The sequence below is a fragment of the Cupressus sempervirens genome, chromosome 4, assembly GCF_028749045.1.
Source record: "Cupressus sempervirens isolate cs-2001-9-10 chromosome 4, ASM2874904v1, whole genome shotgun sequence".
NCBI classification, from domain to species: Eukaryota; Viridiplantae; Streptophyta; class Pinopsida; order Cupressales; family Cupressaceae; genus Cupressus; species Cupressus sempervirens.
This window is the reverse complement of record NC_143121.1, coordinates 739410870-739555048: the sequence shown is the minus strand read 5'-3', so window position 1 is coordinate 739555048 and position 144179 is coordinate 739410870. Positions and strand designations below refer to the sequence as shown.

Genomic DNA, 144179 nt, shown 5'->3' with positions numbered 1-144179 from the left:
TTTGAGAAAACTGGGGAGATCTTTTCTTGCCCCATGACTTTATGTTCTTATTACCTTGAGGTTATATTTTGAACCAAGGTAAATATTATGACTTTTTATAAATTGTGACTTTCCAAAATATTAAGTATGGAAAGGTGATTATTTTCTTTAACCAATCTATTTTCGTATAGTTATTTGAGTATATATGGGGGCCCACATATATGCCCAGATAAATATATAATTTATGACTATAATGATTCAAAAATTAATATATACCTTTGCAAAATGAATTAAATACTCATGTTTACACTCAATGGAGTTTTATACCTGATATCTATATTTAGTTGATCTTCTTTAAATCATTTTACTTAATTGGATTATGAGTAATCTTACACATTTGCCTTCATTTTGATATTTTGATGTGCCCATAGCTGCACTTTTATGCTTTTATAGCATTATTCTATGCCCATGTTGGCACTTTATGGTTTTATACCATTGATATACATGATTTATATGATATTTGTTTTGAGTTGCATAGGGAGCAAATTTTTTCAAGGATAACTATGTAGGTCCCCTCAATATAACTGATACATAGTTTCCTTATCTGGCCCATGGAGTAACCCTCCATCCTATATTGGTATGCACTCATTTTATATGGATTTTCCCTCCATTTGATCCTATCTGTTCCATTTTGATAGGATAATATTTTTATGGAGTTTCCCTCCATGTTTTGTTCCTCCATGAAGAGGATGTTATTATTGGAGTTTTCCCTCCAAATTCAGGTGATTTGATCCAATTTGAAGGCAATATGTTGTTCTATCCTCATAATCTATTCTTTTGATTATCCTAACAAAATCATGATAATTCTACTTTGATCAGCATGTCTCTCCTTTATGTTATTTTCATATATTAATGTGATAATGATCTGCATACTTTATTGCTTAGATCATGAGTCATGCATGTTATGGATTGATCACCCATTAACTTGCAGTAGGATGATTCATTAAGTGGACTGTCTATATCCACATGATTGATGCAATGTTGATGCACATATCATTAGTTGGCCTTGTTTGTGGTCATTTGTGCATTAGTATAATATTCTTTTCATGAGAGCATTGATCAAGCTTTTTACTCAATTTGTCCTTATTGACAATTTTTTGAGCATATACTTTATCTTGATATCAGGTTATCTCCATTGTTTTGTGGTAACATGTTTTACTCATTATTTCTCTATGACAATTTTATTATCCTTATTCAAAAGGATTTCAAATTTGCATATATGATGGCATTCTACTTGTGGATATTTCTCTTGTTGTTCTCTTTTTTTTCAGGTGATCCATCAAGGAACCTTCTCAATTTTTCACATATGAAGATGTGTCTATGCTTCCACATTCAAAGGACTCATGTACTTCTCTTGGATCTACAAATGTTCCATATGGCTTGAAGACAATCAAATTACTTCATATTGAAGATTAAGTTGCAGATTTTTGTAAATTATGGGTTTAATACCCTTTAATGTAATTACCCCAAGTAAAGATTAAAGGGGGGTGTTAGAAGTTGTAATCTTTCCTTGGTGTATTTATAAACCAAGGTTAGAACTCCTTTCTTTATTGTTGTAATATATTAGGATATAAGCCAAGGTATCTTAATATATTTCTTTTTTGTCCTTTTTCCACTACATCTTATTTTGTCATCTAGTAGAATATGTAAGGACAAATATATATTGTAATTTCTAATTTTAGATTATTCCTCCTTAAGAGGAATCTCACACTTGGCATCACACACTTATGAATGGTGGCATTCATAGACATGGGAGTTACATTCTAACTCCTCTCTCTCATCTCTATTTAAGAGATGACCCTCTTCTCTCATTTAACAACAATGAGGTTTCTTCCTCTTCTTAATTATTGTATGAGCATTGCTCTCTCTCTCTATCTCTCTCTCTCTCCTCCTTAGGCTTTTCATGCCTCATTCATAATGTCACAAGGGGTTTTCTTTGCTTTCCCCTTTCCAAATATCTTGTCTCATGGTGTTGGAGCTTGAAGCTTTCTCTCTCCTATTTTATGGTAATATCTTTTCATGCATTTACTCACTTAGATTCTTTCCTGGTATTGTTTATTTATAGATTTCTTTTTCCATTTCTAACAATGAGCATGGTTATACTCAATGTCATTCTAGCCATTGTGTTTATTTTAAGAGGTTAGATGATGACAGCTACACTATTTTATGTTTATATGTTAATGATATGCTTGTAGCTAGGTCTAACATGGATCAAATTAAGGGGTTAAAAGAATAGTTAGAGAATTCATTTGCTATGAAGGATTTGGGGGCAGCAAAGAAAATCCTTGGTATGAAAATTTGTCAAGATAGGAAGAACAAAAAATTGACATTATCTCAAACTGATCATATTGAGAAGGTGTTCCAATATTTCTCTGTGGAGAATGCTGAAGCTACCAGCAAACCTTTAGCTGGTCATTTAAAATCAAGTAAGGAGATGTGTCCAAAGACACCAAAAGAGGAGGCTAAGATGTCCAAGGTACCCTATGCTTCAGTCATGTGAAGTTTAATGTATGCCATGGTATGTACTTCACCAAATATTGCACAAGCAGTGGGAGTTGTTAGCAGGTATATGAGTCATCTAGGAATTGAGAATTGGAATGCAGTCAAATGGATTCTCAGATATTTGAGAGGATCATCCAGTAATTGTTTACATTTTGGGGGCTCTGCTACTAATTTACAAGGCTATGTTGACTCAAATTTGACAAGAGATAATGATACCAAGCAGAGTACTACATGTTATGAATTTACTGTTGGTGGGACAATAGTGAGTTGGATTTATCGATTGCAAAAGGTAAATGCTTTATCCACTACAGAAGAAAAGTATGTTGTTGCTAAAAAGACAGTCAAGGAGATGATATAGATTCAATTCCTAGATGGACAATTATTTGTTCACAGATAGCTTGAGTGTCAATCATCTTGCAAATAATTTTTCTCTACATTTAAAGCCAAAGCACATACAATTGTGGCCTCATTTCATTCGATCAATTTTGGATGATGGATAGTTGACATTGGAGAAGATACATATAGATGATAATCCAACATATATGTTTACCAAGGTTGTAATAAGGGAGAACTTGAACTCCTCTTAAGATTTGGTTGGTCTTTTAGATTGAACAAAATAAAAGAACAACAGAGTCTAGGGTGGTTTGATATTCTAATGAGAGCTACATGTTTAGCAGTGCTATGACTAGTCTCCAAGTAGGAGGTTACTGGTGTGGAGTCTGACTAGTCTCCAAATGGGAGATTGTTGTGATGTAGAGCCTAATCAAACTCAAAGATTAATTTCTCTCACTTTATTCAGAATAGTTTCCCCCCAGATTATTATTATGGGGTTTTGGGGGTTGTGCCCCCAAGACAGGGTTAAGGGGCAGCACCCTCAAAGGCTCAAACGACTGAATGATTGTAGAAGGCATCAACTACTATTTTTTCTATTGGATGATTTATTCTAGCCTAATTTTGTAAGCAACAAAAATCTTGTATAAAATGGCTTAGGGTTAGGGATTTCATAATGAATGATGATATTGTAGCTTCTTGTAGTGGTATTGAATTGTAAGGGATTGCAAATTGCAATTAATGGATAATAATAATATTGGACTTGTTGTTGGTGGACATAGCCCAGGGATTGGGTGAGCCACGTTAAATCCTTGTGTCTTGTGTTCTGTTCTATGTAATTTATTATTTTTTGATATTGGTTATATTTACTTGTAACTATTGTTTATGTCTATGGTTAATCCTAACATTTAGGGCCTTAAAATCCACCATTTAAATAAAATATAGTATTGAAACTAGATTCGGAGGACTACGACATTTGTTTTTGTCATATCTTGAAATTTTGAGTGACTATCTTCAAATTCTTATCAAAGTTTAGAACTATTAATTTCAAGAAGAAAAAAATTAGCATATTATACAACCTTTTGGTACCACAACTTTGTCCAATTACCCACTACACATACATAAGGTCATTCAAGTGTTGGTGACTTAATCTATAACATTTTTTATGTGAATGTGGTGCATAAGAACCTTTATGGTCAACATAACAAGAGTTGGGTTTTTTCTTTATATTGTATTGTTACATATTAATAAGGTCATTTTGGGACATTGTTGTCCATTTAGACCCATTTAGGAAAGTTGGTACCAATTGGTTAAAAAATTTAATAGTTGTCAATGTTGGCATGCCAACTTTTTTCGTCAACTTTTTAGGAGTGTTAAAAGTTGTTAGTGTGTAGTTGTGGGATGTTATAAGATCAATCTCCAAGTGGGAGATTGTTTAGAATGGAGCCTAAGAAGCCTCAAAGTGGGAGACTATTTATTTGTGGTGTCTAATTAGGAATGTATTTTACAAGTTTGTGAAGTGTTTTAAGTTAATTTATAAGTTGACATTGGTAAACCACCTGAAAGGCCTATAAATAAGTGGTGGTATAATGTGAAATTATTGGATTGTAACTTTTGCTTCACTAGATAATAAAAGTAGTGGATAACTATTTCTTTAGTGGATGTAGCTCATGTTAGGTGAACCACATTGAATCTTTGTGTTATTTATTTTTCTATGTCCTTCAGTTATGTATTATCTTAATATTGTTTTTTGCTTATATTTTCCTAAACCTTAACACCCACAATAGAAATCAAATTTGTTCAAGCTCTAATACCACTTATAAGAAAGTGAAGGTTGCACATTAAATTCATACACTAATCCAAAGAGGAGGGTAATATTTATTTTTCTAGATCTTTATAATGAGCCGATAGGCTATTTATATTAGAAAAACTTGCCAATTATTTTCAATTCCTCACATCGAGAAAAGGAAAAAGCAGTGCTTGTAAAATCAAAGTTTCTAAAAGTAGAATCAAAAGCATTTCACATTTATTGTTAGCCTTGGGGGTTATGCAAATGACCAAGATAAATTATTACTAGAACTTGTGTCGTAGGAGGTGCAAGGGAACAACTGATAGGAAACTTTTGATGTGACGATTTTGATAATTGTCAACTTATCAAAATAATCCATTTTGGTAATTGTATTGTTATTTTTCATTTTGGAATAGTGATCAAAAGTGAATGGTGGTTGTATCTGAAGCTCTTTTATGTTTCTTACCCGAGATATTGTTGTAAATGTGAGGCCTTTGTGTTTGACTTTACCGATATCAATCATTGCCTACTTGAGAGTCAAGCCTTTTGATTTGTGTATAGTGATAGCCCATGTCACTGGTAGATGAATTTGCCTACATTTCCCTCATATTATTGGTTGTATTGGTATTGTTTTTGGATTTTTCCCATCCAATGGTGGACCATTATAGTTGTCAAATTTTATAGTCACGTATGATGGTAATTCTAGTGGTTTTGATCCTATGGGGTAGACAATATATTTGACTTCTCTATGACCAATTTACAAGGCTAGCCTGGATCCATATGTTTTTCGTTAGCATTACACATTTAAATTTTCTTAGTAATACTTCTTGGGGTAGTTGCTTGTCATTATCAATATTACTTGATTTATGTTGTGTGTTTGCCACAAGACTCAATAGGTACATTTAGTTGTTGCAACCTTTTTCTATAGTATATTGTTACAAGTTCATTTGTTGGGAATAAGTGTATGGATAGGTCAAAATCTTCTTGTCCACATTTTGTTAGGTTCTTGTTGGTGTGTGTTATTAACAATTTCCAATGTGGTTCTTTTAGTTCTACATTGCACATATTTTGTAAGGTTTCTCAAAATTGTACTTGCATTCAATTGTCACCCTCTTGACTATAATTTTTTGCAATGTTACAAATATATTAAATTTGTGTCATGGATTTTTTGCAGTTGTATGAGATATGTATATAGGTTTTCCCATCGCAAGCAGTAGTTATGCAAAGTCCCCTACAAGTATGATACTAATGCCCCCAAAGTAAAGATGTTGATTTTGGGGTATAGCTTGATGGAGCTTGCTATCATTTTTTTAGAAGCATCTTTGGCCCAACAAATCTTATTCCATTAGTGAGAACATATCTTATATTTTTATCTCTTTTTGGAGAGATGTTAATGGTTCTGCTTGGAGAGGTTGCATGTCTCTAATTGGAATATTTCTTTAGCGTTGCATGTATTGTTGAGGCTTGTATATTAAATGTAGCTACTCCTGTTAGAGAAAAAACAAGGAGTGGGTTTACATATTTTTGTACTTGTCTTTGTAGTTTGTTTCTTATGCAATTGATGAGATATAATTTCCCAGTTTTCGTTGTTCTTTGTATGACCATATATAATGGTTGGTTAGAAGAGATAGCAAATGGATGATTTCTAATGATAGTAAGTGCATGTTCTTGTTCTAAAAATAAAGTGTTGTTCTAAATGTGAACATTTATGGTTATTTGCATGTCTTGTTTATAGGTCTTGTTTGTGCATACAAAGTTAGGTGCAATTTCATGCAAAGGTAGTGGAAAATTGTATTTTTTCCTATTGTTGTTTTTTTCAAAATCATCTAAACCTAGCATTACAAGATTATTTATGTAGTGCCTGCCCCTAGTTCGCATTTTGTTATCATTGCTGAACTCTTTTCGAGCTAGTTTTATGTTGTTGGTTAGTAGTATTGTTTTGAGATTATCAGATATTGTGCTATGGATTCAGTTGATATGTGATGAGATTACTTAGACTCTACATTTTATGTATGTATGATAATTATTTTTAGTATTCGCAATCATTGATGATGATTATTACATTGCTTTCAGTTATTAATGATGATTAATAAGATGATTTATTATCATATGTGTTTTTTATGGATACTTACCCCATACGTGCATGTGTATAGTGTGCGTGTTTGCTTTGTGTGTTTACTTTTGTATGGCGTGTCTGATGTGGTTAAGGAAGGGAGTCGTAGTCACTTGCTAGTCGGGATCTACACGATGCACCACTTCCTGCCATTGCCTGTTTAGTTTAGTATATATTGTGCTTGTACATGCATGGTTTTTATGCAGGTTGCAGGTACCGAGTATCGACTTTCTTGAATTGTCAGAATGAGTGTACCCTATCACATTATCTCAATGATAAGAGAGGGGAGATAAATTCTCAAGTCCAAATCTCAACCCTTTAAGCTATTTGTTCTAATTGAAAAATTAGGACAAGTATCTAAGTTGAGTACCCTCCGAATGCATCAGATGATGTAATTCATGATATAAACCCCTTGGTTTGATTTGTATGTATTTTGGCTATGATGGATTTTTCGTATTTTTACCTTTGTGAGTCTTTGGAGTATTTTCTATTAATTAAGCCTAATTAAAAGATTTAATTAATGGTTTAATTAAATGCAAAATTAATATGATATTTTATTATTTATTTTATTTTATTAATTGAAAAATTAATTAAATAAAATAATTAAATTGGAAGATAAAAGTTATAATATTAAATTTGGAATGTAACAATATTTATTTTAATAATAATATATTTGGAGCTCATTTTTAAATAAATGACTAAATAATATTACTATTAAAGCTAATAAATATTTTAGTAATAAAGTTTTAGAAAATGAAATTTAAAAGTGAAAAATATATTTTAAATTATTAAAAGATTCTAAATCTCATATGATTAAAATATAAATATATTAAGATTGAAAAGAGGAGATATTAAAGTTAGTGCATGAGACTTAATAAATAAATTAATTTGGAAAGAGTAAAGTAAATTGGAGTTATAAGCTTGCGTGGAAATTAACATGTGTCAACAACACGAGGGTTAGTGCATCAATTAAGCACAAGGTGTCTACAATTCTATGACTCATCAAAAAGAATTGAAAAAGACCCATGCTTAGTTGGTGACACCTTTCAGCGGTTTCAAGAAGCATTCCAAAAATTTCTTGAGAGCTCTTGATATTCAAGCATTCATAAAAGCTTAAAAGAAAAGCTTAATAAAACCTACAAGGGGAAGGGAAGCTACAAGATTAATGGAAGCCACGAGCTACACGCTAAGATAGAAGTTTCAAAGCTTACATGCATGGGAGAAGATTCATATGCTCATATATTTTCTACTTGCTTCTACGCTCTTTCTAGCACCTCTAATCACTTGGAGGATTCGATCGGCTTGGATTCTTGAAAGAATTGCGAATGATGGAGAAGGAAGGAATTTTCTATGGACTTCTAAGGCATGAAAAATTAGCATCAGTGTCCAGGTGCACTCGTGATATTCTCATATTTCCTTTGCACTCTTTCTCTTCATGTCTTCATCATATCTGTTTAATGTGTCTGAATACTCTCTATGATTGAATCTACTATTTGAAATTGAAATCTAGATATTTTATTTGGATGAGAAGAAAATAATAGAAAAACTCTAATTCTAAATGAGAAAGAAATTAGATCTTAATCGGGTTTGGGTTCGAATTTATATTAAATTAGAAAGATAAGATTTGAAATTAAAATAGAAATTTTATGGTGAAAATTCAAATGATTAGATGTAATCTTTCTATCAATTATATTTTTAGATGCATATGAACAAACCCTTTTATGGTTAAATTTAGAGAACAATTATTTTAATAGGAAATTCTTAATTCATCACAAATTGTCTTGTCACTACCTCTTGGATAGACTCGAATTCAGTCATTCATAACTTTTTATCGGGATCGAATTTATTCGATCGCTTCGGTCAGAATTGGCGCAACTTGGCCCTCTCCAACATATTTAAATTTCAGTCCGATCCAACGGTTCATTAGGGAGATATGGCCGTCGTACTGGGACTATTTTATTCAAGAACGGATGTCTCTTCATCTTCCATAACCAATAGTTATTTATGCTTAAACTTCACAAAAATAATATATCAAAGTAATATAATCAGAATTTAATAATTATTTAATTAGTCTAAAGACTAATAAGAATGTTCTAAATTAATTAATGGAGATTTTTAATAGAAAGTTGTGGATGGAGCTGATGGATAGAGATATTGAATTAATAGAGAATAGATGACTTTCAATATTAAATACTATTTAATATATATAGTTAAGAGGTGGTAATTTATAAAAGTGTTTAATAATGATTATGAAGAGACTCAAATTTTAATGATATTGGATTTAGATTTAAATAAGAATTATTATATTGACAAAGAGTCATAGTTACATTATAACATTGTTATAACATAGCTACGATTTGAATTATTGATATGCCTTAAAGGTTAGTTAAATAATAACTAATGAGACTTATGGAAATATAGTTTGATGAATTTATTATTTATTAATGTTTGTTGGGTCTAACAAACTATTAATAAATAATGGTTTAAATAGTTATCAACAAATCTGATTATAGATAATCTAATGGAGATTATTTAATGAATTAAAGATATTATTGCAATCTTCCCTTATTAGAATCTTATTAATATGCATTAGTTTTATATGGTCTATTATCTAATCTAATTAAATTAAATTTAATTAAGATTAGTTAATAAGAAGTGTAATTAATTATTAGTCAATCTAAGTAAATGGATTAAAAGAAAAGAGATTTTAATATAGTTTATATAGTGAACTTTTTATAATGTATATTGAATACTATTAAACAATTTTAGAGTTGTTAATGAATATGATAATGTTAAGAATTTGAAAATTATTCATGTTAAAATCTACAATGAGTCTTATTGATTTGATAGGGATCTTTTTCAAAACAACTTTTATATAGACAAAATATTATTAGAACAATCAGAAAATGGAGTCTAATGGTTGATTTTAATATTGATTAAATAATTGTAAGATGATAATTTATATTATGTTGATTTAAATTTAAAAACTCTAAATGATATTGGATTAAGATTGAATTATTATGTTATTGGTTAATACGTTTGAATACCTTAATGGTATTAAGAGTTAGCTAATGAAGTTCTATGTAAAAGTTCTCTAGATTGATTATTTATAGTTGTGATAAGTTTCTTATTTATTAATGTTTGTTGGGTCTAACAAACTATTAATAAATAATAGTATAAATAGTTTAAATAATTATCAACTAATACAAACAGAGTTACTCTAAAAGAGATTAGTTAATGATTGAAGTACTGTAAAAGATATTAATCAAATTGAATTAGTTAATAATTTGGAAGATTATCAATTAACTGAATCAACGTACATAGGAAAAACTTATTTGAAATAGTAATACTTGGTATTGAAGATTTATTATAACTTGTTATTATTAAAATATAAATGAGAACATTGCTGCAGAATGATAAATGTGATCTATTAATAAGATTTCCAATATAGCTTGTCATTAAATATTGGCAAGCTATTATTATTATTGAACTATAAACTTGAATATTTGTGTGTGGCTGACCTTTAGTTATTAGTCAACTAATATTCATTAGGTTGATGGTTTGGTTGTGAAATTATTAATTAAATCAATTAACTAGAGTTAATAGAATTTAGTTAATAATTAAGTTATGTAATAGAGATTTAATTGATATAATTCTTTTAATGAGATTGTAGAAATATTAATATCAAGTTGATAGGTCTTATTCCGATGACTTGAATAACGACTTTAGATATTTTAATGGTGAAGACTTAGTAATATATAATTGAGAATTATTAGAACGATTAAAGATCAAGGATTGTGAACTGATATTAATTGATCATTCTAATAAAGTTATAATCTCTTATTCGAAAAATGATAATTGGTCCTCTTATAATATAACGAATAATGATCTTAGAAAAGTTGAAAGGTTAATTAATTAGAATGTGGATCATAGTTAAATAAAGAGAACAATTTAATTAAAAGCCAATAAGTAAATACTTATCCTTAAGTTATTCTTAGAATGTAATTCTTAATAATGGAAGGATAATTCTATCAGGGAACAAATGGGTTGACTTGTAGATCAAATGATGAAACTTAAGACACTTGAAAATATACTTGCAAACAGAAAACTGGAAACCTCTACACTAATTCAACTATGTAAGATAGCAAAACCAAAACATGTGTTTGCATCGTGTATTCTATATGCTTCTTGTTTTGGGTTTTGGGTTGACTAGCATTGACCAGTCCTAGGTTGTGACCAGAGGCTCGGGGGTTATGAAATGTAATGGCATGTTGATCTTATTTGGTCTCAATCTTTATAAACACAACCATGGTTATGTGATTGTATGCTCTATGAAATGTTTGTTATTGTTCATCAGTCTTCATGTGTGAAGCTGAGATGTATGTGTATGAGACACTTGAGCTAATCATTTTTGAGTCATCGATCAGTTATCCTTGAATTTCTTTGTAGTCGCCATGATGAGACTAAAGTGTTGATTTATTTCTTGATGATGTCATATTGTGACATGTTTGACTCAACTATTTTGGAGTCTTCGATCAGTATGATTTTAAGATATTATTGGTTGTTTATTGAGAACCAATGGATTGTGATGATATATTTTGATTATTGAAAACCAATGGATACTTATGATTATCAGTGATGCCTTCAGTTGCCAATAGAGAACTGTTGTGATCATGATTTTCTATGGATGCTTTTCGGATGCTCATGGAGATTTGATGATTCTTATCTTGGAGATTTGATGATTCTTATTATGGATATTTGATGCTTTTATCATGGATATTTGATGATTTTTTTAATGGATTTTATTTACAGTTGCTTGTACAGGACTGTGGTGATTTATGATTCCATGAGCATTAGGGTAAGTAATCTACTTGTAGTGTCGGAAAGTGGCTTGCAATGGGGGCCGGGGCCTAAGTGGCTGCTAGGGTAACTCATTGTAAGTTTGGTTAATAAGTGATAACATTTACACACTAAATGGGGATTAAATGAACTTAAAAAGATAATTGTTTTGATGTTCTTGCCCATGCCTTGAGCACTTGTATAGGCTAGGATGGGAGTAGTGAGAACGCATGGTTGCAACCTTGCATTCCATAGTATGCCTCGTCAGTATGAGAGGATACTAGTGGGCGCATGAGATCTGTATAGACCTGTGGAGTTTAGCTAACTGCCAGGGTAACTTGTACGAGATAAATGCGATGACACTTTCCCGCTTGCAGAGTAGGTTTCCTACATGTCATTGTTGTGCCTCTGGGAAGTAGATGTTTGTTTTGTGATTGAAACTTTTGAGTTAGTATACTTTTAGGATTCTTGGACTTTAGAGATTTGTGCTATGTGATTTTGTTAGCCTGTTTGGGACTTGAGACTATCTCCTTAGCACGGTGGGAGTGGACCACTTAGGTTCCACGCGGTCGGGTGGTAGTAATTTTTCCACTCTTATCATTTGAGATCCGTCGGAGACACCGTGACTAGAGCATTCTTGGTTGGTATTTATCTTCATTATGTTCTTGGAGCATTATGATAGATGATATACCTTATGATGGATGTATTTACTAGTATGTTCTTATATTGATGTTTTGCATATGTTAGACGATGGTATCCTATGCTTTACTTTGCATGTTAGTAAGATGTTTTAAGAGTGACATTCTTACTATGTTATAGCCGATGATCTCTTCGGTGCTTTGGGATGTTACGCGCGGAGGGATGGCTAGGATCCACGATGGTCTAATGATGCTATTAACAGTTGGGAGGAACCGTGCACTTAGTTTATTTTGTTTGATCTTTATGATAGATGTATATATTTTTTATGATGATGTATCATGTAATTATCTCTACTTTGATGTATCATGGATTGGAATAGGATGATATACCTTATTTCACATATGTATATTCTTTTAAGCCTTCATACCCTTTGACATGTATAGTGGATGATTGAGCATTTGGAAATGTAATGTAGGAACATTGGACTTATCATTATTATTCATGTGGATGTTGTACTAGATGGATTCATGTATGTTAGTTAATTTAGATGTGATACAACGTTAAGGGATCTTTAAAGAATGTAGCCTGTTATGTATATATGTTATGTTTATTTTCATTTGAATTGTTGCTATTGCTTCCGCAAATGTTATGAATGGTTTTATCTTTCATGTTTAAAAAAAAAATTGTTTGGCAAACTTAGCAAAATTCTTTGGATCCCTTGGCGGGGCATTACAATTTAAGTTGACACTGTTGGAAAGTGTCATTTGAGATAGTAGATCTCGTTCATTCATTTGTACATCATGTTGATTGTTCATTTCTTCATCAGGTGAGGTATTATCATCTATATCAAATTCAACTTCATTTGTTCTATGAACATGCCATGTGCATTTTGCACTTCCATTTGCTTCCATTTGTTGACCATTTCTTCTTTTTTTTATTTAATTTCTTCATCATAAATTTTTATACAATAGGAACTCACTCCAACAAAATATTTCGAGTCTTCTTTTGGAGTGGTATAAAATTGAGGAAGTGCTTGTACTTCAACATATTATTTTCTTTTCTTCCATTTGCATTCTTTGTGAGAAGGAAATGTGTAAGATCTTGTTGATTCAAATAGTGTTACCCTTTCTAGTTAATCAGGTCATTGCATGTGTGATTGTGTAATGCCTACCCCTACTTGACTTTTCTGATTTGTTTTGACTGGATTCTTTTAGACCTATTCTATTATTATGTTTTATGATTAGTGGTGTTGGATCACCAGAATTGATTAGTTGTATTTCATATTTAGTTGATATATATACATACATATATGTATATACATATATACATGCATATACATATACATATATATATATATATATATATATATATATATATATATATATATATATATATATATGTATATGTATATGCATGTATATATATATATATATATATATATATATATATATATATATGTATATGTATATGCATGTATATATGTATATACATATATAAATATACATATATATACATACATATATATGTATATACATATATACATAAATGTATATACATATACATATATGTATATGTATATATACATACATACATATGTATACATACATATATACATATATGTATATGTATATACATATACATATATATGTATATATATACATAGATATATATGTATATGTATATATGTATATACATATAGAGATATATATGTATATGTATATATATGTATGTATATGTATGTATGTATATAGATATATATATATATATATATGTATATGTATATATATGTATGTATATGTATGTATGTATATAGATATATATATATATATATGTATATGTATATATATATATATATATGTATATGTATATATATAGATATATATGTATATATATGTATATGTGTATATATATATGTATATATGTATATGTATGTGTATATATATATATCTATATGTATATGTATATATATAGATATATATATGTATATATATAGATATATATGTATATATATGTATATGTGTGTATATATATGTATATATGTATATGTATGTGTATATATATATCTATATATGTATATGTATATGTGTATGTATATCTATATATATACATATATATATACACACATATACATATATATACACATATACATATACATATACATATATACACATACACATATATATGTTGAGGTACTTAATGCTAGTTATTTCAATTAATGTCAGTTATTTCAGTTATTGAATGGTGGTAGTTAAACAAATGATTTTTATGTGATTTCTACAGACACTTATCTCATACTTACATGTGCGTGGTGTGCATGTATGTTTTCTTTATGTTTGATGTTTTTGATGTGGTTGAGGAAGGGAGTCATAGTCACCTGCTAGTCAAGATCTACATGATGAACCACTTCCTATCATTGCTTGTTTAATTTAGAATATTGTGTTTGTACAAGTGTGGATTTTATGCAGATTGTAGGTATTGGGTATTGACTTCCCTAAATTACTAGGATGAGTGTACCTTATCGCAATATTTTAATGGTATAAGTGGGGAGATAACTCTTGAGTCCAAATCCTAACCTAAGCCAATTGTCTTAGAAAATAGGACAAGTATCTGAGTTAGTTTCACCTTTCTGAATTCATCAAATGACATGAATTTGTGACTTTGACCCTGGAGTTTGATTATGTTCTTTACCTTCAGTTGAGTTGTCATTTTTGGTTTTGTGGGTATGTGGTGGTTTTCTATTATAATTAAATCAAATTAAAAGATAATTTAATGAAAATTTTATAAAGAAATTTGGTAGTTAACTATATTTAATTAATGAGAAATTAATTAAATAAAAGACTTAAATTTAAAGATTTTATTAAAGTTCTATATTTGACGTATTTATGTTTATTTAATTTAATGATTATTATTAGGAGTTTTATTTTAATAATAAACTCTAAATAATGTTATTAATTAAGTTAATAAATATATTATTAAAAATGTCTCGTGAATTACTTAAATAAGTGAATAAAATTTAAAGATAAAGTTATAGCTCTAATTTTGGCATATTTATAATTATTTAATTTAATAATAATTTATTTAAGAGTTTTATTTTAATTAATAAACTCTAAATAATATTATTAGTTAAATTAATAAATACGATATTAAAAACGTCTCCTAATTAATTAAAGTGAGAAAGAAAATTAATTTAATAAAGATATTTTAATTTAAATTGCATAAAGTTATTGCATGAAAATTGTATATAGAAAATTCAATATTTAATTAATTAAATAAAAGAATTAAATTAAAGCTTTAAGTTTAGCATATTTATATTTATTTAATTTAATAATTATTATTTAAGAGCTTTATTTTAATGATAAACTCTAAATAATATTATTAGTTGAGTAATAAATATTATTTGATTAAAAATAAAATACTAAAATATGTGAATATTTGATTAATTAAAAACTAATTAAATTTATGTTTAAATAAAAAGTATAAATCAGAGGTCTAAATTTAAAAATTTGGTTAAAGAAAGATTAGAATATGATGTTATTTAATTAATTAGAGATTAATTAAATATGTGCTTCAGTTTAAAATATTTATTTTAAAAGTCTAATTTAAGAAGTTGGATAAAAATAGAATTAAAAGATTAAAGGATTAAAGATTTAATATTATTTTATTATGATTATTTAAGTAATAATTATTAAATTAGAGTTGCATTTAAATAATGAGCTTTAATTATTCTTATTAATTTAAATAATAAACATTAAATTAAATATTGTAAACAATAAAAAAAGTGAAAATGACGAGCAGAACGAAGAGCAAAAATGCGAAAAGCAGAAATACGAAAAATGCTATCTCAAAAACAAATATTCCTCACAATTGTTCTTTGGCATTTACCAAAAAGCTAGGGTTTTCTAAGCTTCGGCCAGAGTATTCCCCAGTCAACAGGTCAAACATCTTCACGTCTGGAAATAAACAGGCGTTGGACCATTGGGGCAAAAATCTTTAGGCATGGTCATCCTTTACAGTAAATACCTCAAATTCCTTCATCTCATTAGCAAGTTTGTAGGATACAGAGGCTAGTGAGGGTTAGGACCCCATCCCGAATTGGGAAGTTTGTTTCAACCCCCCTCAACCACACCAGTCTCTGAGTGATGACCCTCCCAAGATCCACTCTATTGTCAGTTTAGATAAATAGATTTACTTTTTTAATTTAACCATTAATGCAAGTTCTAATCTAAATCCCATTTATTCCCAGCAGTCAAACTTTGCCTTCAAACCATCATTAAATCACTATTCTGTTGCATAGGAAACCTAGTCCCTCAATTTTTGAAAGTTTATGTTCCTCCTCATCGTAGGCCGTCATCTTCACACCCTTCTTTGCATCCTTCTTCCTCGCCCCTTCAACCCCGCAATCTCATGACATCATATCAAGAAGAGGAGGTCAGACTGTAGGAATGTGAAGATTGCTGGTAGGAATGTCAGGAGGTCAGACTGTTTGCTTTCTAGAATGGCCCTAAATCAGAGTTGCATAATGTAATTTATTGGCTGGAGGATTTTTGCATCTATTAGGTAGGTATTTCTCACTACTCTGATAGATTAGTTTTTATACATTGTAGTGAGGAGGATGTGAAAGAAGATCTCCTCCATAGTTCTGATTGTTTTTTCAAAGGTTATGCAGTTAAATTTTTTTATTGGTTCCCAAATTGTAGTGAAGACATTCTAAATTTATCAATTCCAACCTGGTTTTCCATAAACCCTATACCCCCAGAGTTGAAACAGATAGATATTATTAAAAGGATAGGATGATCAAGGGCAGACTTGATTGGATTAGATGCTTCATTTGAATGCTGTAATAATATTATACTCCTAATCAAATGTAAAGCAAACATTAAGACTCTCAAACCAATTAAAATTATCACCAATAGATCAATATATAATCTAAATTTTCAAAAGTATGAAGGCAAAGTTACAAAAATAATTAGGCTTGATGATGAAAGGAAGACCTCCTTCAGAACAATGCAAACCACTTCATACCTTTATGATTCCTTTCCCATTATTAGAATTAGGCACTAGAAAATGATGCAAGAAGAGATCTCAACTAAGGAAGATGAGCGAAAGGTCATAAGAAATAACTCAGATAATGAAAAAGTAGGAAAACCAATCAAGGTTGGAGATAAAAGTAGCAATAGCCCAACATTCCAAAATAATGGGAATGAGAAGAATAGAACCATTACATCACAAGAGAACAACAAAAGGAATTCCCAATAAGAAATATTCAAAAGCACAGATAAGAGCAAAGATAGACTGAATTCAACTAAGATGATGGTACATAGAGATCTCTATCTTAGTTCTAAGAAACTCTCCAATTTAGACAAATGACGCAAATTACAAAGCTAAATTGTTTATAAACAATCAAAAAGGAAAGATAAAAAAGCCAAGGAAGGAAAAAGTCCTACAAAATCAGTCAATGAACAAAAGAATCTGGTTTTAGAAACCAATACGGCAAGTAATAAGAGCACTGACAATTTTCTTGGAAATATAGATGAAAGAGAGCACTTATCTTTATACGAAGGAGATTTAGTTAATGGAAAGTGTGAACATACTAAAGGCAAATCAAAGGTACAAAGGCATACGAAGAACCCAAGATTTAAAAGAGCAGATAAGCCAATAGGAAAGCAGAGGTCTACTAAAGATAAACAAATAGTCTCAAATAGCAACAATGAACAGAATAAGATTGTAGAAGAAGGTAAAGGTTTTGAGATTAGTGGGGGCACAAATTTTCATCATCTGATGAATAACCAATATCCAAAGAGTTGGGAAATGGAAAGTCTAGCTCCATTGATGCTAAGTACCAAGGAACAACTATAATCTCCAGTAAAGATGACATGGAAAAAAATTTAAGTTGATCATGTGAAGAAACCATTCACAATGATATCTTAGCAGTACAACAAACATAGGTACTACTTGGCATTGAGAAAGGTAGTCTAGAGGAGGTAGAGAACTCCCTTTTATTCTAATCAAATGTAGGAGGTGAAGGGGAAGCAAAAACCAAAGTGGAGGAATTTAAATGTGAACAATTCCAATCGGATGCAATAGAGGACAAGATAGAAACACCCTTCAAAGAGGTATCTAACAGGTCATTTAAATTTTGGCAGACTCCATTAGCTTCAATTAGTTCACCTTTTACCCCAGATAGCAATCAAAGGGATCAAAACATTGATTTAAAGAGAGCAGGAAAACCTCTTTCAAAAGAATTTGAGGATTTCTTGAATAAGGACACTATATGGGAGGGAGAATTGGAGAACATGTGCATATCAAAATTAGAAGAAGAGAACCTTGATCTACTAACTGGGGAATTAGTCCAAGTGTTTACCTTTGAGAATATTGATAAAAGTACAAAAGCTCATAAATAAGACTTGATCGAGAAAGTGCTTAAATTAAGAGGAGATAATTACACGTGAAGATTTAAGAAAAGATCTGTTGAACATTGAGAATGAGGACAAAAATAAAACTCAATCTCAGATGAATGAAAATGGAATAGATATAGAATAAAGGGAGAAGGCTATGGGTAAGGATAGCAAAAGAAATTCAGACCCAGAGATGGTAAATCATTCAAGCCTAATAAATCAAATTTTAAGAAAATTGGAAAATGAGGATATGAAAGGGGAAGATAGCAACATTCTGAATGCCGCTCAAAATGCTCATAACAACATGGAGTAGCTTGGGATTTACATGAATCAAGAAGGTTTTAACTCACCTAAGTGTGGCAAAGTGAAAGTTAAAAGAGGAAGAAAATCTCTGAAGGAACTCAGGGAAGCAGATGGTCATAACAGAGAACAACAAAAGATAGATCAGTTATTTAACAATGGGAAGGGGAAGTGCCTTCCTAAGGATCCATGAAGATCACAACATGGAATGCTAAGGGTTTAAACACCCCCAGCACAAAAAAAAACTATTAAAATAAAACTTGAAATTATTCAAATCTAAAATTATTCTTCTACAGGAAACAAAACTAAATTTGCAAGAAGGAACTAAATTAGGCAAAAAGTTAGGCTTCTAGAATATCTCCCTCTAAGAGTCTTTAGGTGCATCAAGGGGTATAGGATTTACTTGGAATCCTAGGAGAGTAACAATGGATATTTTAAAAACAAATAATAACTAGATTAGTGGCTTTGTCCAAAGTTTGAAATCCAATCTTAAGTTTATTCTAATAAATGTTTTTAGTCCAATATGTAATCTAGAGGAAAAAGTAGTTTGGGAAGAAATCAACATATTTATGAACAATTTTAAAGATAGTCTGATCTTAGTAGGTGGAGATTTTAATACTATTCTAAATTTAAATGAAAAAGTAGGTGGAATCCAACAAATCTCTCAATCATCTAAAGATTTTAAAGAGTGGTGTAACTTTCATAACCTGATTGATATTCCACTCATAAATGGGAATTATACTTGGAATAATAGATAGAAGGATTCTGCTTATATCGCTGAAAAATTAGATAGGTTCTTCATTGAAGGAGATTTGGATGTTAACGATTTGAATATCCAATTGTCTATTCTGCCAAGTGTTGGGTCTGATCATTTTCCAATTAGATTAGAATTCTCTAAGCCCCATAAACCTGCTAGGAACTCATTTAAATGCAAAAAAAATGTGGTTTTTAGATCCTAACTTTATAGGAAATATCAAAGAATGGTGGACACAGGGCAACTTTGAAGGATCTAATATGTTTATTTTTGTTTCTAAAATGAAGATGCTTAAGAAAAAGATTCTTAGATGGAATAAAGAACACTTCAATAACATTTTTAAAGAAAAAATTGACGTTGAAGAGAGACTAAAGGAATTAAATTTAGAAGTAATCAAGAAAGGTATGAATAATGCGAGCTATTTGTTAGAAAAAGAGTTACTCGCTAAACAAGAGGATATACTATCCAAAGAGGAAATTTTCTAGAGACAAAAATCGAGAGAGAGATGGTTAGATGAGGGGGATCGGAACACAAAGTTCTTCCACAACTCTACCCTCTATAACATAGCTAAGAGTAAAATATCCAATATCAACAATCACCTGGGTATCACAACTAATAAACCAAGCGAAATTGTGGAAATTTTTGTGGATCATTTCTAGAAAATATTAAATAATTTCGAGGGGTCAAAAAGAGATGCTCAAGCTAATTTCTCAAAGTTATTCCCAAAATTGTCACAACCAAAGATAATAAAGTTTTAAATAGACCTATCACTTTGGAAGAGGTTAGATCAGTGGTCTTCAATATTAATCCTAATAAATCTCTAGGTCCAGATGGTTTCCAAGCCTTCTTTTTTTGAAAATGTTGGATATTATTGGTTTAGATCTCTGGAAAGCCATTGAAGCTTCAAGGAATGGTGGAGCTCTGCTATCAAAAATCAACTATTCCTTCCTCGCTCTAATCCCTAAAAAGGAAAAGCCCAAAACTCTAGGAGATTTCAGACCTATTGAGTTATATAATACTATTTATAAAAAAATTTCTAAGATTTTAGCAAATAGATTAAATGGTATCCTCGCAAAAATCATATCCAAGGAACAGACAAGCTTTGTCTCGAGTAGATCCATTCTTGATGGTATTCTCACCATCCAAGAAACAATTTGTTCAACCTATAAGAACAAAGAGGCATGTATGTTCACGAAACTAGACATTCAAAAAGCCTATGATATGGTTGATTGGTGTTTCCTTTGTAAGACCCTTGAAGCCTTTGGCTTTTCTCATCAATGGATTAACCTTATTTTTAAATTCATATAATCTTTCAAAATTTCTTTCCTTATTAATGGGACTCCTGAAGGGTTTTTTGAAACCTCTAGAGGTATTAGACAAGGAGATCCTCTATCTCCTTCCCTTTATATAATTATGGTAGAAGCCTTTGGGAGAGCTATTACTATTATAATTCTTTAGAATAACTGAGAGAGGGGGGGCGAATCAGTTATTCAAGGTCCAAATGCCATAATAAAACTTTTTCTGTTTTCTCTACAAAATCCTTAATGGTGCATAACTGAACTTATCATGCATGCAATTTAAATATTGAAACAACTAAGAAAAGTAGACATGCATCACACCATAACACTAAGAATTTGATAACCCAGAAACCCTCCAAGAATAAGAAGGTAAAATTGGGGTGGGGATGATACCCACAAAATAACTACGCAATTGATTTTAACCACTTCTGATGGTCTGCCCTGTGAAAAGCCTGCCCTGTTAAAGGCTACAACACATTGTTAAATGTGACCTTGTTAGAGGATTTTACCAAATTGTTAGGAATGAGCCTGGTTAAAGGACTTTGGAACATTCCCTTGGAATGTCACCCTGTTAAAGGATTTACAACATGGCTATTAAACCAACCTAAGTCCATAGGTTTTATCTTAACTGTTACAATTGCTAGAAAGTAACAACAATAGCTTTGATCTTATTCAACTTACAACATAACTTGTAGATTACAGATCACACTTCAGTTCAATCCTTTGCTTGGTTTTTAATCACTTTAGTTCTGTTAGCTTGTCTTCCTCTCAAGCTTTGTTTCCTTGAGTCTTCTTTACTCATCAAACCAATGCAATCATATCTGTGGTCATCTAGCGAAACAGAGTATTCTTCGTTCTCTTACTCCTTAGCACTTTTCTTCAGCAGATCATGATTTCATACTTTCTCACCACCACTCTACTACTTTGTGACCTTATGACTTCTTAAATAGAAATTTGAAATATCTTTCCCACTCAATTCTCCCTCTCCAATTTTAGGGTTTCAATGGATTAGGTAGGATACAATGTATCTACCCCATTTTTCTTCTTCATCTAGAAACCTTATCTAGCATCCAGTTGTATTCGCTAAAAACCTTTTTACATGGTGTTCTGTGCCACCAGCTCATCACTCTTATCTTCTATCTAGTTTACAAACTTCTAGGTAACAACCTTGTCAGCTCAGATCTAGTGAATCTTTGATTTCAAAATAATGCAGCAACTCGGCATTATTGGTTTACTGATACTCGGCTTGTTCTGTGTTACTCGGCACTTATATCTTGCTCGTCATCTATATCTTTACTCAGCACCTGTTTCATGCTCGGCACTTGATGTTTACTCGGCACTTGTTTTTTGCTCGACACTTGTTTTCTGTTCGGCACTTGATATTTACTCGGCACACTCTAAAAGTGAACTTGCTTAGCTTTAACTAAGAATCTATTCGGCACTAACTTGCTTGCTCGGCTCTCTCTCTCTAATGAACTTAGTTAGACTTTACAAATGACTTAGCTAAAACCTTACATCTTTGATATGTTTCAGTGTGCCCACTCTCTGTTTCTTAGAGTATGTCATCAATACACTTTTTCATCAATGGCTTAGCTGATCCTTGCATTTCATTACAACATCATAACTTCAACCTTTCTCTAGGTACTCTAGTTACATCTTATTGATTGCCTCCTCCTTGCCAATCAACCAATTGATAGTATTTGGATCACTAAAGCAACTGTCATTCCTTCAAGTAGCAAGTTTGACATTAATGAAAAAACAATGATTGAGAACATTCTTTACTAGTTCCATTACTTTTTATGTATAATCTCTTCAGCCATTTCCAACAATCTCCCTCATGATCTTTTTCAATCATTTCCAACAATTACTGAGGCTTATCACAATCAAAAGATTAAAGGTATTACTGTCACTAAGAATATCCCTAACATTACTCATCAACAATATGCAGATGATACAATTTTGCCAGGCAAAAGCTCTGTAAAAGAGGTGCGTGGTCTAAAATCCATGATAGATTTATATATGAAAGCTTCCGAACAGAAAGTAAATGATCTAAAATCTGAGATTTATTTTATGAATATGGAACTTGAGGTAGAAAATCAGATTTGTCATATCTTGGGATACAAAAAAGGTTTGTTTCCATGTAAGTATTTGGGCATTGATTTAGAGAAAGGTGTGAATTCCAGTAAGGTTTGGACCAACACTCTAGAGAAACTGGAGCTAGGATAGGTAGCTAGAAAGATAAATGGCTCTCAAAGTTGGTAAGAGTACCAAGATAAGATCTATTTTATTAGCCATTCCTACCTATCCTCTTTCCTGCCTTCCTATTTCCAAGAACCTTCTTCACAAATTTGAGGTGAAACTTAGAAACTTCCTTTGGAATGATTGTGAGGAAGATAAAAAATTGGCTCTGATAAAATGGGAAATATTTGCAAACCTAAGGAAAGGGAGGGTTAGGAATTAAAAATTTATAATGGTAGAATGAAGCACTAGGGGCTAAATTGATTTGGCATCTCTTTGAGGAAAGAGATCATAAGTGGGTTAATATTATGTATAATAAGTATCTTAATGTTGATGATCCTCTATCGATTCTTATAATAAAAACCATTCCTAAAGGGTCTGAAAGTTGGAACTTTATGATTAAGTGTCATCCTCTCGTCAGCAAGTACCTCACTTAGGATGTTGGTAAGGGTGACGACACTCTATTCTGGGAGGATTCTTGGGATGGGCACCCACTAATAGACAATAGCTATTTCCTTGTGGATCTCAAAGAAAAATTAGTCAACCTTTGGGGAAGTAAAGTTAGTAACTACAAGACAAAGATCATTTCAAGAGGAACTTCCAAATGGATTTGGAAACCTCTCGAGGGTGTAGAAGTGGATACAACTATTATTAAATCATACAAAGAAATAATACAAGATAGGAAAGTTAAGCAACTTGAGAGAAATGACAAACTTATTTGGGCGGCCTCGAATAACGGTAAGTATAGCATGAAAAATGGATACAAAGCATTGATACATTCACAAAGATGGGTTGAAGTGGAAATTCCACTTGAACTCTGTTGGTACTCTATGTGCCTAATAAAGGCAAGATTTTTCTTATGGCTAGCATTTCAAAATAGGATTCTAACGACAGACAAATTTTGAAAATTAGGCTTTGAAGGTCCTTCTAGATGTGTCTTATGTAAGTAGAATAGCGAGGATTTGGATCATCTACTATACAACTGTCCTTTTTCCTAGGCATGTTGGGAGTGGCTCAGGCATATGTTAGGCTGGTCTTTGCCTTTGTCGAAATCATTTATTGATCTCCTCAAAGAATGGCCTACCATCATGGTTAAAGGCATTTACAATAAACTTTGGAATATCTGCCCTTCTATCCTGGTGTGGGAACTTTGGAAAGAAAGGAATAGACAAATTTTCTGTGACTTAGAGTTGAAGCTAGAAGAGTTAATATATAAAATTGAAGCTAGTATAGTTGAAATTGCCAATTCCCATCTCAAGAATTCCATAAAAGAAGAAGGCTTCTCCTCTATTTGGGATGGTCATATGAAAAAGAACTGGCAGAACTTGATCAATCCTCCTCTGGTATATTTTAATAAAAGTAAGGAGGCAAGGGAAAGGTGCAAATGGTCTCCACCTCTAAAAGGATGGGCTAAACTTAATTTTGATGGAGCTATAAGAGGCAACCTAGGAATGACAGGTATTGGTTGTATCATTAATGATGATATAGGTAAATGGATTCCCAAAAAAGCCATGTCTATTAACCCTACTTCCAACAACCTGATAGAGCTAGAAGCACTAGAAAAAGGTCTACAACTCTGTCAAAAGTTAGGATTAACTAATATCATCATTGAAGGTGATTCACAAATTGTTTTAAACACAATTAGGAAATGAGCTACCCCCAATTGGATTCTTAACTCTAAGCTAGAAGAAGTTCTTAGGCTTCTAGATCGGTTTGCAGAAATTTAGATATGTCATATTTTCTAAGAAGGTAATCAAAAGGCAGATTATCTAGCTAATAAGGGAGATGATGGTGTTAATACTTTGGTCATCAAAGATGAGCTATAAATATGTCCCACTGTAGTTTTTATTTTAACTCTTAGTTTCACTCTAATTAGGTGTGGCTCTTTTAATCATGTTGTAGTTATTTTCAAGGATAGTGTGGGGTAGATCTCTATCCAAGGATAAAGGGTTTAGTAATATATTAGGATCAAGGATATAGAAATATATTAGCTTGAATACATTAAGTCTCCAATTATTTTTTTGTAAGCTTGGTTAGCAGGTATAGCTATGAGTCATTCTACTACGTAGATATATCTCCTAACATATCATAAGGATTTAAATTAGACATTGGATTTGAAGTGTTTTATGCTAGGAATTTTATTCCAATCCACTTCATCATTAGTAGTTGTAATATGGTTGCCTCATTAATCCCTCTGTACATATATTTCGAGGATTGTCTATAACATGATTATTTATTAAGTGATGTCTAGCCTCTCAATAAGTGGAGGAAGTATCGAAGAGCTTCCAGAGTGTTCGAGGAGTATTTATTTTGCCCCTTTTGTAGAAGTTTTATCACAATTTGCCACCATACTTGAAGCTATCAAAATGGATACCTTTATCTGTGTCTCCCACACCTCTGAGAATCACACTATTACATTTTGAGGCAATATCAAACCAGAAAGGTGGAATAGGGTGCTGAGGTTGGTTGATGGAATGACACACATTGCTATCAGTATGGCAATAGGTGAAGGATTTTTTTAATTATGACTACACCTAGAGGATGAATAGCGACATAATAGGTATCTTCATTGGGTGCATGATGAGAACCCAGATTAACAAATGGGACATGATAAGACTGTGTTTGAATATATTTGATTCCACCTAGTGTAATGGTGTGATTAAAGCAATCATGAGCTTGGATGAGGATTTATGAGTGCCCCTTCCAAAAATGTACATGGACCATCCACCAACGAGTCTTGCCATAGAAAACATACTAAAGCGATCTGCATTAGTGATTAGGGACCTAGTAGCTTTCAATAAGGAATGGCTAAAGATGGAATCATGTTTCCAATTTCTTCTTAGATGGCATAGAATTAAGGCGGATAATGGTATTGGTTGGCTTAGAAATTACCTGGGTATGTTTAATGCATATATACATCTGGGGGTTGGTTTAGGTAACTTGGAGGCACTAGACTTTTGCACACCTAATATTGAGAAGTCTAGCAGGTAGAGGTTCTCCTTTGAATTCCCCCCTCCCCACTTCCAATCGAAAAACCCTAACGAAATTGCAGAAGTAATCATGGTGTTTTGGAAGAAATAATGGTTCCTACCAAAGTCAAACAACTCCGATTTTGCCGAAAACCTATGCATGCTCTAGTCTACGTTGTTGGCTAAGATTGATCTTGTTGACTCCTCTGGTAGGAATTTTGAGGGTTTCTTACCAGGTTATTAGCATTAGTGGTCTCATATCTTTAGTACCATGCAAATAATAGCCATATAGTATCGTTTAGATATTTTCCTACCTTTTGAGGGTCTTGTTGTAATAGTTTGGTTTATAATTCGCTCTTTGTATGGTATCTAGAGTAGGGTTAGAGCTGTGGTCTTTTGCTACAAAGTACTTAATGTTTAATGTAATCATCTCAATCATGAATATATAAGTGATATTTATAGTATTGGTGGAAATCCTGAGTTTATTGATATGATGCATGGTTTCCTTATCTGTTTTTAGTTCATTCTGCTCTGTTTACATTATTGATAGATAACTAACCATGTCTAGTGGTATTGTAATGAAAATTCAAGAGTATTCTCGGCATCATAGAAAATTAGTTTAGTTTGGGGTTCAACTTTCTTTTCAATCATGGCTGGTCTCAGTTATGTATGGTGTTCCCGATTAGCCTGAGGTATGGTTGTCTTCGGAGTTTATAATAATGAATAGCTTGATGTTTGTTACTCTTTTGGTGGCTTCAAGTCTCTATGGTATCAAGTTTCTTTATCTGTTATGAGTTTGATATTTATACTTTACACTGTAGTCTTTGTAGAACCATTATGTAAATACTAGTATGGCATTCAGTTTCCTAATTATAGATTCTACTCAAAACTATCTAGCATTATGGTGAAATGAGTATGTACACTCAGTAGAGCTTTCGGCTTTAAAACCCTTAATTTGTAGGGATTTGCTAGTTTGGATTTCTGTATCATCTCATTTCAATTTTTGAATGCTTGAGAAAGGTATAATGGGCAAAGGATTTGGGTTTTTGAGGGCTTGAAGGGAATTAATAGCATTCGAGCCAGCCCTGTTTTGTATTTGGTTTCCTTTTGGTATTATTACGAGGCATTTGTCATTTTTGTTAAAACTCTGCATGTGGCTTATGAGAGGCAGCTTAGGTAGTATAATGGTTTTTGATCTCTATATGACTGGCAATGAGATCTTAGAATTTAGATTTAGTTTAGTATAATAAGGTAGATTTTAGATAACATCATAATTTAAAATTGTAAATGTTTCTAAGACTCTTATTGATAACACTATGGATTTAGTTTATAAAGTAGGAGAATTATTCATTTAGATAAGTCAGTAAATTTTATTTTAGTATTGAAGAAGGGAGCAATATTACAATAGGCAAAGGTAATAATTAAGTCATTTCTTTTAAGTTAAACTAATACAGTATTAAAACTAATCATCTTGATGATCAAGCTTGTTAGATAGAATTGAATGTATCTTTCAGGTTAGGATTCAAAATCTAGGTCAGCTCAAATGTCAGAATTTTAAGAATGGCATTTGGATCTAAGGTGTTGAGTTCAGTAGTGTCGATTGATATTAAGTAGTAATGTATTCATTTAATTATATTTAAGTTATGATGATTCTTTTCGAGATTAGCTAAAGGTGTTGTCTATCTCTTCATAGCAGATTGGGACTAACTCATTTGACTTTTTAGAGGAATGTAGGTTTTCGTTTTGGTACTTGAATATTAAAGGAATTTTAATGAGCATATTGAACTAAAATAACATAGTACAGTAGTGAAAAGTTAAAAATCATCTTTTAAAATACAAGGTTAAAGGTACTGCTTGGCAGGCATTCACTATTAATAATTTTAATGTTTTGAGGATTCTGTTAGTAAAGGAATAAAAATAATTATTATGACATATGCCTTTTTTAGTATTGTAGGAAATAGCTCAAATTATTAAAAGAAAAAGTAATAACTATTTTTTTTCCAAGGATCCATTACCTAAAAAGATGTACAAAATTCTATAACTAACCATTTGATTGTTAAGTCAAGAAGGCAGGGTTGAGCGCTTAGCTTAGTAATGGAAGGGTTTAAAGTACAATAGCAGGAATGGCTCAACTTAATTGGTCTCAGCGGAATTTTAGTATCCCTGATGATTGTATTAATTTGTATTACAATCTCCTCTTTTGTAATCATAAAATATGAAGCAATTTGACTAGGGTATGCCCCTTTTATGATGTAATAATAAAGGACTTTGGTCCCGGGCTAGACTGGAGGTTTTCTTCTCTGTTCTTTCCTACCAGTGCCCATTTGAACGGAGAAAAGTTGTTGTAAATTATCAATTTTATTAATAAATACAATTAAGGCCTTAGTCGTTTACCGATAAAAAAGAGAGGTTAATTTAAATAATAAACCATGCTTTAAATCATGCTTACACTAATTAATAAGTGGAGGAAAAGAGCATATAAAAGAATATTTTAATTAAAAAGTTCTTTAAATGTGCATGAAAGAATTAAATTTAAAAGATTTGATTAAAGTTCTAATTTAGGCGTATTTATATTTATTTAATTTAATAATAATTTATTTAGGAGTTTTATTTTTAATAAACTCTAAATAATATTATTAGTTAAATTAATAAATATTATATTAAAAACATCCCATGATTTAATAAGGGAGATAAAGCTTTAATTTAATAAAGTTTATTTTAATTAAATTTCATAAAGTGTGTGCATGAAAATTAAAATATAGTAATTAAAGACAAAGGGTTTTTGCATAATTTGCATGATCAAAGCCTTGATTTGGGGGGAAAACTCTTTATTAAGGAAATTAGAGCTCATTTCTAGATATTCAAGTTTGTAGGAGCCAAATTTCGAAAAGAGGCTTTTCGAAAGAAAAGGAAGATTCTTGTGTGTTTGTGTGTTCATTGTTTTAGCATCAGATCCAAGTAGGATCTTGTGGGTTTGTGCAGTAGTTGCCCATTTTTCAAATTCCTATCTTCTTTGTGTCTATTGTGTTTCTGTTTTAAAAAGTTTTCTAGGTTGAAACTCTTGTTTGAGAAAATTGATTTCCATTATAGAATTGTGTATGATTTAATTTGAAAACTTTTAGTAAATATTGAACTCTAGGGTTTTCAAGATCTAATGAATTATGAAATTCACTTTTGTATGCACTTTATGTGACGTGTGATTTACTGGTGTTGGGGTGTTCGAGTTTGACTTAGATTTGGCCAACAAGATGTTTACCAGAGGCTTGAGAGTTTTGTTTTGTGGTGCCATGATGATGTTTTGATCTCGATCTTTTATACTTAACCACAATAATGTATCCAGTATGCTCTATGAGATGTTTTGATGCATTGATTGTTATTACTTTCCAGTGTTCTTGTGTGAAACTGAGGTGAATGGTGTGACCCATCTAATATAACCTCTAAGTCTTCGATCAGATGTATTTGGATTGCTTTCTAGTCTCTTCTATAGGACTAAGGTGTTTGTATGATTTGTTCTTGGTGATATCATGTTATGACATGGATTGGTTTATGTATACTTGATTTTGGGATCACTCCTGTTGGGATGATCGTATTGGTGGAATCTGTGATTATGATCAGTGATTTTTTAGTACTGTCAGTTGCTTATTTAAGAAGTGATGTATGGTATGTGGTCTTTTGTGGTTTTTTATTTTATTGAGCTTAGGGTAGGTTATCTATATGTTAAGTTGGGAAGCGGCTTGCAATGGAGGTCGGGGCCCAAAGTGGCTGCCAGGGTAACCCATTGTAGGTTATTTAATAAGTGATAACATTTCATTAAATGGGTTTAAAATGAATTAAAAAGATATCGGCACCACTGAAAGTCACTAAGGGACCGAAGGAATGAAAGACTAGCTGGGTAACCTTAGAGTTGACTCATTAGTATGCCTTGTCAGTACGAAAGGATACTAGTGCTGCATAGAGTCACTAGGGGGCAAAGGATTAAAAGACTAGCCGATTAACCCTAGAGTTGGTTCATGCGATGACACTTGCCCACTTGCATAGTAGATTTCCTATGTGTCATTGTTGCCTCTGGGATTAGTTGATACTTGTGTCTTGGTACCTTTGAGTTAGATTGCTTTTAGGTGATTCCTTGAACCTAGATGTTGGATTTGATTGTTGAGTTCGTTATCCTATTTGGGACTTGATACTATCTCCTCAGTGCGGTGGGAGTGGACCTTTTTGGGTTCCATGAGGTCGGGTGGTAGTGTTTTTTCTTATACCATTGATATCCAATCGTCAGATGCCGCTGTTGGATGTGTTTGTGTAGATGTTCCTTTCTATTTGTTCTTGTATTTCTATGATGGATGGTTGTATTATTGTATTGTATTTGATTTTATAAGATCTTAAGAGATGATGTAATTTATTTCATGATGTATATTATTTTAGCCTTTCATACTCTATGACCTGTATAGTGGATGATTCTGCAATCTATTTATTGCCAAGTGGCATCATATATAATTATATATTATTTAAATGGATTCATAATTGTATATTATTATTTGATGTGGATTTATTATATATTGGATTTAATATTAATTAAATTTAAATGTAATTCAACATCATGGGATCCTTAAGAGTTGTAACTTGTTTATGTGTTGTTGATGCACGAGTGCATGTTAATTGCTTCTGCTTTATTATATATGTTGTTGTTAAGTTATTATCGTTAATTTTTTTTTTGGAAAACTTAGTGAAACTTTAGGTTAACTTCTTTTGGGTCACATGGCGAGGTGTTATAGATTGGATATAGTTTGAATGTAGATCACTTTCCTCATTTGTTTTCTTTAGACAATAGAAAACTTTTTACCTACATCCAATGATATAAATTGTCGATTGCATATCACAAGTAGTAATATTTAAAGTATGTGACTGTTAAAAAAGAAGATTGTTGAAGTATAGAAATGAAGGATATTGTAGAAACCTATCATGGAACAATCATTATTTTGTCACTGATGTCAAATCTACTACTTGCTGGTAAGATAATTGCTAACTTTGGTCTGAATGTTATCATTTGATTGACTAATGAAGAACATTTGAAAAGACAGGAAAACAAGAGTGCCTAGAGAAAGGTTGAGTTATATGGTATCTAAAAGGAGCATTAAGATCAAGTAAGACTTTGATGATATAGTGTATTGTTTATCTACTTAAGGCTACAATGAAAGGATACTTGAACAAATACAAGAAGAAGACTAAGCAAAAGGAAATGTGTTTGCCAAGCCTAAACAAGCAAATAGTGGAAGTCGAACAATTTAGTTTTGGCTAAACAGAAAGTTAGTTGTAGCTGAGTAAAGCAAAATTCAATATGTGTTGAGTGAAGGAAGTTTAGTATGTGTTGAGCACCAGTAAAACTTAGTATGTGTCAAGCGTTAGAGACTGGCAGTACTGACCAAGTGAAGAATTAATTCGTGCTAAGCAACCTAATTTTGATTGAGCATCAGAAGATAGTTATTGCTAAGCAAATAACATGTTATTGCTAAGTGACAATATAAAGAGTTTGACAAAGATTTGACGAATTTGAGTTGACATAGTTATTTTCTTGAATTGTGTGAAGCGTGTTGAAGATAAGTATGATGAGCTAGTGGCACAAAATTGAAGATAAATCGTTTGAAGATGAATTTGAAGAGGATCATAAGAGAAGTTTCTAGAGGGAACATAACAGAAAGAAGGGAGGATTCGATGAATTTAACCTAACCGTAAGATGGATGATTGTGATGAAGTGGAAAAATATCAAAATTCTCTATATAAGGAGATACAAGGCCAAAAGCAAAGTCTGAAGTGTGTGACCAAAAAAGAAAAGGAGTCTTGAGGTGTTGCTTCATATGGTGGCCAAAGAAATGAACCTACAGTTGGCATACTAAGCATGAAGGCTTAAGGAGGTGAAGGCTTGAAGGGTGAACAAGCAATCGAAGATGAAGCAAAATGAATGCCAAGCATAATGGAGAGTTGAACGAGAGATTTGTAATCTACAAGTGAGTTGTTCTATTATCAGATCAAGTCCTACTATCACTTTCTAGCAATCATATTAGTATGTATAAATCCTTTGGATTAAGTTTGACCTAACAATCATAAGTAAATCCTTTAACCAGGTGACAATCTAATGGAATGTTCTAAAGTCCTTTAACAAGGCTCACTTTTAATAGGGTGATTGAAATCCTTTAATCAAGGTCACATTTAATAGTGTGTATTGTACCCTTTAACAGGGTTGACTCCTCATAGGGCTCACTTCAGAAGAGTGCAAATTGGTAGCATGTTAATGGTGGTTTCTATGTTGCAGGTTTGGAGACTAATTTTAGAGGAGAGCTTGAGCACTCGAGCTTGGATATTGCAACTTCTCTTTTCTTGTCTTCTTCTCTCATGCATCTATGTCAATCCATTTAGATTACTCTTGCACATTTATATTTCCTCTCATAGAATAATGTTGCATTTGCATTTCCTTTCATGGATTAGTTTTCTTTCATGCGTTGTTATCATATAGAATAGCTTCCATTTTCATTTGCATGCATATTTGATGATCATGGAGACTAGCACTCTTGTTTTTCCTATTTGAATCTCTCATTTTATGGTGTACTTGCATGGGCACAAACTAGGTCTAAATTGAGGGCCTCCATTATAAACCCTTGCACTCCATGAATAGAGAGCTATGAGCCGTCATTTGAGACCTCGTTCTTGAGAAATCTTGAATACAATGATTCATACAAGTGTGTCAACATTTTAGCACACAATGGTTTTTCCCAAATTGGGTTTCCACATTAAATCCTTGTGTCAAATTGTGTGATTGAATTTGTGGTATTTCATGTTTACATTTATGCAAAGTTCATTTGACCTAGGACAATAATATACTAAGGTTTGAGATATTGGATGATCTAATCAATGCATCGACATGTATTTTCTGAGTACTAAAAAAAAATATTTTTACATTTGGATCTTGGATAACTGAGTCACTCCCCCCCCCTCTTAGTTATTCTAAATTATTCCAACAATTAGTATCAGAGTGCTCGGTGCTTGAGAAGGAAAAAGTTTGAAGGTACTTGAAGCTAAAGATCTAGATGTACAAAAAGGAGGTGCCCAAGTTAAACAAGGAAACAATTTCTACATGACAAAGTTTGATGAAGTTGCATCTAGGTGGACTTGGAAATTATACATAGTCAACTATCACCACCGAATATGTTGAAGTAGTTAGAGCCCTAAATGCTGAACAACTGAAACAAAAGAAAGAACACAATCAGACAATGTTGGAGATTGCATCTTCCCCAAGCTATTATGAGTTTGAAGACGTCAAAGCATGTACTACTTCTAAGGCCTCGTTTAGTTACTTGCATAGAAATTGAAAATTAGAATAGAAAATTGGAATGGGAATGAGAATGAAGAATAGGAATAGAAAATGACAATTCTAGTCCTGTTTGGTTCACCTAGAATTCAATTGAGAATATGTTGATCCTTTGTTTAGTTGTACAAAATTGGAAGTGGAATTATAGTAAGATATAAAATAATGAACAACTATAAACCTAAATGCAAATAGGATATAGAACAATGAACAACTACACACCTAAATGCTAATGCACAATGATATATTTAAGAAGAATTTACATATCATGATATGATTCTAATGCATTGATTATAACAAAGATGGGATGAAATTACTAATAGTGCTTCAATCAAATCAATTTAATACTTAATTACTATTTTATGCAGCTAATAGTAATGCAAATGAGTTACATAAAATGTTTTGATATCTCATTAGCATTTATAACAAACAATTATATCAATTATCAGTTGTGTCTTTAATTCAATATATTGGTGAACTATTGAACATGTGCCTTGAACAGAAACTTGAAAATGGAAACATCGATTAGAAACTATGCCACTTTTTTGGATTTTCAAGTCAGGTTTTCTTTATTTTTTTATTAGAAACATAGTGCAAGAATTCTATAATGATAATCATTGTTGATCTTAGTAAAATAAATGGCTAGAGAAAATATCAAGAGACAAAATCCATCCTATATATAAACATCTACCTATTTTTACATGGGAGGAAGTTGTTTCTTGAATTGCTAAGGTAAAATACACATTTTAGGAAAAATCTCTCGAACACAATGAGTAGAATCTTTTTGCTATGCTCCTACATCAATCCTATTTTTTGTTTAAATATTGTTTATATATGCTTTGGAAGACATCATGGTTTTGTACCATAAAACTCCATGTAGCTCAATTTTTGACAGCTTCCAGTTCGTGTGTGCTTGCAATTCTTCTTTTGAAAATAAGTTGTTTAGAATTGTTTGTTGCAACTTAATCTTAAGAGAAGTTTGTTTGATTGAATTTGGGTGCAAACATTTTTGTTTTTCAAGTAGGAAATGGTGGCGTAGGGTTTTAATGAGGAAGGTCAAAATGCACTACAAATTCACAGATCACAAATTCAATGCAAAATTGATAAACCTTCTTGCAAACAATTGAACATAAAAGTATTGTTCCAAATTTTTTAAACCCTACACACTCACAGACCTAGCAAATTATACAATTTGAAAAAATAAGATAAGAAATAGGAATGACCTATTCTAACAAGAGCTCGAGTCCCACCTTAATGTGTAAAATTAGATTAGTTCTAGTTTAATACTTTTATTTATGAGTGTACAATTTCTTCATGATGATTATATGTTAGCCTCTATTAATGTCTCAAAGCTTTGTATTGAGAATTCAATCTAGATAAGGTGCACCACGGGGAGACCATAGTTAGTAATCTAGACTAGTTTAAGAATTTGAGGTGAGCCCTTTGTATCATCAACACAAAATAAAATAATGTCTAACTTATTGATGCTACAAACTCATTTTATATTTTTCACATATGTAAGCTTGTTTAGGGTTTATGATTCCCAAAGTTTACTCTACTATAAAATCCGCTAGTTCAAATGCTTTCAGGCTTATTTCATGTTTGTTGTAATTCCATCTATGTGGTTGAATAGGACACTGTGACATTACCATTTTAATTCAAGCCTAGGATCCTAACTCTCATGACCACACTCTACCTCACTTTCAAACTTTGGAAGCATTTTTACTAAAGATAATGAATCTAGAAAAAAAAAAATTAACAAAAAAATATAAAAAAGTGTTTTTGAAGCAATGTTGGTGAGAAGAGATCCTAAAATACTAAAACCAGAGCCCTATAGGGTTGTATAAAAGTTCTTAAAGGGTTTCTTGTCAATTTAATCTATAGACATTAAGGATCGAGGATTTCTCAAATTCAATATGACTCTCCCAATTTTGTGTGTTCTTGGGGAGTATTTTCTCAGGATTGCTATTATTTTAGTTTGGTTATTTGGATACACACCCTATGTATTATGTTGTTGTGGAGATCCTAGCCTTTTCTGCACTACTCTTTATTATCTATCCATTTTATTTAACCTTGAATTTTTATATTCTTCATTTATCATGGTCACAATTCCGATGTTTGTTCTGTTCTATTGACAATAGTAGACGCACAAGCTTACCTTGTAAATACATGTGCTAAAATCAGGATAAGACCTTGAGTATGCAACCATATTTTTTGACCCTTGTGAATCTATGAAATAGTTGCAAAATATCATTACACACAACTACTGGGTGTATTTAAAGCTCCAAATTTAACAATTTTACTATGGAGAAACTAAATAACAATTCAAAAAAATTATATTAAAACTGGTTTTAAATATTCAAACATATTCAACAATCTCTATCTTGCACATGAAAGACCAAATATAGAGATGAAATATGCAAAAGTGCAGAACAAAAATCTAAAACTATAAACCTAAAATAGAAAGAATATGTTTCCTAAACATTTCTTATGTTATTTTAATGATATAGGAAGCATGGTAGATAGGGAAAAATAGGACACAAATAGAAAATTAAATTTCGGTGAGGACAAACCCTAAAAGACTCACAATACAAAGTATTTTTTGTGATGAGAATAAGAATGCAAGGAGTGGAATTATAAAGGAGTGAAAGCCAGGTTAACCACCCCTGAGTTAATTAACCATAGATCTCAACTCTCTGCCAATAAGATTGTATGGCATCATCAAAACCAAGTTTTGCATTACTTTTATGATAAGAGGTACATTCATATTTTGAATGATACGACAACTGACACATTTCAGAGCTTTTCTTGGAAAAAAAATGTTGTTTTACATTTTGGTGCTTGTAAGTCCGAGGCTTTTGGTTCAACTGTAAAAGCAAGCACATATTGTTGCCTTCATTTAGAGCCCAGAGAGCTATATACTCCCCATTAGACTCCTTGAATGATTTTGAGAAAATATTTTTGTTTTCAATTCCATTTTCATATCCTTTCCCTTTAAAATGATCAATATTATCAGGACTCCTATTTGATGAGGATCCTCCTTTAAAGTTGAATCTTTACACACTAAATGTAAATTTTCCTTCTAAGGAGCCTTTACTAAAATCTCCGCCACCATTCTCAAGATGACTATCAAATTCACTGGAATGTTACACATGAATTGCCACACCAGTGATGCCTGCTCTATGAAGAACTAATCGTAATTAATGGGAATATCTACAAACAATCAAGTTATTTTTGTAAGTGTAGGTGAGAGTTCAATTCTATAGTATAAACACAAGGTTCCATTGATATGATTGCCATGCAAAATGTGGAAAAACATTATAGCCACGTGAAGTGTTATAACTTGGTTGTCACATGTCTATGATGTTCAGCTACATGGATTGAATTAAAAATTTGGATAATATAATATAACTGAATTAATATAAAGCTACCACCTATCAAATGGTTCCTACAATGTGTACTGTTAATAAATGTCCTAATGTTCTTAAATAAAATTTCCCATTTTTCACAATAGAAAAATAAAAAAACCACTGAAAAATTTAGAACTAACCAATCAAAAAATAAAAATTAAATGACAAAATCTCACTTTAATAAAGTATTTTGGAAGAACATAGGATAAAATGACTCCACACATTTTCGTAGAAATGCATTAATAGGTAAGAGCAATATGAAAACTTTAGTCTCCGCCTATTTATAGGCAGGACTAATAACTGATTTTTTTGGTATAGGCATATGCTCAATTTGTAGAAAAAAATAGAATATATCTTCTAATTCTCAATTCCATTTTCACATACCAAATAGAAAATATAAAACACATTCTATTTTTATCTTCCTATTCCCCTTCTATTCCATCAACCAAACCGGCCCTAAGGGCCCGTTTGGTTAGTGGAATAGGATGTGAATAGGATTAGAAAATTAGAATATGTTTCTAATTATTTGTTTGCCACATGGAATGGGATTGGAGAATAGGATTTTGAATTCTTATTTTAGCCCAAAATGGGCCTTTATCCATTCTTAAAAAAAACTTGTAAGTAGAATGGGTCAATCTCATTCCCAATCTCACTATGACAAAATCTATAATCCGTCGGATCCGCCAATTTACCTTTCCCAACATATTGTGAATTGCATGTTTCGCTGGGTCCATAGAAAACCTCCTGCTCCTGCATTTCACAATGCCATTTTAGGAGATCGATTTCAAAGGTCTTGCATTTTGCTATTGAAAGGTATGTTCTTGCATTTCGCTACCCCATTACATGTTTCTAAAATATCTTTTTACCGCTACAATTAAAAATCTAGCAGAGGAAAAAGATGGGTAAAAGAAAAATGAGTTTTTGTGGGTCTACTTCCATCGCCACAACAGCCCGAGATGCATTCTTCTCAAACCCCCGCAAAATAACATGCTAGATTTTGGGTTCCAAGGTCTTCATGATTTCTTACTACTCTGTATCCTGTACTCTCTCTTACCCCTTCATGTGTTGTTATTTGCTCTTGCAAGACTTTATCTTACACAAGCAACTCATTTGCAGAGTGTTGTGGGTACCTAGTATATTATGGAGTTCTGCAACCATTGCATGAGCACTTTCAGATAGGGTTAGAGTGTTGATGGTGTGAAAGGTATTGTTATTGGTAATGGTAGAAAAAGATCGAATGAAAAAGACTACTAGCCTATATTCCCCCTTTTTTGTTGGGTGATTTGAATTTTTTGCACTAATTTCTGAAAATCACTACTTTGGGGGGTTTTGAAGTTTTAGCAGAATGCGATTGATTCATGCTTCTAGCCATTTGGTAATATGTCATAATGCAAGCTTTATGCACTTTATATTACCGCTATCTTTTACAATGGTTATGATGCAATTGTGTCTAGTTTTTTTTCATAAATTAGCCAAAGAAAATGAGCCAAAAATATGGTATTTGGATTAATAAGTAGCCTATTATAATGCTATCCTTAAGTTTTACCAACACTGTTATAATGGAATTTTGGTATAAATGGCTCTGATTGTTGTAGCCAAGTTTTGAAAATTGATTTGGGTATTCTTTATATTTTAATAGCTAGGTCTAGAAAACTGATTTGGGGTATTCTTACGATGTGAATGAGTCAAGCATATGTTTTTCTAATTTCTAAATAGGTATCTGAGTTATCAAGGGCAGCCACAACAATTAATAAAATTCTGTTGGGATGTGTCAAATATTAACACCTTGTTCCGAAGCTCATTTTTTGGCGTTCATCTTAAGGTTTCAAAGTGATCCAACAGTCATTATATTATATGACATGAAATGCTATCAAACAGTCACATCCTTTACATTTTCATAATATCAACCTACTTAATAACTAACCAACTTTCAATCAGTGCATGCGAATGCTGGAAAATTCCTACTTTATCAAATTTCTACCACTTGCCTAAGAATAATTTTATTGAATCTATTAGGACTGGATATGTATGAAAATCTCTACCTAGTCTACTTTAATCTCACTATGATCGACAATCATAATATGTTGCTTGTGTTCTCTCCTCTTCAGTTTAAACTTCAAGAATTCAATTTGTTCTACTTTTAAAGCATCCAAACAAGCATTTGATTAGACAAAACTATAAATTCCAGAGATATTTTATGTTATGAAATGACCTCTCCAACCACAATTATCTTGGTTGTATAAAATGGTTGCATAAACAACTTCACAAACCATTCATCAAGATTTAGATATTATTTAGCATTCAACCTTAATATGCATGAGACTTCTTCTCTGTTGACCGAAACCAAATCACATTGATAGTGTTCAAAAAGATAGTGCTAGCAACCTTCTTCAAGGAAGTTAGCTTCACACTTGCCAAACAATTTGTATATGTTGTTTCTATTTCCATGCTATGCATAATGTTTGTCGTAGCATTTACATCTACAACATTTGACAAACCCCTTTCCACTATGCCTCAATACCTTGATTCAAAAGCCTTCCAAATTGGTGCAAGCAAGGGACACACTTCATAAATTTACTTTGTGCAAGCTTCCACTTTCAAAAGGCGTGACTACAATGTTTTTTTTGCATTTGCATGCTTGATTCAAAAGGGTTTTTATAGGAGTAAACTCTCACGTAAGTGCTAAAAAATGAAGAGGTTAGGAAGTTTGCATTGGGTTTGGTTCCCACAACTTCATACCTCTTTCTTGTATTTATTTTGTCTGTAAGTAAGAGGGCACAACTAGAAAATGTTGTAAAATTTTCAAAAACTACAAGAAAAACTCATTTATTATAATAGCTACACAAAACTTCCTAATAGGGGGATGTGGCGATGAGATTTGGGGACAAGGGGGACTAGGAAAATAGGTTAAGGGATGACGGGGGTGAAGGGATATCTTTGCACAGGTGTCATTGGGTGTCAGGCTGGTAGTGCAAATACATACAGTAGAAAATTTAGTTACATAAAGATGTGTAGGGAATATGTATAAGAATTTCAAATGAAATTTTGGTGTGCTAAGCTTAAACTTTTCCTTGATTAACTTTTAGATTAAATTGCATATGATTTTTTTTGGTCATCACTGTTCAAATCACACTCAGTGATTTATCATCAAGATTAAAAGTTTAAGGTGACCCTGATTAATCCAGAAGTTAATCCTCATCATCAATCTAGGTTGTTAAATGCTATGATTTGTCTGCATAGGAATTTAATTTTTTGCATTCGTCCTTATTTTTCATGTATGTAATGTTGCCTTTTACCATTAAATAACATTAGAAATGTTTATGAAACATACCCTTTCTGTTTTAGGTTAATGATTTTAGATTTATGTTATGTGCTTCTACATATTTGATCTGCTTGTTTTGATGTATGTTAATATTTGGTTCATTTGTGTGTGTTTTGAAGAACTATTTATATTTTGTGCAGTGGCTGAAAGCAATCAAGCTTCTTGTGGAGTTTGAGCATGTTTTTATTGTAAAGGGAGGACTTGCATATTCTTTTTTGTGGCTCAATCGATTAAGTTAGGATATCATCAGTAGTGTGTGGGTCCAACTACAACATTGGATTCACATTATCCTTTTCATAACTCTTCTGACGAGGTATCCTTAATCCACTCCTTATTTCAATTACAAAACTATCTCTGCTTAATTGGTGTGTTTCTAAATTGTTCCTATATGTTCTCACTCTTGTGATTATTGTGTTTTTTATGATATTTTTATTGTGTTAGCCATCCTTGAATCCCAATAAACAGTGCATTTTTGCATATTTGAAAAAGCCTTCATTTTTCAAGGTTTGATATGCTAAGTTTTTGGGCCACTTCTTTTGTATTAAGTATTCTTCACATTTAAATTTATTTCCACCACATTTGAGTTTCTTGCCACTTTCCTGCTTACTTGAAGTATAGAAGTCCAAGGAGCCATAGTTAGGAAAGATTGCGTGTGCAAGAGAAGATAAAAAATGAAAATTAGGAAAGATAAACAAGGTGGATTGGCCATTATTAGCCTTCAATCAAATACATCTCAAACTTCTTCTACTGAAATAATTGATTTGTTAAAGCCTCACGTGCAAAGTTTAAATTTTCTATGATCAATATTCAAAAACTGTGGGAGAGATGTTATAGATAAAGATCTTAACCATTTCTTAGACTCATCATGTCATTCTTTGCAACTATTTTCTATGGATTAATCTAGTCAGTATGATCATAATTACTCAAAATTTGTTTATAATATTTGTCTGTATGAATGCATGAAATTTGTCTATAATATTTGTCTTCTATAATATAAAGCTACCATCACTCCCTGATATGGACAACTGTCTTCTCTCATCTCAATTTTTTTGCATACTTAACATTGGTAACAACTATCACAACTATAGTTGTACTATCCTTTTTTGCTCAATTGTTACTTTTTCTGCTCACATATAGCCGTAGTATCCTTTTTTTCTTGCAGAACATGGTGTAGCTCTTTGTTTGACCATTTTCATCATATGTGTATATTCTTCATTATCTGGTTCCAAAGTAGATGAAGATTGTGTTTTTCTATAGGAATGTTCTCTTCAAAGGTCGCTATCTTTATGACTAGTGTTCTATTTCAACTCTTTTGCAGATTTGACATATAGAACTATTGGGTCTTGTTGAAACACATGTTGTGCCCTCAAAACCTTCTATAAACGAGATTAGTAATTGTTGCCCCCCTTTTGATCTTCTCCATATACTCTCTTTAATACAATGTAAGCTAGAAGTTGCCTCTTCCATATTGTCTAGAGATCTTACGTGGTAAGAAAAGTTTCTATGTATTGATGTACTATTAGTAGTTTTAAGTAATTATTATTTATATTTTGTTTATATAACTCTTAACAATAGTAAGATTCATGTGACCTTGTTTTCATTGTAGGTCATTCGACGGATCTTACTCGAAATATAAAAGTCCAAGAAGCCATAGTTAGGAAGATCAAGGTCATGTGCATACTTGTTGTTTTATTGGCCAGCCTTGCAGTATTGGTAGTAGCGTCTTCCCAAGAGGCTAGAAGACATAGGAATAAGCTAAGAAGAGCTACATGTCCTTTTTACAAGCGTATTATCCATTCTACTAACATAGATTGCCATGACCAAATACGCATGACTAGAGTAGTCTTCTTTCGCTTGGCCAAAATTCTAAGACAAAAAGGATGCATCCAAGATAAGGATAACATAACATTGGAAGAACAACTAGTGATGTTTCTTCACACCCTTTGCCATAATCTAAGGAACCGAAAGATTGGCCATAACTTTGGTCACTCAGGAGAGACTATGAGTCGACACTTCCACGAGGTCTTGAAGGCCATATCAACACTTCATAATGATTATCGGTTATCCCCTCTTGCAACAACTCCTCCAAAAATTTCTAGGAAGGACTATTTTGATCCATATTTCAAGGTAAATACTCTAGTGACATTTCTTTCTTTGCTAGAAATAATAACAATAATAATTTATATTTGATAATAATATTTCTTTTTATAGGATTGTATTGGTGCAATGGATGGAACCCATATGCCTGTTACTGTCGATGTGGACATCCAAGAAAAATATCGTGATAGAAAAGGCAATTTGTCACAAAATGTTTTGGGTGTCTGTTCATTTGACTACAAGTTTCAATATATTCTTGCTGGTTGGGAAGGGTTTGCTGCAGATAGTCAGGTGCTTGCTTCAGTTTTGTCTAGAGCAGATCCACTAGTGGTTCCTCCTGGTATATTAATTCATATTTGATATGATAATAGTGTCATTATATTAAATCAAAACTTGTATGCTCTATTTTGATTATAACTTTATTTCCATTTGTGTAGGAAAATTCTATTTAGTTGATGCTGGGTATCCAAATGTACCAGGTTTTCTTGCCCTTTATCGGTGTACACGTTACAACCTAAAAGAGTTTTGTAGAGCAAACCCGATTAGCACTCCCAAAGAGTTATTTAATCACCGACACTCCTCTCTTAGGAATGTGATTGAGTGAACATTTGGTATATTAAAGCAACATTTTCCTATCGTAAAGCATGCAACATCCTACAGTATAATTACCCAAACAAGGATTGTTTTGGCATGTGGCATACTACACAACTTCATTGCCATGGAGGATGGTCTTCCATCAGAATTGGATATTGAAGAGGATGATGATCGTGCTGGGATAAATGTGCCCATTCTAGAGACTTATGGAATGAATCAAAGAGATAGAGACGACTAGGGGAATTTTCGAGATGAAATAGCCCAAAGGATGTGGGAAGAATACAACTCTCGAACTTAGTTGTATTGCAAAACATGAACATATATTTGCACTTTGTAGTAATGACATATTTATGTACAACTCATTATATAACAGTTATGATTTATATATATACATACTTGGTATTTCTATGAATATGGTTTTTTGGCTTTGGTACGTGTCTGGTACAATATGACTTTCTATGAACATTTGTTACGATTGATCTTATTTATTTTGAGATTGTTGATTACAATGAAAACTTGACTGTATGCACCTTTATAGTTTTGTAGTCTTGTACATTACATAGTAAAGCCAAGAGGGACACATTGAGGTGTTACACAATATGCATTGAATAAAGGTCAATTTATCTAAATCAACTTAAAGAGACTTTGTATTTGAAAAAAAGCATTTGACTGAAACTAATTCAAAGATATAACTATATGTGTGTGTTAATGGCAAATAAATTTGTTTTGTCATTTTTTTATTCTGGCCTCTTTTTTTTGGGTATTATTGGGGAAGTCCTTTGTTGGGTGACTTGAGAGAGTAGGTTGGGTCAGAAGAGACTCATCAACATCGCCAATTGTAATATAGGTTGCCCATACTCTATTTGGGGGCTTCTATTTTAACATCCAACAATGCAAGAGTTGTAATTTGAACACCTTTGTAATTGCTCATATTTTAGAGAAAGTTGAGTTGAAGCACAAATACTTGCAAAATTTAACTGAAGAGTGATAACTCTTTTTCTATCTTCAACTATACCTTTTGAAAAAAGCTTCATTTCACAAGATGTTCAATAAAAGTAATAAAAAGATATTTATAACAATATTAAAACAAAACAAGACCAGGTGCCCTATTCAAACAATGTTGAGAAATCAATGTTTTGACCAAATCTTTTTTCCTTATGTCTTCATCTTTTCAAGTAATTTGATGAACAATAAACCTGTGTAACAATCTATTGTGGGCTATAATTGATCAATCCTATGTATTTCTTTGATGCTACTCATGACATAGTTTCTTTAAGGAATTTGTATTTGAGAAAACCCATTTACGTTATGACTGAGGTGTACAATTTCACTATATTTGTTAGTCTTTAGATTTTTTTGTAATTTTTTCTTTATATCACATGTAATTGTTGCATGGTTTCTGAACTAACTGATCAGTTTTCTTCTCTTTTGCTGCTATGAGTAGACTGATAGAAAATGTCTGAAAAAATTTTATGGTGTGAAATTGCATGCCCAGTTTGTGTTTATAAATGTGGTTAACGATTAGCTTGTGCTCAACATGGTTAAAGGGAACACCTCACCAAGGTAGAAAACCCAGAACTCATACTAAGCACAAAATTTCAAGGGGGTTTGAATGACAAAATGGGATTTTTTATTCTTTTTTTGTACTTGCTATTCCTTCCAAGTTACAAACCTCAACCAAGAATCATGACAGAATAAGAACATAAGACACTAATAAACCAAGTGTATAACAAAAGACACTAATAAACTATGTAAACTAACGTAGAAATCTAGGATTAAAAAAAAATCGTAGCTGCTGCTACTATAGCATTGTTGCTGATATTGAAGGTTTTAACTATGGTTCCAGTAATAGGTATGCAATAAAAATTTCAATATTTTGTTGCCATTTAATATTTGAAGATTCGAGTATTGATTTTGATCTTTTTGGTGAATTTTTTAGCATCTTATAGAGTTGGATCTGAGTTATTTTAGTCAACCCTGACTGAGCACCATGTTTGGAGAGAGAAATTCAGTCATTCTAAGTATTAGATCAATTACACCAGTTGCTATTTACATTACTTAGTAGTTAACATAAGTAACTAGCCTAATAGCAGTGAAGCTCCATCATTTCAAGAACTTGGATATCAATCAGATTTGGGCATTTAGTATGTGTTTCTTAGCCTATTCTTTGCTAAAGTCCACACCTCCAGCCATGTAATTAAAGTCAACATTATTTAGATGGTTGATGTAGCAACATTGGTTGATATTGCAAACTTGTCATCGACAAATTTGTATGTTTTTATCCTATCCTTTGGAGGAAAAATGTTGAAAGTAAATTGATGTTCTAGCCTAATGCCACCATTGACAGAATGCCTTAGATAATGTATTGGTGTTTCAACACTATTTTAAGTAGAACTTCATCTTTTCCAACTGATTACAACTTTTTCCTAGTACTGTATGGCCAACCATACACCTCTAAGCATGCAGTTGCACCATTGATACCTCAGTTATTGTATAAACTCGAGCTTATCAACTAGAGGTTTTCTATATGAAAAATATTTGTATTGTTTAAATTTTTGTCACTTGTTTTAGATCCTAGGTTTCTTTACTACCTTGCCATTGCTCTATTGCAACTAGAAACATCTGTGGACCCATTTACATTAGTTGAGTTGATATTCATCACAAAGAACATCATCACAATACAATGGCTTGCTGACAAGACTTATAATGCCTATCAGCCTAATCCCTTTCTTATAATACTGTATGAATGTCTTCTAAAATCTCCTTCACAGTGAATGGGCATGGAAAACATGAATAATCCATAAAAAGCTTAGTTTCTACGGAGTCCAGTTGTGTTGCCATCTTTGGTTGCTTCTTATTATCCAGCTTCTTTGATATTGGAAAAGGGGCTTACAATTTTGTATAAACATTCCAGAAAATAGAATTACTGACATGGGAAATGTAGTTGTAGGTATGGATGTTATGATGTTGAAAAAACACACGTGTTTGGATGTTATTCACATTGTATGACATTAAAAAAACACACATGCTTTTATGCTGAGTGATAGTTGCTAGGAGTTATGTTAGATGTTGATTATTTTTTGGAAGTTTTGCAACTACATATGTCATTCACCAATCTCTTAACGAGAATGGATGGGGAGGTACATGTGACCACAGTTGCTAGTTCAGCTGCTACTTTAGGTAAAAATGTCAAAGTGGTGTGGACAAGAGACATGGAACAAAAATTGCTAGATTTACTTTTTGAGAAGATTCAATTAGGAAGAAAAGGAGACAGAGGCTTTAAAAAGGAAACTTGGACAACAATACAAATGAAGTTTAATGAAGATATGCATATGAATCTTGGAAAGGATAACTTTAAAAACAAATTGAAAACATGGAAGCAAGGTTTTAGAATAATGAAAGAGCTGCAAAACATGAGTGGTTTCGCATGGAACGAGACAACTCAATGTGTGGACGCTAAGGATAGTGTATGGGAAGAGTTGCTGAAGGTAATATTTTTATGTCAGTAAAATATCTCTCAATCAATTGTTACAAAAGATATATAATTCCTTCATTTTTTCATCATGCAGAGAATTTGCTTCAAAAATGCTCAAGTGTACAAGAGGCAATTGTTCTTCCACTTCAATGAGTTAGCAAGCATTTTTGGGAATGACATAGCTGAAGGAAATGCAACAACAACAGTTGTAGAGGCTGAAGATGCGCATATTTTTAAAGAGGTTGTTGATCTTGATGATGAGGGGAGCTTCAATGCGCTTATGGATGAAGGCTTCAATACTCCTGATTTTGATGAAGAGTTCCTCCAATCAAACAATTCTGCTACATCCATAAGACAAAATCTTTCTACGCCAACAACAAGGAGCAAAAGAGAAAGAAGCCAAGCATGGATTCTTGTTTGGATGTCATATGTGAGAGCATCCAAAACATAGATTAGGGTATGAGTAAGGGTCATAGTACAAATGTTGATTAAAGAGAAATCAAGAAAGATATATCAATTGCATTTGCTGCCCTAAAGGCCATGCCTAGAGTTAGTAAGGAAACATTGATTGTGGCCTATGACTATTTTACTTTTGAACCAACAAAAGCTTGGTGGTTCATAGAGATGTCTGCGGAGGAGAGGGAAGAGTACATTAGGTTTAAGTTCAGAGGATCTTTGTGATAAATTACAATATTTATGAACTGATAATCTTTTTTAAGACTATGTACGAACTTACAATCTTTTTGAAGCAATCGATGAACAATACATGTTTTCCTTCATTTTGTCCAACATGATTATATTTTATGCCTTACTAGCAATAGCTGTTTGTACGTGTTTATAGTTGCACTATTGTATGTACACACTATGCACTGCTGTATGTACATAATATACATTGCTGTAGGCACATAATATGCATTTCTATACGCACATAATATGCACTACTATATGCACTCTGTTTTATGTACATAATAAGTCTTTTAAATGGCTTTTGATGTGTAAATGGTTGTTGCTTATGTCAAATTCAGGCAATTGATGAGGGCATATTTTTATGGCATTGTCAAATGATAGCAAGTAATCAAATCTCGTCTTCCATACAACTTTATATATGTCAGTTGATTCCATTCATTTTTATAATATAATGTAGAAACTTGTATGCATTGTTGTATGCACATAATATGGGTTGTTGTACGCATATAATATGCACTACTATATGCACTTTGTTGTATGTACATCTCTAAGCAGAAAGATTGGAATATAAATATTTGATAAACATGGAGGGGTTACATTGCAGTAATCATGTTTTGATCAGGAATATGCTTTCGCTCATCCTAATACAAAGATGATTTAAGAAAGAAGCCAAAACAAGAAGCCACAACTATTGAACTACTTATACTTTATATGCAATTTCAAGCCAGAATGCATTGATTCTTGTATTCTAGAATTACACATTAACATCTGATTTGTTTAATTTTAGTCTATATTTGTGATTTGATTTTTGTAAATCTTCATGAGAAATTAGACTTGTCATACAAAGAAAAAAATGTAGTTAGTAGACTCCGATTCTTGTATTTTGATGCTAGAATTTGATGTATGACTTTGTAAAGTGTGTAATGGTACTAATATATTTAATAAAGCTACTTCTTGTACACAAAGCCATATAATTCATAAAAATCTATTGGACAACATTTGCAGTTTTTTTCTTCTTCTGGATGATGTTGTTTTTTGTAACTATTTACTCTTGACTGACCTAATTACATATATGTAAAAAAAATGAGAGTGGTGTGGTATCCAATATTTCACCTTGCCTTCACGAACATTGCAAATATTGGTAGTTGTCTTTTGTCGTGACTAATTTGTATGGTCCCAAGTAAATTTGCATACTTTAGGTAAATTCCAACAACAAAAAAACCCCATTCATGCCTTCTACATGTACACTCATTTTTGTTATACTTACTGCCAATCGTAGCATGGTAAGGCTTTATTAACTTTATCAAGGCATCTTGTTTTAGGGGGGTGTTCTTAGTAATAATTTCTCACTATATTTGTTCATTATTTATATAGGGTCGATGGATTTGACAACTTTTCCAATGTGTCAATGTGGTGTTGGACCTATTATATATATATATATATATATATATAATTTTATTATCATGGCAAGCCCTGATGTAATTTTGGAATGCAGGGGGACAATGGCTCCAATTTCTTCGAGTGGGTCAAAGATGACTCATCTATATCAACCACATCAAAATCTACAGAAGAAGAAAGGAAGGATTGCAAGTTGTGTATTGTGCGAGAGATAGTTGCTGGTGAGAATGGTTCCATGGCAAAAGTCAAAATCGCGTTTCAACGTAGACTTAATTATGTTCTAGTTTTTATAAACACATTATTGGTGATGGTGATTCTAATTTTAGTAATGAAATGGCCATTTTGTTGTAAAGAGAGACTAAATCTTTTAATTTTGTATATAAATGATGAGCAAAATTTACTAATTGGTGATGGTGATTCTAATTTTAGTAATAAAATGACCATTTTGTTATTGGTGATGGTGATTCTAATTTTAGTAATGAAATGACCATTTTGCTGTAAAGAGAGTCTAAATCTTTTAATTTTGTATATAAACGATGAACAAATTTTACTAATTTCACGAGTATATTATTGTGTATAACATTTTTATGCTTATATCCATTCATTTAAAAAATGTTGAAATAAATTAATTTCATTAAGCAAAATAGAATTAAAAAATATTTTATTTACAATAAATTGAAATAATTAACCAAATATAATAATATATTAAAATAAATAAAATATATTAAAATATATACTTAACTGTAATGAAATGACCATTTTGTTTAAAGAGCTTTAATTATGATCATGGAGAATAAATCTTTTATGATTTTGTATATAAACGATGAGCAATTTTTAAGAGTAATTTCAAGAGTATATTATTTTGTATAACATTTTTATGTTTTTATCCATTCATTTAAAAAAAGTTAGAATAAATCAATTTCTTATTAATTTCATTAAATAAAATAGAATTAAAATAAATAATTTTTTTTACGATAAATTGAAATAATAACTAAATATAATATATATAAAAATAAATAAAATATATTAAAATATAAACTTAACTCTATTCCAATTCCAATTTTGTACAAACAAACAAGGGAGTAACACATTCCCAATCAAATATCAGGCGAACCAAACAAGAATGAGATTGCTGTTTTCCATTCCCATTCCCCATTCCCTTTCCCATTCTAATTTTCCATTCTAATTCTCCATTCCTATGCCTGCAACCAAATGGGCCCATTTGGTTGTTGGAATACGATGTGAATAGGATTACAAAATTAGAATATGTTTTTAATTCTTTGTTTGGTGCACAGAATGGGAATGAAGAATAGGATTTCAAATTCCTATTTTAGCCCAAAATGGGCTTTTATCCATTCCCAAAAAAACTTGTAACTAAAATGGGCCAATCCCATTCCCAATCTTGCTTTCCCAATATTTGGCAAAATGTATAATTCGTCAGGTTCGCAAAAAAACTCCCGCTCATTCTTCTGCCCTTTCACGAGATTGATTTCATTATGAAGGTTATTTTCTTTCATTTCACTTGTGAGTAGCAACAGTTTTCCTTGGTAAGGCCATCAATCTGCCCAGTTTGGTTATTGCAACTTCTGGAATCTATCTTGGAGTCATGTTATTTTGGGTGGGCTTTGCTTATGTGAGTTTGAAATACATGAAGTTTTTCTCCTTCATCAATGGCATTGGTGAATATGAGATAATATCATGCCCTAGGATTTGATCTTGGAACCACAAAGCCAAGCCTTATCGATTTGGGGAACAACTTTTAAAGAGTTGTTTGTATAACAGTCTTTACAGGATATATTATTATTAGAATACACAAAGGTTGGCATAGGGTTTTACAGATCTGTTAAAAAATGATACTGTTCAATCATTCGGGTTGTTAATCAAACCGGTTTAGGGCTTTTACTCGAAGTTATATCTTTGAGTATTTCTTTTCCATGATGAGTATCGAATATGGGAAAGCTATAGACCAGAGGAGATCAATTTGAGCTCAATTAAAACCATCTTGAATTATTATTGGAATACACAAATCCTTTCCATACACTATTTATGAATAAATAGTGTCAACTTTCTACATATTTCCACTATCGAAAAAGAAAAGAATCATGTTCGTTACATAATATTTGTATTGTTAACTGATATTACAAATTGATTTTGTGTACTTCACATATGGATTTATGAAAAAAAAAATTTCAGATTTAAAAATACATATTTTCAACAAAAATTGCAGGCATATAGTGTAAATAAAAGAGCAAAGAAGATGAAATACAATAATGCAATATTTATGGTAGTTAGGCAAATTTGTTAAAACAGAAAATTATTGTGTTATTAAATATCTGATACAACCATTATAAAGAGTTCTTCGAATATAAAAATTTGAGGGAGAACGAACAATCATATGATTGTTGAACTTCATACTCTAACAATCTCCTATATAAAGATTGAGAGACACAACCATGCACAATGATATCCTTACTTCCTATTCGAAGAACAAGGCCTTGAAAATAAATCTGTAAATTGAAATAATTAACCAAATATAATAATATATTAAAACAAATACAATATATTAAATTAGAAACTTAACTGTATCCCAATTCCAATTTTGTACAACCAAACAAAAGAGTAGCATATTTCCAATCAAATACCAGACAAACCAAACAAGAATGAAATTGGTCTTTTCTATTCCCATTCCCCATTTCCATTCCTATTCCCATTCCTATTCCAATTTTCTATTTCTATTCCAATTTTCCATTCTAATTTTTTTGTTCCTGTACTTGCAACCAAACGGACCATAACGTTTGGACATTACACTTCTGTCCCTAAGAAGCGCCGAATGAAGTACAACTACCCCTCTTAACTTCATTGAATTTGCTCAACTACCCATAGAAAAGATATACAAGGTGTCTTTATTCGCTTCACCAATTCAGCGGCCTATGTTACCTGATAATTATCATAAACCAACAACAATAATAATTTATATCGCCCAACAACATTGGGAACATCGAAAGGCTGAAAATTTATAATTAAATTTCTAGTTCTTCTCTCGATTTCTTCGCTGGACATTTCCGGTATCTCTTCCCTGCTTGCATATAGAATTAGTATTAATCGTTTTCTTTTCGTTGGAACAACGTTTTGAGGACGCTGCAGAGAATTAAGGGTTTGTTTCGATTTCTCTTTTTGTGCGGCAGGACAACTTCATAATCAATGGCCATGGCCTCTCCCTCTTCATTAACCAATTTCAATGTCAATGGTAAGAAATCGTCTTTCAATTTTTAAAAAAATCTGGAGGGTTTTATTTCGATCTGTACATTCCGTTGAATTAATTAATTAATAAACTGAACTACCTTTTATATTGAATCTTGCATGTTCAATTCTCTATTTCATTATATTCAAATTTACTTTCGTTCATGGTTGTATAGTAAATGCTTTTTTGAGGTTACAGGTGACTACATTTGAACTTGTAACCTTCCAAGATGAAAAAATCGATAGGATAAATACTTACACGAGAGCTTTGATTCTATGAAAATATGATTGTATGAGTTGCGCGATTTCTAGATTTTTGAAAGGGATAATTGATAGGTTCAGAGCATGTTCGGCCAGAGTACAATGATACAATGGGGTCGACTTTAGGGTTTTTAATTTATAGTTATTATTAATTATACCATACTTGGTTAGCTTTGTAGAATTGGAACTGCTAATTTAGTTAATCTTGATAATTTAGATGCAAAAGAACGAATGGTTATTAACGAATTATGTTTGAGGTATTCTTAATAGGTTGTGTGAGTTCCCATCAGAAAATTGACTGTCCTTGCATACCTGGACACTAACAAACTCCGGCAACACACATCCTTGGGCCTATTGCCTTTTGGTAACAAAGGGACTTTGTCGCTTTACATTGTAAATAATGATCAGAGCTTTAAGCCTATGTTTCTAACCTTTGATCCCACTCCCACCAATCTTGGAAGCAAGCCGGGGCTTTACTGATTTACTTGCAGCAGGGAATGAAGCTGCCCTTCTTGGTATGATACATATGTTTGTGTATGTGATATGCTCTTTTAATCAGTGGGGAAACAACCTTCCTACGGTTCAAATCAAGGTTGTCATCAATATAGTCACACCCACCCTTGTTACTAGACCATATCCCGTTGGATTATGACTCTTACCGAACAAAAAAAAAAAAACTGTTGTTTTTGAGGGACAAAAACTGTCAATAGAAATGGTGTCCAGGAGTCCTGTTAATTAAAAATGCACGCCAGACACTTCTCAGAAAGTAAGTTTACAGCGAAAAGGAGGGAAAACAAAAAAATCTTTTTCCTTGCAAAACTTATATGAGGAGGAATTGAGAAATGGAGAGGGTTACTAAGAGGATGATAACCTTTTTGACAAAGAATGGATCCGAGGATGAATTTTTTTGAATAATTAGTTCTATTTAAAAACTATCATTGTATTGAGTTTTAAAATTTTCAAGTTTCAGCTATTTCAGTTGTATTTAAGTTTCAAAACATGTTTCAGACTGGCATGATTATTCAAAATATGTGTGTGTACAACTTCTGGATTTTGCATTTGAGAAGTTATTAGCATTTGATTATGATGATTATAGATTATTTATTTTGTTAAGGTTTTACTGTGAAATCATAAATATTATTTTTGACAGTTTCTAGACTGGCTGTACCTTTGCTTTACCCAACAGTACCTCTTATTCATAGACATTTAAAATTTTGAAGTGCTAATTATTATTGAATAAGCTGGATTGTTGCTTTTGGGGCAAAGCTTTGAAGCTGCTAGGATCACAAACACAGACACTTTCCAAGCAGAGAGAGATATAAATCAGCAGGAAAGATGATTGTATTGAAATATAAAATAATATATATGACCTTGCTTATAAAGACACGAAATAATATGGTAGATAGGAGTAACCTTACAACTACCAATAACTAAAATAATCACCTAATTATGCCTAAGAAAACTTGAGCATGAGAGTAAATAATAATTTACTCCAACACCCTCGTTCCCATAAGTGCAACTTAGGGAGAAGATTATACTGCAAAATGAACAAGATGCAAGATGGGACCCGCTAACTAGGCCGTGTTAGGTACCGTTGTACAAAGAAAATGCAATGCAAATAGAAATCTCTTACAAAGTGGAGAAAAGGAGAAAACCTCGTGGGAGAAATTTCTTCTCCGAAAGGGAAAAACTAACGAAATGCAAAAACAAGATGCAGATATGGAGATCTTAAACATCTCCTAGGTCTACATGCATTAGGTATGTATAATTGAATATTCCCCCATCAGCCCCCCAAAATGAATAATGTCCTCCAAAAATGGTGAGTGCGTGAAGGCAAAACATAGTTTAGTGCCTGTAAACAACATTTATCTCTTTGGAAAGAAGACAAATCAAGTGTATATGCAGGAATGCTTCCCATTTTGGATACGAATTAATAGGAAGCAAAATCCAAACGTGGGGAGATAATGTCTGTGATATCTGCTCATGTGCTACCAAGCCCTTGGAAGATGATGCTGCAAACCAATTGTGTATGTATTGTGACAAGTAGCGAACCACTGAGAACTAATCTTGAACAAGCTCCAAAGGTAGATGAAGTGACTATTGTTGTATCACTCTTATTATCAAATAAGAGAGAGAAACACTCAAATGTGTCCTTCAAATCTAAAATAAGAGACTCTACAAACAATGAACTAGTGCCTTGAAAATAGAAATCTCAATTAGGAAGATCATGCTATAGCTGCTGATCAGGATTGATGAAAGATTCAAGCATACTTATCCAACTTGTTGGGGAAAACAAGACAGGGGGACAAAGTACCTCAATTTGGGAATGGTGAAGTGGCAATGCCGCATATACTATATTCTACACATAGAACTTGAAATACTAGTGCTATGAAAAGATGTATAAATTTGATTATTTTATTGAAGAGGATGGCTTTGAGGCTTATGATTTTTTGAGTTTCCTAGTGCAAATTGGTGGGAGCTGGATTATGTGAAAAGAGGGAGAAAAAGAGGAAAGATTAAGGATGGAATAGACATCAAATTGCAGGAAAACTAGCTAAGCATATTTAGGAAGACGAGAGAAAGAAGTGGATACAGAGAAAGCACATAAGTTATACACGTTTATGAGTTTCACTCATGACAAATTTCTTTCTACTCTGGGTGTTTGATGCAGGAGCATGAGGCTTATGATTGGTGCAAAAGCACCTAGTCTTAAAGATATTGGAGATGATCCCTACAAATATTTTAATTATTCAATGTAATTCCATATGTTTTTTATGTGATATTCCATGTAATGGAATCAATGGTAATGCCTAAAGGAAATAAATGTAAAGTTGTCAAGAAAGTGCAAAACTATAAGTTGTAATATTGCAAAAAATTCAAAACTATTGCAAAAAGGGTTAAGAGAATGTAAAAAGTTGGTTGGTAAGTTGTAAACCAGCAATGAGCCTATAAAAACTTATGTATGGTCAAACCGAATCATAAGGGAAGGAAATATTTACATTTGAAACAAATTTGGAGTGATTCTAAGTTGTTTTGATTGGTTTTCAGTTTTGTGTTGGTTCCAGAGCTTGTATGACCATGTATAGATTGGAAACCACGTAGATTCTGTATATTTGGATAGTAGGATTAATAACCCTCCTTTTGGTTTTGGTTCGGAGTGATTATGTGGAAAAAATGAATAAGTTATGAGCATTTTGGTAAAAGTGCTTGTTTGTAGATTTGGGATTCCCTGATAACAGTCATGTTGAATCACTTGGTATGGACACATATAGAATTGTTGCGAACTCTAAATGGATGCATTGGAAAGATATGTGAATCTAGTTTTATTTACATTTGGTTTGAGCCGTTTTCATTGAGATTTGTGGAAGTTATATGTTTCTTAGTAAAAATTGGTTTTTTAATATCTTCAATGGAGTTGTAGGCATAGATTTGCATGCATGTAATGATTTATGGATTGGAAGATTCAATGACTTATCTATTTGGAAACTAGACTCAATAATACTTATTATTAAATTGATTTGGGATCTTTTGGTTCTGTATTGTGAAAGATATTGGATGCCCGAGGCAGGGTTACAAGTTTTGTTTTGCCTCATGAGATGTCTCTTAGAATGAAATTTAATTCAATGGGTTTCGATGGGATCCCATTTATTGGTTTCTTTGTAGTTTCCTTTGCATCAAGTGGTATCAGAGCTAGAAGCTTTTGAGAGTGTGAGGATTCACACTAGGATCTAACCCTACGTTTGGTTTATTTGAGATTCTTTTTATGAAGTTTTGGTTGCAGATTGGTGCCAATTCACTCAGTTGCAGTGGGTGGATGAGAATGTCTTCCAAGAGGGTCATGAGAAATGATCCAGGGCCTGAGATTGGTCTATTATGTGTTACCAGCAATCTTGGGGAGAGAGGCATGATGGAACTCCAAGGTGAGGGACGGATGCGGCATGGACAAGTGGACTGTGCAATGGCTGAAGCACCATGGAAGTCGACCAACATAAACTCCATGAATAGGAGTCACGGTTGAATGAGATATAGAAAGCAGAGGAGGCATCAATCCAGTGATGAAGACAAAGAGGCAACAAATTTGTTTACAAATTCTCACCAGGGCATTTCCATGGGACATGGAAAATTTTCAAGCTTAGGAGTATGGAGTAGGAGCACCTAGTCTTAAAGGTATTGGAGATGATCCCTAGAAATATTTTAATTATTTAATGTAATTCCATATGTTTTTATGTGATATTCCATGTAATGGAATCAATGGTAATGTCTAAAGGAAATAAATGTAAAGTTGTCAAGAAAGTGCAAAACTATAAGTCATAATATTGTAAAAAATGCAAAACTATTGCAAAAAGTGCAAAAAGGGTTAAGACAATGTAAAAAGTTGGCTGGGAAGTTGTAAACCAACAATGAGCCTATAAAGACTTATGTATGGTCGAACCAAATCATAAGGGAAGGAAATATGTACATTTGAAACAAATTTGGAGTGATTCTAAGTTGTTTTGATTGGATTTTCAGTTTTGTGTTGGTTCCATGTCTTGTACGACCATGCATAGATTGGAAACCACATAGACTCCATATATTTGGATAGTAAGATTAATAACCTTCCTTTTGGTTTTGGTTTGGAGTGATTATGTTGAGAAATGAATAAGTTATGAGCATTTTGGTAAAAGTGTTTTTTGCAGATTTGGGATTCCCTGACAACAGTCATGTTGAATCACTTGGTACAGACACATATAGAATAGTTATGAACTTTAAATGGATGCATTGGAAAGATATGTGAATCTAGTTTTATATATATTTGGTTTGAGTCGTTTTCATTGAGATTTGTGGAAGTTTTACGTTTCTTAGTGAAAACTGGTTTTTTAATATCTTCAGTGGAGTTGGAGGCATAGATTTGCATGCATGTAATGATTTATGGATTGGAAGATTCAATGGCTTATCTATTTGGAAACTAGACTCAATAATTCTAATTATTAAATTGGTTTGGGATCATTTGGTTCTGTATTGTGAAAGATATTGGATGCCCTAGGCAGGGTTACAAGTTTTATTATTGGTTTATGATAGTAAAAATGGGTCTCGATACAGAGACCATAACATGTAATCTGTTTATTGGATTGATCTCAGATTTAGATATGTTTTAGAAGGGCTAATTTTGAACAACTTCTCCAAATGGTTTGGCACGAAACTATCAAAAATAAAAGTTATGAGTAATATACTCCTTAATAGAAGTCAGACCATGTGAATGGTGAAGTATTGTAAACTAGTGTTGGAAAGAGTTTTGTTTTGCCTCATGAGATGTCTTTTAGAATGAAATTTATTTCAATGGATTTTGATGGGATCAGCAGGTATCCCATTTATTGGTTTCTTTGTAGGTTCCTCTGCATCAATGATTTTTGAGTTTCCTAGTGCAAATCGGTGGGAGTTGGATTATGTGAAAAGAGGGAGAAAGAGAAGAAAGATTAAGGATGGAATTGACATCAAATTGCAGGGAAAACTGGTTAAGCATATTTAGGAAGATGAGAGAAAGAAGTGGATGTAGAGAAAGCACATAAGTTATACACGTTTATGAGTTTCACTCATGACAAATTTCTTTGTACTTTGGGTGTTTGATGCAGGAGCATCGATGGTCTATAGACTATCCAACATCAAACAAAAATATTTTTCATTTTTTAGATTTTAGTTGAAGGTTGGTCAGTATTTAACAAGCGTGCAAAAGTTAAAATTGACAATTTAAAACTGCAAAATTTTCACTTAATGCGTTGATATTTGTAGGATCAGCTACCATTTCAAGAAGGATCCAAAATGGGTAAGAAAGCATCTTGACATATTCACTATTGCAATTTGAGCACAAAGAGAGAAAAATCTTGCAATTTCTATTTTGGGAAGTAACTGAAAAAGCTAGAGACAAAATCAAGCTACCCAAACAAAAGTCTTGGAAGGGGGTTCATAAAATAATCAAGTTGAGATATTTTAGGAGGGAAAAATGGGAAATAGAAACTCCTTGGTCGTGATTTCTTGGAGGGAGGGTAAAATTGAATTTCATTTGCATTTCATTCAGTGAAAATACCATTTTTAATCTAGATTTTCATTTCATTTTAGCAGTTTTGGTGAAGATGGTTGTGGGAAAGCATGGAGAAATATTTTTGGGCTATTGTAGCTGTATATTCATGGTTTTGCAGGTCTATATCAGATTAGAATCAGATTTGAACATTGGTGTTGAAAGCCAATAGGATTATTGCGTGTGCTTATTTTATGTTCTCAAATTTCAATATAGATCTCTCAATATTTCTTGCATATTGTTGTGAGCTTTTAGCATTGTATGTGTTGTTGCAAAATTAGATTTGTGTCAATTCTTGAAGGGAGAGAATCACTCTACGCTAGTGGTATTAGAGCTGGTTACCTCAGCGTGTAAATAGATCGTTGAACATGAGGTAGTTTGTTCTAGAATTTTTTTGTTGTGGATATTGCAGAAATTTCTCGAAGAAAAGGCAAATGAAGTGGTGGAAATGCTCGTGGTGAGGAATGGGAGAGTTGAGAATACAACTAGAAGCCATGCAAGAAGAAATTAAAAGAGGTGGTGCTCAGAGAAGAGATCTAGATTGAAGTGAAGATGAATTTGCTAAATCTACTAGATTATCTAGTAAGGAAGAAGATGAAGTAGTGAGCGATCCTTTGATTAGAGCATTGACAAGGACTGGAAAGAAATCCAAAATGGAGGTTTCAACATTTAATGGATGTCTAAATCCTGGAGAGTCGATAAATTGGATCAATAACATGGAAGATTTCTTTGAATTTGAAGATATTGAAGACCCAAATAGAGTGAAGTTTGCAAAAACGAGTTGAAAGGGTAGGCAAGTATTTGGTAAAGAGAAATCTAGATAGAAAGAGGAAGGGGAGGAAAAACTAAAATTTCAATGTGATATAGAATGGTGAAGATGCTGAAAATACAATTCATCTCAGAAGATTATGAGATTGATTTGCTCAAAAGCATGCAAAGTTTGAAACAAGGAAGGAAAACAATGAAGCAGTATATAGAAGAATTTCACAAGATCTTGATTAGAGTGGGGCATGTTGAAGCAAATAAGGAGAAAGTGGCTCGTTGGATCAATGGACTAAAGCATAGCATCCAAGAAGATTAGCATTAGCTAGAATGTGTATCATGGACAAGTTATATCAATTTGCATTGAAGGTGGAAGAAACATTAAACAAAAGGTTTGAAAACAAGCGAAAAGGAAAGTGTAGATTGTATGAAGAGAAGAATGAAGGTAATAATCAGAAAACTTTAGTGAAGAAGACCATAGTAGTAGAACAAATCAGAAGTTAAATGGTTTTTACAACTTTAGAGAACAAAATTTCAAAGGAAGAGGAAGATCAGGTAGAGGATTCAAAAGACACGAATTTTGTGCAACCCATTTTAAGTGCAGAGAAGAGAGTCATAGAGCTTATGAATGCCTTCAGGAGGAAGAAAGAATAAGAAGCTGATCTGAAAATCAGCCTAGAGCAACAATTGTGATTGAGGAAGATGTTCATCACGATATGAAGATGGAAAAAATGGGAAACACCTGGTGCAAGAAGAGTCTTGATGAATGCATGTCATGAATCAATTAAAAGGAGAAGGAAATGTAAGACAAGATGTAAGTGTAAGGATAAGATTTGCAATGTCATTATTGATGGTGGAAGTACATACAATCTTGGTCTAAAAGAATTGTCAAGAAAGTTGTAGTTAGAAAGAAGGCGGTAGTTGCATCCATATTAGATTGCTTGGTTGTAGGATGATCAAAAAGTTTTGGTGAGGGAACAATGCTTAGTCAAATTTAAAATAGGAGATTACCATGATGAAGTCTTATGTGATATTATGTTAATGACTATCATATTTTATGGGGAAGACCATGGCAGTTCGACACAAAGGCAATTGCCAATGCACATGTTTATGCGAATACATTAATATTGGTAAAGGATGGTGTTCGACAAAAAATGAAACCCTTGCTGGTAAATGTTTGGTTAGTGGTGTTAAAGAATTAGTAAAAAAGAATAAATATAAAGATTATAGTTTGCTTATACAAGTTGCAACAATGTTGATAGCATTCTATAGGTGTAGAAAGACAATTTCAGTGGATAAGGAAAATAAGGTAAAACCTAAATTTTGTGAGAACATTGTTGAATCCGATTTGTTTAAGGATGACAATATTGGTATAAGAGAGAATGTTTGCAGCAAATAATTTCTTGAAAGATGAAGTTATAGATGATAAAGAAGATGGATAGGTTATAGATGATAAAGAAGATGGATAGGTTAACGGTGATCTCTTGCTCAATAAAGAGAATGTTGAAGTTATTTTACTAACACTGATGTTAATCTAGGGAAGGAAAAGTTTTCAATTGAACCTTGTCTTTTAGACGACATAGAGAGAAAGGATATGACAATGATGCAAAAGAGAGATTATAGGCAAATAGTTGTTGCAGTTTCAAGGAAGGAGGTAATGCATAAATTTGATTATTTTTACTGAAGAGGATGATTTTGAGGGTTATGATATTTTTGAGTTTCATAGGGCATATTGGTGGGAGTTGGATTATGTGAAAAGAGGGTGAAAGAGAGGAAAGATGAAGGATGAAAGAGACATCAAATTGCAGTGAAATCTGGTTAAGCATATTTTAGAAGACAAGAGAAAGAAGTGGATGCAAAAAAAGCACATTAATTATAAATGTTTGAGTTTTACTTGTGAAACATTTCTTTCTACCTTGGGTATTTGATGCAAGAGCATCCATGGTCTACAGGCTATCGAGCATCAACCAATTTTTTCTCATTTTCTAATTTGGTAGATTTTAGGGTAAGGTTGTTGTTAGTATTGAATAATTGTTAAATATTTGTTAAAAAAATAGGCACCTTTGAAAGAAACTCCAAATGTAACTTTCTTATTATTTAGTGGCATTTGACAATTAAATTTTTAAAAATTCCTGCATAAGTATGGAATTTGTGGAACTACCTACCACTTCAAGAAGGATTCAAAATTGGTAAGAATGTATCTTGACACATTCATTATTGCGACTTGAGCACAAAGAAAGAAAAATCTTGCAATTTCTACTTGGAAGTAACCAAAAAAGCGAGAAGACAAAATCAAGCCACCTAACCAAAATCTTGGAAGGGGATTTTTAAAAGAATCAAGTTGAGATATTTTAGGAGGAAAAAGTGGAAAAAACTTATTTTGCTCGTAATTGTTGGAGGGAGAGCAAAATGCAATTTCATTTGTATTTCACTCAATGAAAATACTATTTTAAGCTAGGTTTTCATTTCATTTGAGCAGTTTTGGAGAAGATGACTATGGGAAAGCTTGGAGAAATATTTTTGGATCTATTGTACTGTTTATTCATGCTTTTGCAGGTCTATATCAGATTGGAATTCCAAATCATATTTGAACATTAGTGTTGAAAGCAAATAGGCTTATTGCATGTATTCTATTTATTTTCTCAAATTTCAATTGAAATATCTCAATATTTGTTGTATATTGTTGTGGGCTTTTGACCTTGTATATCTTGTTGCAAAATCAATTTTGTCTCAATTTTTGAAGGGAGACAATTTGTCTACATCCATTTTTTTATTAAAAAAGGGGTGAGAAAGTTATTCAGAACATTCAACAAATTAAGGAATACAAAGCAAGGGCCCAAGGCCAAAACAAGAAATCTCAACTCCCAAGAAGAACCAAACCCATGTAGGGTACACCTACACACCTTTATCCTCCATAATTAACCTATCCAACATCTCCTTAAACTCTGGCCTTAATGAGCCTCCAATCATCAATATCACTCCCACCTTGGTTGTCTGAAGCCCATTTTGTCAAGCAATCAACTACCCTATTCGATTCCTGCAATGTGATAGAAATATAATCAAGCAGAGAACATAGATGAAGGATCTGTTTGACCATACTAAAATGCGACTTAACATCATCGTCTAGTTGTTAACAATGTTTAGACAATATTAATTGCAAGTTAACATCTTCTAGTTGTTGAGCATGTAAAACATCAATCACAATCTGAGAGTTGGACTCACAAGCAATCCTCTTCTATCCAAGAGAGCACCTTTTTCTATGGTATAAAGAATAGCTATAGCCTTTATAAGGTTATAGAGTTACAACCCTTATAGGAAGAGAAGCACACAGCATTTCCATTGCTATCTCTACCAACACCACCAATTCCTGCATCTAGGATTCCCACTAGAAGACCCAGCCATGTTGATTTTTAAAACTCTCTCAAGAGGGGAGAGACATCTTCCTTCGCTATGAATATGCCTTAATCTCCTTCTAGCCAAGGGCCCAGCTCCATTGCCAACAAGATTTATGTTCCTTATCACAACTAGATCACTAGGATCCATAGGTCCAGTAACATCACATTTGGCAAGAATAGTTTCCTAAAGTCTGGGCAACCAGCCAAAGAAAAATTGCAGTTAGCCCAGAAAAAGCTATTGCAAACCCATTTTGACCAAAGCACACCTTCCCTGCCATGTAGCTGCCTATCCATATCTTGGTATCTAGAGGCAACAATAAATTTGCTCTTCGGATTAGGATCCCAATGCAAAACCATCTATATCATTTTGCTGCGTGGATGTTTATTAAAAATTAGTTTTACAACATGAAAACAAAAACTGCTATATATAGCTAGATTTGTGAGAAGAGGTTATTATTGTTTTTTAATTTGTTTAACAATTATAATATTTTCTTTAAATAATCATGAATTGCTGAATGTAGAAATGTCATTAAAAATATGTACAATTAGTTTTAAATATAATCTTTTATTGAGTGAGTTGTTCATGAAAGTTCAAGATGCAAGTGGAACTTGTTTATCTTGAAAGTGGCTAAACCATCCATGGGTTCCTTGATGCCCCACAGATATGGTAGCAACTGAGAATAATCAATTCATATGATTGTAGAATGAGAACTTGACATGCTTTCCCATCTAGATAGAGCCAAGTCATGCATGCCTTATAGTTTTGAATTTTGGTGAAGTCATCTTGCATCTCGAAGAGAAGAATCATTCAGGAGATGTTTGATAGTCGTTCTTTTTGTTTCCGGACTTGGTTGAATGCTCATCATTTTCTGGATATGTTGGAGGAATTGATTTTTTCGTTTTTCATAATGGACTTTATGGTTCAGAGTTCTGATTCGTTTTTCATTGATTTTTGTTACTGCCGAAAAGATCTAATTTTTTGAAAATAATTCAATAAGATGGGGAGAGGCACTTTCATTTAATATTTTGGAGTAATTCTTTCTCTTTTTGGTCCTTGATTTATTTTATATTATATGTAATTAAAGTGGTTTAAAATGAAATGCCATTGAAACTATCAATAATTTAGTTTGAGGCAGTTCAATTTCTCATCATGCCATGGACACACATACAGAGCTGTGGGATAAACAAATTGTCTTCTATCCTTCAGGATTTTCTTAAAATTCATTTACTGACAACTGAACATATAAAAGAATTTTCAATATGACGTTGCCTCTCTTTAAATTATCCCTGGTTGAAAATTGCTCTTTCCTTCCAACATTTTACAAATACTACCATTTAGATTTACCAACATTGTATGCCTCATTGGCTTTGAGTTATTTTCCCCATGTACACATTAAAAGGCATTTTTGAATTGTGTTCAAGTGAGAATGCTTAATAGTTTTTATGCCACAAACTGCTTGCAACATGTCAGCAAAGGTACCATCTACACTCAGTTGTGAATGTAGAAATAAGAGTGTTTTGAAGGCAAAGCTCATAAATCTAGAGCTGAATGCTATATTACCGACCACAATGCTAAATACATAGTTGCAATTGCTGAAAAGCTACAAGATGGCATAAACGGTGTCCAGGGCAGAAAAATTCTCATATTGCCCAAGATCATTCCTGTTTCTTGTCTGCCTTGCTGAATTTCCTTGTGTCTCTATCGCTGCAACTCTTTCAGTACCACATATATAAAATGCCATAGGAGGTGGTGCATGTTGAAGTGCCTGTTGAAGGGGGTGGCCAAAGCCTTAGCAAAAATCCCAGTGTAATGATGGAAAAATCCTATCATCATTTAATCTGCTTTGTTTTGCAGTGGCTTTTTAAATGCTTTTATCACCCAATTTAAGGGTAAGAAGTGTCACGACAGCTGGGATTATATAGCTGCTATTCAATTGTTTTGCAGCCTTGTTCTATTCAGAATAATAATAAAAAAATAACTTGGAAACTTATTTCTCTAAAATCAACAAATTTAAAATATTCTATGGCAGCTCAAATAGATCCTATATGATGCAGAGGTCAACAATGTTTCAAACTGCTAAGAATCAACTCAAATCCGATTCAAACAGAGGAGATTTCACAGCCTTTAAAGAAAATATTAATAATAATTACATTAAATGTGTGATTTTTTTTTAATGCGAGGCAAGCAATGGCTCTACCTCCCTGGTGCATTAAACATGCCGAAATTTGCATTGCAATGTGAGGTGAGGAATGGATTTTTTTATCTGTTTGCAATTTTTTTGATTGAATACTTTTGACTGCTTGCAAATCATTTGTCAGAATTTTTTTGACAACATGAGGATTCTCAATCCCGGAAGAGCCTGTTGGGTATTCAAAATTAGCTGTTAATATACTAATTACTCAAATAGAAAAAGTTTATAATTTTTTTTGGTGTCCATTGTTTCAATATTATTTAAATAAAAGTTTCAGCTGCTTTTTAAATCTTCTAATTTTTCAGTTACAATTTAATTCTTTTATGACTGGAAAAATCTGAATAGATCCTTAAGCCACAACTCTGTGGTTAATTTAAAAAAAGGAAGAAGAGAGATCAGTGTTGTATCGCCATAACTGGTAAACAACTCTGTGGTTAATTTTAAAAAAGGAAGAAGAGAGATCAGTGTTGTATCGCCATAACTGGTAAACAACTCTGTGGTTAATTTTAAAAAAGGAAGAAGAGAGATCAGTGTTGTATCGCCATAACTGGTAAACAACTCTGTGGTTAATTTTAAAAAAGGAAGAAGAGAGATCAGTGTTGTATCGCCATAACTGGTAACCTTTGCCAGTGGCTGACAGGGGTTTTAGATGGGAATTGAGGCCAGGATGTGGGAGGAGCTTATATTTCACTGAACTGAGACAATTTATAGAGATTCAGTTGCAGGTAAATTAAATAGAATGCAGTTCAGCTAGACGATTCAAATAGTCTGTGGGATGCAGCGGAACAGCTTGTGCAGCACCAATAGCCATGTCTTTGCCCCTTCCCCTGCTCACACACTTATTACTTTTGCCTCCGGTTCATTTTTGTTGGCATGTCTCTGCCAGTTTTTATTTTTCTGGCATGAGACATGATACTTTTTTGGTGGCATTCTTATTAATACTAGCTGATTGGCTAAATATTAAAAGCAATCCTAGATTCCATTCAGATCATTAGATGCCCAGGGTAATCTGGTGTAATTATAAAGTGATGATGGATTATAAAAAAGAGCAACTCATTTTAAATATCCACACTAAGATTATAACTTAATAATGTGTGCATGTAACACCATCCATAGCAAGGGCTTGCTTCACCTCTGAACTGATCTAGGCAGAGTTACGTTTCCAGTTGTCCTTAACAATTTTTTTTGGTTTATTCAATACTTGCCTTTTAATGTTCAATATGGAAAAACATTTTACAATTAATACAATATGATGAATGGTTTGTTAGCTTATTATGACCGTAGAACAGCATAATCCATTTTTAACAATATTATTATTATATTTTTACTTTGTCCTTGGAAATGAGAAAACTATAAGAAGAGAATTTATAGTATTGCACTACTGCGGAAACTGAGTCTGCCTCTGGAAAGTTACTTGAAACTTAGTAACAATAAATCTTCATTCTATAAAAATTCTAATGACCATCTGTCATGCTCAATTTCATGATTAATCGTGGTTATAATTCGTAAGATCAACTATGGCCTGTAGTAATCAAGAACAACAAAAGAGGACAAATTGAAAATCTCTAACTTGATTTTTAATTTCTGGATTTGATTGATATGATATGATAGATTTTAATGACATTCACGAGGCTACTGTAGCCCACCCCCCTAAGTTAGGAGAGGAACAGACTTTTGGTTAACTTGTCTCTCCATCGCTGAAGTTTGATAATCAGACCTGCTGTTCTCTTCACTTGATCCTCCTCGAATAACTAGTTCAAGTCCCTGTTCTGTAAGATTGTGTAGAGTTTTTTTTCCTCATGCAGTATGATCCGAAAAATTGATGGAAAAAAACTCTACACAATCAAATCCAGAAATTAAAAATCATTGACATGGATTGTGGAAATCTAATAGATCTGAATCTCTAACTTCCACCTGGGGCTGCTTCATTTCCTTTTGCTTCTCCAATTGGTTCATCAGGTGTTGCATTTCCTCTAGCATTGTGTTCTGAAACTTGAATTTCTGCTTTTAAAATGGGGACCTATGGGAGTAGGTAAGGTGATGATATTGTTTCTATCTGCAGTGGGGCCAGGAACTGCATGTACTTTCCATATTTTTCATATTCAGCAATGTCCTTTTCACATTCCATTTTCTCTAGTATCTATCTTAGATATAAGCTTAGTATAGGGCCTTACATCTTATCTATATTTGCACTTATCATCATCTGGTGGTGGCTCCACTGAGAGTGTTTAGAATGTGCCTTGGCTATCCTAGTTTGTTCCACGGCATTTGATATTTCTGCACTGCCTTTAGCTGCACAATGAGAAGATTTATAACTTTTTCCATATTTGAGGAAGTTGAAAGTCACCGAGATTTTAGTCTTTTTTTTGCAATATTTTGATTGCCTTTTTCTCCTTATTGTTTTATTAACATCACGAATTGGTGTTGTATAGAGTTCTTGAAACAGTACATTATTTGAATTTTGAAATAGTTTTTTACCAGATTCATCTCTGGCCCTGGCAAAGTCTGGTTCGATTTGCTGCAAATCCTGGTCCTTGTCAAATTTGATGGAAATTCAGCTGCAATGGACCAAATTTATCCCGGATTCTCATAGAGGGACCTGGGCTGAATTTACTAGAATCTGCACAGACTTTGACTAAATGCAGTAGAACCCAGGCAGACTTTGGTCAAAAAAACAATGTTTGTTGACTTCTTATTTTTTTCCTCTAATTTAGTCTATATGAATATAAATATGAAAAAATTTGATTATTTTGGTATGTGAGTTAAGTGCCAACTGCCAAGGTCTTATTCCAGTCTACTATCCATCTCTCTCTTTCCAGTTTGATTGTGCATACATTGTTCTATTTGCCAATGACGAATATAATACCGGGAGTAAATTATCTGGTTGAAATTAATGTTTTCACCGTCTCATTTGCATTGGCAGACATTTTATTTTGCCTGCTGCATTCTGTATTCCTGAAGTATCAGTCTGCATTTAGTTGAGAATGCAGCCATCTGTGTGCGCGTTGTCTTGGATCTGTTACAGAAGATTAATTGAACTGGAAAAGCATCTAGTGCTTCAGTTGATCCTTAAAGAATTTAGAGTACCTTGATATGTTTCCATTTACAATATGGCACATTTCACTTCATGAAAAGATCTATATTCTATGTTTGATTTTTTCAAGTGACGAATCCTATAGATCTAAAATGAGATTTGTGGTGATATATTTCTGATTGTTAATATATATGGTGTTGCAGCAAATGTTGCACTATTATTAGCATTGTAGTGTATGGACTTATTTTCTGCTTCATATGTGTGTGTTGTTTGTACAGATGGAGCCAAAACAAATATAACCACCCCCCCCCCCCCCACCCAAAAAAAGAAAAAAAGAAAAAAGAAAAAGTCTAATACGAATTTCAAACTCAAATTTCGAACTCGAATCCAAACCAGCAACTTAGTTTTATTCTGTAGGGCCAACAAAATTTCCACAGGTTTACCTTTTTGGCATTTGTTGATTCTAAAGGCACTAATAGTCATGTATCCATTTCATGCTAACATCATCTGTATTGTTTTCATGCTAAAGTTAAAAGATGAAGAGATAATGGATTATTTGCAATAATCATGAGAGATTAAATTGAACTTTCATTTTGTTTACTTGGAATAATGGACTTCAAGAATACTTTTGTTTCACAGATTTAACTTTTCTGGAATCATTATGTGGAGGTTTTATGCTAAAAACACCTCCGTACAGTTTTTAACTCTTCACACTAAAAAGTAAAAACATTCAATGAAGGAAGCTAAATAAAAATTAGAAGTTTTCTTTTGCATAATTTTTTTCTTTGTTATTGCTCATTGAAAATACGATTTTCACTTTTAAGTTTTTAAAACATCTCCTTCAAGTATGCCATCTTTTCTGTCTGGTTTTCAGGTGTTTATGGCTCTAAGCCTCCTGGATATGGCATGGTAAAATTGATTCCGTCAAGATCTTCACCATCTAACAATGTATGGAAGCAGAAAGCTAAACTGCATGGACGCATGAGCTGTAAACAACAAGCTTCTGCACGTGCATCATATGAGTAATAATCATTTTTCTTTTTGCATGAGTATCATCCCATTTTTAAGCTTACTGTTTTATTGCTTATCTGCTACCAGATGGAATTGTTGTGGTAAATATTCTCGTAGATTAAGAATGGCATGTTATTCTTCAAGAAGATACTAAATATTGTAATGTGACTATTTTTTTTTGAAGTGGGAAGTCTGCAGAGCAGGCCGATTAGTATGTTTTCAGTTTTCCTGGTGAAATTTGATATTATTGAATATCATAAATAATTTGCAAATGTCAAATGTTTATTGCTGAATTGTTCCTGTTGATAATAGATTTATGCTTATGCCTCTCTGCTTATACATTTGCTACTACTTTTCCTTGTAACTTTTCTGCAATCAGTTGGTATCATTTTCTTGTGGATGATAATTTACCTGTTGTCTGTAATGTGAGTTGAAAGCAATCTGCCAATAGGAGCAATTTTGTTTTTCAAGCGATGGAGAATAAGAAAATCTTTGAAGTAGTCAACAATATTCATATATGTGTAGAAACTGTTGGATTAAACCCAGAAATCAGTTGATCAACAATAAGGAAAAAACAAACCAGATACAAGAGACACCAAATTATCCTGGGAAAACCCTTTCAGATGAAGGGAAAAACCCAGCCACACAACCAAAAATATCACTTTTATTGATCATAAATGTTCAAGTGTGCAATGCCATTCGCTTAATGCAATATATACAACAGAGAGAAACTCTTCACATTCCAACTAAAGGTCTCTTTAATTTCCAAAGCATAAATACAACTTTTCAAATTTCCAATGCCTTAACACGTTAAATGATAGATTTTTTTAATTTAATATTACAATTTAATCATTGCAGGGGTCAAGTTTCTTCACTGACTCCGGGGGTTGCTAACTTGGCGGAGTGTCATCACAGATATTCTTACATGGCTTATCACTCCTCTAGAGCGATTGGGGCGATCGACTTTTTTGGTAAGGCCTATGGCCGGTATGCTCAGGCTTCTGCCTTTTGCGGTCTATGGGCATTGATATTGACCATCTGCCTCCCCTCCAATACTTATTGGATGCTCCCGCTAATCTTCTCTCTACCTAGTCGAAGTTGACCGAGCATATCAAGATGGACATCTATAAATGGTATATCCACATGACTTGGATCGACTCCGCAGGGGGGTTTGTCCTAGTATGGCATTTATGTTGAGCACTGCATTGACATTTAGGATGGTATCATTGTGCGTCCCTCTATGTTGAGCGGTGCTGGCCTCATGCCTTGCGTATTCCTTTGGGCTCCTTTAGAGTGGGTTCCCATCGTCTTCACATCTAGATCGACTAGCAGATTGATAGAGATTATCAATCTGCTCAAATTTGTTAGCTTTGTGTCTTGGGTGTGGCCAAGATGGAGTAACACTTTCTATTCCATTGCTCCATCTACTATGAGATTTGTGGGAGGTTCCATTGTTTGTTTAGGGATTGCTGGTCCTTAGCTTCCTTTTTTAGGTACATTGACCTGTGGTGCTTGGCGCTCTACCTCCAGGGGGCTACTCGATTTTGTGATCACACCTCACAACTTCAGCCTACCTTAAGATCCAGGCGTGTTGAACTCATCACATCCTTCTTCACGCTAGTCATCTCTACCAAATGTACCATGTGTCTGTTGGGCCCTTCTACCTTAGTTCTACCTTGAGATCCAGGCGTGTTGAACTCATCACATCCTTCTTCACGCTAGTCATCTCTACCAAATGTTTGGGCCCTTTTACCTTAGTTCATGCCAGGTCAGTGAGACCTTGTAGAGATCACACATCACGGTGGTGGCACCCTGCTCCTTGTGGGCCTTAGAGTTGGTTCCAGACTCCCTCCCGCCATGATAGTTACCCCGTTCTAGGGTAGTTCACCACTACCGGGGACCTCTAGTTGGTCATCCTTGTGGTGGTGTTTTCTTGGTTCTCTCTTTTGTTTTGTTTCTTGTTTGCTTGTTCTTTCCATGGACACTGTTTGGTGTGCTGGCTGCTGGCTGCCTGTTTGTTGTAACTTTGAGTCCCCTAGACCCTTTTGGTGGTCTCTTGTTGGACATTAATATTTTATTTTATCTTATCTTAAGGAGATAGCTAAGCAAGTTTCTAACTGTGTAATTCAAGGAGATGATCTGAATTCTCTTGGACAGCCATTGAGGAAGCGCACTACCCAAACAACATAAAAATAAAGTGTGGAGAGTTGGAGAAAGATGAATATTAGAGCAAGGGGTACTGTTGGGGAATCTCTGAAATGGGCATAAGTATATGCATATTGTGTTGGATATGAGTATTAAAGAATATGATTAGTTTTTTTATCCTGATTCAATTGTGGATAGATGTTTCATGAACTTCCTTTTGCCATTGATTTCAAAGGGGGAGATATACAAAATGGGAAAGAGCTAGCGATAATAAAGGATTATAGTGAGAAAAGGGGAGACTGTTAGAATATTTTCAATGATGTTAAAATGTATGAGCAAGATTGTTGTCATTGATGTCGAACGTGTATGAGCAAAATTAATGGTTTTCTTGTCAGTTGAAGATTAGTAGACAAAATTGTTGCCATCATTTTCATTGATGTCAAGTGAAATCTATGTCAAAGTACTGTCAAGAATTTGTAGAAGGCCATAGACACTAATTGATGGACAGGTTAGTAATGTACAAGGCTGGGCAAAATCAGATTGCAAGTACTAATTAATGAAGTTATGATCATACCTACATTATGATTCAGAATAGAAGATCATACAAGACAAAGAAAAAGACTATGTATTATTATGAAATAATATATAAAGTAATGTCCATATTTACATTTTGACTGCACATGTTTAATGAATGTTCCTTGATAGATTTCAGGCAACTGTGCCATTAAAAGTGAATGTTCCTTGTGCTTTGTTTTTCCATTGAAACTTGTACCTATGTTCTTTCAAATTCTCAACTCAAAAGTTCATCAATGTTTTCAAGTTCATCACCCACAAGGAAAATTTACTTGAATAAAAGTAGTGAAAATTTTGGGCTCAAATAGCTGCTCTCTTTTGTACTAGCAAGTCTTTATTGTCTAATGGAAAAATATATCACACTAACTTCACCGTTTAACAAATCTTCTAAGATAGTTATCAATAAGAACATGTGAAAATCATTAATGGGCTTTTGAGATGTAATATTCTGTGTAATATTACTCTATCTTGAGCTTTTTGATTCAAAAACTATTAAGTTGAACATTGTCATTTGATTTATTTTCCTCCAGACTCTTAATATAGTTCTTTTTCACACTGTTGTAGAAATTGCAAATAATATTAAATCACAAATATGAATCAGTTATTTCTTTTTTGTAATTTATGATGTCTGCTCAGCAAAAGAAAACTGTTGTTTAATGACTTTTTTGAGCTTGAGGATTTTGAGATCCTGGTTGCAAACTTAGATATTCATGGGGTTGAACGACATTGGAAAGGCCTTGAACAAGGAGCTTCATCATCAGAACCTACAGCCCTCTAGCATAGCTCTGTTTGTAGTAGCAAGTCACTAATTACTTTTGATTTTTTGGAACTTTGTACTTAGTTTATAGGTTAACTTTGTACTTACTATATGATAATTGAAATTTAGTCAACAGTAACCTCTAGTTGCTATTTATACACTATGAAGCATGTTTTGTGCAATGCAATCTGCTTGGAAAGATATAGGCTTTGTGCAATACAATGTAATTGATGAGATGAATATAAACAACAAAATCCTATTCTATGGTCAACATCTTCTTTTCGAGTTTCTTTTTTGTTTCTTACTGTTATTTATGTTGTGTCTTTTGTAAGCATTGTTTCACTAACACGTAATCTCATGATATGGCTGCGACTTTGCCAGTGCTTCTGCTATTGGAGATAATTATGTTTTAAAAAAAATAGTATCTGTAAGTTATTCCATAAGATACTAAACCAAACTCATGATTCAATTATCACCAAAGATCTTCATCATTAATCTGAGTAAAATTTATGTCCACAAAGTCATAGGCCTGAGCAATATCTGTTAATATTTTGACCAGAAATGAAGATAAATAGCAAAAATAAAATAATGAACACTAAGACAACAATTTATCCTGGGAGAACCGTCCATCTTGAGGGAGAAATATCCAGCCACACAAAAAATCTCTTCATTGATGAATAAGCAGAAGTCTGAAATACAATTTGCCCAAACATGAGGCTCGAACTAAAATAATATTCAGAAACACAAGATATCAATCTGTATCGCATAAAAATTCCTGAATAATATATAAAATGGCTTTGACTCTTCAATGTTTTGTAGTTACAAAGTGAAAACTCTTTGTTTTAATGATACATCATTGTCTTGACTCTTCAATGCGAGGACCCTTCGGTGTCTTCAATAAAGATTAGATTATATAAATTTTTCAAATTTAGGAAAGAAAGATAGCTTGTGACACTATGACATAAACATTATCTACCTTCATAAACACAATATTTTTAATTGTAATTCATCAAGAAGATGGCCTCTTGAGTAATTATGCTCCTATCTAAAATTTCTTTTCTCGACAAAGGTTTCCTTGTCTAGCTGAGCTGATTGTGTCCAAGTGGATTTTCAAACTTCAGCCATTGTAGTAATAGTAATCTTGCAATTCGTCTCACATAAAACCTATGTTCCCCCAAGTTTGCGGTACGGGGATGGCGGGACGGGTTTCCGGGATGGCAATTTTTTTTGGTGATTTTGGTGACGGGGGGAGACGGCAAATGGGGATGGCTATATATATAGGGAAATTTTAAAATATATACTGAAATTTGCAAATATACATGTCATTCATATGAGCATGTCATTTAAACATTATAGAACCATAAAATACAACATTTGAATGCCATCTAGCAAATAATATCCGATTTTAGTACCCAATTGTCAAAATACATATCAATATTAGTGAACACTGAACAATGAACATTAACAATTGTCAATATCATAATGTCATAATGATAAACATGATAAATCTGAGAATCAAAATCAAAATATGCCCAAAGCTATAGGCCCAAAGGGTAGAGGGCTGCGATAAAGTCGTAAGTATCAATGTATCATAATCATGTTCATGTTCAACATAAAAAAGAAAACATAGAAAAATGAAGCAGCCTGCTGCTCCTATTCTGCCTCTACTGCCTTTTAGGGCATTTGGAGGGGTGGGGACAACTTGGCCGATCAAGTTGGAGGCTTACATTTTTTTTTTTATGTTAAACTTTTTTAATTTTATGCAAACAAAAAAGAGGGACAGCTAGAAGTACTTGGTAAGAAAAGGGGATGTTCGGGTACGGCTGGCCGTCTCCCTTTTTCCCCTCAGGCGTCCCCTGGTTTCTGAGATGTCCTCTGCATTTTTTCACTTTTTGTGGATGGTTGGGGGATGTCCCATACCCGTCCCCCCATCCTTGGGACGTCCCCTTTCTGTACCGGGTACGGCTGGCCGTCCCTGTTTTTCCCCTTAGGCGTCCCTAAGTTTTTGAGACGTCCCTTGCATTTTTTCACTTTTTGGGGACGGCTGGGGGATGTCCCATACCCGTCCCCCCGTCCTCGGGACGTCCCTGTCCTCGAAACGTCGGGTTTTAGGCTGGGTACGCGTCCTCGAGGAACATAGCATAAAACAGTAGGCTCGAGCTTGATGTGTGGAAGTATACGGCAATATGCCCTTCATTACTTCACATAACATCAAACCTTTATTATTCAACCCCAATTATTGGTTTCCATTTCACATTTGTGTGGCCTGCATTGGATATTTTACTTTTAGATTTTGAATGATTGGTTAAATTAGGCTTTTCAGAAGAATATTGTACAAACAAAGGAACAATGCAATTGACAAAGTTTCTTCCAAAAGATAGTGTACAAACTGTCTCCCTTATTACATTACAATCCTGCATACAAGACTTTTCAAGCAAGTTTTTGGCATATACCTAGACTGAGAAATAAAGATACTACCATCAGTCTGCCAAACCTCAATACCTAATCAATAATGGAGAAGCCCCAAATCTGTCATATCAAAATCCTTACACAAATCTTGTTTGATTTCTGCAATAAAATGTGTTGAATCAGGAGGTTGCGTCGTGTAGACTTCTTCTTGCAGCTCACCGTTGAGGAAAGCACTCTAAATCCATTTGATAGACTTTCCATCCAAATTGAGCTGTAATGGCAAGAAGAAGATGAATTGTACTTACCTTGGCAATAGGAGCAAAAGTCTCCTCATAGTCAATGCTCTCCTATGTGTATATTCACGAGCAATTAATCTACTCTTGTATTTATCTAAGGTACCATTTGCATGATACTTGACCTTATAGGCCCGTTTGCAACTAATGGATTTCTTCCTTGGAGTAAGATGAGAGAGAACCCAAGCATGATTCTTCAGAAAACTGGTATTTCGCATCTATAGCTTGTTCCCACTTTGGAATCCTTTGGTCTTCCTTAATTTCTGAGTCTCATAAATATTATGATGGTTGGCCATGAGAGCAAAGTTAACTGTATTCAATTGTTTTCTCTTATTTCTAGAAGATCTACCCTCCTTGAGCTCATCAAGAGGGAGATCATTAATAGTCTTATACCACCATTTAGGAGGGAGCATAGATGTGCCAATAGTAGGAGGAATAATTGGAGTTGGAGGTGGAAGAGGATTTGCAATTGGTGGAAGATTAACATCATCCAAAGGAAATTCAGGTAGTGCATCAAAACATTCAAACTTTGCATCATCCCTCTCATCAGGTGGACTCGATAGAAGATGAACACTTAAATCAAAGGCCTTCAAATGCTGATACCCAAAGTTCTGCTCCGATGAGGAATAGAAAAATGGACCTCGTTCTTCATCAAAGACAACATCACAACTAAAGATAAGATGACTAGTGTCTACGTCAATCAGTCAGTAAGCCTTATGATTGCCATTGTGACTCGTAAACATAACCTTCTAACTCTTGGAATGCAACTTGGAGTGTTGGGCTTTTCGAATGCAAACATATGCTAAAGAGCCAAAACCTTTTAGATGGCTGATCCTAGGTTTTATGACTAGTCCAAGCTTCCCTAGGAGTCTTCTCCTTATCAACATGTATGGGAGCCCTATTAAAGAGATAGACCACAATAAACAATGCTTCTACAATGCCATTTTGTTAAGGGATGTATTGTGTGGTTAATTGACGTTTTATGCCATGTGTATCATAGAAAGCGGAGAAAGCAACATAACAAACACTCCCTCACCAATTATCAAACCCAAGAGATATAATAAAACAACCAAACTCTTTTTCTATTAAGGCCTTAAATTTTTGAAATATAGAAAACACCTCTGATTTCTATTTAAGAAACTGCATTTACATTTTTGTACTAAAATTGCGTAAAAGAAAGTATGAAATACTTGCACCCAATAACAAAAGGAGTATTCATTGGACCACATACATTTGTTACAAGATTCAAGAATTGGTAGATTAATGGATTTCCGGATGATTGATTGATTAACAGAGGAACAAATGTGTTCCTTATAAAGAATTACAAGGACGTTTCTAAAAGAAACAACGTAGACTAAAGACGAAATTAGAAACAAAATTGAAGATAGGATAGGAAACATTCCTATCTGCACTGAAGACAAAAGAGACAGAATAGGAAACATTCCTATTTAGACTAAAAGACAGACTAAAGACAAGTAGTTGACCATTATAGAAAGTATAGAATATCATATTAATACCCTCTCCTAATGGTCAACGTATGGATGTCGAAACATTCTGGGATAACTAAGACCCTCCTTGAATCTACAGAATGCTGAAACCAAGAAGCTTTGCCAGAAGAGTGCTATGACTCAAAACAGATTACAAAACTTTGTTTTTGTGGAAAAAACGGTAAAACCCCGAATCTCACGCAACCTTGCATATTACAGACAAAATGAAATGATTTTTGAGGAGAAAATCAACAAACCCAGAAAAACAAAAACAAATTCAGAAGGCAAAAAATGCAGCTTCGCCTTGATCAAGAAGCTCGATAACATGTGCTATTGGCTGGGAAGCATTTTGCCTTGCTTGGGCAGCCAACTATTTCCGGCACTCAAACTTCATATGGTCAAACTTGTGACAGTAATTACACTGTACATTTTGCTTCGTAGAGCCATCCAGGGATTGAGCAGAAGGTTGATGCTGGGAAGGCTGAGAAGACTGATGGTTGCCAATGTTCTGTTGAAAGGATTTTGCAGCAAATGCCTGCTCTGAAGATGCTGTAGAAGCACTGCTGCCAAATTGTTGTTTCCAACGATCTTGCTGCAGAAGTTTGGTGCATAATTCTGGAAACTTTAGATCAACATTAGTTGATGTAATGTTGAGTGTTTCTATGAAGTGCTCATAGGATGATGGTAGACTTTTCAGAGTGATGACTACCATATCCTCTTCCTCCATTTTCGACCAATAGCTTTGAGCTTATTGTAGATGTCCTTAATCTTTGTCAGATGCTCTTGTAAGGACATATGTTCATCCATCAGAATGGAGAACAACTGATTCTTCAGAAAGAATGCTCGACTTTTGTCAGATGTTTCATGCAGCTCCTTTAGATATTTCCAGATTTCTACAATTGACATGCCGAAAGAAATCTGCGGTAGCTGGTCATCGATAACAGAGAGCTTAAGAAGCATAACAACCTCTCGATTGCGATCATCAAACTTGTCCTGTTCTGCTTGGTCGGAGGTCGGACGAGTCTTTGTGCCTAGAACAAGCTCATCCAAATGACGATATTCGAAGATGGTTAACATGCACTGCTTCCAGTGATTATAACTGTGGCCATTGAATCGTAGATTGCCCTCCAACATTAGATTAGTCAAAGATGCCATTTGTACAAAGTTTGAGGCAATGTTGAGGCTGACCCAAAAAAATGACAAGTGCCCAAAAGAGTAGACAGAAAACCCAGAAGGAATCTGTAGTCATAAAGTAAATCTATCGGCCTGAAAATTGAGGCACGGAAAATGAGGTACCCAGAAAATTTTGATGAAGACCCAAATGAGGTCTCGAAAAACCCACCAAGAATTTGAAAACAAAAAAATGTTGAGGTCAAAAAACTAGGGTTTCGAGCATAATAACAGTCGGAGGCCAAGGAGGTCAAAATGGCAGAAAATAATGGAGTTTGCAGGCCAAAATAGGTCGTTTTTTGTAGTAGATCAAAGCTTCTATGAAGCAAAAACGACTCCAAATGAAGCAAACAACCACCAAAAAAAAATGTGACAACCAGCGCTGTAGAAATGCGAGCAGAGTTTTAGGCCTTTAAAATAGGACCAAACTAGAATGATGCCATGATTTGCATAAAAATTGAGCCAAAAAAATTGCGGACGTGATTAGAGGTCAGGTCGCAGAACACCAAATGCAAGCCAGGAACAAAACCCTAATAATGACATGCGATTTGCAAAGATCGCGTGTTTCCACAAGATATTAGACGTGATCTGCAAGTCACGATTTGCAGGAAAAACACCCATTACTGTTCCCAAAAGCCCTAGCCAAAAACCAAGAGTTCTAAATCCGGCGTGAGCAGAGAAATTGCCAAACAAAAAACGCACACGATTTGTAGATTCATAAACCCTAGCCGAAACTCAGATGTGCACAGATAAATTTCTCAAAGAAGTAGAAATCCTAGACGGGCTATAGAGAAATCCTTAGAAATAATTTCAAAAAATTTAGTAGATAATTTCAAAAGAAATTATAATTTTTTTGAAAAATTCCTTATAATGGCTCGGATACCATGTTACAAGATTCAAGAATTGGCAGATTAACGGATTTTCGGATGATTGTTTGATTAACAGAGGAACAAATGTGTTCCTTATAAAGAATTACAAGGACGTTGTTTCTAAAAGAAACAACGTAGATTGAAGACGAAATTAGAAACAAAACTGAAGACAGGATAGGAAACATTCCTATCTGGATTGAAGACAAAAGAGACAGAATAGGAAACATTCCTATCTAGACTAAAAGACGGACTAAAGACAAGTAGTTGACCGTTATAGAAAGTATAATATATCATCTTAATAACATCAGCATGGGTGAATTGTATTAACTTAGAGGCTCACTAAGAGTCACCATCCGTGAACGAGATCCTGTGCTTCTTTGTAGCCTGACAAGCTTTGAAAACTCGGTAATTTAAGTTTGAATTTTAGGGAGGCCAAGCACTAAATTATCCTGAACAAGCTAAGCAAGGTAGTGAATGTTTAGGTGGTCATATCACTGATGTTAGAGATTGCTGTAGAAGCTGATTTTTTCACAAAAGCATGCTCAAGAGAATCACTAGTATCCACAAGTCTATATAGTATGTGATGCCTAATGCCGATAGCTACAATGGTGCGTGTTGCACGATCAACAATTGAGCATTTGTGTGTACTACATATCACATCAAGTTGAGGAGAATGCCACATGATCTGACTCACTGAGAATAGGTTAAGTTCCATGCAAAGAATGTAGTTTACATTGAGGAAAATGAGTTTCTTCCCTTCAGACTATATTTGTTTGTTGCCCTGCAGTGTACTCTTCACCTCCTCCAAATATAATTGAATGAGTGTGAAAAATCTAAACCAATCATGTCTATAAGTGAAATGGTGGGAAGCACCAAAATGGATACACCAAGCAAAAGATTTTACATGGTCTGCAGGTCTTTTAGCCATGGAGGCGTAAAAGACAGTCTCTTTCCGCTCTATGTGCTTAGCAACATTGGCTTTAGGTTGAGACCCTCCCTGCTTCTGTTGTTCAAAAGTCAATTGATTGTGACAAGCTTTGAGCAAAAGGTCATATTTGTGACAACAATTACACTGCACCTACTTCTTTGAAGCATCCTGTGACTGATTTGAGCCCTTCTGCGGAGATGACAGAATGCTGATATTTGCCTTTATCCTTGTGAAAGGATTTGGTTGAAAAGGCATGGTCAAAGGAGGATGAGTTGGCATTGCTACCAATTTGTTGTTTCCAACGATCTTGCTGCAGAAGTTTGATGCATAACTCTGAAAATTTTAGATGAACAATAGTAGAAGTAATGTTGAGTCTCTTTAAAGTGCTCATAAGATTTTGGTAGACTCTTCTTCCTCCATTTTCCGATCTATAGCTTCCAGCTGATCCTGATTGTCCTTAATCTTTGTGACATGCTCCTGTAAAGACATGTGTTCATGCATCTTGATGGAGAACAACTAGTTCTTTAGAAAGAATGCTCAACTTTTGTTGGATGTCTCATGCAACTCCTTCAAGTGTTGCTAGATGTCTGCTGCAGACCTGCCAGAAGGGATTTGAGGCAATTGATCATCTGTGACAGAGATTGAGAAGCATGACAACTTCTTGATTCCAATCATCGAAATCGTCCATATCTGCTTGGACTGTGGTAGGATGAGTCTGTGCCCAAAACAATTGTCTCAAGGCGATGATATTCAAAGATTGTCAACATTCATTGCTTCTAGGTGTTATAATTCTTACCATTGAATCTTTGATTGCCCTCCAACATTAAGTTGGTCAATGATGCCATCTTGCACAGCTCCCAAGGCACAGAAAACAAAAATTATAGAAGAGGCAATAGCATAGATCCAAGAACATGATTCCAAATCGCTTAATGCAAAAAAATAGGCAAATTCAGGTTCAGACTTTACGAAAATGATGAAGTACGTCTGGCACGGATTTTGAGTTTTGTTTTTTTTTGACTTTGAAGAAGCTGAAGACATCTCAGAAACCCTTGCGAAAAGCCCATAAAGAATTTGAAGGCACAAAAACCAAGGCATCCAAAAAATTCTATGACTCAGATGAGATCTCAAAAAACCTAAGTTGCCAGTTTGGATTTTTTGGTTTGTATGTAGGTTCACAATTCGAGTTTGAAATTCGCTCGAATTTTTTGGGCTGGGTTCAGGTTCGTCTGCACAAGTTTTAATTTTTTTTTTTAATATATATTAATATTTTAATATTTTAAAACAAGGCAATACAGTAACACAATTAAAATATTATTATGTTAAACAGTAATACTGTAACAGTAATACTGTAATACACAATAGAATTTAGCCTAAATTTAGAATTTGAATTTCATTGATACACAATAGAATTTTATTATGTATTACTGTGTCTAGACGGTAATACGTAATAGAATTTAGAATTAATTAGAATTAGAATATATATTTACAAAATAATGCAAAATTAATAAATGAAATCAGAGTTCTGTTCTGAATGATTCTTCTGTGAATAATCACCCAGAATGGAACTCGACATTCATTATTGGTCATTCATTCATCTATAGAACAGGGACAGAACTCTACATTCAGATTCATCCAAAATAGCTTTGAGAAGAAACAGAGTCTACAGGTAATGAAGTAACCAAGTGAAGAATCACCCAGAACGGAACTTGACATTCATTATTGGTCATTCATTCATCTATAGAACAGGAACAGAACTCTACATTCAGATTCATCTGAATTAGCTTTGAGAAGAAACAGATTCTACAGGTAATGAAGTAACCAAAACGGCTGGGAAAAATAAGTAATGAAGCTTAGAAAAAGAGCACTTAGTAAAAGTCTAAAGCATGGTTATTGTTTACACTTGAAACTTTCAAGCTCCACCTCTGCAATGAATGAACCTGCGGAAAAACAGCGAACTAGACCCTTTGCAAATTGTCTGTTGTGTTGGAGGAGAAACAGTGGAAAAAAGCTTGGCTGTCGCAGAAGAGAGCACGGGCAAAAAGTTAAAACGAACAAATTTACATCCGCCTCGATACTTTTTAGGTTTTCAACGGCAAAATAAGTTCAAAAAAATGTTTGAAAAGTCAATGATATTCAGATTTGGGCCAAAGTCGTTGCTAAGTCATTCTGGGTTCGAATATGGAAAATGAATGCCATCCGAAGTTGTTGAAAAGTCAATCAGGGTCCCGCACACGGAATTTCAGTTGAATTTGTCAGATGATAGTCAACTTCTCATTGACTCTGCACCAAACCTGACTTCTAAGCGAACTGAATTCGATTTTGGCCTGGGGAGTGCGAATATGTTAACTTAGTGAAAAACCCACCAATAATCTGTAATCAGATTTCAAATCTGGCAAAACAACTGAGAGGTTCGAACAAAACCCTAGCTGGCTGGAATATAGAAGTAAATCTCTGAGAAAAAATGGCAGATTTCTTGTTGGAAGGTTGAGAATAAGGAATGAATGGCCGTGTTTGCGGAGGGCAAAGGCCTAGCTGGATGAGAGCAAATAAATGGCTGAGAAACACATTAAAAAACACAAATTGTGCAAAGAGAGGCACAACACCTGCAAATCCCATGGATAAAACAAGCTGGAAACACACGTTGGTCTTCAGGAGGACCAGTAATGGTCGCAGCAGAATGGAGGTCCACGCCTAAGAAGAAATGACCTCAAAACACAGAGATTTGAAGCCACGGGATGCAGGAAAACCACAGGGAAAACACCTAATACAATTTATCTTGTAGAAAAAAGGAAGCATTTGATCTTAAACTACCACCAAAAATGCCCAACTCGACAAAATCATGATTTGCAGAGATGTACTCACAAAACCCTAGTCGGCTTCAAAGAAAAATTCTTGCAAAGAAATCTCAGAAAATATTTTAAAAAATTCATAGACTAAATATCATTTTAAGAAATTATAACTTTTTCAAAAAGAATTTGCTCTGGTGCCATATTACAGAAAGTAATTGGAGCACGTATTGTAGAGTGCCATACTTCATCAAGTGTACCTGATGTGACTTTAGAGGTTCTAATGGCTTTTTCCTATGTCTAGATGTGGTATTTGTTGCACTTTGTAGTTTGTACACAAGAATGTTGCTGGATGACACGCTGTTGCTGCATGTTGTTAGGTGGACATGTTTGAGTTCATCATGTTGTTAATGTTGGTATATAGCATAGATATGGGATTAATAGAATTGGCATCTCAATCATGAAGATAGTGCTGTAAGTGGCTACATACTCGAAATAGAAGGCAGTTACAAAGAACTGATGTTACAACAACTTTATTAAAATTACTAACTACCACTAATAGTTAACTTATTAGTAAATTACACTGGTTTAAACACCCACTCTGTTATATCATTGTGTAACATACCATTTTTCATAGGCTGGAAATTAGAGAACATATTCTAAGATTAAACTGATTTTCATAACAGAATGACATAAAGGTGGTTATATTCGTAACTTCCTTTAGAAATAAAACTATCAACTGAATTCATTGTACAAGAATAAGTAAACAGAAGTGAAGCAACAACCTTCTTCTAATTTATATGAAAGAAACTATTATAACTTCCATAACCAACTTCTACAATTACATTTGATAGGAACATTATGATGAAACACACATATATATACATCTCAAGGGATAACATGAAATTAATATAAGGAACGTGCAAAAGATCAAGAGTCATACATGTATCAAATAATTGTCAATGTGTTGTGCAAGCCTTGGCATCTGGTGAAGAGGAGAAGCATTGACATAGGCTTAACCTCCCTACCGTGGAACTTAACTTATCCCCACACAATGTCATATGAGAAAGGCCCTCCCTACCTTGGGGTTAGGCTTGGGGCACCATAGTCCTGCCGCCTAAGCATCCTGGTGTTAGAGTGTTAGCTATGCAATAGACAAGGCAATGGATATCCTCCATCAACCTCCCCTCTGTCAACTAGCACTCTGACCTCTAGTGATCAATTACCGCAATCATGTCGCTAACCTGCCTTGGCCAAGGACTTAGATGGGCATTGTATAAGCCTGATCACCCACCGCTTGACTTGACAACCGGAATATACTTTGGACAACCAGGAGCTGACTCGGTATAAGCAGTATTAATTATTCATTTACTCTCGTTATTGACATCCATTTTGTTTTTATAGGGATACTTCTCCTCCCCACCCATTCTTGCTTGACCCTTCTGGTCTTGGGTGTATCCTGGGAGACTTCTGTGTGTATATTGCATTCAACTTCTCAATCAGAATTACTTCTTTGAATCTGATTCTTATCTCAATGACATATGGACGATACCGTTGTATAAGTCAAATTGATGCCTCGTGAATTATATCAGAACTAGCTCCATATATAATGTAGATGGTATGCATTTTAAAATGTGATTTCTAAACAAATTCAATGGTGACAAACTGTCATGGAGTGTGGGTCTGTATGATTTCCAACACTTGATATGCATGAAAAATCAAAATGAGATGAAATAGTTCTTATACTTTTTAAATCATTATACTTAAAGCATTTGGTTATGGCTAGTATTGCTTCATCCATGATTGAGGATGCATATTAACACTACAATCATTCAATATCATTGTAGGTAACCATCTTGAAACAACCAAAAAAGAGAAAGGACATATGAAAATAAAACTTGAGCAAATGATTGCATGACTAGAGAATGGTAATTGTGTTCAGTGATCGCTGCTTGAATCACAAGCTTCAACACGAGAATGAGTATTGTACCGATAGCAAATGGTGTGGCTGATCCAATCGCTTGGGGTACTGTGATGTGTAATAGGGAATAATGATATACTGCCCAAAAGAAATTGCAATCGGAGGGTAGATTCCTTGTTAGATAAAACTCAGAGCCAACAATGCGAATAGAGAAGAAAAAGAGAGCCTTCCTCCAGCAGCGGGGAATGTTTAAAATAATCTTCCTACACGCTCCATTTGTTACAAGCAAAAGGAGTGACGTGCTTGGCCATCCTTCGGTCACAAGCAACTCTTTCTATCTTTTAAAATTTATAAAGGAACAATGTCGATATGAGGGTGACATAAAGATTATACTTTCTCAAGGTTTATGTATGAAATATATCAAATATATATATATATATATATATATACACACACACACGTGTGTGTGTGTGTGTGTTTGTAATTTTGAAAGTACATATAATCCCTTTTATCAATATATTGATTGTGCACGCATGCATACATGTAGGTGCAATTGTAGATGTTAAAAAATAACATGGTGTAAATATATAGAGTTACATAATGACGACCACTCAACGGGTTTTATTATAAAAAAGAGGTTAACAAATTCTTTTATGTTATTAAATGTTTAATATTTCTCTTGAATTAAGAACCGACTGGTTAGCTCATGATTGTCCAAGGTATACTCTGTGTTGCCTAGCCGTTAAATCCTTCACCAAGATGGTTAGAACCCATACCTGCTAGTTTGACAATGGACCTTTTTGGTGTCCCATTCCTTAAATCCCATTTAGCAATGCCTGCCCCTTTTGTCTGCTCTTACATCTAGAAAGAATATTTCCACAATAATGACATATTTCTCAATTTAAAACAAGATATTATAAACAAAAGTATTTCATAATTATCACAACAGCTAATCACCAATACAATGACTACTATTTTTTTTTATAACTTCTTGAGAAAAATAATATTAATCATTTTCAATTAATTTGTAACTAACATCTAACAAGCCATCTTCACGTGAATCAAACGATCAACCAAAATTTTCCATTCTCATGATCATAACATTCAACTGATTTTAAGTGTCTTATCTGCCAGTCACATGAAATATGTAATGGCTACATGATTATTTTTAAGAGGCAAAAATTTGGGATGTAACACATTATACTAATACTTTTATTACCACCTTAATAATTGAGCCAGAAAATGAACATGACTAAGAGTTTAGTCATAAATCATCAGCTGTTTCCAAAAAGTGTAGAAATGAAAAGCAATATTTTTTACAGTCTACAGTCTACTGGCTGCCAAATATAGTGATGATGAAATTCAATGTGTTTGGTGTGTGCATTAGTGTTTTCAACAACTGTAATAACCTTGACTATTAAAAAGGTAGGGTTGATGAAAACTGAGGGTTAATAATATGCCAAAATTCCATGTAACCAATCTATTCAGAACCAGCATGTGCAATTAATTTGTATTCAGCTTCAGTGGAAGATACAGGTATGGTTTATTGAAGCCTACCTTGCTGTAGAGTCGCTCTCTAAACCTTAAGAGGAAATATTCTTGGTAGTGGAATGTTCCATATTGACTATCAATTGATCTTGTCCGGTCAAAGTTTCTATATCCAATCAAACCAAAATAAATTGCCCTTTCAAATATTATGTCAAAGTCAAGAATACCTTTGACATATCACAAAACTCATTTTTTCTGTATCCAAATCAAAAGTTTGAAAGAGATGGAGCTGATAGCAAAGTAAAGATCTGGTCCAGTGGCTGTAAGATATATCAAGCTACCAACCAACTATTCAGAGAGTGATTGATTGACTAGGAATGAATTATTAGATGTTAACAACTTTAGCTTGACCTCCATAGGTGCAGAAGATGAGTTACAATTCTAAATCACCAACAGTAAGTTGGAGGAGGGGAAAGGGAAAGAGGAAGGAAGAGGGAGAACCAAAAAAGGTGAATGTAGATAAAGATCCTCATGGCCTCAAAGGTATTAATTTGGGCTTTGTGGTGGGGGGCTTCATTCTTCAACCTCATACCAGCCATGCTGCCCCCGAACTTCATGAGAGTTGATTTTAAAAACCACAAAAAAAATCTGTGGTTCTGTGTGAGATTAAATCCCTAGTAATTGAATTTAACTTATATTTTTGGTTTACCAAGGCAATCTAAATTCTGAGTAATGCTACTATGGTTACAGTCAAATTTTTTAAGTTTGGATTCTACATATATCTTTGCTATGTTCTATGCTCTAGTACACCCCTTACTTGGGAGCATGTTGAAGCACTTGACTGATATTATAAAACAACCCATTCAAGATTCGGGTGGCAGTGGTGAACCCCTTTTTATTCATTCATTTGATGAATAATGCTGGAGCTTGGTACTGTTTTTTGAAATGATGAGTGCCAGCAGGTTTTACTGCCTTTGAAACAGAAATTGCATAAATAGGGCTAAAATTTGCTCAGACTGTCTATAGCATGGTTGACATTGAGACATTAAGATAATCTTAGAAAGTCTACCATTGGAGTCTTGGTTCATGGTATGATTCCACTAGTAGGGTTGAAGACATCGTGAATTTGTTGTCTCTGATGTTGAACTTTTGTACATCACTACAATTTTTAATAAATCTCAGCTTCTCTTCTATTGTTTACATAAATGATTAATTAGAAATGTTTTTTTTGGTCAATCAAAAGTTAAAACACAGAAAAGGGGCTTTTCCTGTTTATTTTAATATAATATCAAAATTACAGCCATCCTTTTCTACCCCCCTGACAAATGGAGACATCATGCTCTCCTATACAGTAATATGCTTTTTTGTGGAGTAATGCTACCAACCTCTCCTATTGCTAACCAACTTGTATAACCATCATATTTTACCGAGTATTTACACAAAATATCAGTGCATGCATTCTTCCCTTACCCTATTTTGTCTGGTCTGGTAGCTGCAACTCTTGCCTTACTGGACATTTTTGTCCACATTTTGCATGATCCTCTGTATTCACCTCCAAAGCACCTCTGTTTTCGTTGTCGAATTCCTCTTTGATCTCCACACCAAAGGCCTCTTTTTCGTTATTTTCAGTCGACAGTCCTTTGATGAGGTACTCTTGCAACCACTCCACAGCATCTTCCAGCACCAGGTCAAACATTTTATTCAGGAACATTATACTTCTTTCCACTTCCAGTCTGCGAGAGGAATTGAGTTTGGCACAACAGAGGTGGTGATGGGACTTCTCAACTGCTCTCCCCTGCTGATGGACCACATGAAAATATCATGACAATGGGATGACCTTTCCTTCAATGTTGTCCAGAACCTCCCTAATTTCACCCAGGAAAAGGTCATCCGCACCAAGCCTTGGCAGACTGCGTTTGCTATTTCTTTGGATTCTCTTACATTTAATATAGTAACTAGGAACATGGCCAAGATATCCAAGTTGGCCCAATAGCAGTGATCTGACCTCAAAAAATCCTCACCCAACATCATTTTAACAAGTTGCCAGTTCGGATTCTGGTTCGTATGCGGGTTCGAAATTCGCTCAAATTTTTTTTGGGTTGGGTTCCAGTTTGTGTAGGGTTCGTCTATACAAGGTTTTTTTTAAATAAAAAATATTTATATATGTAAAAATATGCTGAATCAATCAATTTAACTTATTTTTTACAAAAAATAAAGTATGATGAAACATATTAATTTATTAAACCTAAAAATATAATTTCAAAAAATTCTAGAACATATTAAACTCGAGTAAAAATTTATTTAAAAAAACCTAAACTAGATACAAAAGTTGCTGCTGCGGACTCTCCAGCTCTGCTCGATCTACAGTGATGTACAGGTCGCTGAGGTCAAGTTTGCTCTCCTCTTGCTCGTTGTGAATTGCTACACAACAGATATCAGTTTGAACGAGCTTATATTACAGAAGAATTGCTACACAACAGATTTCCGCTTGAACAAACTCATATTACAGACGAAGTTTAAAAAATGCTGACATCAATGGAGTCACTTGCAGAAGAAATGTGTGCCCAAGCTGCTACTCGCGGATGAATGAGCAGACTTGAAACTAACAAGGGTGTCCACTTTTAGTCAGCTTCGGGTCAAATTGAAAAAAATCACGTTGAACAATAAAGTTAGCCCAAATGCAAACAAACATTCGTCTCCAAGTCACCAGGTAACTAAAAAGGTCGATCAAACTTGGTGGTCATTCGATCAGGGTTCCGCCCAATGCTTTGCCAGCGAATTCATCAGGAAAAGACCGAATCTGCCTCGAATTTGAACTGACTTCGAATGAGGACCGAATCGACTATTGAATTTGGGGGTCAACGAGCGAATAAGGTAACTTAGTTTTAACTGCATCAATCACTAGGTCATGCTTCGATCTGAAAACAGATTTCAGCCTTTTAGCCTTTTCTTTGGAAACTCCCCTAAGAAAGCCATTGGCGTTCTCTGGGCAGCTAGATGAATCAGCAGGTCCATGTCTTCCACTTCTCTCTCATCTTGAACTTCATCTGGGACTAACTTAATGCATTCTAGTGCCTCTGCCTTTCCTATTTAAAGGCAGGTATATTGCCTTGCCTAAACATCATATCAAATTAATGATAATCTCATTATCCTGCAACTTTGTTTATTATTCTCTGTGCCATATACCTTAATCCATCTTTCAATTCCCTCCATCCTTTTCCTAGTAGTACCAGTCGACTACCACCCCCTTTCTCATGTATAATTCTGCTCCTTGCTTGTTTACAAGATTTCACCCGTCCTTAGCACATTTGCCAAATTTGTTGAAGGTTCATTCAAATATGGGGAAGTATTGTCCCTGAGGACTTATGGCTTCAATGATTGATAACTCATTTTTGGGCCCACCGATCAATCACTCAATTGTTTGTTGACATCATCATATTTTTTTCTATCCAAATTGAGCTCCACCTCAATATTTCATTTTTACTCACTTCGAGTTGCCTTCCCTATACAAAGTTTAGATCACAGAACACTATTGCTCCATCAAATTCCATATCAGTTTTATCTTTTGTAATTTCTGATTTGGAGTCTATTTCTGTCTAATGTTGTTAATTGTAATAAAGGAATCTCTGTCCAAATGCGAGTGTTGACATTGAAGCTCTCTTCCGCATCCCAATACTACAAAGTTGCTGTAAATTCTACCTCATTATTGGTTATTACTCCTGAATTAAAGGCTTCTGTTTTAGGATTGCACCATTGTGATCCCTGATCACACATCCTGCTCCGCTTTCATAGGTTTCCTTTAGAATGTTGGCATGCCACACTAACCTATCCTGTGGCTTATAAGAAAATCAACCCTCCCAGCCCCATTAATAGGGGTTACTTTCAGGTTTGCAAAGGCTTTTGTCACTTCAGTGTAACTTTTTTTACTACCATTTGTAATTTATTTTTTAAATACAAATTTTAAGATATTATTTTAATAACAATTCCCACTTTGTATCAAAATTCTTGGATAAAAGCTGCTGTCACCAAATCTTATGCCTTCATTCCTGTGTCCCCTTGTCCTAGGGACTGCATGGAACACCATTTTCTGTTCTGTTCTTATTCTTTTGTTTATTTTGAAAAGTAAGTTTATGCTATTTTTATAAAGGCAATAAGGTTACTGTCACTTCCTATAAAACCAAGAACTCATTCTGCAATTTTTTTCTGTATTAGATTTGCTCAGCTGGCTCCACTAAAAAGAATTTTGAGGTTGTTTTCATGTGTTCACATCTTTGTGAAGTTTTCTGGAGTATAAGCTTGCATTGGATTGTTCATTGTTTTAATGACTCAAAATCAATATTGTGTAGGGCTTATTGGCTAACTTTTATTTTGCAATTTATCTCTATATTTGGTAGATGCAAGCTCATTGATTTGTTTCCCATGACCTGTTTGTTCATCCAGTGGTGGCAGTGGGAGAGGACATGCCACAGGAGATTTTGTTGCTGGTTTGGTTTTAGGAGGGGCTATTTTCGGAACTCTTGGCTATGTTTTTGCACCCCAGGTAATCTAGCTTTTCATTGTGCTTATTATAATTGGTTTATACCGAAGTTTATACCGAAGTCATAGGTTTGAGTCCAAATTCAAGTTTGACAACAATAAAATTCGAATGTAATTCAACTAGGAAAAGAAGTTCCAAAAAAAATTGAAATTAAATTCGCTCTAGTAAATTTAATTTTTGAAAACATAAATCATAATCCCCAAAATTTAAATAATATTATATTGAATTTGAATAGATTATAATAATTTTTTAAAGATTAAAATATGAAATATTAAAATGTTTAATTTAATGTATTTGAAAATATAATCTATCTACTTTTTTTTGTTTTGATCAATAAGGGGCCGAAGCCAAGGTTAATTATTATTATTATTATTTTTAAAGAGGGGTAAACGCTTTGACCTGGAGCTATGAACCAGTGAGGCCACAAACGGGGGACCTCATCCCCATGAGATTTGAACCTTGATGGCAAGGATAACAACACAACAACTTAACTATCACAACATGCCACTATTGGCTGTTAATTATTATTATTATTATGTGTTTTAATTATTATTATTATAATATTATTTATTAAGCTTGAGCGGGCTTGAACTTGAGAACTCTTATATAAGAGGCACAATTTATTTACCTTTTATAAATAAACTTTAATTTATTTATTATTAATATATAAAAAATAATTATATTATAATTAATAATCTAATTTATATATTTTAAATTTCTTAATCTTAACATACTAAGAGAACAAAATTAGATTAGCAAATCTTAACATACTAGATTAAATTAGTAAATCTTATCATGCTAAGTAGAAAACAAATTTAACAAATTGTTTTACAAGTAAAATTTTTCTTTAAAAAACAATAAAGTCAAATGAATCCAAAATGTAAAAGGCAATATCTAATAATTAAAACACCGTAGCAGCGTTATCCTTTGACTGCATGACTTAGCTCAACCAAAATTCATTCATCTGTTTTTACCGTGGGAATTGTGTAGGGTTGTTTGGAAAAATTATGCAGGACTCTGTTGATGTCAGTTGTTTACCATTACATAACATATAGCAATTGAATACTTGATATGAAATATCAAACACTCAATCCTTCTCTTGAAAAGTAGATACTTATGAAGAGATGAGAAAAACTCCTTACACCTGTGGATACTAACTCAATTATATTAATGTGATTTGCTGGTTAATCACGTAAGCGGCCTTACGTTGTTCATTCAAGGATTGTTGAACTCTCGTTGTGATGATGATGATGTTTAGCTTTGTAAAGTATATGAGCGCCAAATGATATTGATGGTGATGGTGATGGAGGGTGTGTCTGCCAATGATGTTTCTCCTTTCTAACTTTCTTTTTCAAACTTCAACTACTAAATTACTTGCTGCTCTACTCCTACTCCTATGAATGGAAAGATTAGCAAATGGATGGGGATCGAATCTGATGAAAGCTTACCAACGGCTCTACCTCCATAGATGCAATGATTTAAGGGAAAAATACTAGATTACCACGCAAGGCTTCCTAACAAGCCACTACGATGCTAGTTGCCTAGTTTATAGATCCCTATCAAACATCCACTAATATCACCATACAACTATCCATCTATTCTTACTCTTACTTAACAAATTTCAAGAATTAAAATCTACTTTAATACGCCACCTCATCGATGGACCAACGAAAAAAAAGCAAAAGTGGCAACCAATGAGAAGGCACCAAAATGGTAGCCAATCAGAATTAGACACCTATCCTACTTAAGAAGAAAGGAAAATTTCCCACTTGGGCTTACATCAAATGATCTTCTAATATAATTCTACCCTTTTCTTTCATCTTCTTAGCCAAAGCAATGAACATGGCTAGCCTATCATTGACTTCCTTTATGGGAGGGCAAGGCATGTGCTTCACCTTGAGCTCAACTGAATTCATCATGTGGTTTGCTACTTGTAGTGTCTTCTCATAATCCTTCTCATATTCTGTCACATATTCGATAAAGGCAATCAGGGAGGCAAGGGTGCTCAAATGCTTCTACTTGATGACAACCTTCCCCAACTCATCCAACCTTGACCCAAACTCTGTCTCATTGACGTTCTCCTCTTTGACATCTTCAAAATCAACTACAGTCCCCACATCGCTCATCATGGTTGAAATAGAAGTGTCAGCGCCTGGGCTATGTTGTGCAATCTCATTTTGTATCCTTTAAGTATCCTCAATTTGATGGTCAAGGCAACAAACCAAGACTCCACTGTACTCATTCCTCCTTCATCAACCAACTTGGCTCTCTCCAAATATCTCTTCGGTAGCTCAATAAATGCATGTAGCTTGGGAATGGCTAAGTCCTTGACAGGGAGTAAATCCTTCCACTCACCTTCAAATGTTCTGAATTTGTCTCTAATAGCCACCAATCACCTGATTGTTGAGATAAAGGAAGGCAATAAATTTCGCCCTTTTTGAATTATATCACTGGTCCAATCTTTGATTTCGCGCAGCTGAGCGGATATCTCTTCTATGTTGCTCCCGCTGCCTTGTGGAAGGCTGCTTGATGCATTTGTTGGATAGGCTGGCAATCTCTCCAATACTTGTTTTCGGCCTCCAACTTTACAATCCTTTCATTTGCCTTCCTCAACCTTTCTCTAATCGAAACCATGCCTACGTGGATTTCCTCACATTTATGTCATCTATGATTCTTCCCAAGTTATGCTCTACTATCTCATATTCCTGGGCTACAATCTTATCCACTGCCTTGCTAACCTTTGATATAGCAATCTGAACTTTTCGGTGACCCTCATCGTCACTTCTGATTACCTTTGCCACCGTTTTTGCAATTTGTTTTTGTTTCTCACTATCTTCCTTTTCCACTAACCCTTAAATATCTTCAACTGTTCGGATAGTCACCACATTGCCTCTTGGCATAAGCATTTGCCTTAACCATAGTGGTGCAGTGCATCTCACCAAATTTGGATTCGGTTCGACTAGCAAAGCATCACCAACGGCCTGAGGCGCTTGGCTTATCCTTTTCTTTACTAGTGTCTATCACATTATCCCCATGTTGGTTCTCTGAGAGAGGAGAGTATTCGGTATTGTTACTGTAACCACTTGATTCCGAATTAGAGCTCACCTCTATTGAGACCCTTTGTCCACTTGTATTAACCTCTCAGCTCCTAGCCTCAATCATACTCCCCCTTGATGGTGCCACATTTTGTTTCTTTGCTAGAGGTTCCTGATGTTCTTTACATTTTTCAACCTCCAAATTTCTCTTCTTACTCTTAACTACTCTTTGTTGTTGGCTATTGCCTTCGCCTTTCTGTCCGATTGACTCTGTTGGACCTTATTCCTCCGATTTCATCCTCTCATAAGTAAGGTATATCTTCTGATTTTGTAATTGCCTTAACTTATCATTGTACCACGACTCATTGTGTAGATCAATTGTGCTTGTCACTGCCTCTAAGGAAGGATCCTGATGATCATCCCAATCCACTGAACCCAATTCTGTTCCATCCATTGTATCATAATCCTCTCTTAGCACATTTTCATCCTCTTCCAGTTGATCGGGAATATCAAGGCCTCTCCATCTGATTGCCCTCATCATGCCCATTGACAATCTTGAGAAAGCTAGCATTCTCACATGAAAGTCATCCAGTGCATTGGCCCAAAAATCTTCTATAGTAGGAATATGTTTGAATGTGTTTTTGTGAGATGCCTTGATAAGACCATTAGGATCGAATCCTTGTCTTGCTCTATACCATTCTAGATGATACCATTCTAACTCTTTCTCTGTAGTTGCAAAGGCGACAGGATTGGGGCAAGTATCATCGCCTATTTCAAATGAGAAGGTAATCCCTGTCTCACCTTTAAGTTTCATCATTTTGTCATAATGGTAAAGTTTCCTAGCCAACTCCATCATAACTATCTTGTCGAGTGGGTACCCGTTGATGTCAGTTTTTGTACCACTACATAGCATATAGCAATTGAACACCTGATATGGAATATCAAATTCTCAATTCCTCTCTTGAAAAGTTAATATTCATGAAGTCATAAGAAAAACTCCAATATTCCTTACACCTGTAGATACTAACTTAGTATATCGATGTGATTTGCTGGTAATCACATAGGCGGCCTTACGCTATTTGCTTGAGGACAACTTGGACTTTTGGTGGGATGACGGTGATGATGGTTTTGTATGAGTTCCAGATGATGTTGACGGAGATGGTGATGGTGATGGAGGGTGAATGTTCTAATGACTTGTGCCTTCTTAACCACCTTCTTCAAAACTTCAAATACTATACTACTTGCTATTCTAATCCTCCTATGAATGGAAAGGTTAGCAAATGGATAGGGATTGAATCTAATGAAGGCTAATCGGCGGCTCCACCTCCATAGATGCAATGATTCAAAGGAAAAGAACTAGTTTACCACACAAGGCATCCCAACAAGCCATTCGGATGCTAGTGGCCTAGTTATAGATCCTTATCCAACATCCACTATTACTACCATGCAACTATCCATCTACTTTTCTCTCTACTTAACAGCTTGAAATGAAATCTATTTTAACAACTTAAGAGAAAATCTTATTCTAACTATTGGAAGTAGAAACCATGCAACAACACCAAAAGTTCTTAATCACCATGCAAGTCACAACAATGAGAAAGAAGAGCGATTTTGGCATTATTTTAGCAACAATTTTCTTCGACCCTTTACAAATGAGAGTAAATGGCCTTATATAGATGCAAAAAATCACAACCGATGATAGAGATAAAGAGGCAAAATCAACAATCCAGATTGGATCCTTGAAACCCTAATTAGGGTTGCCACTCCATTGGCCAATGAGAAGACGCTAGCTCATCAATGGACCAATGAAAAAAAGGAAAAGTGGCAATCAATGAGAAGGCACCAAAATGGTAGCTAATCAGAATTAGACACTTGTCCTATCTAAGAAGAAAGAGAAATTGCTACTTGGGCTTACATCAAATGATCTTCTAATATAGTTCTACCCTTTTTTTTCATCTTTTTAGCCAAAGTAATGAACTTGGCTAGCTTTTCATTGACTTCCTTGATGGGAGGACAAGGTGTGTGTTTTATCTTGAGCTCTGCTGAATTCATCATGCTGTTTGTTGCTTGCAGTGTCTTCTCATGGTCCTTTTCATAATCTTTTGCATATCCGATAAAGGCATTGAGGGAGGCAAGGGTACCCAAATGTTTCTTCTTGATGGCAACCTTTCCCAACTAATCCAATCTCGATCTGAATTCTGTCTCATTGATGTTCTCCTTATTGATATCTTCAAAATCAAGCGTGGCCCCAACGTCGCTCATCATGGTTGAAATGGAAGTGTCAACGCCTAGGTTGTGCTGTGCAATCTCGCTCTGTACCTCTTCAAGTATTCTCAATCTGATACTCAAGGCAACAAATCAAGACTCCACCGTATTCAATTCTCCATCAATCAACTTGGCCCTTTCCAAATATTTTTGTGGTAGCTCAATGAATGTTTGTAGTTTAGGAATGGCTAAATCCTTGACTGGAAGGAAATCCGTCCATTCACCTTCAAATGTTCTGAATTTATCTCTAATAGCCACTAATGACATGGATGTCGAGACAAAGGAAGGCAAGAAGTTTCGCCCGTCTTGGATTGTATGATGGATCCAATCCTTGACTTCATGCAGCTGAGCCGATATCTCTTCCATGTTGCTCTCGCTGATTTGAGGAAGGGCTACCTGGTGCAATTGTTGGATAGGTTGGCAATCTCTCCAATACTTGTTCTTGGCCTCCAACTTTATGATGTTTTCATTTGCCTTCCTCAACCTTTGTTTGATTGAAACTATACCCTCCTGGATCTCCTCACATTCCATGTCATCCGTGTTTCTTCCCAAGTTATGCTCTACTATTTCGTATTCTTGAGCTGCAATTTCATCCAATGCCTTGTTAACTGTTGGTATAGCAATCTGAACCTTTTGGTGACCATTGCTGTCACTCCTAATCACCTCTGCGATTGTTTTTGAAATTTGTCTCTAGTTCTCGCTATCACCCTTTTCCATCAACTGTTCGGGCAATTGCTACCTCGCCTCTTGGCATAAAAACATTTGCCTTAACCATAGTGGTGCAGTGCATCTCCCCAAATCTGGATTTGGTTCGATTAGCAAAGCATCACCAACGGCCTCGGGCACCTGACTTATTTCCTCAATATCAATTGACCCATCTTCTCCACTAGTAACTGCTATATCATCTCTACGTTGGTTCTTTGAGAGAGGAGAGTACTCGGTGCTATCACTATAACCACTTGATTATGAATTGGAGCTCACCTTTACCGCGGCCCCTTGTTCACTTGTGTTATCTTCTTGACCTCTAGTCTCAATTATACTTTCCCTTGATGGCGCTAGATTCTGTCTCTTTGCTGGAGGTTCTTGATGTTCTTTACCTTTTTCAACCTCCAAACCACTCTTCTTGCTTTGAACTATTCCTTGTTGCTGGCTACCTCCTTCACTCTTTTGTCAAACTGATTCCACTAGACCTTCCTTTGGCTTCATCTTCTCATAAGTAAGGTGTACCCTTTGACTTTGTAATTTTCTCAACTTCCCATTGTACTGCAACTCGGTGTGCAAATCAACTACCCTTGTAACTGCCTCCAAGGAAGGATCCTGGTGATCATTCCAATCCATTGGATTCAACTTTGTTCCCTCCACTGTATTATAATCTTCTCTCAACACATTGTCATCATCCTCCAGTTGATTAGGAATATCAAGGCCTCTGCATTTGTTTGCCCTCATCATGTTTACTGACAATCTTGAGAAAGCTAGCTTTCTCACGTGAAAGTCATCTCGTGCATTGGCCTAGAAATCCTCTATAGTAGGAACATGTTTAAATGTATCTCTGTGAGATGCCTTGATAAGACCATTAGGATCAAATCCTTGCCTTGCTCTATACCATGCTAGATGATAACATTCCAATTCTTTCTTCACAGCTGCAAAGCCAATAGGATTGAGACAACTATCATTGCCAATTCCAAATGAGAAGGTAATGCCTGTCTCACCTTTGAGTTTCATCATTCTGTTATAATGCTCAAGTTGCCTAGCCAATTCCATCAAAATTACCTTGTCAGGTGGGTACCTTGGAAGTCTCTTGGGACAAATTGTACTTGCTGCTACTCTAATATATGTGAATTGCGGTAATTGGATGAACCAACTCCTATACTTCTTAACTTTTGGTTCCGCTTTCACTGAGAGGCTCTTAGCAGGTGTCCCTTGCAATATCCTTACCATTTTCATGGCAAAGGCGTCATAAAACTTCTTATAGTCCTTCTTGTTGTGCAAATGAAGCTGTGGATAGCATTCATGCACTAAACATTACCTTGACCCATTACCAATTACTCCTAAGGCCTTAAGTCCCGTATTTTCATACAACCTTGCAATCAAATAGAACAGAGAGGATGCCATATAGAATTGCTTTTGATTTTGCATTGTCCTAAGTTGCAATTCTAGATTCTCACTTATGATCCTAGCCCAATCAAATCTTTTTTTCCTTTTTCAATTTCATCAATAAAGAAATACATCCAGTTTTCGAATTGCATACCTTGAGCTAGGTCAGTGATCCGGCTGAGAAACACAATGAGATCGCTATATTCTGATTTGAAATCTGACACGGTGAGCCTTGATGATCTAGTAACTCCCTTCTTGCCCTCATGTAGCCAATCTTGCTTTAGATGAAGGAAATAAGCCTCTTGGTTGTCCTGAAATGACTTGGCCGCCTGATCCATCGTTACCACTGTCATGCTTTTATACTAGGGAATATTAAATGCTTCTTCGACCACTTGTCTGTCGATGTTGGCTAACACTCTCTTCCCTTCAGCAAAAATGGACTTACTAACCAAATCAAATCGGGATGCACACTCTATTACCAATTCTGGACAAGGCAAGGTAGGAGGGAAGGCCGCTGCATGTACAATTTTGCTTTTGTAAATTTTCTTTGCCATGGGGCATTGTCCTTCCTTCAGTCTGTCCTTTAATTGTATCATGTTCATTGTACCAATATTGGTATCGGTTATTCGCCTCACTTTCGAGAAAAAGGTGGTCTTAGGCATCATGTTTTCTTTGTTTTTTTTAGTATTAGTTCCCTTTGGGTTCTTGCTTGCACTAACATCTACCATCCTAAACACTTATTTCTGCCCTTCGTTCTAAGTGATATGGACTACCCTTATCGATCTTCAACTTTCTTTCTATCGATGAAATCTAGCTTATTTCTGCTTTGCAAAGTCCTATCTCTACACTTGTCAATCTCCAACTTTCAACTTAGGGATGAGACTACCACTTATTTCCGTCTTAGGATGGACTACACTTATATCTCCCAACTTCAACCTAGGCTAGTCTAGCTTATTTCTGGCTCGCCAAGTGTCCTATTATGAAATCTACACTTATCTCTCCAAACTTCGACCTATCAATGAGATGATGAAGTGGTGGATGATGAATGTAAGAAGAACATAGGGGAAACGAAACCAAGCATGAACAAGAAGTTGAATCCGCCTTTAACAATCTTTACCTTTAAAATGAGTAGAATTTACCTTAAATTTGTCTTTATCAATAGCCGGGCTCTTTTTGAATTCGGATTAGACCTTAGGAAATCAAGCCTCCTTGCAAAAAATCATAATTTTAATCTCTTTGAAATTGCCCACGCTTTGCCAAAAATCAGACTTCTGATCACATATCTTCCGCCAAATAAAATTACCCAGAGCTAGTGCAAAATTCGCAGCCCTTCTAGAGAAAATCAGGCCTCCACAAAATTTGCCCAAGCAAGAAAAAATTTGAATTTGCTCCAAAAAATCGCCTACGCGCCAAACACTTGAAAATCTGCTTCTCAAGGAAAATTGGCTAGGGCAGAGAATTGCCTCCTTTTGTGAAAAAAATTGCCAAGCATAGAGAATATTCAGGTCTGCTCTGTCATTGCCAAGGTTGAAATATGCCCTCCAAAATTGCCAAACTTATAGAACTGCCCTTCCTTAGAAAATCGCCTAGCTAGAGAAGAAAGTTGCTCCAAAAAAAATTGCCAAGCAAGAGAAGGCTGTGATGGAATGAAGAAATGGGAGAGGGAGGAGCCTTCTTATACCAATTTCCCTTTGCTCCTCCAAGCTGGCCAACTAGCACCTATAGGAGAAGACAATTAAATCAATGTCTCATTAATGGTCCCAATTTAAATGCCAAGCCAAAATTAATTTTGCATATATGGAAATTTGCATATTTAATTGCTGGTTAGGACCAAAAATTGCAAAATAAAATTAAGAAAGCCTTGGAGATGTTGAAAATTTTCATTTAATAACGTTTTGGTAATTAAAATATCATTAAAATCGGATTTAGCAAGTTAAAATCGATTTTCAACTTTAATTTACCAATCTTTTTAAATATTTTTAAAATCTTCAAGAAAAATTTAACCAATTTAATGCAAAATTTTGCAATTTAATCCATTTTTGATTTTGCAATGCAATTTCAATTTTTACCAAAAATAAACCATTTTCTCTAGCATCCAAAATCGATTTTTTCAAATTTAATTTCACTATCACAAAATTTTCGTTTTCACCAAAAAATTCAAGATTTTCCAAAACAATTAAATCTGAATTTTTTTTTCATTTTGAAAATGCTCAAGATTATATAATTACATCTAATTTTCAAAGTAAAACCGTCTTAAGTCCAAAATTAAAATTGTAAATTTTATCCCACCAAGTATGGTTCTAACCATCAAAAAAATATTGTCTTTTAAATTTGTTCGACCTAAGGATAAAATTACAAGATCTGGAAAATCGAGTTAAGATCGGGTTAAAAAACAAATCTAACCACATCTCTCTTGGCCCGAAGGTGTCCAAGGTGTAAAATTTTCTAAATCTAAATTTTTTGGACAACTTCAAAAAAATTTGCCAAGGCGATCAAGAAAAAGGGGGTCCCCAAAGTTTTGGGGTGATGGTGTGAAAACCTTACAATAGCACCTTGGAAGTCTCTTGGGACAAACTGTACTTCCTACTACTCTAATATATGTGAATTGTAGAAATTGGATGAACCAACTCCCATACTTCTTAACTTTTGCTTCTGCTTCCAATGAGAGCCTTTTAACAGGTGTCCCTTGTAATATCCTTACTGTCTTCATGGAAAGGGCGTCATAACACATCTTATAATCCTTGGTGTTGTGCAAATGAAGTTGTGGATAACACTCATGCACCAAACATTGCCTCGACCCATTGCCAATCACTCCTAAGGCCTTAAGTCCAGGATTTTCATATAGTCTCGCAATCAAATAGAAGAGATAGTACCCTATGTAGAATTGCTTTTGATTTTGCACTGTCCTAAGTTGCAACTCTAGATTTTCACTTATAATTCTAGCCCAATCAAATTTTCTCTTTCCATTTTCAATTTCATCAATATAGTAGTACATCTACTTCTCGAATTGCATACCTTGAGCCATGCCCATGATTCGGCTGAGAAGCACAATAAGATCACCATACTCCGGTTTGAAATTTGACTTGGTGAGCTTTGACGACTTGGTAACTTCCTTCTTGCCTTCGTGTAACCAATTCTGTTTTAGATGAATGAAGTACGTCTCCTGGTTACCTTGAAAGAACTTGGCCGTCTGATCCATCATTACCACTGTGATGCCTTTATGCTGGGGAATATTGAATGCTTCTTCGACTACTTGTTTGTTGATGTTAGCCAACACTCTCTTCCCTTCATAAAAAATGATGGACCTGGTCATAATATCAAACTAGGATGCACATTCCATTACCAATTCCGGACAAGGCAAGGTAGCAGGGAAAGCCGCCGCATGTACAACTTTTCTCTTGTAGATCTTCTTCACCATGGGGGATTGTCCTTTCAATCTATCCTTCAACTGTATCATGTTCATTGTACCGATATTGGTATCACTTACTCATCTCACTTTCAAGAAGAAGGTGGTCTTAGGCATCATATCTCCCTTGTCTTTTTTGGTATTTGTTCCCTTTGGGTTTTTGCTTGTACTAACATCTACCATTGTAAACACTTATTTCTGCCCCTTTGTTCTAAATGATATGGATTACACTTATCAATCTCAAACTTTCTTTCTATCGATGGAATTTAGCCTATTTTTGCCTATTCAAGTCCTATCTCTACACTTATCAATCTCCAAACTTCAATCCTAGGGGTGGGACTACTACTTATTTTTGCCTCTTCGTTACCTTAGGATGGATTACACTTATATCTCCCAACTTCAATCTTAGGTTTGTCTAACTTATTTTTACCTTTCTAAATGTCCAATTATGAAATCTATACTTATATCTTCCAACTTCAGCCTATCAATGGAATGATGATGAGTGTAAGAAAAAAATAAGGGAAATGAACCAAGCAAGAACAAGGAATAGAATCCGCCTTTAAAACCAATCTTCACTTCAAAAAATGAATATAATTTTACTTTAATTATGCCTTTACCAATAATCAGGTCCTCTTCAAGTTCGGATCAGATCTTAGAAATTTCAATCCTCCTTGCAAATAATGATGGCCTAGCAAAAATCAGAATTTCGACTGCCTTGAAATCACCCACACTTGCCAAAAATCAGACCTTAAATCACATTGTCTTTTCACCAAATAAAATTGCCAAATTCTGGAAGGAGAAATCATTGCCATGGAGAAATCGGACTTAAAAAAAATAAATTGCCCACGCTGGAGAAAACTCAAATCTGCTCCAAAAATCGTCCTAGGGCAGAAATTCGCCCAAGCAAGAAGGAGAAAAATACCGCTAAGAAATGGAGAATCTGCCCCAAAAATCGCGCAAGCTGAAATTCGCTTCCCTTTGAAAAAATTCACACACCGAAGGATGAGGAAAAAGGAATGAGAAAATAAGAGGGGAAGCCCCTCTTACTTCACACTTTTTGCCTCTCCAAGTGGGCCGACCTGCCTGGAGGAAAAACAAAATTAAATTAGTCCCTTAATAAATGGCAGACTTAAATGCAACATTAAAATTAGTTAGCCCTATAGTGAAATTGGTCCATTTAGTTGCTAGTTTTGATCAGAAATTGCAAAATAGAAACAAGGTAAGCCTAGGAGATGTCAAAATTTTTTCATTTAATAATGTTTTGGCAATTAAAATATCATTAAAATCAAATTTAACAAGCTAAAATCAATTTTCAATTTCAAATTACCGACTTTCTTTAACATTTCTAAAATCCTCTAGGCTAAATTTCAACCAAAATAATAAGATTTTGCAATTTAATTTAATTTCAATTTTGTAATACAATTTTAATTTTTTTTCTTTTTCTCTTTTACAAAATTAATCCTTTTCGTAGTAGTCAAAATTCAAACTCCAATTTCAATTTCACTATCAAAAATTTCCTTTTTCACCAAAAAATTCAAGATTTTCCAAAATGACTAAATCTAAAAATTTCATTTTGACAATGCTCAAACTTATACACTTATTTCAAATTTTCAAAATTCCATCTAGGTCCAAAAATTTGCAATTTTATCCTGCTAAGTATTCATTTTAACCATTGAAAAAAATGTTGTTTTTGAAACTTGTTTGGCCTAAGGATAAAATTACATGTTTCGGAAAATCAAGTCTCGCACCGGGTGAAAAAAAACCAAATCAAATCACTCTTGGCCCAAAGATGTCCAAGGTGTAAAATTTTCAAATCAAAAACCTCTGGACAACTCCAAAAAATTTGCTAAGGCAACTGAAAAAAGAAAGGGGGCCCCAAAAGTTTTGGGGCGATGATGTGAAAACCTCACAAAGACTCCATTAGCATTCTCTGGGTTGAAAGTAATCCTAAATAAACATTGTTTCTTTAAGTGTGTTTTATTAAAAACACATGGCCTTGATCCCTATGAATTTTTGGTGAATTCGAATCTCATGGCCGAAATTCGGTGAACGCTGTGACTAAGGTTTATACCCTTAAAACTTATTTCTGAAAATAGTTAACTAATGCAGAAGTTTTACTGGTTGCATCTACTAAGAGCAATGCTTGTTTGGCCTATATTTATACTCATTTCTTTAATGTACCGTTGAGTTCTGTTTGATTTTCCCTTTTTCTCAATGTTTTAAACAACTTCCCCACTGTCTTGCCCTATCTTTTAAAAGCATTGCTGATTCGTGGAAGAAATATCATTTGGCCAAGAACATCCAGTATTGTACTTTGAGATAAGGTCAACAATGAACTAGCTGCTATAATGAAAATCTGGATGATGATACAAGCAAATGCCAAAGTATTAAAACAAGATTCTCATTGAAACAGTAATCATGGATGGGTCCTACACTCCTAAGGATAACAACTTGACACAGTATAAAATAAGAAAACATCATCCTGGATTTGTTTTTGGGTATCAAGTTTGTAGGCAGATAAAGGATCACAACCTTGCAAACACATGCTACGCCATTCTATTGGCAATAATGGAAGTGTCATGTAGTATACAGTGCCAATTTGATCTAGAAATAATTATTTAAGTTAATACTTACCTTTTGATAATAGTGGCACCTTTTTAGATTTCCTAATTCCTAAATGATCACATTATAGATGCAAATTAGGAATTTGAAAGAGGCCTTGTATGGAATCTAACAAGAGACAAAACCAATAATATGTCAATAAAGGAAGATCTGGAATATGCTAAATGTTAATATCACTTAAAGGCCCAAATGAAGAGCTATAGAAGTGTGATGGTGCCATACTGGACATGCCTAAAGGGAGTAGGGGAGAGCAATATAGTGCCCATGAGGAGGATGTTGCCAATTGCCACCAAGTCTGTTGAAGTAAACTCTTGGATACCAGTGTTACAAGTATGCCCGGTTATAAGGTGTTGTGGTACATATATACACAATATTAGAAACGTTTCTCCATCTTCTTCTGTCATGCTTTACTGGAATTTGAGTAACCCTTGTCACAAGGAAAATATTTCTTACAAGATCATAATTATGATAACTACTCATAGCTGTGAGTTGCAACAAAAATTATAAACTGCTAGAGCAAAAGTAAACAGTAATTTTCTTTTATGCATATTTGAATCACAAAAACTCAAATGACAAAACATCTAGAAATAAATATTAAAGACATTAAATACATATTTTTACCTACCTGAATATATATTTATGTTATGTTCTATGCCTTTTGATGTACAATATTTTAAATTACTGGTTCGGGTTTGGGACAGGTGTGGGTATGTAATGGGTATCTGGTATGCATATGGGTATATATAAATTCTGTCGGGAAGAACTCTGTCAAAACAATAAAACCGTCCTGCAGCAAATAACACCATGGTTCGTGGAAATAAAAAATTAAACAAAGGGGCAGGTGTGCAGGTAAATCACAAACATGGCAAAAAAGATCACACAAGTGTTGCAACCCAAAATCAGATGTCACTGAGCCCAGAAAATGACACAAATGAGTCATATTTTGCAGAAAAACCTTTTATGTATGCCTTGCAAAGTTGAATCAACGCTGCAGCTCACAACCCATTGATCAAAAAAACCAAGTGTAATACTGGCACTAGTTTACATTTGGACAAGTTTCCAGGATGGGGGTACAAAGTACTTCAATTTTGGACAGCAAGAGGTGCTGTATACTATACATATAGAACTTGAAATGCTAGTTATGAAATGATGTTTCAGTAGAACATACCAAACTGAAATACTTGTAACATAGCAAAGTTGCAACAGGAACGAGAACCATTGAACATTTAACATAGTACATGCCCAATAGTAACATTAAACGATCAAAAATCAAATAGAAATTCAAGTACCCGTCTTGGCAGTGGCACGGTTGCGGAATGGTGGAGGAGGGGGTACTCAGGGATTCCATGTACCCGGCACGGGGATGCCCTGAAACTCATGCGTGCCTGGCAGAAGAAGGCTCATGATCTTCAGACAAAAAAAATAGGATTTTGCTAAACTCACTTCCACATTGATAAAAACCCATCTTTTTTCATAAAAATATGTTATCTGGAAGTAAATTACTGGAAACCAGAAATTTTATTGATAAAAAAATGGCCAGAATTCCTTGGTTCTGATAACATGAAATGATAATTTATTAATAATACAAGGAGAGCAGTACTCCTTAATTAGAGATTAGTGATTACAAATGAAGGTTCTAAATAAGAAACAATCGAGAAGTAGTTTAAATAAAATAAATTTACTGATTTGTAAATACTAACCAACCACAATAACTAAATATAACAAATATTACTTTAGTAGACATTAAGGACAACCCATATTTATTTTCGATATCTATGATGATTGAAATAAGTCCAATGATCAGACTTCAGGACAATGAGATTAAATTCTCCATTATCATAAGTTTTTTTTTTTTATAGGATGGACCCGTAGCAGAACTGTTTTTTGGTATGTCTATATTGTCCACTGCCTTGGGCACCCTGGGTTTGCCGTGGTTTCTGCCAGGGTGTGGCGTACCTAGAGCTTTCTTGGACCTGACACCGAATTGATCCCATATGGGTACAATGGGGGTTCAGTGGAACCTAAAACATTGTTTGCAATAATGCAGTAGGAGAAAATGTTTTCGCCGAATTTTGCAAAACTAATAAATTTTTTAGATCTAGTACTTTTTAGGTCTCTTTTTATGAGGAAACATGTTGAATAAATTAAAAGTTAAAACCCTTGAATTTATGTATCAATCAGTGTTAACTTTATAGTTCTATAGTATGTCTGCATTAAATTGTTTGCTTATATGCAGTGTTTAGTGGTAACCATTGTATTCCGGGTTTTTATAGCAGATATCAAAAAGTCAGCAAGTATAAGGGGATGCACAATTATTAACTATTGAAAAATATATCAACTTTGCTAATTACTTCTGTACTGACTTTGGCGAAAAGTCTATGACTGTGCCTCAGAGTATTTCATTTTTTTTATCACAGATAAGTAGATCCTTGATGAGTATTGATAAATCCATGTTCACTTTAGAGGAAGCAGAAGAATGGTGGCTGAGAAGAAAGTTGCCAAAACCCCTGTATGATGAAAAAGACCTAGAGGTAACATTTAACTGTTCTTTGCAATGGGATTAGTTGGCTAGAGGTGTGGCTTTTCTTTTGCCTAAAGGTTTTTGATGTTTGGTTTATTGCTTTGACTGTACAAAGGCAGAAATGTTTTTTCCCTTTTATGTAGGGTTCTTATTTATTGTTGTTCTGTATGTTCTAACTTCTAACTTGCTTATGGTAGAGCTGTGGCTTTTTTTTTGCCTAAAGGTTTTTGTTGAGTGGTTTATTGCTTTGATTGTACAAAGTCAGAAATGTTTTTTCTTTTCCTTTTTATGTAGAATTCTTTATTATTGTCATCCTGTATGTTCTAACTTGCTCATAGTAGATGTTGAATGCCAATTTGTTCATATTTAGTTTTCTTTTGAATGTACCTTCAACTCTTAATATTAGGTAATTGTAGTTTGTTTTGTATATATCATATTTTAGTTGTTTTCTCTTGATTGAGAAGAGGTGGGGTTCTATTGGGGCCAACTACCACAGAAGAAAGGAAATACACAACATAATATTTTAGAAGATATGTCTGAGAAAACTATAAAATACAACCACTGTAGCTAGCAGGCTGAATGTCTAGTGCAATTGCTTACTTTTGGCTTGACATTAGAAATGTCCATGGGCCAATTCTCTGGGGAATCACAGATATTAGAAGAGAAAGGGTGCTGGTCAGTTTGTTCACTGTGAAGGTTGGCCAATTGGTTTCTCTCATGATAACAGTGCCCAAACGAAATCTTGTTAAAGCTTCTGGCTATTATCCGAGTCTTTTTCCAAAATGTTGCAAACTTTCCAGATCAATAATGGTTTACCAGAATACCCTGGATAACTAATAGTCTCCCTTAATGCCTAGGCAAGAACAGAGAATGGAGACTACCATTTTCTAACCTTACAAAAATGCAAGACTCCAGCTTGTTTTTGGAGTTGGTACCAAGAAAAAGAGAGCCCTTGAAAAGATGGTTGAACTGAATCTAAAAACCACATGTATTTACTAGCTTTTTAATATCTTTATCCTTCCTCAGTGTAGGATCAGAGGAAGGAAGAGGGCAAATTAGGCATAGTGTGCCATATCTTAACAGAAAAGTCAGTTCTAACTTTCATTAGATATGGTGTAGAAAACCAAACTATAGCTGCTAATTCTCATTCCATCAGTGTTCCCAAGAAGAAACAGATTTACAAAAGATATGAAGGGTTCCCTCAATCCAAACCGCCCAGGTATGTGCTGCCACAGGGAGCTTAAGTGCATAGTTCCATGAGGCTACAGACAGATATGCTCTGTCGTAGGTAAATATTGTGTAGCTGACAAGATGTATGTTGTTGGTAGATATTATGTGACCGATGGGTCCCTTCGGGAAGGTTCTTGTTATGTAGCCAATGTGTCCCTTCGGGAAGGTTCTTGTTATGTAGCCAATGGACCCCTTCGGGAAGGTCTTTTGGAAAGTATATATATACCCTCTGGGATCATTGTAATTATGATTATTCAAGCATAATGCAATATCTTTGGCGTAAGCGAATAATACAAGGAGTCCTGCTATTCTTATCTATTGCTTGTATGCATTTATTCATTTACCCCAGTGAGGTAAAGTTGCAGGCATGGAGTGTCTGTGTACCAGAGGCACTTGGAGTAGGTGTTAGACGTGAGGCTGTCTTGGTGGATGCATAGAGAGCTCGGGAGGAGCTGATCATTCAGTGGAAGGCAGTATAACAACACTTGGCTTAGTGTACCTAGGAGTTGGAAGCAGAGAAAGCGGCATGGGTGGCTATCAAGGTTAGCTTGACTAAGGAGACAATGTATTTTGGAGACTAGTTTGATGCAGGCACGAGATGAATGTGAAAGTGGTGTGACGAAAACAAATCTATTTTGTTGTAGTAGTCAGTTAATGTACTCTATTTTGTTAATTTGTCTTGGATATTTTGTAATTTTTGTCTGGAGATGACTTTTTCCTTTTGGGGGGGATGATGTCGTGGGTAAATATTGTGTAGCCGATAAGATGTATGTCGTTGGTAGATATTATGTAACCGACGGGTCCCTTTGGGAAGGTTCTTGTTATGTAGCCGATGGGTCCCTTTGGAAAGGTTTTTGTTATGTAGCCGACAGACCCCTTCGGGAAGGTTCTTCGGAAAGTATATATACACCCTTCGGGATCATTGTAATCATGATCATTCAAGCATAATGTAATATCTTTGGTATAAGCGAATAATACAAGGAGTTCTACTGTTCTTATCTATTGCCTATATGCATTAATTTATTTACCCCAGTAAGGTAAACATGCTCCTTAGACTTGGCTGAGATGCTTTGAACCATATCCATATTGCTCGAATATTTGAGTCAAACTCTTTGGATGAGCCCACATCGCAAAAATAATTGATTTTATGGTCAACTAGCTTCAAGGTACAATATGCAATTAGATTGACCAGCAATTCAATGTTTCTAGTCCTTTGGAGGTTATCCAAAGTCTAAATTTTACTGCATCCTGCTAACTAGACAAACACAGCATTTTGGATGCACTTCATTGACCTTAATAAGATGAATTGGCTTCTCAGGGAAGTGAGAGTGATGAAAGAGCATAGAGTTGCATGTTCTTGTTTGAGTAAATACGCCCAAAAGAATTACCTGTATAAATACATCTTCTTTTGTGAAGAAAAGGGATTCTTATCCCTTCAGCAACTTTCAGAAACTTGAAAGTTGTACACTTAATGCAATTTCTCCTTGTGCCATCTATGAGAGCTAATTATTCATGTAGATAAGATAAAGATAAAGATAAAGATAAATCTATTAATGTCCAACAAGAGACCACAAAGAGGGTCTAAGGGATTGGAAAACATACAAAAAGGCCACAACCAACAACGAGGCACCAAACGGTGCCCAGGGAAAGAATAAACAAGAAAGAACCAACCAAGAGACCAGTAGAGAAGAATCAGAAGCCTAAGGCCTCCTTGCCGAGAATTAGTAGTCCATAATTGAGGAATAAGGTTTGGGGTGAGAATGGGCCGCGGAATGTCTCAGAGAAGCCCTAGAGGTGAGGTATTGTAGCTAAGAGTAGCCCCTACAAGGTCTCATAGATCTGGTGTGTCTCGAGCTAGATGGGCAAGTGACCTCTTCATGGCTTGGGTCAGAGATGCAAGCTTGACGGAGGAGGTGATAAGCTGATCTTGAAAGCTGTCTCGACAGGGATTGGAGCTGCAGGGTATGATCATGGCACCGTGTGGCTTCCTAGAGGTAGAGAGCAAGGCACCATTGGTTGATATACCTAAAAAAAGATGAGAGTGATCTATGCTCGGGGAATTGGCAGTAGAATGTCCCCCTAATTTATGGTAATGGGGCATCGAAAATTAAAATACACCTTAGTTTCTACTCCCAAGGGGCAAAGACCATAGATTAGGGTAGCCCTGTCAATATGGTGATCCGTTTGAGTACGTAGATCCGGAAACGAGTTTGATTTGTGTGACATTGACCCTGACACCGATCAATCTCTCTATATAAAATGGTATTCAACACAATGGCAAAGGTGTGCCCTATCATGACGATCTTGTAATTGCCAAGATTTGAGACCAGCTTGGCCTTATATCCAATAAATTTTGATCAATAGATGCATAACTCTAATGCCCAACATGAATTTTCTCCAATTCACTCCAACTAGACAATGAGAGGTAACCTCCTATGAATCATCCCAGAGCAATGCTTTATATCCTAAGTTACTGAAACAAAACCGAGTATGGGTATGGGTATGTGGAAATGGTAAATGTTTTTGGGGGATGGGTACATTGTAGTTACATCTTTGCAAAACAATATAAAAACCATAAATTTATAATATTATTTAACTAATAATGATGTATAGTAAGATTTTAGATCCTTTATTGTCTTTGAAATTGCTATAAAACGTGGAAAGATCAAAGTTGCATGGACTTGGATACAGCTACAGATGCGGTTATGGTATCAGATATGGATATGGCCATTTTGAACATCACCAATATGGGTACCCCTCGATACGACATTCATAAAAATCAATATAGATATTTAACACAATATTTTAAGTTATTAGAAGGTATTTTCATTACTTTAAAACAATAGAGGCACATAATTGCTACATACCTGGCTAGAAGATAAACCCCAAAAATGGGTTGCTGAAATAGAAATATTATGTCTTCCTCATTTGGTGTAGATTTTATATATACCATTTGGTGTAGATTTCATATATCCAACGTGTATCCGTGCCATATTCATATCCATATCTGATAAGGATACGAGGGTATGTACGCCTGCAGAGGGTAGAGGTGTATCTGATTGCATTGGGAAACATCTAGTCAGATAGCACAAGAATGTAAGTGGCACAATGAAACAATGTTGATACTAAGTCAAAGACATATATTACATTGCTTTGAACCTCTAGCTAGAGAATTTAAGATTTTTGGACTACCTAGTTTGTTTGCCATGCCCTTAGAGTATACAAAATTATGAAGGTCCATCATAGACCAAAAAGTTGTGCTCTGGTCAAAGAGTTAGCAGATAAACCATAGAAGTCAGCTGTTTGTGTGTGTTGAATTGCCCCTGTTCACTATGGGCTGCTGTTGTGATATGTGAAAGTTTTCTTCTATGTTGCTCTGAGTCCATCACATAAAATGTTTCTTCATTGTTGCTGTTAAACTACACATGCAAGAAGATGCAAGTCATTTTTCAGCACAAATTTATATTTGTGGTCGGAAAAACAAATGTATTGAAAATTTGTGTGACTTTGGAATTGCATTAGAATCTGCTTGGAAATGGCACATTAGCTTCATTTTTGCGTGGTTTTGGCTAGCTGTGATCAAATGCATTTCACACTTTAATCTTGAACCCTGGCCAATTCTGTAGAGATTCCAGGAAGAAATGTTATTGGCAGGGAAATAGGTCAATTTGGCAACTTAGCTTACATCCATTGCCGACCTTCAAGGTAAACCAGTTACCAATAATAATCTTATTTCAGATCTTAAAATCTGGGATCACAGAATCCCTGGGAGGACGAGGGGATGAGGGGTTTTATGAGAGGAAGAATCTGCAGGCTTCTGATGCTTTTGTCTTGATAGTTTGTGCCAAGGTTTACTATACTCCGCTAGGAAATACCATCCTAGCTTGGAGACCAGGACCGTAATGTGGAGAGACAGATTTTAGTCCTGCCCCACCTTGAAACTACAACATACTTTCGCTCATTTTGTCAATGGCAGCCTCTTCTTAGCAGAGTTCCTGTTTCATAGAAAATTCTTGCAGATAATTTAAGCAGCTAAGCTCAGCCATCTTCTTTGGCATGCCATCAATTTCTTTGGTGTAAATCACCTTGAGCCATCCCTGTGAAGAGGGAGATGCCTGAATATTTACATGGGGATCAGCTGCTTGGAATAACATAATAGCTTTCATTTGAGATTTTATTTTCAAGGGGACACTCTTAAAAGTAAATCTTCAACTTCTTGGACTTATAGCCTGACCGGAAACCTTTTCATACACGTATATGGCTGAAACCTGCCACATCTTGTGAACCAAACAGAAGAGTGTCATCAACAGTAATGGGTGAAAGGCACAAGCTCATCAGCAACTCTGACTTCTTTCAGCAATTTCAGGGACCCTTGATTGTTAAATAAATGGCCAAACAATTTAGCCATGTTTATTAATAGGTAAGGTGAAAGAGGACCTCCATTTCTCAGCCCTGTGCAATTAAGAAAAATCCAGCCAGTTTTCCATTGACCAAAACCATGAAGGAACACCAGAATAATTCATCACCCACTTGACCAAAAGTGAAGAAAATCTAAAGGATTTGGGAACAGCATCCAGTAAAGTCAAGTGAACTTGATCATAGGCTTTTGCTATATCTAATTTGATAGCCAGTCCATGGCATATGTGGATGAGCCAATATAATTCTATCAACGATTAGTTCTCTTTGGTCAAAATCATACTGTGGCTGGGGAGGAGGGCTTTCAATTATTTTGCAATTACTTTTGAAATGAGTTCATGAACACTACAAAGAGCAGTGGGTCTAAAACCAGTGAAGGATGAAGGATTATCCTTTGGAATAAGGGCAGAAAAGGCATCTACTGAAAAAGTTGGAAGAAAGCACTATGAAACTTGTCTGGACTCTTGAGCTCAAAAAACAGCACAATCAACATCCTTCATACTGAAGGGTACCATGAGCCTTTCACTCGTGTCCATAGAGATGAGGAATGGAATACAGGCCAAGCAATGAACAAAGTCTCTGCATAGCAGGATCCTCAGGAACAAAAATGTCAGAAAAAAAACGAGTCTTCTTTTAATGAGTGATGAATCACTAAGGCTCACACCTGCATAATTATTTACCAAGTCACAAGGTTCGAGTTCGAGTTCGACATCTATGAAATTTGGTTGAAATTTGACAAGGCAAAAAAAAGTGAAAAGAATTCAACATTAAATTCGCCTTGCATATCTAAAATTTATTATTTTATGTTTATGAGTTTCCTGCAAAGAACTTAAATATCTTTACAAATAAAATAAAACTTAAACATTACGTTAATAAAAATAATAAAAATATTAATAATCTTAAAGTAATATACAAAATATTAATATTTTTCTAATAATAAATAAATAAAATATACATTATAAATATAAATGTCTTCCTAAAGATTATAAAAAAATAACATATATTATTTGAAAATTACAATAATATTTTACTATTAAAAAAGACTTAATAAAATTTTTAAAACTTGAAATCTAATTCATAGAATGAAATATTATAAACATAACAGCGGTCGGGAGCTTGAAACCTAAAACATAAAATGAAAATCATTGTAAACTTCTGTTGAAATGGCCGTTGGGAGCTGGGCAAGACTGCACGCAGCAATGGTAAGGCAGATTCTTCAGATGATGCGAACGACAAGCAATAGGTGACAGCAGATGCATGAACTTGGACGCAACACCAAATGCTCCAGTCTCAGATGCGATCAGATGGATGCATCTTTTAAGTCGTGAAAGTGTCTTTACCCTAACTGTCTTTCAGTCTCATACATGATCAAATGGATGCATCTTCGAGCAAACAAAGGGCATTACTCTACAAAGCATGGCAATAAAAAATATTTTCTGGAAAACGAAATGGCTGTCATATGAATTTTTTACGAACCTGAGCGAATTTTATTAATATTGTATGGATTTGCTGAATTTTGAATCTGATGCCAAAAATCGGGCAAACCTTGGGACTTAGATTATTTATGAAGTCTAGCCTGTTAATGATTCTCCTTTCCTGTTTCATCTGTTTAAAGTAGCGGCTATTCTTGTCACCTTCTTTAACCCACCTTTGTTTTGATTTCTGATGTCAAAAGCTTTCCTCCCCCACATAGATCTCTTCCAAATGAAGCAGATTTTTTTTTCTTCTCCTTCAAAATTTGTTACCTGCTATATCTGATAAATTAAAATACATTAATTAGTAAGGAAGATGACAATGCATATCAGATACAAGAGAAATCTGTTTTTATTCACAAATGTAATTATTACAGAAGAAGACGAGAGATGATCAACCAAGGATCGTAGTTGATCCCACTATATCCTATCACTTTCCCTGATGATGCAAAATATATCAAAAGGACCTGATGCTTTCCAAGGGGAACACACAGCTAACCAACATTTATAACCACCCAAAACCAACAAACTCTTAATACAAACAATTAATACATGGATAACAATATTATCAAACATACTATTAGACATTGTGCCGAAAATAAAGGTTAATCTGTGAGGCTAACAGATAGAGTTTGTTGATTGATCAAATTCAGCTCCTTTTCTTATCCGATTTTTGCTTTAAAAAAGTTCCAAAAACCACCTTTTACGGTCTCTTAAGATTCTATTAGATAGGCCTTGATGCATGATAGATCCTCACCCAATGGAACAGCCCTTCAGCCATGATGAGACCAACATTAAGAATGAAGGATGTCAAAACCATATGACTTCAAACTTGGAGGGACACTTCAAAGCAGCACAATCTATTTCTCAAAGTCAGCTGAATAGGAAAGTGCTCAGAGGTAGAAATTGTCCAATAAAAGATTCTGAAAATCAAGGTTTCTCTATCCACTTGGGAAACATCAAAAACCTGTCAAACTGTTGAGCAAAATTGCAAATCAGCTCAATTTTTAGTTCACGAGAACTTTCCAGCTTTAGAAATTAGGCATAATTAACAAAGAATGGTGCGCAAGAAAATCCTAAAAATCCTCTTATGATGGACTTCTATCAAAACATTTACTTGTCAATCCCAAAGATCGATTAGATCTGAAACTTAATGCTAAACCACCTTCTTATGAACCTTGTTTTGTTACCATACAAATTAACTCATGGGCCAGAAACATCTTGTGGAGAAGATTTGAAATCTAATTCATAGAAGCAGCAAGAGAAAGGGTAAGCAAGGATGGGTTCCAAAAGGCCCACCACTTCCACATTGAAGCCCTACCATGATTTTCCAACTAGATATCAACTTTTGAAGGCCTACAAATGAGGTTTCATTTCTTGAAGGAATACCAGATCCGGTGAAGCCAAGTTTGTGTTTTACTAAATGCATTTAATTTGGGGCTGAAGGCCTCTAATATTCTGGGCTTAACCTGTTGAGGTTTGTTCTCTCTTAACTGCATAGGCATCTACATTTGGGGTTTTGCATCTAGCTACACAAGGTAAATGACTCATGTACATGAGGCCTATCACTAAAAGCTTCTTTGAAGCAATTCGGAATGGGTGGCTGCACAGGAGGATTTTTCTAGATCACCTTGTCAAAAGCAATGGGGATACCTTTACAGAGGGAGATCTGTCAGAAAATGCCTACTGGGATTTACCTTTAATAATCACATTAGTTTTGAGGGAATGCAACTTAAGAGGTGAAATTGGCTTTGAGAAAATTTGGTCATGGTTTGATGGGCAAAGAATTCTTGATTGATATTCAAAGCTTTTATTCAACTCTATAAGCTATAAAGCATGCATGGGCTTGATAGGCAGGCTTGGGAGCAAGATGATAGTATGAGTTCTGAAAGAAGCTTGCCAAATGTCCTACACTATCTTAGATGTGAGGAGGATGGAATTTATATCACCCAGTTGTTGCATATAGAACTCAAAAGAAGTGGAGAACTGCATCACCTTAGGAAATGGAAGATCATAGTCCCTATTGACTTTTATATGGGCATAAAAGGCAATGCGATGAGCATAGTAAAGATATTTCTACCTCTACCAGAGATACGAAATTGCCAATACCGTTAGTGCTTTCCACTTACTCTAAAAGTAAAAATTAATAGGGAGCCCATACAAATGAACCTATGTATCTACATTTGTCAATGGAAAGAGTCCATGTGCAAGATTGTGGGTACATCTTTTATAGTCTCCTTCTGAATGCTCAATGAGGACAAAGGCCAATTGCAGTTGCTCTTTCTACTATTCATGTTTCTTAAATTTGATCACAAACAAGTTCGTGGGAGATCATGCAACATGCCATTTCTTCACCAAAAAGTTTTTACCCATGCATGAGTACAGGCTTTTCATAGGCTCTCTTTCCCATGTAGGACTCTGTTAATATAAAAAATTCCAAAGAATTTCATTACGCTTCCACTATTTCCCCAAGTTTTCCATGATAAATGATTCAGACATTATTAGTCTTGTTGTCTCTGATTCAGGGGCATCCTTGGACGGCTGGCAATCTTGCATCAACGAAAAACATTTCCTTTCAGTTCCTGTTCTTGTTTGCCAATTTCTGTGTTTTGTGTTGTGATCATTCCAGTTGGCTCATAATTCCATGCAATTCTTATGATGTGTTCTAGATATCATGATACATCTATGTCTGGGTTCACATTCTAATTGGTTCTTCCCTGATGAAGTTATCTTATGATTGGTCTGGTCCTATTTGTTCTTCATCTCTAACGGATAGTTTGGAATGATTTCATCTTGCGATGGTGTTGCATGATCTGTGATGGTTGGTGGCACATTGTTTTATGCTAATACGTTCGTGGTGGACCTCCATGTACATTCACACGACAACTAAACTTTGTTTGGAGTTCTTATAGATTTGGGTCCTGACCTATATGTTGTAATATGTTTTCTTCATTTTTGAAGAATGTGATTGTATAAGCCGACTTGTGGCTGGCAATCTTGTATGTAAGTGTTGTAGTAGCTCTTGTTGAGGGAGTAGTCACAAATGGGAAGAGGTGATGAAGTGTCTTAGGTCTAGGAAGGTAGTAAGTGTCTTTAGTAATAAGGAATGTCTGTCAAAAGTTTGTTAGCTGTACTTGCAGGCCAATTTGATGTAATTCTTGTTCTATGATAATAAGAAGATCCATTGCATATTTGCTATGGTATGGATTACCCTCCTTGTTTTCTGATCTCCATTGGGGAAACTCGACAGATGATTGTGTCATGTGCGCATGGAGTTAGGAAGGGAAGATTGTCACTCAAGAAATATTTGAATAAGGGGTGAACAAATCAATAGTCACTACTTTTTACTTCATTTCCATTCTCCACCCATAGAAAATAATAGTGCAACCTGTCTTTTCCTATGAGAAGCAAAGCCTAGAAAATACCGTTTTTCAAATTTTGGGTATTGTGGATCAAAATTCTCTCTTCAAGTCTTGAACATGGTAAAGCTGACAGGTTTTCTAATTTGCACGCTGATAGGCCATGTGGTCCAAATATGCAATACATTGCTGCCTAATTGAATTTCATATGGAAAAGACTAGAAATTCAGAGGACTTGCACTTACTGCATCTCATAAATGCAGTCTAAGTAAGAGTGAAATTGACAAAGCCTCTTTGTTTAAGTATTATATCATGTTAATTAATACATTCATTATGATGCAACCCTGTTTTGATGTCCGGATATGGATACCTGCACTTCTTTACCCTGAGTTGCATATATTGACCTATACTTTATTCAGCCTTTTATAAAACTGGGTTAACAAGGACATGCTCATGTTCCTAACATATTTTTAGAAATTTTTGTCAGAGATTCAATAATACTGACTAGAAATTCAGATGACTTGCACTTTTCCATCTCATAAATGCATTCCAAGTCAGTGTGAAATTGATGAAGCCTCTTTGTTCAAGTGTTCAATCATCTTAATTAATACATTCATTATGATGTGACTGTGTTTTGATGTCCGGAAATGGATACCTGCACTCCTTTACTCTGGGTTGCATATATTGACTTATACTTTATTCAGCATTTTTATAAAATCCGGCTAGTGAGGACATGCTCGTGTTCTTAACATAATTTGAGAAATTTTGTGTCAGTTTCAATAATGCTGTCTTCAAGATGACATATATATAATTTTTCTGTTGTTTTGTTTTCATAGCACAATCAGTCTCTTCAAAATTTGTTTTATTTTCACATTCTTTGAATCAAGTAAGTTGTATTAACATGTCAACTGTTTGACAATGAACAGATAACCAGAAAGTCATTGACTGACAAAATAGATAAGCTGAATGCTGCCATTGATCATGTTGCTGCACAACTTAAAGCTGGACAGAATCCCCCCGACTTTGGTAAATTGGAATATCCTACTGATGTGAAAAATGCTGGCCATGCATGAGAAGTCTATCAATGTGCTATAGAAAGGGCTCTTTTATTAAAAGTGGATATACTAAATATTATTTACAGATACGTGTTAACTTTCTTATCAAGAATCTTCATTAAATTGGGGTGTTGTGAAAATTTCCAATTTTTTATTGCTTCATCTTGCTGGAGGACTTTTCATGAAGGTTTCATTATAAATCTGATGGAGCAGAGCATGGCATAGCAGGCAAATTTAAATGGAACAATGCGATAGCATGATTTTTATGTGATTAGGAAACGAGAGGATGTTTTTAAAGCTGAGCCTAAGAGGATTATATATGCAAAAGTAAAAGAGTCCTGATTCACTTTTAACGCAATTGAGAGGTCATAGCGTTTTTGCAAAATGTAAAGCTATCATTAACATGCCTTTTAATGCGATTTATTTGTATAATTGACTTATTTGAACTAAACCAGATGTCCTTTTGTTGCATCTAAACGACACTAATCTATTCAAATTATAAAAATATTTGCTAGTTATAGCAAGCCAATACTGAATATTGCTCTACTATCTTAAGCGTCTACAAGTATGTCTAGATCATGAAAGGTTCTTCAACTTATTACCATCTAAATAACTAAAAAACGAGTTGTTAGCATACTTCAATCACATTCAAATAACTTAAAAAAAGGTGGTAGCGTTAGCTGGCTGACAGATCTTATGAACAAGCTGCAAAACAAATAAATGACAAGACCTCTCTTTCAACTTATGGAGAACTCACTTTTCTTACAAATTATTGGGAGTTAAGCTCAAAACAATCATTTTATTAATTGAAGCCAATGCAAAATTTTGGCGACAGTTCAAAGCCCAAATTTGCATGGATTCAAATGACACAGAGACAATTAATGGATTGAAATGACACAGATAGAACTAATGGTGACCTTTGGTTCTGCAAATTAATAACAAGGTCTTGCCGTTGCATTTCCACTTAGGGATAGGAAAGAAACAAGTAGGATACAATAGGAACATCAAGAGTTTGATTTTAGAATATGAATCAATTCTGCCTCTTAAGGAGGATTTTACTGTAATATTTTATCATATAAATCTTATCGGATTTTGCTAGATGCTAATAATGAGTTCATGTAGATTGCCCGGGTTGGTTGGATGCCATATAAAATTGTCCTTCCGTACTAAAGGAGGAAGATAAACTTTTGAGTGAGGTCAAAAAAATGAAAAATCATTGGATTTTTGTATGATGTAAAATATGGTAATTCTACAATAGTATAGAATAGGTCATGATGTCTGCTAGAGCTTTGGCTAGGGTTCTTCTGTCTGTGGGAGCTTTGTCGTTTGCTGGGATGTTTTTGGCTCCAGTTGGGGTTTTGTCTACTACATATGGGGTTTTGTTGTCCGTTGTAGTTTCGTTGTCTACTGAGGGGTTGCTAGCTTAGACTAGGGTTTTGTTGTTTGCAAAGGGGATTTTTTGATTTGTTGGTGCTTCGGTGTTCATTGTATGCTAGATCATCACGACTTTCAATTGGATTGTTGTTGTTTGATGGAAGAGCTTCATTAAGGGTTTTGAAGTTTGCAGAGTTTCTTTGTTTGTTGGATTCTAGTCGTCATTCACGACTTATGGATTTGTTTGCTCGTTGGAGCTATGCTGTTTGAATCGTTACCATCTGTTGGAGCAGCTTTGTCTGTTGGGACCTTGTCATCTTATAGTATGGTCTCGACTAGGTCTTCAACCCCTCTTTCTTATGAAGGAATGTGGCATCTAAGATAGAGAACAATTATATATATTTTCTGATTTGAGCAACTCAACTAGAAGAAGTATATTTAATAAGAATGATGAATTTGATTGCTCAGAATTATATATATACTTGACTAAGTTTATAGATAGTTTCATATATATATAACCTTGACTATGATGTATATTATTCTTGCCATAAATGAATAAAACTTGGATTGATTGAGTATCGAATGTAGAAGAGGAATTGCTTGTTATTGATTCCTTTCTTCATCGAAACTCATCAATTATATAGTGTTGAATAGTCATGTCTACATAAGGACATGATCCTTACGTGGCGATGACTTAACTAATCATTTGTTTAGTGACATATTATTAGTCACGACATCTTAAGTATTTGAAGATCGTTAGTTACATGATAAACTGATATATGGTGAGCCCCAATCAATCATGGTAGTATGGAGTGCAATATCATGCATGGTATGATATGTAATCTGTTGTAGTGGATACAACAAATTAATATTGCTCTTTTATGAATCACATGTATTAATAATGCATCATCAAAATTGTATACACACACGTGCATGTACACACGCATAGGCACAATCTCACGCACACACACACAGTGTTCACTCACTCACACTCACACGGACACACACAATGTTTACTGTCTCTCTCTCTCTCTCACTCACACACACACACACTCACACACACAGATGCGCGTGCGCGCGCGCACACACACTGATAGACACTATAACTTCAACACTCCCTTTTAATGAGGGAGAATATAACTAATATGAGTATCTCAATAATTGTGATCTAAATGAAGTAATCGAAGTAATCTCATTACACACAAACATCAATATCAAGATGACTATTAACAAGTATAGGAATATGAGTTATCTGATTTCCAACACATTCTGGGACAAATTGAACATAGTCTATCAGACAACCATCTTGATCTCAAAAGCATTAGATTTTTGATGATAAGTATTATGATTGTCAACAATCTCTGAGACGACAAGTTAATGTAGTGTATCTTGACAATGGATCAAGAAAAAAAAATAAAAAATCAACACAAGTTACGTCATGATTTCCATTTCATTCTGGGACAACTTAATGAAGTCGATCATGATGTTTTGTTATCATAATTATCGACACGTTTCAAGGCAACTTAATGATGTCATATGATAACATGTTAATCTATTGTTAAGGTTGTCACCTTATAATAGAGACCCTACATCCAAATGTAAGATCGTCACCTTTCATAAAATAATACACATGTACACAATAATAACTCTCACCAACACACATGCGCGCGCGTATACATACACATTTACACACACACACACACACACACACACACACACACACACACACACACACACACACACGTGTATATGTGTGTGTGTGTGTGTGCGCACACACACACACACAGACACAGACACACACACACTCTGAGTCTGTAAATTTTTGAAGTATGTGTGTGTGTGTGTGTATGCCCGCACACACAGAGACACAGACACGCAAACACTCTGAGTCTGAAAATCTTTGAAGTAGTATCTCAAAATGTGCTTCATTGCCATGAGAAGAATCTTTTTTGGTTCACACATAAATTAACTTAATGCATTTGCAACATAACAAATATTAGGTTGAGTATTCACCAAGTACATTAGAGATCCAATTATTTGTTTGTAGTATGTAGGATATGTGGCTTCGAATTCAAATGCTTCACTTTGGAGCTTAAAAAGATTTGTCTCCATTGTGTGGATAACGGTTTGCAATCCATCATGGCAAATCTGATTAATATGTCAATAGTATACTTGCCTTGGTTTAGGAAGATATAGTCTTCCTTTTGCCATACTTCTAATACCATAAAATAGTGTAAGAGTCCTAAATCTTTCATTTCAAATTCAAATGTAAGATCTTGTTTACACTTTGTAGTAAGATGATCTTCCCCTGTTATTTAGAAGATCATCAACATATAGAAGAAGTATTAACATATCACCCTCTAATTCTTTAAAGAATATATTAGGATTGACTTCACGAGTATCCTAATTTGACAAGGTAGCTTTCTTTAGTTTACATATATATGTGTTCCTGTCATGGATAACAAACACTTCTGGCTGTTCCAAGGATACTTCTTCGTTAATTATGCCATTAGGAATGTTGTCTTTACATCCATTTGATGTATCTTCCACCATTTGGATGCAACAATTGCAATGATGGTTCTGACAGATGTATATCGAGCAACAAGAGCAAATTTTTCTTCATAATCGATTCCATCCTTCTAGGAGGACCCTTTGGCCACAAATCTGGGTTTATGTTTTTCAATACAACCATCAGGTGCCTATGTTATTATAAATATCTATTTTGAGGAAACAATAGATTTGTCTTTGGGTCTTGGTACAATAACCCAAGCACCATTCTTTAATATGGATTATATTCATCAATCATGACATCTTTCCAGGCATGTGATTTCAAGGCTTCTTCAACATCAGAGGGTTCTGATTGAGTGAGTTCATTTATATGAGTGACATAACACAAGTGACTTCTTGTCTTCTTTTCTCTAAAAATTTCATCAGGAGCTGTTGTCTTGCATTTTGTCACCACAAAATATTGGTAACAACATGAAACTTTTTCAAGCTAGTTTCGTGTTTCTCGACGTTTGAATTTGATATTCAATTGCTTAATGTTGATCGACCGATCCATTTCAATTCAGATATCAAATTGTTTTTCTAAAGGCCTTCGTCAAGTTGTTTTTGTTTTGCTTTCTATCGAGCCTTTGCTTGATTTTTGAAGCCTTTACAGTCAAGATGAAAATATAACATCATTTTTTAAATTCGTGTTGTTGCACCTAAAATGTCTACTTTTGAGGCACTAAAATGACCATATCTCTTGACTGACAACTCCAATTGACTTCTAGGTTAGACCGAATCGAAAGGAAAAACGAAAGGCATGACATGAGCAAATCCAAAGGACCAAAAATAAGCAAATGCAAACTCAAAAGCAAAGAACATTCACTTTTTCAAAAATATAACATTTACTCATTTTTTGTTATGTTTTGAAGTTACTTTTCATTTAAATTTATAACTTAAAGTGACTATAGTGCACTTTATGTTATAATTTTTAATTTTTCACTTAAAGTGACTATATAACTATAGTTTTTAATTTTTCACTTAAAGTGACTATAGAATTATATAGTTAACTTTTTTTTTAAATTTTTGATTTTTAAATCAAATACTTATATAAATGTCACTTTAACTTAGTGTTTATGAATTATATTGATTAATATGATGCATAAATGTTATTTTTGACCCATATTGATGACATTTTTATAAAATTAAGTAAAATACATAATTTAAATGCTTCAAAGTGGACTTTTTATATGCAAATGCATGTAAAAAACTATGAAAAGTGGAAACTTTTCATGTTATTGCATATAAAAACTCATTTTGAGGATACTTTTTATGCCATTACATCAAAAACTTGTAAAAGTGGAACTTTTTGATGCAATGACATGAAAAGTTGAGTTTTTGTGCTTGTGCATAAAAAGAGTGAGACATGTTTTCAAAACATGCAAGTGACTCCAAAAGGTCTGATTTTGGAGTCTTACACATTTAAAAATATGCAATGAGCTTCAAAAAGTGAGATTATGCATGAAGACATATTTTAAAACATGCAATGGACTCTAAAAGGTCCGATTTTGCCTTCCAACATGTTTTAAAATATGTAATGAACATAAAAATGCCCTATTTTGTGAAGAAAATATGTTCCTTGCTCCAAAAACTTTCAATTTTGATTATAACTAGAGATTTTCTCCATGGATTTGGATGAAATCACTTGCATTCAAGGCGTTTTGGAGTGGTGATTATTTTGCCCCCATTAAAAATCAGTTTATTGAGCCCAAAAATGTGTTCAAATCTCCCAATCTAGGGCACGAGTTTGCATAAACTCCATAAATCTTCAAAGTTGGATCATGTTTTTGTTTGGAATCAAATCATTTTTACCTCATTAGCTGATTAAATTGCATTGTGATCATCATTTTGGTGTTTAAACACCAAATCAACTTGATTGGAGAATCACTTTTTTTGCTTGGAAGAACACGTTTTTGCAAAAACATTATAAGGGATTGAAATCTTCAAAACGTTGCAAAAAGGAGACAATCTAGGGCACATTTTGGTATCTTGTACAATAATCTCCTTGTTTGCTGCCCTTCATCATTCGAATTTTGAAGATTGGAAAAGTTCTCACCATTTTTGAAGAAGATTTCAAACAAAAAACATCGTTTCCTTCATTTTTGACACTTATTCTTCATGTAAGTGGACCTCTTCTTTCTTGCATTTTAATTCATGCTTATCTTTGCTAATTTTATGCATGAAATCGTTGAATGGATGCCATTTGTAAAAATCTTTGCCTTAGAATGTGCATTTTTCCTTTAAATATGAATTTCTCCTTCATTTTGATGTTTTTGGTTCTTCCCCAAGTTCCAAATTCAAATTTCATCTTTGGAGTGCATTGCATCTTGGCATGTTTTGAGTTGTTTTCAAAGGTATGTTTCTTCTTTTGTTTTGGTTTTGTGTACTTGTTTTTCGATTTTTCTCCATTTGGAGAAATTGCAAGTTTTTTTTTTCCCAAAAACTTGTTTTTTTTTTTCTCCTTCATTACATGTGAAAGCATTATCATTTTTCACATTCCATTTCCATGTCATTACATCTCACATCTCATCCGACAAATGCGATTACATGTTTTTCACTTCATTTGTCATCCGCACATGCATGTAATTCCATTTTTCGTTTCTATTTTCATCCATCTCATTTTTCGCTTCCATTCACACGATACAATTACACGAAATGCCTTACGTGTAATTGCATCCAAAAGGTTTGATTTTGATCAAAATTCATATTTTGAAAAGACAAAAGGATGTCATTTTCGCTTTCCATGTACTTTGACTTATTCCTTCCTCCAAAAGTGACTATATAACTCATTATACATGTTACCCTCCACCCGCATATACACGTAAAGTGTACCTTCAATTCGTACTTACATCTCATTTCACTTTTCACTTTTCGTTACATGTTGCATTTACATATATGCATGTTTCATACAATAAAGTCTTGAAAACTTTAAGTCACTTTTGAAATCAACAATTTTCTTTTTGCACGCATTCCTATGCATTTCACCTTCGCACATTTTCTTTCCATTCCATTTCATTCCATTTTCCATATTCATATTTTCATATCATCTGATTCCACATTCTGTTTAATCCATTTCACTTTTCATTCTATTGCATATGCATATGCTTTCTCTTCGAAAATCACAACTTTTTGAATCTTCACTGCTACTCCATAATTCACTTGCATGGAGATTCCTTCTAATGATGTATTTGTGTTTTGGGATTTTTGTGTTGCAGTACAAGCACAAAAAATGTCCTTGCCATCTAAATCCAAAGGCAAGATGAAATACCAATATGACAAAGGATTGGCTCATGCAATTACTTCTTCAGTTACATTTGTTCTCGATAACGTGTTGGACACAAAGATTGGTCATATAGACGTGGCTGATTTTCTACAAACGATTAAAGCTCTAGCTACTCATGAGATGAAACGTATTAAAATAAGTAAAATCCATTTGGTTTCTACATTTCCTATAGCGGCCATCGAACTTGATTTTGTTTATGGATGCACTCGACGGTTCACTCCTAAGATAAGGAATATCAAAGATGCTGACGGAAAGGTTATCATTAGCTTTGATCTTGAAGTTATTGAACAAATCTTCAAAGTTCCTCGTAAATCAGAATGTGTTGATTTGACTAAAGGATCATCATTGGCTTGTTGGAATGAGCAAAATGATAGTTATCAAAAGTATGTCAGCCTTTACTAGTTAGACAAGAAGAGAAATTTTTTTTCTAGATGGCTAAAGACTCATCATCGGTCAAATTTTAAACAAGAATACAAGAATCTCATCATCCTTCTTAGCAGAATCTGTGGTCTTAAGGATTCTTCCAGTTTTGAGCCATGGATGTACAAATTTATGTTTCAAATTATAGAGAACAAAGAGCACATCTTTTGGGGAGAGCTTATCAGTACTGCACTCTGTCAGTAGATATGCAATGTAGGAACATCAATACCTTTTTACATGAATTCTTATCTAGTTTACATTGCTGTTGCCATGGGATCTTTTTCGAGTCTTTCTACCAAAGGAGATCGTCTTCAAGTACCTGTTTGGGAACACTATGACCAAGTCACTTTGGCTAATAGTAAATTTCATTGTAGAAGAGTCCAAGATGCCTTCTTTGGACATTACAGGTGTTTGTTCGACAAACGATTGTCTATCAAAAGAGTATCTGATGTAGCATGGGAAAAGTTAAACTAGTACTACATTTTTCTTCAATTTTCCACTTCCACATACTTGAGAGTTTGATATTTCAAAGGGGAGCCGTATACCTTACCTAGGTATGCTACAGATCGAATCATTCTAATGGAGTTAGCATGACAACTCATGAACATGCAAAGTGATCAACATGCTTCACATAGGCCCAGATTTGGCATCACGTCAACTAGGGCTTTATTTGTTGGCAATTATTCAATTGTTTCTATGCCTAAATAGAAGAATACGGAAGCATAGTTGCAATTGATTATATTGAAGAGATTCAAAGCTAGATTTGATTTTGATTATCGAGAGATGAACTCTCAGATAAAGAGGGCCTACACTCATGTTCATCGCATTGAAGATATTTGGATTGACATGAGAACATAACTTGACATTATGAAGATGGATTATTGTAGGTTAACCTTGCAACAAATAATCGATCTTAATACGTTGGAAATTCCTCCAGAGTTCCAAGTTGAAGATGATGGCAACATCCTTGATCCAGAATTTTATCAAGCCGATTTTGATAAAATGTTCCATTTCGCTATTCAATGGCAACAAAAAGAAGGTACATCTATTATGGACAGGTTCCAATCCATCTTAGCAAACACTAACAAATGGTTGAAAAGTAAAAGCCTTAAAAGGGTAAATCTTAAGATGGGTCTGGATTGTGGAAGTTTTGGTCCTCCTGACAGGAAATCACAACTAGAAATTACAGGGAAAGATGGTGCCTCATCTTCAAATATCAAGAGTACTCTCAAATTCAAATTAAAGGGCAGAAAAGGAACTAAATTATTTCAAATTCCTGAACCAATTCAAGAATCAGAGGTAGAATCAGAAGAAGAATTGGAAACAAAATTTGACAAAGAAGATTCAGATGAAGAAGGAGAAATTAGAATCACATCTCCTCCAAAGCCTGCACAAGCCTACACGTCTTCTCCACACGAAGAGCCCTTTTTGCAAAAAGTTGATGATGATGTAGATTCATTTTCTACTATTTTCACTCACTCCATTCCAGTCTCGGAAGTTAACACCATGGCTCTTCCGATTTCATCTGCTGCTCCTTGTGTTATTGCACATGATCGATATGAACACTTAGCAAATATGTTTGAAGATTTTTCGATTCTTACTAGTGGTCAAGTTTCCCAACTTGATACATCTTTGATAGGGTTTGAATTTTTCATGACAGAATTTTCACAACATATTCCTATGCCTACAATAGTACAAACTAAATCCTGTTTAGTCACTACAGATATACAGTCTGGATCAATGCCAATGGTTTCCGCTGTGCATGCTTCTACAGATGAAAGTTTTAGCCTACATGCATGGTTGAGTAGAATAACAACAAAGAGAAGGAAAGTAATTGTTCCTCCTAGTAATCTTGTTGTGAAGAAGACTAAATCCAAATCTCTGAAAGACAAGATTGTTTCCAAAATTTTGGTTGGTTCTGACAAAACCAAATATGTTGAGGTTGCTGAGCCCTTAGTAGATAAACCTGTTGAAGAACTTACTAGTTTTGATTATAAGTTTACTAAGGTTGAAGTTGGAAAACAATCTTGTTTGAGTTGTTTACAAGATGCTCAAGATGCATTGACAAATGTATCAAAAAAAGTCATGAGCTTTGGGAAAAGAAGAATCAATTGAAATAGGAAATAACTCATTTAGGTCATCCAAAAGCAATCTTCTCAAAATGTTATTGTTACATCACAAACATCTAAAGAGAGAAGGTTGATTGAAGCTGCTAAGTTTTGGATACAGAAAATCATTTTGAAGGAGTTTGAGCTATCACAGAAACACTTGCAGTTCTAAGGCGTGTCAAAGAGATGAACAAAATGGAACTAAGCTTAATTTCTTCTTTGACTCAAGAAGCAGATAACTTGAAGGAAATCCTTGAGGATTGGTATGAAATGAGAAAATTTGATCTAAATGCTATGGTCTCATGTGACATTCTTCCGTCATGTGAAATGTTCTTTAGATTTCAAGGACTCATTGGTTACAAGGAAGAGAAATTAAGAAAGTTGATCACAAAATTGCAAGTGGCTCTTGAAGATTGTCTAGCAGTTGAAACAAGCCTTACTTGTGATTTGGAGCAATTGGGATGCTGTGTTACTGATAATCTTAGTAATCTTTTGGCAGCAGAGAGAGTGAATTCAGAATATACAATCGTGATCAGTGCTGATGTAGATTCCGAAGATTTTGGTTCACACACAATGAACAAGTTTGTTTTGTACAAATCTTTGACAAAAAACTTGTTAGATAATGCAACAACAAATTCCAAAGTTGTGCAATCAACATATGAAAATGTAGTGAGAATTGAAGCCATATCAAAGACTATGAAGATTGCTAATCTTTCCACATTGCGTGATGTCATTGTGAAATTCAAGGCATTAAGAAGCAATCTCTAAGATTGTTGTATAGTTTCTATTTCATAGTTGTTTAGAATGCATTACATGAAAAAGTGTAATTGCATGTAATGCGAATTGCATGAATGCAAAAGATGTAATGCGAGTTGCATGTGCATTTTCATGTAACCCTTTAGTTTCTGTAGTTAGACTTGGTCAAAATTGGTTGAGGTGCTCCCACTTTTTCCTCCCCTTTTTTCTCAACTTCTTTGCCTATATAAAGGAGTGCCCCCTCATCGTAAAATCATCATTATCTTTATGCAAGAGAGCTCTGGAGAAATTGTGCCAGCGTAACTTTCTTTGTTTTAGCATTATTTTGAGAGAAAGTGAATACAAAGGAGCATTTGAGACTGAACTTAGATTAAGTGAAATTGTCACTTGTATGAATTATAAGTTTTGTCTATAATTCATTCAAGTTATCTTTGATTCGTACTATCTTTTGTTATTGATATTGTATCTTGTGAATTGATAGAAAAGAGTTAAGAAACAATTGAAGCTAGAGCTTTGACCAGGAACAATTGTGAAAATCCATAGTTATAAGCTTTGTCTGTAGCTTGTATGTTCATCTTAATTCGCAAAATAGTTAGATTGTTCTTACTTTTAGGAGTCTTTGTGCCATAATTGTAAAGATTTTACTATATAGAAGTACAACCAGACTTAGAGTCAAATTGGTACATTTTGGCTAGCTTTTGAGTTAGTTAAAGTTTATCAGTATCACTATTTCCAGCTCCTAATAGAGTGTAGTTAGAGATTCACCTTGCCCATTATTCGCTCTACGAATAAGTGGGTCCTTTCTTGAAAGTTAAGAAGAAAGGATAATAGTAACACCCTATTTATAAATCTCTCAATTTCTTGCTTACCTTGAGTTGATCCAAGGAACAGTGAGAAGCGGGAGCCTTCCCTTTAAGGTAGGAGAGACTTTGTCTCACACGCTGTGGTTGGTCATCCTATTTTGCGACTAAATTTTTACCCAAAATTATCGGTTGCAAAATATCTCGCCAACAGGAGCCACATTATTTTTTTCAATCATTTTCCTTGCCTGTAATGATCTTTTCTTGTTGAGTGGATTTGAATCATGCTTAGGATTAGGGGTTGTAGGTCCATTATCTTTTGTACAACTCCCCCTCTCGTCATAAAACTTTCATTTAACTCTAGGATGGGGTCATCATTTGATTCTTTTATATTTATAGAATTTTTATATGCAACATCTTCTTCACACTTATCTACTAATTTCAATTGTCCTTGACCCTAGTATGTATGCTTTGTAAGCTTTAGAAGATTCACTATACCTAACAAATATGCTTTCTTTCCTAAGGGCTCTAGTTTAATCATTTTCTCTTTCGGTATATGAATGTAAATAGGGAACTCAAAGTTTCTTAGGTGACATAGATCAGGTTTGATTCCTGAGATGACTTCTTCAGGTGTTACATTTTCTCGAAATGCACGAGGACATCTATTTTGAATGTATACTGTAGTATTGGAGGGTTTGACCCATAAGGTTATGTGAAGATTTGTATCATGCATCATGGCCTTAGTTGCTTTAATAATGGTTCTGTTTTTTCTTTTGGCTACTCCATTCTGTAGAGGATTATATGGTACTATATACTCCACCTTAATCCCATAATTCTTTGAAGTTTTTAGATATGTATTTTCCTCAATTGTCAAATCTTAGGCTTTTAATTTTCTTCTCTGTTTGATTTTTTTGACTAAGGCTTTAAACTCTTTGAATTTATATAGAACTTCATTTGATTCTTTTAGTTTCAAGAAGTAGATTGAGGTTTTCTTGGAATAATCATCGACAAAGATGATATAATACAAGTATCTCCTAGGGAATGTACCAACATTGGTCCACATAGGTCACTATGAATGAGTTCAAGTACAATCTTGGATTAATGCCACTATGATGAAAGACGTTTTGGAGTTCTTCCTTTTGCACAACCTTTACATGTTCCTTCATGTTTGGTATGGCTTTCACAATCTACTCTATGGAGGGTAGAGCGTGGAAATAGAAATGACCTAGTCTTTTGTGCTAGATCTCATTGTTCTTTATAACTTCATGATTTAAGGTTGGATTTTGAGTGCTACATAGTTTATATAGACTTTTGTCTTCGAATCAAATAGAGATTGCATTTTTAATATTTGAATTTTTAAGCCAAGATAGGACATTACCTTCTTGGAAGGTGATGCGATACCGTTGATTTTCTAGGTCTAAATTAGAGATTATATTTCTCTTGATACCTAGTAGAAATAAAACATCTTTTAGTTGTAAAGAAACTCCAATTTTCAATTGAGTTGAACAGATCCCAATTCCTTTCACAAGGTAAGTGGAGTTATCCCCTATTGTGACTTCTTCGGTTGAGTGTCCATCAAAGGTTTCAAATTGATAGCTAAATCCAATTATATGTCTAAATGCTCCACTATCAATTATCTAGGCATTCTTGTTAGAGTTTAGCTCACTTGTTAAGGCAAGGAAGAATAGTGAGTTTTTAGGTTCCTTGACTTCAGATATGTTGGCAAGGGCTTTCTTTCTTTTTGGACAATACATGTATGTTCAAATTTCTCATATTTGTAGGATTGAACTTTTGACAAATCTCTTTTCTTATAGTTTTGATTTTTCTTTGATTTTTCTTAAAGTGTCTCTTCCTTTTATTGCCCGAGTTTGCATGTAAGGCTTGAACTTCCTCTTCTTTATTAGGGATGATTCCTCTTGTAATCAATTGCAATTCTTCTTGAGTACAATCATTCTTGAGTTGATCAAATTTCGTTAGAGTGGGATGAGCACTAACCCCTTGAATGAAAGATTCCCATAAAGTTGGCAACCCTTTAAGAGCTATCAACAATAATTCTTGATCATCTATAATATTTCCAAGTGTAGAAAGCTGATCTCTTAATTCAAATATTCTCATAAAATATGATGTGATAGTTTCTCCTTTGGTCATCTTAATATGAAGCAGTTGTGTTTTGAGGGTAACCAATCTGCTTGTATTATTGATTTCATGTGGGTTTTGAATAGTCATAAGCATCTCATATGCAATAGAAGATTTTTCTATAATTGGAAGAATGTGATCTTTTACATAATTAGTTATAATTTTTATGGCCTTATTATTATGTATTTTCCATATTGTTTTATCAAGCTCATTTCAGGCATAGTTTTGTTCTCTTCCACATATTGCTCTAATTCGAGTTCTCTAAGAACAATCACAATTCATATTCTTGAGGATATGAAGTTTGATGCTCCATCAAGTCTATCTTCTAGCTTGAATTCATTCACCATGATTTCTCTTTTGAGTAGATTAAATAACTCAAGAAATTCTGAAAGTGTTTTCACAATGTGTTTTAATCTCATCTACCAACTGTTCTCTAATACCATGTTAAGGAATGTAGGATCTAAGATAGAGAAAAATTATGTCTTTTGATTTGAACAACTCTTCTAGAAGAAGTATATGTAATAATATCGATGAATGAAAATTCTAATTACTCAAAATTATATATATACTTGACTAAGTTTATTGATAATTTCACATAATCACACACATGCACACGCACACACACGCGCACGCACACAGACACAGACACAGACACAGACACAGACACAGACACAGACACACACACACACACACACACACACACACACATTACATATAAAAGTATAGTTTGCATCATATAAGCATAAATCTTTAAAAAATAATGATCGATCCTAATTGTTGTACTTTTAAAATTTTTTCCCTCAAGAAATCCTCGATTCATGAAAAAATCATTGACCAATTGTTGACTTTATTTTCAATGTTTGTTTGCATTTAGAGAATATTAAAATCCCTATGAAAGTAGAAAAAATGTAATAAATTATTGCAAAAACTTAGAAACTGTGAGGCCTCGCCCTAATCCATCGTAGCATAGTGATACATTATTATTTTGATACTCATAATTCGATATGTCGAGACACTATCAGATACATTGAACATATTATGTTAGTTCATGTTGTGTGATGTTTTACTTTCAGATATTGATTTCGTCATTTAATGCTTTATAAACATGTCTATTGATGAAGTAAGTGAATGCAGAATTAACACTTTGATTATGCAATTTTAATGATTTAGAATATGAGTGGAACGAGATAAAAAACTAATTATTTGAAAGATGGATGTTTTAATTTATGTGATTTCCATGATACATTATATACATATATGCATGTGATTTTCTTGAGCTACTGATGTGTGTAATGAGTGTGTAGGATATTTAGCCGAGAAATCTAAATGAAGAAACAAAACTGAACCCCATGTATCGTTTGTGAAAACTAGGGTTAAATATGATAAAAGATGCAAACCCCATTGTTCGTATTTTATTTTGCGTCATGGATTGAATGAGTGTATCATTCTGTGTTAATGTTTGTAACAATATTTTTTTTAAGTGTCATTTGACACTCGTGAATTGTATATGCATTCCAGCATGATAGTTAGGGTTAACCGAGTAACCTAAAGATCTAAGTTGGACTATGTTAGTGACTTTTTTGCTAATCAATTAGTAATCAAGATTAATTACCTCTAATCTAGATTAGTGTTTAATCTGCATTTTGAAGGTTGTTAGATAGTCCTAAAATTTCCTAGCTTGTGATAGGTCCTTAATTATTCCTAAAGGCCTAAAATCATGAAATCTAAGTACCCAAGGGGTACGGGTATGGGTTGGGGGCATTCTCCACCCCCCTAGCCCCTTTGATGACTTTTATGGTCATTCAAAAATCCAATTTTTGCTTTATTGCGAAAATTGATTGATTTCATCATGGGTATGATGACTTTAACTCCACTTTGAGGTTAGCCTTAGGTCTAGTTGAGTCAGAAGCCTCTAGAACTTTTGGGCAAGTGGGGGAGTTATTGCATTTTAGAGGTGGTTGAGTTTAGGATCTTATTTAGAGGCAATTTTGAGAGGGTTTTGGATGTTCATCAAACTTTTAGTTTTAAGTGGAATTCATAATTAAAGGAGGAGAGGAAAGCAACCTCATCTCAAACTTGTTCATTTGCCATAACCTGATTTTTGAAGGTAGGAATACTTCACCTCTTTTTGTTCATGTTGTGTTTCATGTTTTAGTTTTATTGCATATGTATGTACATGTGTGTGTTGAGTATGTTTGGAAGGGATGGAAAATTGGTTTTCTTAAATGTCTTTCCTTTGTGTTTTGTTTTGAATTTTTGAAGGGATTGTATGGGTGTATTGGCATTACTCACCTTCGGATAGGGCAGAAGTGGCCATGTACGAGGGAAGGTCTTTAGTTGGACTCCAACAGTGTAGAGTCTCTTCTTAGGACGAGAAGAGGGAGAGAGGGCAGGGTGTTATGGGCCCCTACTCATCAACACAAACTACGTATGAGTTTTGGAATGTAAGAATGGAAGAACGAAAGTTCTTGCATTTATAGCCTCGAAAGGGCACCTATTTTGGTGTTGTGTCTGATGTCTTCTGTTGGAAAAATCCACCTTCTCCTTAGTCTGGTTCAATTTCGAACCTGTTGTGAAAACTCAGGATGGGAGTGAATGTCTGATTTTGTCTTCATGTTATGATTGTTGTCTCCTGGTCAATTTTCGTTCTTCACGATCATCGTGATGTATTGCAGATTTCGAAATGGATCCCTTGTTAAGGGCCAAGTAGGAAATTCAAAATTGTATTGAACTTCAATTATGTTAGGAGTTTTCCCCTCGGGATGATATCCCGTGTAAAAATGTTACATTTAAACTTATTGTTGAAGTAGCAACGATGTCGGATTTTCTTACTGGTTCTTTTCTGGCGGAGCCTTTGAATCAGGTGGTTTAATAGAAAAAGAGATTGAATAATATCCTTGCTTATGAGATTTTTGTATTTTCAGTTATATGTATGTGTATTGGGCTGCAAGTTGTAAGTGTTGGGCAACGTGAGGAGTAGGTAGATTAGGGGTTATTGTTAGTAGGTAGCTAGTATAGGTTAGTTTTAGTTTGGGCTTGTTTTAAATTTAGTTAGTTTATTATGTTAGGATTAATATTAATAAGTGTTAGTTAAAGTTTTAAAGTTTTTATTAGTTTATGATTATGTATTCATTGCTTTAAATATTAGTTAAAAAGTATTGTAGAAAGTTAGTATAGTAAAGTAAAGATACATTGTTAGAATATTTTATTAATAGAAATTAGTTATTTATTTAATTGTGTTGTTAATATTATCTTAAGTTATTAATATTTTGTTAGTTTAGAATCTGGTTACGTGGAAATTATTAGAGATGGTTAGTTTTATTTTTAAATAGCTTAATTAATATGTTTTTTTTAAAGATTAGTTATTTAGTAAATTTAGTAATGTTAATAATTAGATTTATTTTAGTGTTAGCTAAAAAGTCATTTAGCACATTTTAGATTTAGCTTAAGTATGTTTTAGTTGGATTAAACTTTTAAGTATTTATTAAGATTTTGTTTAGTTTAGTTATATTTTAAATATTCTAATAGTCAAAGTTTTTAGGGTATTGTTTTGTCTTGATGTTTTAAACTTGAATTGGGTATAATTTAGATAATGTTAAAGTATTAGTTGATTGTTTTATCTAAATTATTATTTAGCCTTAGAGTAATGATAGCAGTATTATGCTTGTTAAAATCGAGTCGAGTTATGGATTTCATGTTATATTAATTTGTGAGTTTGTTCATTTCAAATGTTTCTAAATAATTAGATCTATATTTATTTAATTATTATCCAAATAATTTAAATGTATTGTTCATTAATATTTTAAAAGTAAATAAAAGTGATAATGTGTTAAATATAAACACACACACACACACACACACATTTCTGGTGGGACTGAGAATGGTGGTGTCTTGGGCTTGAAAGTGAAGGGGCCTTTCCCCATTTAAAATTGTATCTGGATCTCTTTGGATGAGTATGTGGTGAAAGACGTTAAAGTTCTCCTTTGAAATATCTAACTCTAGTGTTTTCTATCATTCCAAGGGTTTGTGGCTCAATTGTCCTGATTTGCACAAGTAGATCTCTCCTCATTAGGAACCTATTATACCCTGACAATGATGACCTCCCCTTTAGATGTAGGAAGTGCTTTAAAATGGGTCACTTAGTGGCCCAATGTTGATTAGAGAGGGTTAAGATAAAAAAGTCTACTTCTTGGTGGAAGGGTGCTACATTACATTGTTGTTAAGAAGAGCTTTTCCCAAATTGTTGTGTAGGAGTCTCCTATTGGAGTGATCCTTGTTGTTGCTGGTGTCGCTTTAGCTGGATGTATGCATGTTGGCTTCACCAATTTTGTGTCTTCTAGAGATGGTTTCTGTTGGTGTCTCTTCTTCTAGAACTGTTCCCGTTGTGTCTATTGGTAAATCTCTTGGTAGTTTTGTTGCTTCTGCTCTAGCTAACTTTGCATTTGTCAATGCATCTTCAAATTCTTCTTTGTGGGCTAGGGGTATTGAACCTACTCAGATCTATGCTTTAGATGGTGAAGTTGGGCCTGGTGTTTCTCCTTTGTTGGAGGAGACGAGCCTTGGAAAGATGCTATTGCTAGTACTATCAAGCAAGATTTTTCATAACAATTGTCATTGGTTTAGGCCAACAAAATGATGAAGTCATTCCTCTAGTGGAGAGCCCTATTGGTGGTTCTATCTAGAACTCTCTAGTGGGTTTTGTTGTGGTTGGTTCTTGTCTTAGGATTTGGTACTCAAGATTGGAAGGATAAGGATTCTATGGTGGAGGAGGGGTGGATCCTAGTTATTGGAAAACACCATAACAAGTCCCCTCCTCATTTTGACATGACACTGTGATCCCAGAAGAAGGGAGATAAGGGACAATCCTAGTTTTTTGTTGTTTCTTGTAGGTTGTGAGTTCATGGTTTTTAAACTTTTTGGGTCATTTGTGTTTTTTTACTACTATGGTAGTTTGTTTTGGTCTTGATTAGTGTTGTCCTTTGCACTATTCCTCTCATTTGTCTCAAGTTGCTACTTAGAGTTTGTTGGCAATTTTCTTTCTCGTTGCTCTCGTTGAATATCTTTATTCTCTAAAGTTGTAAAGAGTTTCGGGTCCCTTTGATTTCTATTTTTAAATTAATAAAAAAAATGGTAATTTTATGTGTGCTGTGGTCATTGGGTAAGGCCAAATAATTGTCAGAGAAGTAATGTAGGTTCTAGTAGAGTCACAAATGCTCTTGTTGACAAGTCTTTATTTATGCTCATTCAAAGTCAACTCATCTGTTATATCAAGTTTGATAATTCATTTCTTTACATTAGAAAATGCAGGAAGGTACATATGTAAACAACTTGAAACATATTTGATAAGAACATTACTTTATTTATGTTATCATTTTTTATAATTTATAATAAAAAAATTTGAAGTGAGAAAAAAAGCCAAACACCACATTACAATTGATTTTAAAAATGACAATTTTTTTCTTCATTGTTAGAATAAAAGGAAGTCTCTCTCTCTCTCTCTCTCTCACACACACACACACACACACACACAGACACAGACACACACACACACAGACACACATACACACATAGGGAAGGTGATGGGTCCTCTCTCTCTCTCTCTCACACACACACACACACACACACACACACACAGGGAAGGTGATGGGTCCTCTCTCTCTCTCTCTCTCACACACACACACACACACACACACACACACACAGAGGAAAGGTGATGGGTTCTCAATAAATAATTAATAAAAATAAATAAATAATCTAAACCAGCAATTGGCATTGGCGTAATTGATGATCTCTTATTCTACACTTAAACAAATAGATCCAAGGATGCAAATGCTTATCGTGTTGACATCGAATCTATCTTGGATAAACATTGCAAATTGTTCAATAAAAATTCTCGCGGTTTACAATAGATAGAGGCTTTCAACATTTGATTGAACCTATAGAGGGAGAAGAACCAAGCATTATTACTTATTTCTATCTTAGAAGATACAATGATCAAATAGAAGGCAATTAAAGAGATATTTGAATTGAGGCATGCACAATTTAGTTCCAACTCATTCTTCATCCATGTTGTTGGTTATAGGAAAAGATGAGACTATGAGGATGCCCACAAACTAAACTTAATATATGGATATGAGAATTATGAGTTCTAATTTGGATTGACCAATGCATATTGCACCTTTCAATCATATAAGAATTATGTAATTTATTTTAGCATTGAGGAAATTTGTGCTAGTTTTATTTGATTACATCTTGAAGTATAAGAAGGCATGGGAGGATCACTTGAGGCACATAGAAGAGCTGCTTAACATGCATTCTATTTGAAGATATCTAAATGTGAGCTTAGTTTGATTGAAATATATATTTTGGATTACAAGAGTAGTTCCCAAGGTGTTAGTGTTAGTTTGTGGTGACTGATCAGGGAAGTACTGTACATACTTCATAAAGGCTGCTATGTTGTAACCCTAAAGTGGCAAAAATATTTGTATAAAAGGGCTTAGGGTTAGGTATCTTTCATAATGTGTGATTTGAAAATTGCTTCTTGTAGCAGTATTGAGTTGTAAGGGATTATAGATTGTATTCAGGTTGTAATCACTGGATTGTAATAATATTGGACTTGTTGCTTGGTGGATGTAGCCCAGGGTTTGGGTGAACCACGTTAAATCTTGGTGTTTTTTGTTCTTTTTTTGTGCAATTTATTATTTCTTGATATTTTTTTATATTTGCATGTAATTGTTATTTCTGTTCGTGGTTAATCCTAATAGTTAGTGTGGACGACGAGATCGGGGGCTAAAGGATTTTCCTAGACCTAGCACTAGTAAACTTGGACCTATTTTTCGATGCGGTGGTGGTTGAGATTTCAATAGGTAAATGTCGAAAGTCAATGTTGCTAGAATTGCATCAAAATTCAACGCATTCCACGACCCTCGATGTATTGATGGGAAGATCTATCGAAAATTATCCCCATCTATGTCACATGTCAGCGCTAGACAACTAATTTGAAACGTTGAACTATTGACGCCAACCAAAGATGATTTGATGGGTATGTTATACCATCGACGAAAAACCCGTCAAACTATCTTTGCCAGCCATAGATGATTCGACGAGTTTTTTATACTATCAATGACAAATCACATCAAAATTTTGATGACAACTAGAGTTTTCAAAAAGAAAGAAAGAAATATTCTCATTGTATATCAGGCTAATAATAGGCTAACAAGAATGATCAGAAAAAGCTCAAAATGATTGATTTGGTTGGAATCAACACACTAAAATAACTTGGATTTTTACATGTAGGGACTGAGAGAAGCTAACTTGATGATTTTATGGATTCTTCTTACAAGATTGCAAAAATTGTCAATTATAATGAAGATGAAGTCCTACCATTAGATCTTGAACTGTGTTTGTTGGCATAAAAGTATCTTGGTTAGAAGAGTAGAGAAGATTGCGCTTTCACGAATAGCCTCTTAAAGATAAGAGTACACAAGTTTCTAATGTCCTAAAAAAAGTCCATGAGAATAAAGAAGTTTCTATAGCCATGAAAAATGTGAAGGAGATTCATTATATATCACTAAAATTCAACAAACACTGTTCAATTTCTTTTACTCATTGAAAAGATTGATCAGAGAATATTCTGGTTGTTATTCATTTGTATTATGTATTATTTGATAGTAGACTACTATTTAGAAGACCGTTAATGACACATATTCATTCTATGACACTTGTGAGGATCGTTATTTTTTCAATTGACATCGTCAACACCCCCATTGATGTATGACTGTGTTATAAATTTAGAACACTGGAGCTATATTTTTCAGATTTATGGTGCGTCTGACTTTGGTATGTTAAAATTTGGCTATAAATATGGGAGATATGGCACACTCTTTAGAAGATTCCCTTATTTGTGATGAACATCATGGGGATGTAGAGGTTTCTTGTAATTTGTAGGGGCAATGAAATTTCATGTAATTTGCAAGGGAGCAATGAAACTGGATCATTTACATGTTCAAGTGAGTTAGGAACAAGTGTTGTGACTTAGGCTTTTGCAGGACACCTTGGCGAATTAGAATTGGCTGCCATTTCCATATCCACTATTGTCATTTTGGGGTTAAATTTAGGACTCTTTGTAAGTATATGAATTTGAATGTAAACTTTTATCCTGTTCCATTTTACTTATGGCACACCATGTGTATTGGTCATTTTGCGAATCAACAGTTGTAATCATCTAATTCTTGACATAATTTTTTTGACTTAATTATTCATTACTTCTTCCTTCCATTTGTATGTTTATATAGTCCAATAAACAATTCATGTAAATCAGTTGGTGTCTTATTTCGCAAGAATAAATGAAATAGATAGCTTCTTTTAGGCCATTTATTTTGTCAATACTATTCCAATTCTTAATAGTAAATCTTAGTTTTGGATATTATTATAAAGGAATGAGGATTTTAGGCATGACAAGTGCCCTGGAGATCCTATGTGGCCATGCAATATCACATGTTAGGATTGCACATGCAAATTGAATGGATTAATTCTTCTTGCCAATGTATATATTTGTAATCCCAATCTTAAAAATCCTTGATCAGTCAAAATGTTGCAGAATAAATAGGAACAATTTCAATCTGGCTCATTCCTTAACATTTTGCATATGTTTTCTACTTTCCAATCCAAATATTTTTGTAGTCCTAGTTGAGGAACATGGTCATTGCCTAGATCTCTATAGCCCACAATTGGTCTTATCCTTTATGTGATTTATGGGTTTTGACCAATGACATTGACATGGACTCGACTGTTCGAAACTTACATGCATTTTTCAGAAAATCCCATATCCCCATTCTGTCACACAATCTTTCACTGTGCCAAGTAACAATTTTGAACAAGAAATAGCTGTTGCTGTTGCAAGTTTTGGTATAGATTCAGAGGAAGCCCTAGTTGCAACTATTGGACCTTTAATTGAGGTTCCAGCTTTACTTTTATTGGTACATGCAATACTTGCTTTTAGAAGATGCTAGTTTGGAGAAGTTGGTACCAAGTCTGAAAATATTTGACATCGGTTGTGATTGCAAGAGATGCTTCTGGGACTGGCATGTATACAACACTATTGGTGCTTGTTTTGTTAAAATTTATTTCATACATGTTACTTAGACAATGCATTTTGAGCCATGAGGTTAAAAATGGATGTTTTTAATAATTTAAATTTATTATTTTGACAACATTTTTGGTCTTGATTTCAAATCATGATTTATCTATTTTGGGTTTAAGAACTGGTACAACAACCTAGAACATTCATCCTTTAACATTCATTAACAGTAGCACATAAACACATAACATTCAATAACATGTGAGATAAGGTATTTAAACATGCATTAACCAATTATGATTTAAGTTTGGATCACCTACCTGATACATACATGGTGAAGTGCTACCTAACTATGTCCAAAGCTACCTAACTATGTCCAAGGCGTCTGCACACTAGAGGCATACTTCGCCTACCAAGTTGCCTACATACTCGTGTACATGGGATCAAGACCGTTGAACTACTCACTCTAAAAAATATGTATGTTTGGTTTCTAATTGTTTTGATGTAGATATATTCCTATTATCACTAGTGAACTTTACTCACCTAATACAACTCTTCGCCATCATACACCCACTTGGGCGAATCAGTTAGTTTTCTATAATTACAATCCTATAATACCCTAGTGCAACCTTTGCATTGTAGTTTATAGTTAATGTAAGGTTAACCTATATACGTCCTAACTCACTCCTTATATAGTTATGTTTAAAAGTTTGTGACAATAATCAACAGGTCTAAATAGACCAGTCAAGTTAATGCTAGTGCGAATAGTTGATTGTTCATTTTATTGTACCTAATCTGATGACAGTTCTATAGGAATTTTGTAATCAACCCAACTAATCAACAACTACACCGATTGAACTAGGTTATGGCTTGTCACTTGGCACAAGTTGAGTGAGTTTTATTGTTTTATTATTTGGATTATGGAATATGTATGTAGCTGGAACAATCTTTTTGTTGTGCTAATATGTAATAAGCAACTTAAAAAAGATCTCTCTGTATATATAAAGACTACAAGTGCATTTTGACATGTATTGCATCTGCATTTTCTTTGCCATTTCTTAAGTTATAAGAGTGTTTCAAGGTTGGGAACCACTTCAACATCCTTTGCATGGTTTAGAGGTAATGTCGTTGTGGCAGTGAGAATAACTTTAGTGAAGAATTGAGTGTAAGAAGTTACTACCCTGAACATTCAAGAAACATTCAATAACATGTGAAATAAGGTATTTAAACATGCCTCAACTAGTTATGATTTAATTTTGGGTCACCTACTTGAATATTTTGGAATTTTGTTCTCACCAAAAATCATAAAATGTAAGAACAAATGTGCCAAAAAGAATGTAAAAAGATGATTATCGTGCACAATCATTTTTTTAGCTCTTTTGGCACAATACAATTCTTTGGCTTAATCTCCAACTGGTTAGTATATGTTTTGAAAATTATTCTTGGACTATGAGTTAGGAAAAAGAGAAATATCAAACTTGAAAAAGATGTACATGGCTTGTCACTTAGCACAGGTTGAGTGAGTTTTATTGTTTTATTATTTTGATTAGAGGTAATGTCATTTTTTAATTATTTAGAACCACTTCAACATCCTTTGCATGGTTTAGAGGTAATGTCATTATTTTATTATGTGGAACTACTTCAAACACCTATGCTAGAGTTACAACACAATGTGAAGTTGATTTTAGATAAAAAAAGAAGACATGACATAAACCATTTGCAATTTTATGTTCACAACTCAAATGCTCTCCCATGGCCTGATCTCTCTGTTTATATACATACATACATATACACATATACATACATACATACATACATATACACATATACATACATATACATATTTATACATATGTATATACATACATTCATATACAAAGATCACAAGGGCATAACAACGAAATCTTAGATCTCCACTAATCTCCACAATTCACAAGATTTTTCTCTATATATACATACATACATATATACATACATACATATATATACACATACATACATACATATGCATATGCAATTTTATCATCTTGGAAGGCATATGATTAGAAATTTGGAAAAGTTGCAAAAATTGACAAAAAGTTGTCATGCAACAAATATTGTTGCCGAACAATTTTTTTTGCAAATTTGGAAGGTCAATAGTCAGAGTTTTGTTTTGATCGAACAAGTAGGAATGAATATGCAAGGTCAAGAGATATAGCCTATAAATGAATGTTCTTCAACCTATGAAAGGGTTGGAGTTGATATGTACGGATTTGAATCAACAAGATAACAATTTTGGTGGGAAAATATGTGCAAACAACAAGTACAATTTTAAGATCTTGCAATTTTACATTAGGTACATGCTTATATTATGAAAAGTTGTGTTTTTGCTTTCTAGAAAAGGTGTTAATTAGTTTGAGGCATGTAGGTTAAGCTTGAAGTACTTTTGAATTTTTTTGTGTCTGTTGGTTACCCTAATCTATGCTTAGGGTTTTAATTGAAATGGAATTTCCTTCCTAATCCCCACAATGGAAAACCCTAATTTTTGTTTTGTAGAAGGGGTATAGGATGGAGATGAATGTTTTACTTTTTATTTTCAAAACACCCACCTACTTGGAGTACCTAGTTTGAGGGCAAGTAAGTAGAGATAGTACAAGAGATGAAGCTGCCTAAGATATTTTAAGATGCCAACTTACAAAGACATATAGTTCCTTATGGTCAATATTCTTGTGAAAGGATGAATTGCAAAACCCATTAGTTACAATGATAGATTCCTTATATAACAATCATAAATGAAAACATGTAAAATTGGCCTTCTTAGATCTCTTGTAAGTGCTATCTTGCTTGGGAAATAAACAATTTGGCCCTCTCAACATTCTGTGACCACCCATACATGTATCTTGTGTCCTTTTAACATCTTCGACAGTGTGATGAAAAATATCATGACCTTTATGCCTTGAGTCCACAATATATATCTCATGTGCACCACTATCAACTTGAGTATGAACATAGGAAGACTCAACCATGTTCAGTTCATGTGAAATGGATGCTACCTCAAGATCAAAACTGTTTTTACAAAAATTAGAATAAATGTCATACCTTGGCTACATGTTTTCAACATCTGTAATGGGCTACGCTATGATTGTAATTTGATCCATTTTGTGATCAACGTGAAGTCTCAGTGGTGTAGTATGTGCCTCCTCTTGATCCGAGGGTTTTTTCCTTCTTTAGGAATACCACATGATGATTGATTTTTACATTGATTTCGATGAGTTGTAGTTCACAATTTATGAATGATTATCATAAAGTAAAGATTTATTTAATACAAAAATGTTTGTTTCCAAACAAGTAATCAAGGCAACAATATTTAAGAAGTAAAATAGTCAACATATATATTTAAAATGAATCTTTTCCCTCTATTTTGAAGAAGACATCACTTTGTGTAAAGGACATGAATGCTACTATATAATTCTTCAAACTTAAATAGGACAATGACTACGATGAATATATCAGGTAGTGGACATGAAGCTAAAGTGATGACAACACTAAATGACATATACATGCGACTATTTGTGAGTGGCAATTAAAACAACACATATATGTATGACATAAATACATAGTTTGAATAATCTCTCAATCATCATCCAATACATGGATATCCATGTTCATTTTGAAAATGATTAGAAGAATAAATATTTATAGTCAAGATTGGGACAATTATATTCAATAATGTCGTCGATGCTCAAAGACAACGATATAAAGATAAAGACAAGATTTTGAATGAACAATTCATATATAATATAAGAAAATGGAATAATGTTGCCACATCATCTTAGGAAGACAATTGAAAATAAAATAAAAAGCTTGATAATCCAAAAGACAAAGTCATAATAGGGCTGGAAGAAATGATCGTGATTCCAACATTACATCTAAAGGAGGTATGAATATTCATGAAATAGAATAGTGACTTATTGGTTAGTTAAGAAATGAGACACTATTGTTTGCATTCAATGATAAGATGATAAAACAAAGTTATGTAGTGACAACCAATACATGGATATGAATATTTACGATAGTGACCAATTCAATAGATAAGAAAAAAAATATAATAAGAGTTCAATTTTCCAATGATTAAGAAGATGGAATCGAAATTATCAAGTGTGTATGAAGCATTGAAATTTCTACAGATAGTTGTGGTTATGAATGATTATCAATTTATGGATATAATATTAACTCTTATACATTATAGAAGATAAAAGTATAGAAATCTTGGAAATACCTTATTATCTAGTAATTGTCCCAGTAATAAACTTCTCTAAAGCGTGAGCTGGGGATAATGAGAGCCTCTGGTAATGATAGAAGGGTAG

General features: G+C 34.1%; 2 protein-coding genes across 2 annotated transcripts; both read left to right on the top strand.

Moving 5' to 3' along the window:
- The first annotated feature begins 42295 nt into the window (after window positions 1-42295).
- LOC149563460 (uncharacterized) lies at window positions 42296-43223 on the top strand. The gene is made up of 4 exons (XM_089828186.1): window positions 42296-42421; window positions 42506-42731; window positions 42829-42889; window positions 43052-43223. The coding sequence occupies exons 1-4, from the start codon at window positions 42296-42298 to the stop codon at window positions 43221-43223; spliced, it is 585 nt and encodes a 194-aa protein (XP_089684312.1).
- An 8189-nt stretch (window positions 43224-51412) lies between these two features.
- On the top strand, window positions 51413-117781 carry LOC149563459 (uncharacterized). Its single transcript, XM_089826709.1, has 6 exons — window positions 51413-51610; window positions 51731-51792; window positions 68356-68503; window positions 89759-89858; window positions 105695-105808; window positions 117202-117781. The coding sequence occupies exons 2-6, from the start codon at window positions 51747-51749 to the stop codon at window positions 117346-117348; spliced, it is 555 nt and encodes a 184-aa protein (XP_089682835.1). The 5' UTR covers window positions 51413-51610; window positions 51731-51746; the 3' UTR covers window positions 117349-117781.
- Window positions 117782-144179: the final 26398 nt, after the last annotated feature.

Excerpts from the sequence above, each read along its gene's own strand:
- LOC149563460 (XM_089828186.1), top strand. The coding sequence starts at position 42,296 with ATGAGTCGACACTTCCACGAGGTCTTGAAGGCCATATCAACACTTCAT. Across the intron at positions 42,422-42,505 it reads ATTTTGATCCATATTTCAAG|GATTGTATTGGTGCAATGGA; the intron begins GTAAATACTCTA and ends TTCTTTTTATAG. Across the intron at positions 42,890-43,051 it reads GGTTTTCTTGCCCTTTATCG|TATAATTACCCAAACAAGGA; the intron begins GTGTACACGTTA and ends AACATCCTACAG.
- LOC149563459 (XM_089826709.1), top strand. The coding sequence starts at position 51,747 with ATGGCCATGGCCTCTCCCTCTTCATTAACCAATTTCAATGTCAATG. Across the intron at positions 68,504-89,758 it reads TCTGCACGTGCATCATATGA|TGGTGGCAGTGGGAGAGGAC; the intron begins GTAATAATCATT and ends TTGTTCATCCAG. Across the intron at positions 89,859-105,694 it reads GCTATGTTTTTGCACCCCAG|ATAAGTAGATCCTTGATGAG; the intron begins GTAATCTAGCTT and ends TTTTTATCACAG.